General features: G+C 42.8%; 1 long non-coding RNA gene across 1 annotated transcript; it reads right to left on the reverse strand.

Annotated features, from left to right (window-relative positions):
• Positions 1–39,000: 39,000 nt before the first annotated feature.
• LOC308315407 lies at positions 39,001–40,389 on the reverse strand. The gene is made up of 4 exons (XR_013964026.1): positions 40,352–40,389; positions 40,021–40,053; positions 39,863–39,910; positions 39,001–39,618 (listed from the first exon to the last, which is right to left on the reverse strand). It is a non-coding gene; the product is annotated as an uncharacterized lncRNA (long non-coding RNA).
• Between the last annotated feature and the right edge of the window lie 103,790 nt (positions 40,390–144,179).

The raw sequence follows: 144,179 nt of genomic DNA on the forward strand, positions 1-144,179 counted from the left end.
CCCCAAAGTCTATAAATCTCACACTATTAAGGCAACCGGTCGGTTCCATGCGCTGCACAAGGTGCCCTTTTTTCACTTGAGCACCTGCCCCTCTAAATGTCTGTGCACGCGACCTGCCCCTCTAAATGTCTGTGCACGCGACCTGCCCCTCTAAATGTCTGCGCACGCCGAAGTGTGTGTGTGTATGTATGTACATACATACTACTTTAAAGGAGAATTCCAAACTTATTGTATCCATCTTTTATGTACATTTGTGTATCATTCATTACGGGCGTTTATGGGCGATTACGCATGCTAAAACTTGAGGTTTTCGGGCAAATCTAGTGCCCTTAATTTCCCGTTAAGTTACCCCTCCTTTCACGAATAAATGAAATGTTGGACATAAAAAAAAGACAATCAAATTTTAATACTAGTCATTAAGCTACTCATTTAGACTGAAGTAGCCTAATTAAAACGGGTCATGTTTGCAGGTTTTGAATTGTAACAGCATTGAACTAAATAATACATCAGTATTCTGATATTAACCCGAGGGCCACATTAAGTGAAGGTGGGGGCCGCATGATGTGGCCCCCGGGCCACCAGTTTGCTCATGCCCAATGTATGGTCTATCTATACATCTACAACATACTGTTCTAACTTCACACACTACTACAAGGCTGTTCAGTGTCATATTCTCAAATTATTATTTATTTTCAAATCACTATACCGCATAAAAAAAAGAGAAAAGCCTGATCCTCCCCAGGCTAGAATAAGTATCCCGCCTAGACTGACCAATAACAACGCTGCTGTGCTGCTGGCTGTTTGCCTTATGGGTGGGATGGGATATACTGAAACTAGACAATCACAAGCATGCATGAGGTACACACTTTGCACAAGATGCCATTAATATATAATATCAACCTTTCATCTCCATCTCATGCAGCTTATTGCTGTGTACACTGTACAGTACCTTCCATCCTATACATTATACTTTTATGCACAACTGAATGTCAACTTGCGTTAGACATGTCAGGCAGCATTACAGATCTCACTTCCCCTCGCGTCGGACACACAAGGCATTAAAAGATAGACATTGTGGATTACAGAGTGATTTGAATGCCATATATCTGAGAGAAAGATGCAGAGAGATATAAAATGAATATGTACTATAGTGTGTGTGAGAGAGAGAGAGTCAGAGAGAGAGCAGAGCAACGGAGGAAATACATTAGAGATGAAATATAACTGGTAATAACATGCTGCACTACTTACTGTACTCTTGCATGCCTGTAGAGTTATAGAAATGTAGCCCGCATACATGATGTAGATCACTATCACTGTTAGGTCATGCCTCCTCCTGGAAGAGATTTGCACTCTTACTGAGTGATTTTAACAATTACATTTGCCATACACTGGTATAAATATATATCTTTTCCATATCCATGTTCACATTGCACAATTCAAATATAGTCTAAGAGGGAATACTGCTGCAGGGTAGAATGCTCATGCACACAGAGGGTGGCTGTGGGGAGATTGGGTTACACTGCGACACAGTCCATGTAATTAAAAAGAAATGAGCAAATAAAATCAATGAAGATCGCTTACACTGTGGTGACAAAGGACTCACCAGAGGACAACACAGACCTAAATCTTAATTAGCGAGAATAATGAAGCTGCAGCTCCAAGTGCAAGTAGAACAAAGTCCACTAAAAAGAACCCAATTTCTCAACAAACGGCACCAAAAGGTCTGTGTTCAAGCATGATGTGTAGCAGCTGGCTCAGAGGCTCAGTCACGTAAAGCTCCTAATCTCACAATTCCTTGTCATCAGTGTTGTTTTCGTCGACTAATACTATGAGGAAAAATGTTCGTCGACTACCTTTTTTCAGTGACACAAAATACTGTACATAAAAACGAAATAAAAACTAAGCCATGATGACTATAAATATAATTGACAATTTCGTCAACAAATAAAAACTAGACTAAAATGCTAGGAAGGGGACTAGTGGACAAGAGATCCAGTATAAGACATTTTACGCTTTTATGCTGAAAATAGCCGATCTACAAGCTCACAGCGCGACGCGTTGTGGGCTTGTAGATCAGCTATTTTCAGCAAGTGTAAAAACATTACGATGTCATTGCGATGGCATCGAGGCCCACCAAACTACATTTTAGTCGACTAAATCAACTGTAGATTTAGTCGACTAAAATCGTATGATATTTAGTCGACTGAAACTAGACTAACACTAAAACATTCCGGCTGACTAAAATGTGACTGAAACTAATTTAATTGAAAACTATTGAAGAGACTATGACTAAAACTAAAATCAAAATTTGCTGCCAAAAACAACACTGCTTGTCATGTCACATGTGAGTGATGATACTAATAAACTGTATCTTACAATTGCCTGTTTGGCGTTGATGGAAAAAACAAGTAAATAATAGTAATAATTGATTGACAGCTGTGCCGAATGCAAATGGGTGTTCATAAATGAATAAAATCGTATGACATCACCATCATCAAGTGTCTATTTCACAGCTAACCTTTGTTAGGGTAAACAAAATTGATCTGAAATCTTGTTCCAAAAGAGCAGGGACATAACATAAAGGCTTAACATTGTTGTTATAATATTATACCATACGGTACAGCTGTATACAATCGTTGCAGAAACTGCCAGGCCAGGATCATATTTTATCATACTTTCCCCCTCTCTCAAGCACATACAGTATAAACTCACATAACCTTGCTAAATTGGGTACTTGGGATTGCAGATTTTCTTCCAGGTCAGAGCTGTCAATATGGGGTCAGACGGCCTCCTGCAGTGATTGTCTGATAGTCAATTCCAAATGTTTCTGACTGGGAGGGAAGAAGTTATTTCAAACACCACATGTCTTATAACCCATTCTGACCTGAGATCAGATTCGTACAAGGTTTTCCACCGGACACACACTGGTCTGATTAACCCATTCTGACCTGAGATCAGATTGTAAAAATGTCAGTCGTTCTTCGATTTTTCAAAAATAGCAGACCTACAAGCTCGTATCGCGCCACTCGGTGGCGCGCTATGAGCTTGTAGATCTGCTATTTTTCAATAGCTAAAGCATAACATGATGCTGACACCAAAATGGGTGCCCGGTCAGAATGGGATAATAATACACAGTCCAGAGTCTGGGCAGCCTGATTGTCACATGGGTTGGTTGTCTTGTCAGTTTGTCACAGCATACAGCATACACAATCAAAACAGAGGATGCTGCTGTGTAACAACTTTCAACCTGCCGTGTGATGTGTTGTGCATGGAAAAACGTACAAACTAGTAGTTTTCTACAAGCTACAATTTGTTTCTGAATGTTGACCTATTATGGCATGCCCAGAACAGGGGATACTAGGGGGTATATGGTTAAAGAGAAACACTCACAATAAAATAAATAATAACAACAACACAATCCCTTGATAATCCCTCTACCGTATATATATGCTCACAGAAAAATCCTCAATGTTAATTTGCAGGTCCTTTTGGTTACATTTGTATACTAGTTAACCCATTCTGGGCGGGCACCCATTTTGGTATTAGCACTATGTTATGCTTTAGCTATTGAAAATAGCAGATCTACAAGCTCATAGCGCGCCACTACGAGCTTGTAGGTCTGCTATTTTTGAAAAATCGAAGAATGACTGACATTTTTAGAATCTGATCTCAGGTCAGAATGGGTTCATCAGAGCAGTGTGTGTCCGGTGGAAACCTCGTATGAATCTGATCTCAGGTCAGAATGGGTTAAAGATGTATGTTTCTGGAAGAAAGTCTGTGAATGTCAAAACTATATGGGAGTGCCTTTTTGCAGAGCTTTGGTCCAGGTGGGTGTGGTTAAGATTAGGGGTGGATATACTAAGGTATTGGCATATAACCACGCCCAGCTGGTCGAAAGCTCTGTGGAATAAGGCTGTCCCGTCGAAACTACAACCCTCACTTCCTGTAGTTCACTGTGTTTACAGCAAAACTACAACCCTCACTTCCTGTAGTTCACTGTGTTTACAGCAAAACTACAACCCTCACTTCCTGTAGTTCACTGTGTTTACAGCAAAACTACAACCCTCACTTCCTGTAGTTCACTGTGTTTACAGCAAAACAGCTGTCTTGACTTCAGAAGATATGAATCTAGGGCCTGGGCCGTGGCTCAGCGGTCCATGAGGCACCTTGGCTGGTATAATCCAGTCTGGCAGTGTGCCGCGGGTTCGACTCCCGATCGAGACTGCCTTTACTGCATGTCACCCCCCCCCATCTCTCTCCCCATCTCCTGTCAGCCTACTGTCTGACCCTCCATAAAAAATATATATAATAAAGGCAAAAGCCACAAAAAATGAAAAACATAAAAAAAGAAGAAGATATGAATCAGATGACATAATGGCGGCGATGCCGATGGGAATTGTATAGGAAGAATACATTAGAAGAAATACTCATAAAATCATCAATAAACTAAAACCCACATCAGTGTGTGAGTGCTTTCCTTGAATGTACACACATTCACATTCACACTGGATACTGAAATAGGCAGCTATAAATGGTACAGTATGTTGCAGATCCTTCATCTGCCCCAATCTGTCAAACATAACCTCCAGCACACATCATCATCTAGAATACATTTAGTGCTAATTGCTCTGCCTGGACCCAGTGCAATTAACCCATTCTGACCGGGAACCCGTTTCGGTGTTTGCATCACGTTATGCTTTAGCTATTGAAAAATAGCAGATCTACAAGCTCATAGCGCGCCACCGAGTGGCGCGCTACGAGCTTGTAGGTCTGCTATTTTTTGAAAAATCGAAGAGCGACTGACATTTTTAGAATCTGATCTCAGGTCAGAATGAGGTTAATCAGACCAGTGTGTGTCCAGTGGAAACCTCGTATGAATCTGATCTCAGGTCAGAATGGGTTAACACTCTATCCAAGTGAACATTTGAGCTTCCTATCATAATCAAATCACAGGGGTGTGATTAAGCTTCAAACATTTTCTAATGGTTCATGAATGATGAAATGCAGTATACTCATGTTGAAGAGGAAGAACGTGTGTGTGTGTGTGTGTGTGTGTGTGTGTGTGTGTGTGTGTGTGTGCATGTGACCTTGTGTGCGTGCGTGCGTGCGTGAGTGTGATGTGCGTGCGTGTGTGAGATGTGCGTGCGTGCGTGTTTAGGGCTATATTATGAAATGACTACACCACCCTCACAAATAGGAGTGAGGGATTCTACAAACACATTAACCATATGTAACAGACGTGATCTTGCACTATTAACCACGTTACACATATAGCATTAACCATATGCGTCAAGCATAAGTCATTGAGTCAATACAAAAAAACCTGCTACTTTGAGGACGAAACTATGAAAAGCACTAGACTTGTTTACATCAGGGTACTCCATCCAAAAATCATACAAAAACATGAAATCAAAGAGGAAAACATGTACAGTATTGGGAGAAAAGGGGGGTGGGTACTATTATTTTTTTCTTTTTTATGGTGGCCATGAAGTTTCCAATTTGCAGCCATCCGTACGTGCTCTTTGAGAGCGGTTTTGAAGGAGTCAAGGGATTCACATTTCTTAATGGCTGTTGGTAGGGCATTACGCATTTTAGTGGCATATAGGAGCGGAAATAATTTAATCCCTTGTTTGAGTCGAATTTGGGTTGTACGTGTTTTGTTGAACTCCCTCTGGTGTTGTGAGTGTTGTAAGTGGTGAGTGTTGCATTTGTAGTACGCTAGCAATTAGCACCATTCAGGTGAATTAATTATTATATCTTTCAAGGCAGGTCGACCCCCAGCGAATGTTGCATTACCCGGGGGTTTGTGTGCAGTCAAAGTATTTGCAGAGTTGTATAGTTATGTATGAAGGCATGTGTTCGGTGTTCCTATATGGGTCAATGCACACACACATCACATGTACACACACAGTTCTCATTGACAGACAGACATTTTTCTCCGTGGCCCTCCAGCTCATAAAATGCAGTGTGTGTGGACACGGGCCATAGCATACTTCAAAGTCCTTTATATAAGTTTGCAGGCTATAGCGTTCTCTGCAGCAGCAGCCGGGCCTGTATGGGTTGCCACCTTTCAGAACTTTAAATAAGGTACACTTCTATACGGGGTGTGTGTGTGTGTGTGTTTCTGTGTGTGTGTGTGTGTGTGTGTGTGTGTGTGTGTTTCTGTGCCACGCATGCAGCCACATTCTTTTGGGGGATTCTTTTCAGAACACATAACACATAATAATGTATTGTGTACTATATGTTTTGCAGTATTACATTGGCAATTGCCTTCCAAAAATATGAAAAAGTAAATTAAATAATCCTTGTAGGAGGCCATCACATCATGTATGTGCCATCATGCCATGTCTAACATTCCTGTTAGTGTGCTTTGTCACCCCCTACAGACATGGCAGAGAGGACATAAATCACCTGGCCATCAGAGGGCCAGGTGTTGTTGATTGGAGGTTCACAGTTTTTTAAGTCTGGTTTTTGTTCTACACCTCCTTCTATTCTCAGTTACAGTTATATGCTAAAAGTATCTTTATTTTTGTTTTCCACTTGGATGAAATAAACCCTTTGAGTTCAACTTCAACTCTATGTCTGGATATTCCTCATTTCCCTTTTTTGGTCAAGTTTGCTGCACAAAGCCAGTCAGTTAGAAAAAGGTACTCTCAGTCAACCACCACAAGGACAAAAGGTCTCTACAATCCTTTTGAAAATTGCATGAAATAACGCAAAGTATGCATGATTTGAACCTGCTAAATGTACCCTTCAACTTATTGTTTATGCCATATAATTAAGGCCTTAAATGTCAAATGCTCAAGCATGTTCAAATCGTGTATACGTTACCTTATGTCAGACCATTTCCCAAAGCATAATTATGGCTTCTCTGGTCGCTTGGTAGACAACCACTGTGACTCTAGTGCTCCAAAACTGGGTTTAGTGGCCTCCAGTTACCCTCCCTGGCTTGTATGCTGCTTGCTTCTCACTTTATGTACTTATATGCCACTAAAATGTGATGAATTGAACCCTGTTCAATGTTTAATCATGGTTCCTCAAACAAAGTAACAGTTTTTTGTATTGATTTGTGCCTTCGTTTGAAATGTACCCATTATGCATTGCATACTGTGAAATTAAAAAATTAAATCAATCAATGTTGGCTTTAACTGAAAAAGTTGGCCTTGTAGGCTCTACATAATCTTCTGTCACACGTTCTAGCCAACCTTATTTTTTTCAAATATAAAACTCTGGTGTTGACAAAAAACAAACCATTTAATAATTTATAAACGGCTCACAGTTTTGGAGAGAGAACCCAAAAGCTACACTCCCTTTTGGCCTTAGGGTGGTGCTGCTGTAGTAGAATGGATATGGATGGGGTCACCTGGCAAAAAGTAGAGTTCATTCCTTGCAGCAGATGTGCTCAGCAAGTTTCATGGCAATCTGTCCATCAGGTTTAGATACAGCTTGGGGTGCAGTACTTAGTTTTATACAGTAGCCTACTTGGTTTAGAGTTTAGACTATAGTCATTGGTTAGACCATAGCTTGTGGAAATACAAAGTTGGATGCACTAGAGATAATTAAGGGTCACCAAAATCAGTAATTATATAAGGCTATTTGGAATTAATAGGCGGCAAGTGAAAACATTTGTGGTAAATGGTGCATTTATATAGCAGCCTTTATCCAAGGTGCTTTACAGAGATTGTGCATTACATTCACCCATTCACACACACATTCATACCACGATGGCAGCGGAAACCATGCAAGGCACCAACCTGCACATCGGGAGCAATTAGGGGTATACAGTGTCTTGCTCAAGGACACTTTGGCAGTAATTCTGGGGGAGCCCACAGGGTTCGAACTGGCAACCTTACGGTTGCCTTACAGTCGGTTACCATCCAGACCAGTGGCGCTGGTTTGGAAGAAGACACAGCGTTGCAAGCTTGTAGATCAGCTATTTATTTATTGTTTGTTTGTTTATTTATTTATCTTTTCACATATATTTCTTTAAATGTAGGAAACGACATTTAGATTTTTACTCGAGTCGCGACCCATAAAAGTTGGTCCATGACCGACCCGGTGTTTGGGAACCACTGGTCTAGAAGAACCAACAAGGAAGGAGCGGTCAGTGGGGAAAGGAAAGGAAAGGTACTATACCCTTTACCCAGGGTAACTGGACTAAGCATCAGATACTTGAATTGGAAAAGGATAAAATGATGGTAGAGAGAAAAATATGCTGATATATGCTGCTACCACCAGCCTAGGCCAGTAAACCCTCTCTGAATGAAGGTCACTGTGGCTGACCATACCTAAGCATGGTATAGTGGTCTCTAAAGGACTCATAAAATGTTGGAGTTATTGTATTGATTTACCCATCACAGTGTAAAACTGCAATTACCATGATTCATAACGTCTGTTTGACGCTAAGCCCACACCTACTTCACCACTTCACACTGTGGGGGGAAATTAAACCCATTCAAGTACAGTAGAGGCACCATAACTTTATTTATACCAAGCCCAAATACTGATCTGTTCTGTATTCCTATGAGTTCTGTCAAAATCCCTGCCGAATTGCCGTCTGTCTGAATTCCAGTGGACCGTGTGTGTGTGCGTGTGTGTGTGTGTGTGTGTGTGTGTGAGTGCGTGTGTGTGTGTGTGTCATGCTTCAGTGGTCGCCGGTCGAGGACACAGAGGAAGCATGTGTTCATCGCCGTGAACATTGCCATGGGCCGTGAACATTAACCCATTCTGAACGGGAACACATTTTGGTGTTGGCATCATGTTATGCTTTAGCTATTGAAAAATAGCAGATCTACAAGCTCGTAGCGCGCCACCGAGTGGCGCGCTACGAGCTTGTAGGTCTGCCATTTTTGAAAAATCGAAGAACGACTGACTTTAAAAAAAAATCTGATCTCAGGTCAGAATGGGTTGATCAGACCAGTGTGTGTCCAGTGGAAACCTCGTATGAATCTGATCTCAGGTCAGAATGGGTTAATGAACATTAATGATTATCTCACGATGTTTATTCAAGTTTATGCTTAATTCCTCGGTTGAAGGAATTAGCACCCGAGTTTGTTCCTAAGTAAAGACTGTCTGCTTGAGTTAATTAAGCCTTCATTTGCTGCCACTTTGAGATAATAATATGGGTCCAATAAACACACCCAGCTCTAGGGCCCTGACAGTTTGTAGATTCTTATAACTAAAAAACATTGCATGGATGCACCTGGGACGTATCCTCAGTGATGTATCCTCAGTGATGTATCCTGAGGTCAACGGGGTCATCATACCCCTCACTCAGGCGACCCAGCCGGGAGTGATCAAGTCCCGACTTACGTCCCAGTAGCTACCCTCGATCAGTCCCACTAGGGAAAAACCAGGGGCACACAATCCATTGGAACTATTCCAGAACTACTCTGCCAGGGCTGGGAGGTACACTTCTGGCACATGGAGGGACTATAGGCTCTGTGGGTTAATTGTCTCTTATAGTTACTTAACTGTGTCCCCTCATGTGAGCTTGTAGATCAGCTGTGGCATTACCATTTTTACTGATACGTGTCTGACTGATGTGGAACAATAAAATGAATGAAATGCACTTTGTAAAGCATTAATGGAAAAAGATGCTACGTAGATACTGTAAATCCAGCATTTACCATATATTTGTTGGCACATGAGCTTAAATAAGTTCTGATTCTGTTCAATCAACTAAATATGGATTCAGGATAAACACATGTGAGCCGGAAGCACACCGGCATCAGCTTTAAGGAGACAGACTCGGTGCTCGGTAAAGTTGTCTGGCACAAATCTAAATCACTTCAAGTTCTGACCCATGAATGAATTGGAGTAGACTGGCTGTCGGTGAAATATCTGCATACTGTTTAGAGCTGGAAGGCTGATCTGCCTACAGGTTAAACCTGGGGGGGAAAGCCCCAGATGTACCCACTCGCATATAAATAGCACGATTATATAACAAAAAAAACAAAATGTAATCTTATTGTGTTTAGCAGCTGTAAAAATGCCAGGGCAAAACATAGTCCTCAAAACCAGATGACCTTTGTTTTGGTTAACTTTTGTCTTTGAATTGATGAGGCAGTCAAACAACACTCACCTCACCTAACCTCACTCCGGTTTGTGACCAATAATAAAAAGTATTTAGTTTTGCTTAGTTTTTGTTGTTTTTATTTCTACACATTTTCGCCTCTTTGTCATCTAATCAAATAGTTTCATTTCAGCACCTTGCCTATAGTTGAGTTTCAGATAGCCTCGGAAACCTGCAGGTGTTTTTATTTCAAGGTTCATGTAGGGAGGGGGTGGGGGCAAGAAAATCTGTTTAAAAGCAGATATATAAGCCTCGATAGCCAGGGGCTGTTATTTCCGTTCACATTCGGGCTCAGATAAAAACAAATCACAGAAACAAGAAGAATATAAATAAACAAACAAGCAAGAGCTATATCTGTCTGACAGACTGTAATATCGTTTCTACAGGATGTCCTAGTAAAAACGTTTTAGACAAAAATGGCGACAAACTGAACGCAGGCAGGGTTTGTTTTTGGAACCTTCTGAAGAATATAACGAGCAAAAGGGGTGTTGTACACAGCAGATGTTGTGGTACGCAACAACTGGTCCAGTGAGGCAAGCCATGAAGTCTTGTGAACCTTAATGAATATTACGACGGGTCGGGTATGAAAGGATGGCCAGCTGAGGATATAGAGTGCAGTATAAGTGTGTTCTAAAGGGAGCAAACTGCGGATAGCAGTGATTATGAAGCTTCTGCTGCTGTGCGCTCCTGCATTCCGTCCTGAATTGAAAATGACAATCCTGTCAACAACCGATTTGCTTTAGACAGCTTGTGAACTGTCACTATACTCTTCACTGGCTGCACCAACACCTCTGAATGTCCACACAGGCCTTTTTTGAAAACTACATTATGGAGGTCTTAACAAGGCCCTTTTTTCAATTTTACAAAATTTTAGTTTATGTGTACCGTATGTGCATTTGTGTAACACAAACTTTGTCCTGCACAAACTATACACAAATTAAATGGAATTGACTGAATGAACAATTTTGAGTGTTCGTGTAAACAGGAACATTGCGTAACACAAACATTTTCTTTTTTTTTAATAATAATTTTTCACCCCTAGCTGTGTCAATTATCTAATGTGATCCTGGGCTCTACACACCCTCCGCCAACCTGGGGAGAGCAACGGACTTGAACTCATGCTTCCTTCGTGCCTGAGTGTCCAAGTTGCTCCTTTACACCTGACAGGGGGGAGTTTCCCTGGTTGGACGTAGCGCGTGGAAGGAACACGTTATTCCAACCAGTTCCTTTCCCCTCCATCAGGCGCCCCGGCTGGCCAGGGGGCCAGGGGGAGGCCAGGATTACTGCATGTTTTTTTGTGAGGGTACCTACCCTAGGGGACACGGGGAGAACATGCAAACTCCACACAGAAAGGCCCAACACAAACATTGAAGACGAAGGTTTCGCAAATTCTGATTGGCCGGAATGAGATGATGTATAATGATGTAGCAGCCTACCATGATAAGATCGGCCATCACTTCCAGGGTCATATCCACACCTGGTCCTACCTGGGCTTAGGCCAGGTATTTCTGAACTCGGCCCAGCCAAAGTGTTTTTTTTATTATATAATGACAGTAGCGTCATTACATAACATAATGTGAATGCAATCACTGCATTCAATTTAGCAAAATACGGCAGTGGGTGTATTATTATTTATCTTTTCCTATTTGGATCTGTAGCCACTGGTGAAGGGTTCTCTGCCATCCACTAGGGGCAGTATCTCTATAGCTTACCTGTTCTGTAGAGTGAAGAAGGGAGCCATTTTGTTTGCTATCAGTTTCATGTTGACATTCAGAGATTCATGTTGTGTTGGTTGGAAGTTCCTCACTGCCTGGTTTGTCCATCTGTACCTGCATAGATTGATTGCTCATGCCTGCCTGAGGCCTGTCATCATGTGCTTGTTTCTAGAATGTGGCAGACATGTTTTTCTTCACCCCAGAAATTGTGTCTTTGTTTATGATTAAATAAATAATAATAAATAAATGAGAAGCCTCTCTGAGAGTAGCCTAAATGTTAGCCTCACAATGCCAAACGTCTATTGCAAAGTTTTGTAAAGAAAGGAAGTCAGCATGCAGTCCCTAGAGGAGCTAGCCTACTGTAGGCCTACAACAGTCCCTAGAGGAGCTAGCCTACTGCAGGCCTACAACAGTTGTATCCTGAGGACTTCAGCTCTACTGGGAAACTCCACAACAGCGTCCGTCCATTGGATTACTACATGTTTGAAGACATCAAAGGTGAGAATTCAACTGTAATGTTGTTGCTGAATGGATTTCCATCGATTGTGCCCATGTTGTCTGCTGCTATGCTATGGGGTGCTATCCATGTTGTCTGCTGTTGTCTGCTGCTATGCTATGGGGTGCTAACCATGCTGTCTGCTGCTATGCTATGGGGTGCTATCTGGCTCATTTGGAAGTGAGTTGAAAGAAACTAGCTGTTGTTACACTCTGCAGTCTTCAACTCAACACTATACTTATACTATAGTAGTCTGCCTGACTTGTTGTTGTTTATATGGTTGTTGAGGAGTGCTCCTATGGCCAGCTGAGGGTTCGTGTCAACACAGACATTGTAAACACAGACATTGTGTAAACACAGACATTGTGTAAACACAAACCTTGTGTAAAAACAGACATTGAAGGCCATTGACAATGGATGGCCAGCTTTGAATGTTTGTGTAAACACAACCTTGAAGATGAAGGTGTGATTTTTGGGATGAATTGTCTTGGTAGCAACCTGACATTACACCTGTCAATCTCTAAGACACATGACTTAATATTTTTTAGGAAATTGAAGGCAAAAATGAGTAAATTAATTAAAAATGAGAATTAATTAATGCCAAAATGTTGCGCAGTGTGCCCAGGCAGATTTTCCCATGCCAAGGTAATAATTAATTCCTGCATACGCCACTGCTCACTTCACACGGGTGTGATTTTTGACCGGCGCTAGCCCCTCATATATACAGCTTTTGTCCACACACGTCTCAATATTTGCCATTGACAATGAATGGAGATATTAGGTCAAATGTAGACGAGCAAATTGGCGAACCAATCGCATAATTTCAGTTGTTCATGAGATGATGTATGATGATGTATAATTATATATAATGTAAAGAGAGCCCCTCACTTCACATGGGTGTGATCTTTTTTGTTGGAGACCGTAAGCGCTATATTTAGTACAAACCTTGGAGAGGAGGTTCATAAAAAAATAATTGAAAAGGAATTACATCAGTCGGCCTCACGGTGGCGCTATATATAACAGCCCACTTTACCTTTTGACATATAACTCTTGAACCGCAAGTCGTAAAAATCGAAATGTATTTTTCCTTGAGTCATGACATATTTCTCCATATAGGCCACACCCATTTGCGTCTAGAAAGAATTTCCACCATTTTGAATTCTCTTCAAAAACACACTTTTCCACCGGTGGCACAGTCTGTAGTGCTGTCGTCTCACAGCTAGAGGGCAGCCCAAAGCAATTGCATTCTCATCCATGGCAATGTAACATTAAATGCATGATTTTTGGGGGATTAATCCCCTGCAAATTAGTAATTGTAATTACTACATTTATTGGCTAGCAAAATCGGTGGGAGGGGCTTATATTTTCCGAAGGCGTCTGTGTGATCCAGGCAGCCACACTTTGCAATTTCCTTTACTAAACACTGTACTATACTGGCCCGATGGTCGAGTGCCTCTGAGACCAGAGTCACCAGACTGATTACACTTCAAAATACATAGTTCATTAACTCATTCTGACCTGAGATCAGATTCTAAAAATGTCTTCTATGTCAGTCGCTCTTCGATTTTTCAAAAATAGCAGACCTACAAGCTCGTAGCGCGCCACTCGGTGGCGCGCTACGAGCTTGTAGATCTGCTATTTTTCAAAAGCTAAAGCATAACATAATGCTAACACCGAAAGGGGTTTCCGCCCAAAATGGGTTAATACCAGTAAGGGAGAGGTCGCGTGCACGCATCTGCCTGGGTGACGTCAGACTGCTGGGCAAGCGCTGGCGTTTTGGAATGGGGGGGTCAGATGAACATAATATGGAATGAGTTCTGTACTGGCCATATATGGAGCGTGTCTTGAGTGTACAGGGTTTGATGAGTTCCAACATAATTATGGAATGTAAGCACAGGTCAGCTCCATAATATGGAGATCTAAGGGTGGCAGCGGGGGGGGGCAGCGTCTCGAGTGTACAGGGTTTGATGAGGTCTGGCCATATATGGAGTGTGTCTTGAGTGTACAGGGTTTGATGAGGTCTGGCCATATATGGAGTGTGTCTTGAGTGTACAGGGTTTGATGAGGTCTGGCCATATATGGAGTGTGTCTTGAGTGTACAGGGTTTGATGAGGTCTGGCCATATATGGAGTGTGTCTTGAGTGTACAGGGTTTGATGAGGTCTGGCCATATATGGAGTGTGTCTTGAGTGTACAGGGTTTGATGAGGTCTGGCCATATATAGAGTGTGTCTTGAGTGTACAGGGTTTGATGAGGTCTGGCCATATATGGAGTGTGTCTTGAGTGTACAGGGTTTGATGAGGTCTGGCCATATATAGAGTGTGTCTTGAGTGTACAGGGTTTGATGAGGTCTGGCCATATATAGAGTGTGTCTTGAGTGTACAGGGTTTGATGAGGTCTGGCCATATATAGAGTGTGTCTTGAGTGTACAGGGTTTGATGAGGTCTGGCCATAATATGGAGTGTGTCTTGAGTGTACAGGGTTTGATGAGGTCTGGCCATAATATGGAGTGTGTCTTGAGTGTACAGGGTTTGATGAGGTCTGGCCATAATATGGAGTGTGTCTTGAGTGTACAGGGTTTGATGAGGTCTGGCCATAATATGGAGTGTGTCTTGAGTGTACAGGGTTTGATGAGGTCTGGCCATAATATGGAGTGTGTCTTGAGTGTACAGGGTTTGATGAGGTCTGGCCATAATATGGAGTGTGTCTTGAGTGTACAGGGTTTGATGAGGTCTGGCCATAATATGGAGTGTGTCTTGTACATAGTGTATAAGGTTCGATGAGGTCACATATTAGGGAACGTCAGAACAGGGTTTGATGAGGTCACATATTGGGGAACGTCAGAACAGGGTTCGATGAGGTCACATATTAGGGAACGTCAGAACAGGGTTCGATGAGGTCACATATTAGGGAACGTCAGAACAGGGTTTGATGAGGTCACATATTAGGGAACGTCAGAACAGGGTTCGATGAGGTCACATATTAGGGAACGTCAGAACAGGGTTTGATGAGGTCACATATTTAGGGAACGTCAGAACAGGGTTCGATGAGGTCACATATTAGGGAACGTCAGAACAGGGTTTGATGAGGTCACATATTAGGGAACGTCAGAACAGGGTTCGATGAGGTCACATATTAGGGAACGTCAGAACAGGGTTCGATGAGGTTGATCAGTTCGTGATCTTCATATTATGGAGACGGCCATATATGGAGCATGTCACGAGGCGTGATGAATGGATTGCCATATATGGTGACGTGACGTGTCGTGAGGCGTGATGGACTGACAACCATGAGGCGTGACAGTCTGCTACAGTACAGTACAGTACAGTACAGTGGCCACCTGGAGTGAGACCGACCGAAGGCCGGTCGAATTCTATAGTATTTGTAATCAGCCATCTGCTGAAATATTGAGAGTTTAATTATGTTGAATTATGGGATTGAGATTTCTCTATTATACTGTATGTTAAGAGAGATGGAGAGGAAATGACAGGTGCATGATGGGCCATAGAAGCTTTGAGACGGACTTCCACCGTAATAATTAATTACATTGAGTACATTTTGTGCTGTAGCACGTTGTGACGTTCCGCGGTGTGGTGTGTCGAGACATCACACTCAGTGCCGTCGCTACCTACAGTATACGCGCAATGCGCAATGCACGTAGGGAAACACGCGCATTATAAAATATCCTACGAGTAGGGCAACCAAATGGTCAGCTACGCCCCTGATCACACTCTAGTACTGGGAGTGCACCATAATACCACCAGGGGGACCTACAGGATGGAGAAGTGACCTATAGCTTCTTCGGACTGTGCCCGGCTGGGCTCCACATGGCGCACTGGCTGACAAGCCCTTCTCTGAGCCTCATGGCCTCGTTGTTGCAGGCTGCAGGGTATTAGCATAACGCTGCCTCAAATTGTCTTGAGGAATCCTTGGCCACGGTTCTCATTAGGGAACCGGTTGTTTGTCCACTCTCAAGGAAGGCGTGTATAAATAAATACAAATTTACAGAAATTCACCACATATTGTGGCGTGAACTTATTAGGGATTTGTTGGCATGCATACAGGATATACAGTATACATATACCTCATGCTATTTAATTATGTTAAATCTATTCTGTGATTAGCATGGAATGAATGGAGGGTTGTTTTCCACTGCTGTGGGCCCTTCCTTCCCTTCCCGTCCGCTCAGCCTCCGTTCTACTGACAATGGACTGTGATCACTCCACTCACTGCTGCTGGAGTTAATGTACATGTGCTGGATCGCAATGATTGCAACACAGGCATCACGAAAACTGCCCCAGTAGATTCCAGCTGGAACTCTCTCTCTCTCTCTCTCTCTCTCTCTCTCTCTCTCTCTCTCTCTCTCTCTCTCTCTCTCACATAATATTCCATTATCAGTGGCGTGCACAGATATACACTAGGGGGTGCTAGAGCACCCCCTGCCCTTTTGGCAATGTGCCCCTTTCTTTTTCTTTTTTGTACAGTGTACACTGTACAGTATGTGGACCATGGTGACATTGATCAATTCTTGATAAAAAAAAGCTTCTAATATATTTCTTAGGCCCCACAATCTATAAATCTCACACTATTAAGGCAACCGGCCGGTTCCACGCGCTGCACAAGGTGCCCTTTTTTTTCACTTGAGCACCAGCTGCCCCTCTAAACGTCTGTGCACGCCACTGTCCATTTGTAATCGGCCATCTGCTGAAATATTCCCTGTCTCACAGTAGAGTTTAATTATGTTGAATTATGGGATTGATATTTCTCTATTATGTTAACCCATTCTGAACGGGAAGTTGGGAACCCATTTTGGTGTTGGCATCATGTTATGCTTTAGCTATTGAAAAATAGCAGATCTACAAGCTCATATCGCGCCACCGAGTGGCGCGCTACGAGCTTGTAGGTCTGCTATTTTTGAAAAATCGAAGAACGACTGACATTTTTTAGAATCTGTTCTCAGGTCAGAATGGGTTAATCAGACCAGTGTGTGCCCTGTGGAAACCTCGTATGAATCTGATCTCAGGTCAGAATGGGTTAAGAGAGATGGAGAGGAAATGACAGGTGTGTAATGGGCCTTTAGAAGCTTTGAGACGGACTTCCACAGTTCCCCACAATGATGACTGACGACCACATAGCCTAGATAGCCTGTAATGGTTGAAATTATTTTTGGCTTGTATTTCTGTGATTTTTTTTCGGACAAATTGCATAACAACCTTAACTGAGAATGCAGAAAGGTTTTGTGAAGAATTGTACCGTATAGCTTTATACCAAATACATTATGGTCTTAGTGGTCCTCGATAGGCGGACCGCCGGTCTACGACCGGACCGGACCGGACCGGACCGGGGCACACCTGCACCTCTCTGCGGACCCTGGACAAAATGATAGAAGAAAGAGACCCGCAAGTTGAAATCTTCTGTTGTATTCGCTGAATGCCGAGCAACGCAGCGCTCTGAATGTGGACCGACTGACTGACTGTGTGCTGGACTGCGCGTGTGTGTGTCTGTGTAGTAGCCTACTATAGAGCGCCGCAGTCCCGCCCCCTTTCAGAAAAACGAGTGGCCCAGGAAATGGAAACCCAATGCATTCTCCCATCGGCACTTCTTATTTAATTTATTTAAAGACGGTTATGCCGCGGACAAAGCCAACTTTGATCGATTTGATCGGCCCCCAAAATATTGTGTTCATTGTCATGATTTGTCACGATCCGAGTTGCCTTTGTCCGCGGCGTAATCGTCTTTAAATAAATTAAATAAGAAGTGCCGATGGGAGAATGCATTGGGGGTTTCATTTCCTGGGCCACTCGTTTTTTCTGAAAGGGGGAGGGACTGCGGCGCTCTATAGGCCGGCATGTCATGACAGCTAGGGGTCCGGGGACATTAATGTGTGGTGGGGGGGCAGACGCATAGGCCTACTGCACGCCATGCCACATCGGAAAATCGGAATTTTAATGAGTGTTCAAGTGCTCAGTGTTCAAAATGTGGCGTGCACTTTGGTAAAGCACGCACGAGCCATTATGTAGAAATATACAAAAGAATGTTTGACTGAACTGAAACATCAAAAAAAAGGAAATAATGACAGCTAGAATAAAGCAAATCCCACCGTCGGATTACACTGAAACCAATGTACTGTTATACTGGCTGGTGATTGGTCCAAACAGCTTTGTGATGTTCAATGCAGGGTGTATTTAACTAGCAGTGGATGAGTCCGTCCACTTGAATAAAAGCGTTCTTTGTGCCTCAACACAATACCTCTCATTTGCTGTGAGGTTTTGGAGGGGAATATTTGTCAAAGTGAAACATTTTATTTTCATACTCTGCACCCCAGTATTGGTTGGTTGGGAGGGGATCTGGTTTGTATAAGCTTGGTTTGACTGTACTATAAACAGGCATAGAGCCCTGCTATATGCCACGCGCATGGGACCGGACCTTAGTCTTATTCAAAAAGTATTTGTGAACCTTCAGCATTTCTAGTTGAGGACCCCTAAGTAACAGTGTTCTAGTTGAGGAGACCTAAGTAACAGGGTTCTAGTTGAGGAGACCTAAGTAACAGTATAGTGTTCCAGTTGGAACTCATTAATAATTTGAGGTAAAATAAAAAAGAGAACCAAGAAAGAAAGAGTCTTAACATTTGTTACTCGCATTACTATAAAGACAGAACAAAGGTGCTACCACAGTTACCTCTTAGTACCTGTGGTACCAAGAGGTACCTCTTAGTACCTGTGGTACCAAGAGGTACCTCTTAGTACCAGTGGTACCAAGAGGTGCAGCAGCGTGCATAGTTGAAGAAACCTTGTACGAGGGCTCCTGTTAGGGTCTTCAAAGTGTAGAAACCTTGTACGAGGGCTCCTGTTAGGGTCCTCAAGGTGTTTTTGTCGAACCAGTGAAGAGATCCTGTAAAGGAATCTTGTTCTTTGGTTGACTCGTTTGATTACGTTGGTGGCCATTTTATCACCGTGAAAGCTTTGCCTCCAGGATGGAACCTAGGTATGGTAATTTCATCTTTTCCTGTGATGATAATTTGTCACCCACTCTAACCAAGAAAATTCATCTGCCTTGCTGAGATTACCATTTGATCCAAAGATAATGGATTCAGTTCAGTAGTTCATTCAGTTTCATTCAATTACATTTTTATTATAGTGCTGAATCACAAAAAAATTAAATGTCTCAATCATTTTTCATATAAAGCAGAGACCCGACGTCCCTCCAACCCTGAGCAAGCATTTTTTGTGAGGTACAGTATCAATGAAAAAGGCCCTCTTAACCCATTCTGAACGGGAAATTTTATTGAAAAATAGCAGACCTACAAGCTCATAGCGCGCCACCGAGTGGCGCGCTACGAGCTTGTAGGTCTGCTATTTTTGAAAAATCGAAAAACGACTTGACATTTTTAGAATCTGATCTCAGGTCAGAATGAGGTTAATCAGACCAGTGTGTGTGTCCAGTGGAAACCTCGTATGAATCTGATCTCAGGTCAGAATGGGTTAAGTGGAACAAAGGTGAGGGAAACCATGCATGCTTTAGGACGGCCATCTGCCTTCATATAAATGCATATAAATATTGACCTCAGCTGTCGAGACTAATTATATGGGCCGTTCACAATGTATCTATTTGTTACCACGTTGCACTTTTCAAACGCAACCCTGACAAAAGTTATTTTGAATCACATTGAACTTGACATTTTGTCTGTCTGTGTACATGAAAGACATTACAGTTTTTTGTTTTTTACTAAATGGCTTCTACATCCTGAAAGCACGTCTGTGTGTGAAACCTGAGCGCGGTGCAGAGAGATCAAAGACATACTCCATCTGTCAGAGAGACACTGTTCATTTGAGAGGTGAAATCTGTTGTCTCCGGAGAGGCGGTGTCAGAGATAAGAATGTTTCTCTGATGCCCCGTTAAGTGAACATGGCCTAGCCGTTTACCGCAGACAACACACCCTCTGACAACGCACCCTCTGACAACACACCCTCTGACAACACACCCTCAGACAACACACCCTCTGACAACGCACTTATACGAGACTCATATTCCTCCTCTCTCAGTAACCCATTTAGAACTGAGGATGATTCTACAAAAAAATCTTCTAAATCCTGACAGTTTTCTGAAATACCTCATGTTTCTATATCAGTGGTGCTCAATATTTCATGTCAAGGACCCCCAGAATTATCTGTATTTGGCCGCGGACCCCCCCCCCCCCCCCCCATCTGAAAATATGTTCCAGGGACCTCACCAGAAGCAAAGATTTGAGTTAAAAAACGTTCGCTCTGAAAGAATATGTATTCAAAGATTTGTGCCACATTTTGGCGATTTGTAGAAAAATAGCAGACCTACAAGCTCGAGCTTGTAGATCTGTTATTTTTCAATAGCTAAAGCATAACGAAACACCAAAAGGGGTTCCCGCCCAAAATGAGTTAATGCACATTTGACAGGACGACTGTATACAGCTCACTCCCTATGCTTGTACTGTATATATTATATTATTATTGTTATTATATTATACTGTACAGCAGAATGCAGGTTTCATTTAGTAGCACTAGAGAAGCAGTGGTTTCACAACTTAGTGTTGTTTTCGTCGACTAAAACTAAGACGAAAAATGTTCGTCGACTACCTTTTTCCACTGACGAAAACTACATGGAAACTAAATGAAAACTAAGATATGGTGACTAAAACTAAGACTAAATATACTGACGATTTCGTCAACAAATAAAAACTAGACTAAGATGTTAGGAAGGGACTAGTGGACAAGAGATCCAGTATAAGTCGCGCTGCGACGCGTTGTGGGCTTGTAGATCGGCTATTTTCAAAGTGTAAAATCAGTCATTATACGACGGCATCAAAGCCTGCCAAAACACATTTTAGTCGACTAAATCACCTGTAGATTTAGTCGACTAAAACTAGACTAACACTAAAACATTCCCGGGTGACTATAAAATGTGACCTAAAACTAAGTGAAAACTAAAATAGAAATTTGTTGCCAAAAACAACACTGGTCACAAAGCCACTGGTCATGGACGAGATGCAGACTGTACAATCCAATCAATATTCTTGCATCAGGTGCCATTGATCTTCACTCTACTGTATTTCGTGATGGAACAGAAATCACTATTTGTCTACTTTCAAAACACAGGGAGGATACTACTATACTTTAGTAAAATGTTCAGATAAAATGCCCTTGTATAGCCAAGACTCCATGCAGTCGGAGTCGAACTGAGGTATACCCAGTCAGATGTCTTCAGTGGCTGAGGATCGCTAAAGGCCTATTCATAGTCTGGATTTTCGGTGGTGAGGTGACCACCACTCCGGTGGTGAGGTGACCACCGCTCCGGTGGTGAGGTGACCACCGGAGCTGAAATAACGTTGAGCGGTGGTGAGTAAAAAACAGAAAGAAGGGCTGGAGCGGTGGCGGTGGTTTGCTCTTCACCGCGGCTCAGTGACGTCATGTTGTAGTTCGGTGGTCACCTCAGTGACGTCATGTTGTAGTTCGGTGGTCACCTCAGTGACGTCATGTTGTAGTTCGGTGGTCACCTCAGTGACGTCATGTTGTAGTTCGGTGGTCACCTCACCACCGAACATCCAGACTATGTATGAGCCTTAAGACCTTGCATTGCATTCCTTGAGATGGTAGAGAACCTTGTGTTTGGGCTGCGAAAGACAGTCGCCTGCGTTAGCCTCGGTATATGGACTGTAGTACTTCTATCAGGGGCGCAGATAGCATTTTATAACTGGGGGGGGACGGGGGGACGGACATCCTTACCTGATTGGGTGGAGGGGATAATCCCCCCTCCTCATGCAATTTACAATTTACAATTTAGGCATTTAGCAGACGCTCTTAATCCAGAGCGATACATTAAGCAAGAACAAAAAAGCATGGGAATACATCACATAAAGACATTTATCATGAAACATGCGTAAGCTAAGAAAGTAACAGTGGAATATCTATAATGAAACTATACATATAAGCTATACATCTATACTACTATGCTACACATATGTGCTATGACTACATACAATGCACTTATGCTGTCTACATAACATGCTATAAGTCTGTATCAAATGCTATCTAAGTCTACAGAATTGCTATCTAAGGGGGTGGGGTAAGTGCTATGGGCCATGATGGAGTCTGAAAAGGTGGGTTTTCAGACTACGGCGGAAGATTGGGAGTGATGCTGCAGTTCTGACTGCAATGGGAAGTGCATTCCACAGTTTTGGAGCCAGAAGGGAGAAGAGTTTGGGACGTGTGGAGCGTTGTCCCGGTGTTTTTAGTGAGGGTACTTCCAGCTTCCCTGCGTTGGCTGATCTGAGTGAGCGGGAGGGTCATGAAACTGAGGGGGTCGATCCCCCGCCCCCTATATCTGCGCGCCTGACTTCCATAGTTGGTGTCAACTGTCCTCCTTCAGGTATTGGTTCGTGTGGGAGCGAGGTCTCTACCTTGAGCCTAAGATGAGAGTTCTATTATCTTCTATGTCTGTGATAGCTGATCTGCACCTACAGTAAGGTAGAAAATGAATTAAATCCGCACTTCCAAGAGTCTTTATTAATAAAGATAGTGCTCTTCCGCAGCAGCAGTCATAATACCAGACAGACAAACGTGTTTCGGCGCGCAGGGCCTTGATCGTCAGTGTCAAAATTGAGAATTGTTAAGTTTGACACTGACGATCAAGGCCTGCGCGCCGAAACGCGTTTGTCTGTCTGGTATTATGACTGCTGCAGACTGGAGCACTATCTTTATTAATAAAGACTCTTACTCGACTGGAAGTGCAGATTTAATTATGTTATTTTTTTTTTATCTGCACCCAGACCAGCACACGCCTGAAACTATATAACACTGTCTGAGTATAGAGAGCATGCCTTTTCCCCTGAAGTGAACTCCTACAGTAAGGTACTGTAGCCCATTGGTTGGTAGGAGATGTGACATCATGTGAACTCCTACAGTAAGGCAGCCCATTGGTTGGTAGGAGATGTGACATTATGTGAACTCCTACAGTATAAGGCAGCCCATTGGTTGGTAGGAGATGTGACATCATGTGAACTCCTACAGTATAAGGCAGCCCATTGGTTGGTAGGAGATGTGACATCATGTGAACTCCTACAGTAAGGCAGCCCATTGGTTGGTAGGAGATGTGAACTCCTACAGTAAGGCAGCCCATTGGTTGGTAGGAGATGTGACATTATGTGAACTCCTACAGTAAGGTAGCCCATTGGTTGGTAGGAGATGTGACATCATGTGAACTCCTACAGTAAGGCAGCCCATTGGTTGGTAGGAGATGTGACATTATGTGAACTCCTACAGTAAGGTAGCCCATTGGTTGGTAGGAGATGTGACATCATGTGAACTCCTACAGTAAGGCAGCCCATTGGTTGGTAGGAGATGTGACATTATGTGAACTCCTACAGTAAGGTAGCCCATTGGTTGGTAGGAGATGTGAACTCCTACAGTAAGGCAGCCCATTGGTTGGTAGGAGATGTGACATCATGTGAACTCCTACAGTATAAGGCAGCCCATTGGTTGGTAGGAGATGTGACATCATGTGAACTCCTACAGTAAGGCAGCCCATTGGTTGGTAGGAGATGTGACATTATGTGAACTCCTACAGTATAAGGCAGCCCATTGGTTGGTAGGAGATGTGACATGTGAACTCCTACAGTAAAGGTAGCCCATTGGTTGGTAGGAGATGTGACATCATGTGAACTCCTACAGTATAAGGCAGCCCATTGGTTGGTAGGAGATGTGACATTATGTGAACTCCTACAGTAAGGCAGCCCATTGGTTGGTAGGAGATGTGACATTATGTGAACTCCTACAGTAAGGCAGCCCATTGGTTGGTAGGAGATGTGACATCATGTGAACTCCTACAGTATAAGGCAGCCCATTGGTTGGTAGGAGATGTGACATTATGTGAACTCCTACAGTAAGGCAGCCCATTGGTTGGTAGGAGATGTGACATTATGTGAACTCCTACAGTAAGGCAGCCCATTGGTTGGTAGGAGATGTGACATTATGTGAACTCCTACAGTAAGGCAGCCCATTGGTTGGTAGGAGATGTGACATTATGTGAACTCCTACAGTAAGGCAGCCCATTGGTTGGTAGGAGATGTGACATTATGTGAACTCCTACAGTAAGGCAGCCCATTGGTTGGTAGGAGATGTGAACTCCTACAGTATAAGCCTATAAGGCAGCCCATTGGTTGGTAGGAGATGTGACATTATGTGAACTCCTACAGTAAGGCAGCCCATTGGTTGGTAGGAGATGTGAACTCCTACAGTATAAGCCTATAAGGCAGCCCATTGGTTGGTAGGAGATGTGACATTATGTGAACTCCTACAGTAAGGCAGCCCATTGGTTGGTAGGAGATGTGAACTCCTACAGTATAAGCCTATAAGGCAGCCCATTGGTTGGTAGGAGATGTGACATTATGTGAACTCCTACAGTAAGGCAGCCCATTGGTTGGTAGGAGATGTGAACTCCTACAGTATAAGCCTATAAGGTAGCCCATTGGTTGGTAGGAGATGTGACATTATGTGAACTCCTACAGTAAGGCAGCCCATTGGTTGGTAGGAGATGTGAACTCCTACAGTATAAGCCTATAAGGCAGCCCATTGGTTGGTAGGAGATGTGACATTATGCCGTGACGTCACGCTTCTGTCTGGCCGGCAACAGTCCTGTTTCTAATATATATATATATCTTCACACGCACGCACATGCGCGCACGCGCATCTTTAAAAAAGACAGTTAGAAAATAGAAAGGTCTCTTTTATTTTCCATGTAGCAGCAGGATGTCAAAACTTCCTCTGGCTGTCACCTGTCACCTGTCAGTCAATCATGACACATTGTGCTGTCCAGAATATAATACTGTATGTCTATATTTCCATCTCAGTGTGATTCTCAAAAAACAATACTAAAATCAAACTGTATACTTTGTAGTTGTACTGTAGCCTACCATACTGTATGTCTCCGTTATAAAACATACAGGCAACGTGTAAAACATGGTAGAGAACATGAAAACTGAGTAGTTCTTGGAAACCTCAAAGCAAAGCATGTCATAGTAGTTTATGAACATGAACATTTGATCATAGATGACAGCAATGTGGCAACATGGTAAGGAAAGGAAAGGTACCATGTTTACCCTGCAGGGTAACTGGACTAAGGAAAGGAAAGGTACCATGTTTACCCAGGGTAACTGGACTAAGGAAAGGAAAGGTACCATGTTTACCCAGGGTAACTGGACTAAGGAAAGGAAAGGTACCATGTTTACCCAGGGTAACTGGACTAAGGAAAGGAAAGGTACTATGTTTACCCAGGGTAACTGGACTAAGGAAAGGAAAGGTACTATGTTTACCCAGGGTAACTGGACTAAGGAAAGGAAAGGTACTATGTTTACCCAGGGTAACTGGACTAAGGAAAGGAAAGGTACCATGTTTACCCAGGGTAACTGGACTAAGGAAAGGAAAGGTACTATGTTTACCCAGGGTAACTGGACTAAGGAAAGGAAAGGTACTATGTTTACCCAGGGTAACTGGACTAAGGAAAGGAAAGGTACCATGTTTACCCAGGGTAACTGGACTAAGGAAAGGAAAGGTACTATGTTTACCCAGGGTAACTGGACTAAGGAAAGGAAAGGTACTATGTTTACCCAGGGTAACTGGAATAAGGAAAGGAAAGGTACCATGTTTACCCTGCAGGGTAACTGGACTAAGGAAAGGAAAGGTACTATGTTTACCCAGGGTAACTGGAATAAGGAAAGGAAAGGTACTATGTTTACCCAGGGTAACTGGAATAAGGAAAGGAAAGGTACCATGTTTACCCAGGGTAACTGGACTAAGGAAAGGAAAGGTACCATGTTTACCCTGCAGGGTAACTGGACTAAGGAAAGGAAAGGTACCATGTTTACCCAGGGTAACTGGACTAAGGAAAGGAAAGGTACCATGTTTACCCAGGGTAACTGGACTAAGGAAAGGAAAGGTACTATGTTTACCCAGGGTAACTGGACTAAGGAAAGGAAAGGTACTATGTTTACCCAGGGTAACTGGACTAAGGAAAGGAAAGGTACTATGTTTACCCAGGGTAACTGGACTAAGGAAAGGAAAGGTACTATGTTTACCCAGGGTAACTGGAATAAGGAAAGGAAAGGTACTATGTTTACCCAGGGTAACTGGAATAAGGAAAGGAAAGGTACCATGTTTACCCAGGGTAACTGGACTAAGGAAAGGAAAGGTACCATGTTTACCCTGCAGGGTAACTGGACTAAGGAAAGGAAAGGTACCATGTTTACCCAGGGTAACTGGACTAAGGAAAGGAAAGGTACCATGTTTACCCAGGGTAACTGGACTAAGGAAAGGAAAGGTACTATGTTTACCCAGGGTAACTGGACTAAGGAAAGGAAAGGTACTATGTTTACCCAGGGTAACTGGACTAAGGAAAGGAAAGGTACTATGTTTACCCAGGGTAACTGGACTAAGGAAAGGAAAGGTACTATGTTTACCCAGGGTAACTGGACTAAGGAAAGGAAAGGTACTATGTTTACCCAGGGTAACTGGACTAAGGAAAGGAAAGGTACTATGTTTACCCAGGGTAACTGGACTAAGGAAAGGAAAGGTACCATGTTTACCCAGGGTAACTGGACTAAGGAAAGGAAAGGTACTATGTTTACCCAGGGTAACTGGACTAAGGAAAGGAAAAGTACTATGTTTACCCAGGGTAACTGGACTAAGGAAAGGAAAGGTACCATGTTTACCCAGGGTAACTGGACTAAGGAAAGGAAAGGTACCATGTTTACCCAGGGTAACTGGACTAAGGAAAGGAAAGGTACCATGTTTACCCTGCAGGGTAACTGGAGTAAGGAAAGGAAAGGTACTATGTTTACCCAGGGTAACTGGACTAAGGAAAGGAAAGGTACTATGTTTACCCAGGGTAACTGGACTAAGGAAAGGAAAGGTACTATGTTTACCCAGGGTAACTGGACTAAGGAAAGGAAAGGTACCATGTTTACCCAGGGTAACTGGACTAAGGAAAGGAAAGGTACTATGTTTACCCTGCAGGGTAACTGGACTAAGCTCAATAACAGTATCCAAGGCTCTTTACATAGATTGTGCATTACATTCATCCATTCACACACACATTCATACACCGATGGCGGCGGAAACCATGCAAGGCACCAACCAGCACATCAGGAGCAATTGGGGGTTCAGTGTCTTCCTCAAGGACACTTCGACACCAACTCTGGGGGAGCCTGGGTTCGAACTGGCCACCTTGCGGTTACCATCCGGCAACCCTACCCCTGAGCGACCACCGCCCAATTGCAGTATTTTTTTTTAAAGATATATTCTTTTGCAGTTTTTTTCCTTTATTGATAGGGAGTAACTAGACAGGAAAGGGGGAGAGAGATGGGGAGTGACACACGGCAAAGGCCGTCGGGCTCGGGAGTCGAACCCGTCCAGCTGGCTTGGCAGCCTATATAGGAGCCCAGACGGTTGAGCTAACCGGCCGGGCCGCCCAATTGCAGTATTGATATACTTTTACATAAAGGAAAACATTTGAGTACTTTTTCCATGTTGTTTTTCACTGTTGAAAAGCTGTTGAAAAGCTGTTCTAACCGATGTTCTGCTCTCCCCTCCCTCCCCACCCCTCCCCACTCCATCCCACCCCTCCCCTCCCCTCCCTCCCCACCCCTCCCCACTCCATCCCACCCCTCCCCTCCCCTCCCCTCCCCTCCCCACTCCATCCCACCCCTCCCCTCCCCTCCCTCCCCACCCCTCCCCTCCCCACTCCATCCCACCCCTCCGTCCAGGTGGCCGGCCCAGTGAGCAGTAGTAGTCATCCAGCGCTGTGCTGTTGGTGACGGTCCTAACAGACAGGCTCCACTCAGCATGCCTTTAGTGTGTTAAGGTAAGAGAAACACTAACACAAAAACACACACACACACACACACACGCACGCACGCACGCACGCACGCATGCACACACACACACACGCACGCACGCACGCACGCACGCGCGCGCGTGCGCGCGCGCACACACACACACAGCCACACACACAGCCTTGGTTTACAGCCAGGCCCTGCTCATAGAACATTTCATGGTACGAACTATAGCGACCTTCCGATATCAAGACCGCTCCGCAAACCGTTGGGCCACCGCTGCCCCTGACATCAGGGTGAACATAGTGTTTGATCATAGATGACAGTCAGCGGTGAGGCAACATCAGGGTGGATATGGGGTGAAAGCTCAGCTTTATTTTTGCGTTTCTCCACAAAATGTCTGTCTCACCGTACGGCTCATTGACATGCAACGAACTGTGGGGATATGTGGCTGGCCCAGCAGGCCATGATGCAAAGCAGCAGAACAGAACAGAACAGAAGAGCAGAGTCATTAGGATTCTCTAACGTCTCTCAATAATAACACTTTATAGCAGAGCAGCTGTTGGAAATTGAAATGATTGATTGTTGGTTTATACCGACCACGATATCTCTGTTATAATTTGAATCCACACATCATTATGTTCTGGTAGATTATTATTGCCACAGGCTGTGTGAAGCTGCTGTCTCTCCATGTGGGTATAATATTAGCATGGGGTCTCTCTCTCCCCAGGAAGCCTTCTCTGTGCAGAGGTTTGTAAATCTAATCCATCAAACCAAACCTTTTCTTTACCTGAGTTAGGAGGATTATTATACGTTCCTGGCAGACAGAGCATGAACCTCTCATTGCTCCCACATGATTGGTGGGCATTATGTTCATATTATTATGTTTCTGTTGTTGACATACTACAGCGCCATCACTTAAACAGCTGAACTGCTGCACAACAGATGCATTCACTCGAAGACAGAGAGAGGGAGAAACTAATTATCCACTACGTGATTCACACTCTGATGATTCTCGTTGGAGTGTTTCATGTAAGACATTCCATACATACAGTAAACAACATGTATGCACATAATACAGGCTGCTATAATAATACAGGTAATGAGAGTACGATATTAGAAGAACGTCCTCCGGTTATATTTCAATAGGCTATTTTGCAATCATTATCCTTTTTTGTCAGTAATTCATTTGAATTGTGTATTTAATAGAATGTTAACGTGATCATTTATTTATATGAAAAGCAGGCAAATAGTCACAATAATGCATGTTTATGAAGGTTCCCTTTGTCCATCATCTTGTGGAGGTTATGTGTACAGTACCACACATTTGAATGGATGTAACGGATCAGTAAGATTTCACCTTTGCATCCTTGGGTTGGTTGAACCCTGCCGTTGCATGGTAGACTTGAACATTATTACAGTTATTTTTAATTCATCTAATTAACTGGCTTATGGCCAGCCTGATTAACAGTGGATTGTGCCTTCTGCCTGCACTATGTTGTGTTGATGTTTAATTCGTCATTTTAATGCCAATAGAAAAATCTGTGATATTACAGTACTGTACACAATACATCTCATTCTCACACGGCAATCCTATAGTATTAGACACTCGGTAACGTCACCATTATGCCGATTTTGACCAAATACAGCGAATCTGGCGATGTCACCTCTTTTTTAATCTAATTCATCTAATTAATCTAATTCACCATTCCTCCGGTCCTATAGCCTCCCTCCACTGGCTTCCTGTCCATTTCCGAATACATTTGTTTTTAAAGCCCTGAATGGGCTGCCCCCCCCCCCCCCCCCCCCCCCCCAGTAGAACTGTCAGAACTTATTGACCCGTATGTCCCGCCCTGGACCCCTCAGGTCAGCTGACAACAAGCTACTGCTGACCGACCGTAAAACCCAAATACAAGCTGAGAGGTGACCGGGCCTTTTGCAGCGGCCGGCCCTATAGACTCTGGAACAGCCTATACCACCTCCACATCCGTTCTGACACCTCATTAGAGGTTTTTAAGTCCCTTTTTCTCTGTGGCCTTCGACAGTGCCTAATTATCTGTTCTCAGGTCAGAATGGAAAACTGTCAGGATGTAGAAGACATTTTTTTAAGAATCTGATCTCAGGTCAGAATGGGTTAACATACACTGCAAAACCCAAGGCGTTTAATTAACTCTGAGAGTTGTGTCCATTCACACAGAGATCGCGGAATCTGTAACAGATTGTTCAACACTAAACCTTTTGCAGTGTGTCGAGCCTAGCGTTGCACACATACCGCTCGTTAAGATAAATGTGATTAATAGATGCATATATGCAGGAGCCCATGGAAGAACACATGCAGTCCCATGTGAAGTCGAAAGTCATTCTTATTAAGGCAGACGATTATATTTAACTGCTAAGTAATTACCAGGAAGCCTACGGCCAGCATGCATCACCGTTGTCAAGGTTATTAAGTGTTCTGCTGTTTGAGAGCTATAGCTTCTTGCTGGTCCTTGGGGAAGCTGTCGACTGCCAAAGGCCTCGTCTAGCTCTGCTCGGAACAACGTCTCGATATTGTGCCCCCTTTTCCTACTGCAACGTTGGGTATGGACGGTCACTGTTTTGTTGGTCAACTGTAGTTGGACAGTTCATGAGATTTATAAGGTTCTAAGCTTGTACATTGTTTCCCTGCAAAGTGCAACACATTTATTAGGTACAGTACAGTATATACAGCCTATTTTTCGTGTTTCTAATGTACAGTATCGGTATTTTTTCTAATGTTGGATTTGTAAGGCGTGTGGTGCATTTGTTTTACTGTATCTGTGTGTGTGTGTGTGTCTGTGTCAACTGTGTGTGCTAGCTGTCGTCATCATAATTTTCCGACCACGGTCTCTTGAGGAGAAAAGAGTGCATGGTAACGACATAATGTAAAGATTTCTGTCATGTCTCTTGGAAACTGTCAGTCTGTCTGCAGGGACGTAGATGACCATTTGGTTGCCCTATTTGTGCTCCCCCCTCCTCCCGACGAGAGCGCTGCTATTCCTCTGTAGAACCTTAACTTAATTTCCTTGGGCAGTACTTCCGCCAAATGTACAGCCTATATACTTCCATTGATTGATTGGTTTCTTCTCCCCATGTCCCCCATAATATGGGGACTAGGTTGGGGGAGGGTGTGTAGAGGGTAACAAGAAGACTCGCCCCGTTTCTGTTTTCCTCCCAGAATTTTCCCCAGTGAGGGGTTGGTGGGAGAGGCTGGACAGCAGACGGCTGGACTTTGAATTTCTCCAACTATAAACTTTCATGACAGCAGAACAGCCAAATCAAAGTACAAATATAATTTATGAAAAGCTTCTACAGTGAAGTCTGTTCACAGAAGTTGTTGTAGGATATGTGGGGATTATCTGACGAGGTACCATTTGAGTGTGCAAAACCTTACATATACTAAATAATACTAAATTGTTTATAGGGTCAATATAAGTAAAATAATATAGCCTTTCTACAGGAGTATCTTTTTATATTTTTCCAAAAAGAATACAAACTGCCAATAGCATATTACAAAGTCATCCCCCTCACTGGTGACAATTCCGGGAGGAAAAACGGGCAAGCACCGGGGCGAGTCTTCCGGTATTCGTGTAGAGCCCAGGATCACATTAGATAATTGACACAGGGGTGAAAAATGTGTTCAAAAATATATTGCAATAGGCTAATAGCATTAAATATTGTAGGACTGTTAAACCAGTGATAAATGCCTCATATACAGAGAAAATATTCTATGCAAATTCATGGTTTTTAATTACATTATCGTTGCCGTCTGGCAGAAAGCTTGTATCACCACTTTTCAACTTCTTTTTCGTAAATTAATGCCCTAGTAGTAGTGTCACAAAAAAGTAGTGAAAATAGCAGATCTACAAGCTCACAACACGCCGCTGACTCGCTATGCAATGCGTTGTCTAGATTTTCTTTACCAAATAGGTACAGATGACATGCAGCTAGGAGGCATGTGACAATGAGCTTCAAACAGCGTTCTGATACCGTTTGCCGTTAACCCATTCTGACCTGAGATCAGATTCATACGAGGTTTCCACTGGACACACACTGGTCTGATCAACCCATTCTGACCTGAGATCAGATTCTAAAAATGTCAGTCGTTCTTCGATTTTTCAAAAAATAGCAGACCTACAAGCTCGTAGCGCGCCACTCGGTGGCGCGCTATGAGCTTGTAGATCTGCTATTTTTCAATAGCTAAAGCATAACATGATGCTGACACCAAAACGGGTTCCCGTTCAGAATGGGTTAATTGCTTCCAAAATTAGGTGCAAATTGCTTAATTCTTTACAAATCTTACCCCCCAAGTCACCACGTAATGAACACAACAATCCAATAAACCCCTAATTCTGCCCATAGGTGGTAAAGTACGTCATATAAATGCCATTTCCCCCTTGCAGCTTCCTTGGGTCCTCGTGTAAACCCACTACTTACACAGCAGAGATATGCATTCTTCTGCGGAGAGGGGAGGACCCCTTTCTGGTTGAAAAGTGTTACCACTTTGAATGCAATAATTGAACTGACATAATTAACCCATTTAGTCCTTCTTCTAAATCCTGACAGTTTTCTGAAATACCTAATGTTTCTATAGGCCTATAATCACTCAATATTTCATGTCGAGGACCCCAACAATGATCTGTAATTGGCCTCCGAGACCCCCGTCTGAAAATATGTTGTTCCAGGGACCTCTCCAAGAAGCAAAAGATTTGAGTTAAAAACATTCGTTCTGAAAAAAAAAAAAAATCCAAATTTGAGGCATACATTTTCACGATTAAACAAAATAAATAGCAGACCTATACAAGCTCGTAGCGCGCCACTCGGTGGCGCGCTACGAGCTTGTAGATCTGCTATTTTTCAATAGCTAAAGTATAACGTAACGCTTAAAACACCAAAAGGGGTTTCCCGCGCAAAATGGGTTAACACATAATTGCTCTACTGTATGTATTGCTAAATGCATTAGCAAAAAGCAGAGTATAAAAACTACCATACATACAAAGCAGCAGCACATCAGGGCCTGTAAAAACCCACAGTATAAAAGCTCTGTAGGAAACGCACCATCAGTTCCATCTGCTCCGGTCTCTGATGGCTGCTGACCAAAAGGGCAGGCGATGATATATTCATCCCTGTCAGAGACTGCACCCTCACACACACACACACACACACACACACACACACACACACACACACACACACACACACGCCAGAATAAGGGCTCCTCTGAGCACTCTCTCCTTCTTTCCCTGTCACACATACACATTACACACACACATCAACACACATACGCAGTTATGCACGCACACGCACACACACACACACACACACACACACACACACACACACACACACACACACACACACACACACACACACACACACACACACACAGCTTTTACTAAGTGTAGCTCTCCATCATTCTGGCTATCGTTGGTCGGTGGTCGCCCCCAGAAGGGGACCTAGTGTACGGTCAGTGTCTGGTGGCGGTGGCACACTAGTGTCCACCCCTGGAGCCCCGAGCCCAAAGTCATCAAAGAAAATCAACAATGTCAACTACCGTAGGTGTGCAGTTTTGCAACAGCACAGTTTGTGTAGCGTTAACCCATTCTGTACGGGAACCCCTTTTGGTGTTTTAAACATTGGTATAATTTAGCTATTGAAAAATAGCAGATCTACAAGCTCATAGCGCGCCACCGAGTGGCGCGCTACGAGCTTGTAGGTCTGCTATTTTTGAAAAACCGTGAAAATGTGCCTCAGATTTTGAATATATTTATTCAGAACAAACGTTTTTAACTCAAATCTTTGCTTCTGGGGAGGTCCCTGGAACAACATATTTTCAGACGGGGGTCGGAGGCCAATTACAGATAATTTTTGGGGTCCTTGACATGAAATATTGAGGTATATAGGCCTAGAAACATAGGTATTTCAGACTTTTTTTCCCAGGCCTAAATGGGTTAAAGGCTGCTTCTACGGTATACTGTACCACCACCAAGGCCTCGCAGTGCAAATTGCTGCACGTCAACTCTGACAAAGAAGGTTGTATTAGAAATAAATACGTGCGGATACGGGTGCTGCATATTTGAAGCACATGGACATTAATGGGCTCTCATCTGCCCTGCAATTCCAGGCACAGGAGAGCAATTTATTTAGCACCGTACTGTAGATGCTCATTGTAGCGCGGAAGCCATGATTACTGCACGCTGAAAAGCTGTCACTTTAACCCATTCTGAACGGGAACCCATTTTGGTGTTAGCATCATGTTATGCTTTAGCTATTGAAAAATAGCAGATCTACAAGCTCATAGCTACGAGCTTGTAGGTCTGCTATTTTTGAAAAATCGAAGAACGACTGTGACATTTTTTAGAATCTGATCTCAGGTCAGAATGGGTTAATCAGACCAGTGTGTGTGTCCAGTGGAAACCTCGTATGAATCTGATCTCAGGTCAGAATGGGTTAAAAGGTATGCAGACTGTATTCAACACAGATCCGTGTAATGCAACAGAGCACGTTGTTGGTCGAGTAATGTGACTTTCTACAGCAGGCTGCATACTGTATAAATATGGGGAATTATATGAACAGTAGAGGAGATCTTGAATAACCCATTCTGACCTGAGATCAGATTCATACGAGGTTTCCACTGGACACACAACTGGTCTGATCAACCCACTCTGACCTGAGATCAGATTCTAGAAATGTCAGTCGTTCTTCGATTTTTCAAAAATAGCAGACCTACAAGCTCGTAGCGCGCCACTCGGTGGCGCGCTATGAGCTTGTAGATCTGCTATTTTTCAATAGCTAAAGCATAACATGATGCTAACACCGAAACGGGTTCCCGGTCAGAATGGGATAAACAAGAAGGTGCAGGCCGCACACCAATAGCTCTAGAGTACCAATATTTATTAGGACAGCAGGTATAAGACAGGAATATCCATCTTACTGTACCTGCTGTCCTAATACGATATTGGTACTCTGGCTATCGGTGTGTGTGTGCGGCCGGCCACCTTCTTGTTTATTCAAGATCTCCTCTACAGTTTTCTCCCGTGTGTCGGCACCACCACAAGGACTCTGGTGTGCGTACAGTAGAGCCTCTTTGTACACAGAATTATATGAACGGAACACATCTGCACACTACTGGGAAGTATAGGGATGTGCCGATGAGACATTTTGGCCGATATCGATATCCGATATAATTAATTGCTGTTATTGCGAACGCACTGAGAGACCTAGCAGAACATGTCTGTCTGTCTGTGTGTCTGTCTTTCTGTCACGCTGTAACATCACCTGCCCGCCACCAGAGGGCGAAGCTGTATCACACACAAAAACACACACACACACACACACACACACACACACACACACACGCACACATAGTCACATACACACTCTAAAAAAAATCTTAAAAACTTAACTTAAAACAAAATCTTAAAAAACCCCAAATATGTACGAGCTGCGTTCGCTTCTTCGCTACTTGTGGCCGATAACCGATATTACCGATGTCGATATGATATCATTCTGTATTGAAAAATTATAATAATTTTGTCCATTCTGAAAGAAATTATGTACAGTAACACGGTATCTGCACTGCAGGCTTATAGGCAAGTCAGATTGAATTTAAATAGTTGCAATACAAATGCAATAGATCACACTTGTGTAAAGTGAGTGGGGTCTTGTATCAATGATGACTTTTGATGTCAACAACATTTAGTGTTTAGTTTAGTTTATTTGCACATTAAAATAATACATACTGCATAATGAAAATGAATATAATAAGGGTAATAATAAATAAAGAAATAACTTTAAACTAATAATATAAACACATTTAAAAAATCACACCCGTGTGAACTGAGGGGCGCTAATATATTAAAGTCTAACTCATGTTGATTAGGTGATTTAATGGTGATGTAAAACAAACATTAACGAGACAATATGACGTAGATTTTCCCTTCATTGTCAAATGGCGTTTGCTGTGTATAGGAGGGGCTAGTGTGTCCCTCTAAAACACATCCTGCTTGTTAAGGCATCAAATACATTAGCGTAGAGTAGGTCATGCTCCTATGCCACCAAAATGTGGAACGCCCTACCAACAGTCATTAAGACATGCAAATCCTTCAAAACTGCTCTCAAAGGGCACCTATACGGACGGCTGCAATTCAAAACTGGCCCCCATAAAATCTGAATCCCCCACCCACCCCTGTTCCCCCTCACTATATGTTTCTTTTCCCTTTTTACCTCCTATGATGATTTCCTTTTGACTATATTTCCTTTTGTATATTCATATACGTCTCTAAATGTTTTGATGAATTGAACATGGTGGACCCTCTTGTAAACAAGTGTAATGCTTTATGGTGTCGTCACCACTCACAGTTAACAGTCTTTGTATTGAGCTGTACTTAATTAAATATAATATAATATATTAATTATATAAAAATAAAATGTACTGTAATTCTGCAAACTGTTAAAGGTATATTCAGTGATTTCACTCAAAAAAACCTTAGGTTTCGTTTTTGGCTGGGTTTTTTGACCCCCAGGGGTTAACTGGGGACAGGGAGGAACTCCTTATATGGTCAGCACACTCTATAGTAGAGAGGACTATCACAACAAAACAAAAAAAATAAGTGATATTTGAATTAAGTGAAATCACTGAATATACCTTTAATAAATCAATCAATCAATCAATCAATCAATCAAACAAACAGTAAACTTCCCTACTGTGATATAACCAGGTTAAATAAATAAAGGTGAGTGACTGCATGACAAGGATACATTTTCCTATTCTAACATTATCTAGAATATACAGTATAAAGGCAGCCTACTACTTTAGACGGAAACGTTGGCACAAAAAGCCCTTGAATCCCGCTGTCTCCATTATCCTCATTGTCAGTTAATGAACTCCTGGCTGAGGCTAAAGGCAGTCCAACAGGACCTTCTGTAAGAAGAAAACGCAGCCAAAGTGGTTCACTCTCTGAGGCATGCAGGAGCATGATGGTCTAAAGTGATCACTCGGAGATCCATGGTTAATGAGTGGTATAGAGCGCAGCAGTCCCGCCCCCTCTCAGAAAAGCGAGTGGCCCAGGAAATGAAACCCCAATGCATTTTTCTATCGGCACTTCGAATATAATTTATTTAAAGACGGTTACGCCGCGGACAAAGCCAATTCGGATCATGACAAATCATGACAATGAACACAATGTTTGGGGCCGATCAAATAATTTATAAGACGAAAAACAAAACAAATAGTGTTGTGTCTCCTGCCTTTATTTTCTTCTTTCTAATGATTTGATCGGCCCCAAAACATTGTGTTCGTTGTCATGATTTGTCATGATCCGAATTGGCTTTGTCAGCGGCGTAACCGTCTTTAAATAAATTATATTCGAAGTGCCGATGGAAAAATGCATTGGGGTTTCATTTCCTGGGCCACTCGCTTTTCTGAAAGGGGGCGGGACTGCTGCGCTCTATAGGAATAGAATAAGTATAAGTATTGTATTCAAAATCTTGAGTACTGGCATCAAAATGTACTAAAAGTTAAAGTACTCATTATGCAGTTATATATCAGTTATACATCATTAATAATAATGAAACAATTAAGGGGAGTTTAGCAATCTTAAAATTAGGCAATGGAAATTGCCACATGAGTACTACCCAGCTAGCAAGTTATGGCGCGCCGCCTGCGGGAGGCGGTCGCCGCGCGCCGCCGATCGTGTCCTCCGCCGGGCGCGTCGCACGATGTGGCCGCGTCGTTCTTGATCAGCGTGTGCCGTGCGCGCCGACGCGCGTGTAGCCGGCGCCCCGCTTCTCTGCCGCGACTCGAACGTCAGCTACGACGGCAGCAGCAGGACAGCGTGGAGCTGTCTTATGACACCCCCCCCCCCCCCCATATATCCTCGATCCTCCCCCATGCTCACCTCCCTCCCACATATTTATAGAAACATAATAAAGCAGCAAATGTATACTTAATTTTGTTTCTTTATTAGGAAAAAAAAAGGTTACAATGAAATCATTTAGGCACATAGAAAAAATATGTAAACAACCAAGTTTAGAATACAAGTGGTTGATTTTTATGTCATTTTGCTGAGAATGCACTTTAAGACCACTCTGAGAACCACTGGCTTCTAAAATCTATAAAACACCAACTTTCCTGAAACCACCAGAACATGTTGGATAAGATTGTGTCCACATTTCCACAGTTTTCTGAAAAACCTATGTTTCTATATTAGTGGTTCTCAAATTATGTTATGTCAAGGACCCCAGAAATATTATGAAATTGGCCGCAGACACCTACAGTATCTGAAAATATGTTGTTCCAGGGACTACCCAGAAGCAAAGATGAGTTTAAAAACGTTTGCTCTGAAACAATATATATTCAAAGATTTGCACATTTTCAGGATAAAACTAAATAGCAGACCTACAAGCTCGTAGCGCGGTCCCTGGAACAACATATTTTCAGATTGGAGTAAATCGTTTGAACACCAATGATACAGAAACATCTAGGCTTTTCAGAAAACAGTCATACCATTCAAACACTTTAACCATAATTTTAAAAGCTGTTAGATTGTTGGCAGATTTACAAGCTCACAAGCTTGTAGATTTGCTAATACTAAAATGTGGCCCAAACACAGTGAACGTTTTAACTAAAATCTGCGAGGATTTAGAAGACATTTTGTGGAATCAGTTCAAGTTTAATTTCTATAAAACACCAAGTCTATTCTGTGTGGAGTTAGTTATGTAGGCCCAGTAATGTTGCAATAACAGTTACACAGCAATAAACAGAACACACAATCGAGATTCACCTTTTGAGCAAGAAATCGTGCAGCATACATTCAAGAAATTCAAGGAAACCCCTATAGCGGTGGGTTTGAACCCTTTTCATGCCAAAGTTATTCAGCATTTGAGCCACGGACCACCATTTGATGAGCTGCCTGCCGTGCCTGTCCGTTTCCTTCCTTTATGAAGCCTGACTGGTGGTGGCCGCCAGCAGAAGTTCCAAAATGCACCCTGTCCAACGTCTCCGGCTCTCAGACCCCAGGTCCCTGTCACTGAAGTCCAAGATCCCCTGGTTTTAGCCACTTTAACCATTATTTAAAAAGCTGTAAGCTGTTGAAAACGAGTTTGTAGATTTGCTAATTTTGAAACATCGTGAAAATGTGGCACAAATCTGTAAATATATATTATTTTGCAGCAAATGTTTTAACTAAAATCTGTGAGGATTTAGAAGACATCAGTTCTCAAGTGTAAGTGCTTAAGTCTTTAAAACACCAATTCTCTTCTGAGTGGAGTCAGGAGTTTCTGAGCGTAGCAATGTATGTATGTCCCCATGTCTGTATGTCCGAGCACGGAAAGCTGGGTGCGTTCCTTGAGGTCTGGATGTTGCGTATAGTAGAGGGTCAGGGAAACCCGACTGGTGGTAGCCTTTCCAGCAGAGGTTGCATTTGAAGTCGATAGGTCTTCCTCCAGCGAAAGTTCGTCTGAAATCACAGAATTAATTAAATAAATTATTTTCACCTTAATCATAGGCCTACCTACCATCACTTTTAAAAAGCTGTTATCTGTTGAAAAATAGCAGATCTACAAGCTCATAGTGTGGCACAGAGTGCCACAGTACTCATCATAATACACCTCAGTCATTTAAAATGTTATGATGGTAACAATGGTACACAGTTACACATTGTTGGGTGCCAATTTTCTGTCCTTGGTAAAATGAACAATTACCTTAAATTAAAGAACGATGTCTCAGCTCTGTACAGCATGTCACCTTGTCTGTAAAATGAAATCAAATTCAAGTCAAATTTCTTTCAAATGTAACAGCAAACTTGAGGCAAGAGAGCTTGTAGCATGCAACCTTAATTCAGTGGTAGAAATGTTCTTACCGTTTGTACGCCCAACAGATCCAAGTCCTGTGTCTGAAATCACAGTAACAACAAAATGGTAAACATTGTATGTACATAAAAATCAATTTGATGAAAACAGAAGATCTACAAGCACACAATGTGCTGCGAGCTTGTAGACCAGCTATATTCAGCATGCAACCAAGTGTAAAAATCAGGCTTAGAATAAAACAACAAAATGACTAAAATGACAAAAATTAAATCAAAATGTGTTGTAATTAGACAAATCTTTATTTGCAATTGTGGCCTAGCAAAGTTCCTTTAGAGGAGACAACAGAGAGAAGAGTAAAAGAAATGGCTCAGAAGAACGTACCTGCATGGCAATGCTCATTTTGGTCACTGCATCTGCACCTATAATAGAATAACAAAAAAAGTCTGTTTTAAACATTAGCCTACTATGTGATATTTTTTACATTTGCAAGACAGACATTTGACGAAGATTTAGCCTTGCAGACCCCACATACACACAGACCCCATGCTGTATTGATGTGGTACCATAGGAGAAGTTCTAAAACAAAGAATGACAAAAAATGTGATTTACAGCTAAATGCTGTTTATGTAGTCTACACAAGCAACGTATCAAATCTTATCTAATTCGAATAATTGTGTTTAAGGACTTATCAACACAATAAGAAGTTACCTGTTAAAATAGCATGAGTTATACGTTTGCTAATGCTAACCTTATCCCCTCGTCCAAACAATAGATTGCCCAGGTAGCTAGGCTAGCTAGCTAGAGGGAAACATACACAGATAAAGATCGAAACGATTTTAACACGTGCAATTACACTACACACGGTAGATATCGGATATAAAAATACACTGACCTTTCAACTGAATTTCTCCGGAGAAAAACTGTGTAAGAACTAATATAAGCATTTGTTGGAGAGTCTTGTCTTCTGCGACTGCCTCCACCCCCGTACGTCGATTCAACAAAAACAACAACACTGCAATGCATGCCGGGTAAAGCCTCGGCTCCAGGCTAGGTAGGCTAGCCTGAACTAAAGTTACAATCACTAGTCTGCAGGTACATATTATTATTATTATTATTAATAACAACAACAATAATAATAATAATAAATATAACCGCAAGAAGAAGAAGTAGAAGAAGAATCCACTTAATTATATTCAATAGTTAAAAAATTATGTATTTTATACATATAATGCACATCCTTGTCTGAGAGAGAGAGAGAGACGGGCGGGGGAGGCAAGCCTTACGTCAGCGTGAGGAGGGACTGTAAATCGCTGTAAATTCACGAGGCATTAAAAAGTAACTGATCGCGCTCGTTTGACGCGCGGACAGCGGGGGGAAGACCAAGCCAGCCCGGGCGTGCTACGCTGTGAAGGCGACAGCGGGAGGCGGTAGCTAGCGGGGAAATGTTAGCTGGGTATGTCAGAATTGTTAATCAAAGAAACTAAAAATATCGTAGGACTGTATGTTAAACCAGTGATAAATGCCTCATATACAGAGAAAATATTCTATGCAAATTCATGGTTTTTAATTACATATCGTTGCTGTCTGGCAGAAAGCTTGTATCACCACTTTTCAACTTATTTTTCGTAAATGAATGCCCTAGTAGTAGTGTCACAAAAAAGTTGTGAAAAAATAGCAGATCTACAAGCTCACTCACAACGCGTCGCTATATGCATTGCGTTGTCGTGTAGATCGGCTAATTGTCACTATTTTAAAACGCTTTAACCCTCTAAGACCCAGCGTTGCTTTATAGCAACAATTATATTTTAATTCATTACTTAATTATTATTATTATTTTCTTCTGTTCTTTTTTCACCTAAACGTCATCAGTGATGTTCATTGCAATGCCATTTCAATGCCATTGGTCATGATATTTGCATATAAATACCCCCCACAGAGGCTGAAATTCACACAAATAAAAAATGTCTGGACTCTGTGCAATTTTGAATTTTTGCACTTTTGACCTTTACCCTAATAAAAGTAGGTAAAATAATTGTAATATATGTTTTTTTGTGATCATTAGAATGTCTAGAACATGTTTTATTCATTATTGTGAAAGATATCCCCCAAATGTAAATTATAAATTTATTATATAATTATATAATTATATAATAATAATAATAATAAAACTTTATTTGTATAGCACCTTTCATGACATGAAATGCAGCTCAAAGTGCTTTACAGAAAAATGGAGAATAAAAGAAAAGCAAGGCAACGACATTAAAAAACAAGCAGTAATGCAATACAGTGAGGACATGAATAATAAAAAATAAAAGATCAATTAAAAGCAATGTTGTAGAAGTGGGTCTTGAGCTGAGCTTTCAAAATGTCTACAGAGGCTGCCTGTCGAAGGTACAGTGGGGGTTTGTTAAACTACAGAGGCTGCCTGTCGAAGGTACAGTGGGAGTTTGTTAAACTACAGAGGCTGCCTGTCGAAGGTACAGTGGGAGCTTGTTCCATGCCGATTTTTTTTAACATATTTTTTAGTCTTAGTCCTAGTAGTACAAAGTAGTAGTAAGGTTGAAATCTATTTTTTGCAAGTAGAAATTAATGCTGGTCTTAGAGGGTTAAAAATAATAATCAAAAACTGTTTAGACAAGACGAGGTTTCCACCCGACAGTGAGGATAAGTTAATTAATACAGGAATTATAAATAGTTTTTCAGAAACCTGAAGAAGGCTTAACCCATTTGGGACGAGAGAACCCTTTTGGTGTTCGTCATTATGCTATGCTTTAGCTATTGAAAAATAGCAGATCTACACCGAGTGGCGCGCTACGAGCTTGTAGGTCTGCTATTTTTGAAAAATCGTGAAAATGTGTCTCAAATTTGGAATATTTTTTTTCAGAACGAATGTTTTTAACTCGAATCTTTTTAAATCTTTGCTTCTGGAGGAGGTCCCTGGAACCATTTTCAGATGGGGGGGGGGGGGGGGGGGGGGGTGGGTCTCGGAGGCCAATTACAGATACATTTTTGGGGTCCTTGACATGAAATATTGAGTGATATATAGGCCTATAGAAACATTAGGTATTTCAGGAAACTAAGGATTCAGAAGACATTTTTTTCAGGCCTGAATGGGTTAAGGAGATCTCGACGACGAGTATGAATATAACCTCGATGTCTTTGGAGAATAAATACAAAGGTCAACTTGTCAAGTGACAGAAAGCTCACAGTGAAGAGTTTGGATGCGTCACAGAGTTTGGAATGTGCCGTTTTGCTACTTTTCTTTTGTTCGCCTTTGATACTATATTCAGCTGCAGCTACTTCACCTACAGTAAAGTGTTTTGTTGGCCTGACATCGAAATAAAAAAAAATGTCTTCTCTAAATGACGACAATTTTTTTGAAAAATCAGTGGTTCTCAATATTTCATGTCGCGGACCCCAAAAATTACATGTAATTGTGGCCGCCGACCCCCATCTGAAAATATGTTGTTCCAGGGGAACCCCCCTCCCAGAAGCAAAGATTTGAGTTAAAATGTTTACTTTGTAAACACATTTTCACGATTTTTTTAGCTAAAGTATAACATAATGCTTTAAAACACCAAAGCTTTTCTGTTTGACAAGTTAAAAATCACACCCGTGTGAACTGAGTGGTGCAGCTCCCCCCCCCCCCCCCCCCCCCACCTCTCTCTCTCTCTCTCTCTCTCTCTCATTAGCAGGCAACATTGCAGCACTATCACTCTCTCTGTTTCTGGCGCCCCCTACTGGTCATATACATAGGGATATACATTAGGGATATACATATATAGTCATATACTGGTGCTCATGGCCACATGGGTACATGACCACATATACACGGACATTGCTGGTTGTAGGAGTGGTTGCACCACTCAAAAAGGAAGAACATTCCTTCCATGATGAAGCAATTAAGTGTATAGAATTGGAAGCTTAACCAATCAAGTAACGCACTGATGACGATCGACCCAATCAACATATGTAAGAGATTAAAGCAATCAAGTGAGGTATATTAGAGACACTGCAGTTCTCTGCTTTGCTTTCTCGGATAAAACCTTGAATACCCTTTTTCAGTTTCAGTCGTCCTTTATTACCCAAACCTTTCAGTTTCAGTCGTCCTTTACCCAAACCTTTCCTCCCTGGTTTGTTCTGCACACTTTGACCTAATCCTAAATTAGATCTGCATTGCACTCATTTATAGCATGGCTACTGTCTGTCTACCTTACAGCATTCATGTATTTTATGTGTGTGTTCAGTAAACGGGGTTAAAACTACTGTTATTAATGTAAATTAGTGATATTAGAACAGCATCTCTGCAGTTAGAACTCACACCTCAATTTATACCTGTGCCATCCGTAGTGGTAATTTAACTCAGGGTTAAATTAAGTATCAATCACTTAATATCGGGGGAACCTGTAGAACCCCATCAAGGACCCCTGGGGGTCCCTGCCGGACCGCTCTCTGAGAACCAGTGATTTATGTTGTTTCGGAATCTGAACATTCAACATTTGCTGTGCAGTCCAGTCCATGTTTTGTTGTGCAGTCCATGTTTTGCTGTGCAGTCCATGTTTTGCTTCCTCCCTTCTGACAGTCACGCTCAGTTAGTCACTTTAAACAGCGTATACCAGTTCTGGTTATTGTATTAACAACAGCAGAAATCAGAAGTAAATAAATAGCATTATTTAAATGAATTAAAGGCTGATGGCTTTATGGTCAGAATAATAAATATACATCACTTTCTCTGTAATGTTATTATCACACTCTTTGACCCATTCTGGGCGGGAACCCCTTTTGGGTGTTGTAAGCATCATGTTATACGTTTAGCTGGTGAAAAATAGCAGATCTACAAGCTCGTAGCGCGGCACTCGGTGCCGCGCTACGAGCTTGTAGAGCTGCTATTTTCAAAAAAGCCGTGAAAATGTGGCGCAAATCTTTGAATATTATTCTATCAGAGCGAACGTTTTTAACTCAAATGTTTGCTTCTGAGTTGAGTTCTGGTGATCTCAATACTGCTGCAATCTGGCGAAGTCAGGTTAGGGCCGGGGTCTCTGGAACAACATATTTAGGGGGTCCCTGGAACAACATATTTAGGGGGTCCCTGGAACAACATATTTAGGGGGTCTCTGGAACAACATATTTAGGGGGTCCCTGGAACAACATATTTAGGGGGTCCCTGGAACAACATATTTAGGGGGTCCCTGGAACAACATATTTAGGGGGTCTCTGGAACAACATATTTAGGGGGTCCCTGGAACAACATATTTAGGGGGTCTCTGGAACAACATATTTAGGGGGTCCCTGGAACAACATATTTAGGGGGTCCCTGGAACAACATATTTAGGGGGTCCCTGGAACAACATATTTAGGGGGGGCCTGGAACAACATATTTAGGGGGTCCCTGGAACAACATATTTAGGGGTCCCTGGAACAACATATTTAGGGGGTCCCTGAAACAACATATTTAGGGGGTCCCTGGAACAACATATTTAGGGGGTCCCTGGAACAACATATTTAGGGGGTCCCTGGAACAACATATTTAGGGGGTCCCTGGAACAACATATTTAGGGGGTCCCTGGAACAACATATTTAGGGGGTCCCTGGAACAACATATTTAGGGGGTCCCTGGAACAACATATTTTCAGATGGGGGTCGGCGGCCAAATACAGATAATGTTTGGAGGTCCTTGACATGAAATATTGAGAACCACTGATACAGAAACATGAGGCGTTTCAGAAAATTGTAATTTTGAAAATTGTTAATTGTCAAAATTTGTGATTTTATTTAAATCTTTAGTTTTCGACGTCAGGCCTAAATGGGTTAAAGTCTTACTTTTATGTTCCACTCAAGCAGCAACTACATTTTTAGAGTCATTTGGCTGTGAATCGAATATATCGCAAAATCCTTGATTGTTATTATAACTCTTAAGAATGTACAAATGGAAGCAAGGGACCCATAAAAACATGGGTGTTAATTTATCTCCAAGGAGAGTATACAAATGTACACTTTGCTGATTTAAAAGAACACTTAGGATTTCACTGTATATATATATATATATATATATACATATGGTGACTTGTCTGTATAGTCCTCAACAATGGAATGGTTGACTTTGAAGCAGACTGCACACACAGGCAGCTTTCACCGTTATCATTACTGTAGGTTCCTTTTTTTGCTAAATCCCTTGACAGTAGCTAGAGCGTATTTGATAAATGTCACAAGATCCTCACGATAAAACCAGACTTCTCTCTGAGAGTGTATAGCCTATACTGTACTGTAACCAAATGGATCCATATTTGCACACTAATTTAACTTGGCTACACATATTTATATATTTGTATACATATTTTATATTCTGTCCTCAGCTTATGCAAGTCCTGCACACAAGTCAACACAATCCCTTGTAATTTATGGAAACGCCTGACCCGCGCGCGGCTGTAGGCTGTTACCCGGGAGACATATCTCTTCCTCGGTGTTAAGTGTTATTCAATTGACAGCGCTCTTTATACGCGGCTACACAGGGAGGCAGGCTCTGAACTGGCATGCCTCCACTGTTCTCTCTCTGACGCTGACATTTAAGGCATACTCATTCGGATTCCATGACTGAAACAATGGGAATCAGTATGCCTAAAATATCAGATGCTGTCATTCAGTCATGACCTGCTGACGGAGAAGTAGGGATTAGCCTGCTTTAACCCGTTCTGAACGGGAACCCATTTTGGTGTTAGTAGCATCATGTTATGCTTTAGCTATTGAAAAATAGCAGATCTACAAGCTCATAGCGCGCCACCGAGTGGCGCGCTACGAGCTTGTAGGTATGCTATTTTTGAAAAATCAAAGAGCGACTGACATTTTTAGAATCTGATCTCAGGTCAGAATGGGTTAATCAGACCAGTGTGTGTCCAGTGGAAACCTCGTATGAATCTGATCTCAGGTCAGAATGCGTTAAATGTCAGAGAGGAGGAAACGATGGAGGCATGCCAATATATATATACACGGAGAGCCACCCATGTGTACACATTAAAATGTTGAATTTAACTCGGAGTGTTACATTTTTGGTGGGTAGTGCTCATGCACGCACGCACGCACAATCACACATGCACGCACAAACGCAATTAGGCACGCACGCATACACCCAGCAGATCCATTTTTATGTCTTTCTGGAACTATACAGTCACATCACACACTCAGAATGTGTCACACAAAAAAATCACACTCGTGTGTGAAGTGAGGGGCGTCTCACGGTATTTATCTTGTACCACATGACAAATGTGTTCACTATCTTTGGTAACTCATATATTTCTTCACCATTCTCATTTAAGCAACATATACTTAAACATTTCTTTACTGTATGTGTACATTGAAAGCTAGAGACTAGGCATGTTAACACACCACATTCACATAACACATAACATTAATTTAAAGTCCATTACTTTGTGAACCTCTTTAAACACAACTTAACAGTTTCATGGGGTAAATCTCCTGGAAACTAATTGGAAGTCACACTCTATGTGTTCGTTGGAAGCCCTCCAGCTAAAAGACGAGCTGAGGTAATTCACTGGTGGAACACTTCAGCAAGCACCACAGTCTATTCACTGGTGAAACACTTCAGCAAAGCACCACAGTCTATTCACTGGTGGAACACTTCAGCAAAGCACCACAGTCTATTCACTGGTGAAACACTTCAGCAAAGCACCACAGTCTATTCACTGGTGAAACACTTCAGCAAAGCACCACAGTCTATTCACTGATGGAACACTTCAGCAAAGCACCACAGTCTATTCACTAATGGAACACTTCAGCAAGCACCACAGTCTATTCACTGGTGAAACACTTCAGCAAAGCACCACAGTCTATTCACTGGTGGAACACTTCAGCAAAGCACCACAGTCTATTCACTGGTGAAACACTTCAGCAAAGCACCACAGTCTATTCACTGGTGGAACACTTCAGCAAAGCACCACAGTCTATTCACTGGTGGAACACTTCAGCAAAGCACCACAGTCTATTCACTGGTGAAACACTTCAGCAAAGCACCACAGTCTATTCACTGGTGGAACACTTCAGCAAAGCACCACAGTCTATTCACTGGTGGAACACTTCAGCAAGCACCACAGTCTATTCACTGGTGGAACACTTCAGCAAGCACCACAGTCTATTCACTGGTAGAACACTTCAGCAAGCACCACAGTCTATTCACTGGTAGAACACTTCAGCAAGCACCACAGTCTATTCACTGATGGAACACTTCAGCAAAGCACCACAGTCTATTCACTGGTAGAACACTTCAGCAAGCACCACAGTCTATTCACTGGTAGAACACTTCAGCAAGCACCACAGTCTATTCACTGGTAGAACACTTCAGCAAGCACCACAGTCTATTCACTAATGGAACACTTCAGCAAAGCACCACAGTCTATTCACTGGTGGAACACTTCAGCAAGCACCACAGTCTATTCACTGGTGAAACACTTCAGCAAAGCACCACAGTCTATTCACTGATGGAACACTTCAGCAAAGCACCACAGTCTATTCACTAATGGAACACTTCAGCAAGCACCACAGTCTATTCACTGGTGAAACACTTCAGCAAAGCACCACAGTCTATTCACTGGTAGAACACTTCAGCAAGCACCACAGTCTATTCACTAATGGAACACTTCAGCAAGCACCACAGTCTATTCACTGGTGAAACACTTCAGCAAAGCACCACAGTCTATTCACTGGTGGAACACTTCAGCAAAGCACCACAGTCTATTCACTGGTGGAACACTTCAGCAAGCACCACAGTCTATTCACTGGTGGAACACTTCAGCAAAGCACCACAGTCTATTCACTGGTGGAACACTTCAGCAAGCACCACAGTCTATTCACTGGTAGAACACTTCAGCAAGCACCACAGTCTATTCACTGGTAGAACACTTCAGCAAGCACCACAGTCTATTCACTAATGGAACACTTCAGCAAGCACCACAGTCTATTCACTGATGGAACACTTCAGCAAGCACCACAGTCTATTCACTGGTGAAACACTTCAGCAAAGCACCACAGTCTATTCACTGATGGAACACTTCAGCAAGCACCACAGTCTATTCACTGATGGAACACTTCAGCAAAGCACCACAGTCTATTCACTGATGGAACACTTCAGCAAAGCACCACAGTCTATTCACTGGTGGAACACTTCAGCAAGCACCACAGTCTATTCACTGGTAGAACACTTCAGCAAAGCACCACAGTCTATTCACTGGTGGAACACTTCAGCAAGCACCACAGTCTATTCACTAATGGAACACTTCAGCAAAGCACCACAGTCTATTCACTAATGGAACACTTCAGCAAGCACCACAGTCTATAGTTTGCAATCATGCATACATTCGCCTTATTGTTTTCATTTTTTTTACTTTTCACACAATATGGCCCAACCCCCATGGAACTAGAATAATAAAAAATACATTTTAGTTAACTGAAATTAATAAAAAACTAAAAATGTTAAGTTTAAGCATTTATTTCATATTTACAATTTCAGCTCTGACACTTATTTCAGACATGCTCTAGTATGTGAAAGCAACGTTACCATGTTTACCCAGGGTAACTGGACTAAGCTGAAGAACTTGTTTACAGCCAGGCCCTGCTCATAGAACATTTCATGGTAGGGGTTCAATGCCTTGTCCATAAAGGGCACTTCAGCGGTGGTAATAATTTGAACGTGCCGGTCCGGGGATACGAACTATAGCGACCTTCCGGTATCAAGACCGCTCCGCAGACCGTTCGCCCACCGCTGAAGAGTCTGCCTGTGTTATTAACCCTTTTTGAAAAAAAAATGTGTTTCTCCTGGTGAAAAGCTGGAGTTTGCGCGATGGCAGGCTCTCAGTCAAATTTGGTCACATTATATCTACTTGTCTATCTGGGCATGTGAGGATAATATTTTGGGGTGTTTGTTGAGCGAGTATGATAAGGTATATACAGTTATGATAACGTATACAGGGCAATAGGATGAAAGGTAGCTCTGGTCCATATAGCCTGATGCACTTTGCTGCCGTGCAAAGTGGATTAAGGCTATGGACCAGATCTACCTTAATAAATAAAATAAACAAATCAAATCTTAATGCGTCATTACTGTTCAGGGGTTTAAGGCAACCTGCTGCTCTATGTGGCTCTTATAGGCCCTCTCCCGTGGCTCCCAGTTGCTAGGGCAAAGAAGCATGAAAAGGAATAAGAGTTTTTTTATTTTTAATCATAATTTATTATTATATATATAATAATTTATTTCAGACAATAGTCCATATCACATAAGATCAACGTACAAAAAAAAAAAAAAAAAGACAAACAACATGGAAAAAGGGGTAAAAGCGAACAGCTCTTCACAGGGTTCGTTAGTGCCTCTATGATGCTGTTACTATAGACACCTCCAGGCGTTGCATAAATTTGTACATGAGTTTTCTTAACCCATTCTGACCTGAGATCAGATTCATACGAGGTTTCCACTGGACCACACACTGGTCCGATTAACCCATTCTGACCTGAGATCAGATTAAAAAAATGTCAGTCGTTCTTCGATTTTTTAAAAATAGCAGACCTACAAGCTCGTAGCGCGCCACTCGGTGGCGCGCTATGAGCTTGTAGATCTGCTATTTTTCAATAGCTAAAGCATAACATGATGCTAACACCAAAACGGGTGCCCGGTCAGAATGGGTTAATAACGCATCGCATGTGGGCAAACCAACAGAGGTAAATAACTGACTGGCACTGTGCCACCTAGGAACACGTAAGAGTATAACCTCAAGGCATCATTATAAGCCACTCTATGAGCCGTTGCATGCTCTTTACTCTGTATTATTGTAGTATAGGCATAAAGTTATTCTTTCATTTTGATATTGCAAAACACTGTTGCCTATATATATACACCATGCAGATAAAAAATAAGAAACAAATTGAATGAAGGGGGGGAAAAAATAATGTATTAATGCTATAAGACATCTTTGTTTGTTTTCACCACCCAATGCTGCTGGCTTACTGCTATACGTAGCAAACATTGAAAGACCAGAAAAATCACAAATAATTAAATTAAAGGTTGCTTTATTAAAGCAAACATATTTTGCGGCTCCAGATAGAATTGTAATACTTTTTTGGCTTGCCCTCAATGTGCCCTCAGTGTTTCCGAGACAATAACTAAAGGTTGAATGAATGTGTACCGTTACTACCGTATGTTCACAGAAATGGAAACACCGGCAGGTTACGTACCGTAACCGTAACTTACAGTCCCACTGTAGAAAGTTTATCTCCTCATAATGAAATACAGACACTACTTTATGGGGAATATAAAAGTCACCGTGAATGTGTCTGAGAGAACATGTTGTGGTCCTTAAATTAATCTATAGAGAACTCTAAAATCTCTTTGACAGACAGATTAAAAACACCGGGGGTGTTGCTTGTTTAATGAATTGCTTTTTTTTTATAGCGCTTTTCTATGCACTACGTGCCTGCCTACTCAAAGGCACTGATATTGTGACAATGAGGATAATGTCCTGCAACTGAGTTATATTCTCAATTTTGCAGCTTCTGTGTAAAAAGGAGAACGGCATTAAAAAGAAAATGTGTCTTTCTAGGAAGTAACATTTCATATAGTTGAACCTTAAGTGGGTTTTATAGAATACCTGATGCCTGTCCCGCATATCCTCTTAAACACCATCTCAAACTTTAACCTTAGGTTTATTAATCCATTGTTTGTGATCATCACATAATATTATGTATTGAACAAATCGAGCAATTTGTACCAATAGAAAGATTACTGTAATTCTCTAATGGCAACATCAACACAAACATGGGGGGTACTGTATTGAAGTTTGTTGAAACGACAGCTTTCTACCTCTGGTCTGCTTTGAGGCAGGACTACCAGAGAAGAAGGGAAGATATTTAACCTCATTGTCAGCTCTGTAGCTTTGGCTGGTAAACTGTGTGTTCTTCTGGATCGGACCAGTGAAGAAACCCTTGGGAAGGTTGCCGTATATTAGATTACGGTAGTCGATGGGTGGCTCTTCCAAGAGAGATTTTGTGGAATTTGCGCCCTCATTAGAAGGCGGGTGACGCTGTGTAAGGATTTGCAGGATGTTGGACAGAATCTGGAGGCACAGAAGTGGGCATAGTATGCAACACTGTGGAATGCACTTCCCGTTGCAGTCAGAACTGCAGCATCACTCCCAATCTTCCGCCGTAGTCTGAAAACCCATCTTTTCAGACTCCATCATGGCCCATAGCACTTACCCCACCCCCTTAGATAGCATTTCACAGACATTGACAGGCAGATATAGAAATGAACACAACAAAAATATGCTATACATCCTATACACTGAATGAAAGCCCTGAATGTGTACTTTTACACATTCACATTCAGCCTTCGGCTGGTGGAGACAAAAATACTGTAGATATGTAGATACAGCAGGGTAAAAGACATAACACTCAAGAAACACACCAATGATAATAAACAAATATTCAACAATTTACACCTAATTCCACCCAGTATCCCACTGTCAACAGCCCAACATATGGAGCACTGTGGCAGCTTAGCGAAAAGTTAAAAATCTGAATAGTTGGATGGATTTGTGTCTTTTATAAATTCAGAATAACCCCCAACAGCAGTCAATGTTATTCTTTGAGTCACAGATAAGCCTACGGGTGGTATTTTTCGGGCTTGGCCAAATCCGCCATTATTGTTTATGGCTAAAGAACGCATCTGCAGATTCTGCACCCTGCGAATTGCACTCCTGCATTCAGAGTGATTACAGAACCTACACGTTGTTACATTTTATGTTTCTTCTTCATCCTACAGCGACACTTTATTGTCAAGTATTGTAGTGTCGGGAACTACAAAAACAGCACCGTAAGAAATTAAAACAGACGCCCAAATGGACATTTTAATTTGTTCCCCGGCCGCTAAAAAGGAAGCGGAGAGAAGAGCAGACACATGTATTTGGGGACGTGGCACCGGGGCATCTCCAGGGAGTGTGAATGGGCACTATTATGATGCCAACTTTTGTTTATACTGATCGAGCCAAAGCCATCTTCTAATGGAAGAGTTACGACATTGAGGGGGCAGAAACCGAGCGCTCGAGACGCTGTTCATGCAGCCTGGACTGAGACAAAGCTGGAGTTGGAAATACATTGTTTTCAACGAGGGCGGCGCAAATATAAGAGCTATTTTAGGCATGTGTGCAACATGACAACCGTTTCTAAAGTATTGTACAGTGACAACTAAAGTCTCTGTAATGTTTATGTTGTACGATTACTACAAAACAATCTAAAATAAAGGGATCATTAAAGCTGGGCTGTTGCCTATAGCCTCGATCCCAGTCTTACTTATCTGCAAAAAGAAAAGCCTGGTCACAACCTAAGGCAGAGAAACATAAAGAAAAGCCTGGTCACAATGTAAGACAGAGAAGCATAAAGAAAAGCCTGGTCACAACCTAAGGCAGAGAAGCATAAAGTAAAGCCTGGTCACAACCTAAGGCAGAGAAGCATAAAGTAAAGCCTGGTCACAACGTAAGGCAGAGAAGCATAAAGAAAAGCCTGGTCACAACCTAAGGCAGAGAAGCATAAAGTAAAGCCTGGTCACAACGTAAGGCAGAGAAGCATAAAGAAAAGCCTGGTCACAACGTAAGGCAGAGAAGCATGAAGAAAAGCCTGGTCACAACGTAAGGCAGAGAAGCATAAAGAAAAGCCTGGTCACAACGTATGACAGAGAAGCATAAAGAAAAGCCTGGTCACAACGTAAGGCAGAGAAGCATAAAGTAAAGCCTGGTCACAACGTAAGGCAGAGAAGCATAAAGTAAAGCCTGGTCACAACGTAAGGCAGAGAAGCATAAAGTAAAGCCTGGTCACAACGTAAGGCAGAGAAGCATAAAGTAAAGCCTGGTCACAACGTAAGGCAGAGAAGCATAAAGTAAAGCCTGGTCACAACGTAAGGCAGAGAAGCATAAAGTAAAGCCTGGTCACAACGTAAGGCAGAGAAGCATAAAGTAAAGCCTGGTCACAACGTAAGGCAGAGAAGCATAAAGTAAAGCCTGGTCACAACGTAAGGCAGAGAAGCATAAAGTAAAGCCTGGTCACAACGTAAGACAGAGAAGCATAAAGTAAAGCCTGGTCACAACGTAAGGCAGAGAAGCATAAAGTAAAGCCTGGTCACAACGTAAGGCAGAGAAGCATAAAGTAAAGCCTGGTCACAACGTAAGGCAGAGAAGCATAAAGTAAAGCCTGGTCACAACGTAAGGCAGAGAAGCATAAAGTAAAGCCTGGTCACAACGTAAGACAGAGAAGCATAAAGTAAAGCCTGGTCACAACGTAAGGCAGAGAAGCATAAAGTAAAGCCTGGTCACAACGTAAGGCAGAGAAGCATAAAGTAAAGCCTGGTCACAACGTAAGGCAGAGAAGCATAAAGTAAAGCCTGGTCACAACGTAAGACAGAGAAGCATAAAGTAAAGCCTGGTCACAACCTAAGGCAGAGAAGCTATCGGCGGTTGTATCCTCCGGATATCCGTCGATGTATATTTCCCCCGGATACGATATTTTCCCGACCAATCACAACACTGATGTAATGTAAACTGATTTGTAAAGCATCAACGTAATTCCCTTTCGGCGATATACTTCCGCTAAAATCCCGCACTTCCGCTGATAGTCTTTTAAAGGAGAATTCCATGCTAGAATGCTTTCTTATCTTTCTTACCTTTCTTTGTAGTTGTTACGTCCCCACCAAAGAGGTCCAGGTGTTTTTTTGTGCAAAAACTCCTTATTGGCTATTTTCCCTACCATAAGCCCTCAATGAATTGCATTGCATTGAATGGGAATTGAATGGGGCTATTGGGTGTTATGCTAGTTTGCTTATTTCCATCGAAAGAAGTAGTAAAGTGTGCCGCTTGGGATATTATTTACATTATGAAGAGAGGATATATACAAATAAATTATAATTTTGAGCGATGGAAATATGCTAATTTCTCAAATAGTCCCCATTCTCAATAGAAGTCTACATGTATGTAGGAGAGCTGCCATTGGACTGAAGCGAACATGAAGTGAACGGAGTTTTCGTGACTCTTGTCTTACTCCATGGGTCTGTCTGTACTGAGCTAACGCACTTGGCTCAAGCCCTTCAAAGCAAATCAGCCGTTTAGTCCTATTTCAAAAAGGGCTCAGACCACGTACTGCCTGGATGAAATTGTCGCTCTTTATCATTGCCCACATGGGCTACATTATTTTTCATTTTAAGAAATCCTTCTTTGATTCTATCTCTCTCTCTCTCTCTCTTTCTCTCTCTCTCTCTCTCTCTCTCTCTCTCTCTCTCTCTCTCTCTCTCTCTCTCTCACACACTCACTCGCCTTTTATGACTCCATTAAGTGTCTGAATGTGCTGTTTAATGGAGACGTGCTGTGCATGCAGGCTGCAGGTCAGCTCGGATGCCATCCTGTATTGTATTGTGTGGGTGATGTGGAGAATCGCCACAAAAGCTATACACACTTATGGCCCCAAACATGTGAAAGTGGTTTTAACTAACCAACATTGGCATCTCTATAGAGCCGTGCACTTTACTACTACTGGCTATATAATTATGATTAACTGATTCAATTAACTGAATTCATTCTGTTAACGTGCAAAGTGACCCGGAGATCCACACTGGAACGGAGCTATACTGCATGTTATGTGGATCTTGGACTTATGCGGTGATCTATGATGTATCTATATAAGGTTTCATCCCAATCCACGCCCCATTGATTTTTCTACCATGAAATGAATGTTAGATATTTCAAATATATATTTGTGGGGGAGTGGTGGGGGTGGAAGGTGGAAGTATAGCCTACTGCAGTCAGTGTGCACAAGACAGGCTGCACTGTGCACAATACATCATAGTGTGATGACCCGTCCTCTCTGTGTGTGTGTGTGTGTGTGTGTGTGTGTGTGTGTGTGTGGTGTTCTCTGCTCAGTACTTGTTCATGTGTAGGAGGGAGGGGACCAGCCTGCAGAGGTTCCCAACCACTGGTACCGGCGGTACCACTGGTGGTACTTGAGCGCCCGTTTCTGTAGCTATGAGGCCCATAGGGGCAGGAGCCTATCTCCTGTTTCTGTAGCCATGAGGCCCATAGGGCAGGAGCCTATCTCCTGTTTCTGTAGCCATGAGGCCCATAGGGGCAGGAGCCTATCTCCTGTTTCTGTAGCCATGAGGTCCATAGGGGCAGGAGCCTATCTCCTGTTTCTGTAGCCATGAGGCCCATAGGGGCTGGAGCCTATCTCCTGTTTCTGTAGCCATGAGGCCCATAGGGGCAGGAGCCTATCTCCTGTTTCTGTAGCCATGAGGGCCATAGGGGCAGGAGCCTATCTCCTGTTTCTGTAGCCATGAGGCCCATAGGGGCAGGAGCCTATCTCCTGTTTCTGTAGCGTGAGGCAGCTTGATGTACAAGTACACCCCCTGGACATGACGCTAGTATATGTCACAGGGACAACCCTTGATGCTGAGTGTCAAGCAGGGAGGCACTGGGTCCCATTTATAGAGTCTTTGGTACGACCCGGCCGGGGATCGAACCCCGACCTCCCAGTCTCAGGGCGGAGGTCACTCTAACCACAAGGCCACTGAGCTGGTATAATACATCTCTAGCAATACTATAAATGAAAGCGATTGGCGGCTGGACGCGGTCGCTGGATTACAGATAGTAATAGTATGAAAACGCAGCAATGCTGGAACTGATTAGCAAATTCATTTCCAATTATGTCCAGCTGGGTTTGACCCCCGCAAAATCATGTAGGGACCCCCCCCCCCCCCCCTCCCCTGGGTGACCAGTAGGGGTCGCTACACTGCAACGACACAAGGACACAACCCCCTGCCTCTTCTCATCCACAAACACCGTCACGCATTCGTCTGTTGTTAAATCCTCCGGCAACGTTTGACTTTAGACAGTCAATTTCACACACGTGAGCGATTAATTTCAAATTAATCTGGTACCGCAAGCATAGGACTAATGGTTTTATCGTCACGCTATTTTAACTTGGGTAAACTGTATTATGTCACTACTAAGGAATGACATTTTGCCATTTTATGCCACCTTAATTGCAAAATACATCTGAAAGACCCTCTTTCTTATTCTTCGGTGTCTGAACCAAGAAGTTAACCCATTCTGAACGGGAACTAATTTTGGTGTCGGCATCATGTTATGTTTTAGCTATTGAAAAATAGCAGATCTACAAGCTCATAGCGCGCCACCGAGTGGCGCGCTACGAGCTTGTAGGTCTGCTATTTTTGAAAAATCGAAGAACGACTGACATTTTTTAGAATCTGATCTCAGGTCAGAATGGGGTTAATCAGACCAGTGTGTGTCCGGTGGAAACCTCGTATGAATCTGATCTCAGGTCAGAATGGGTTAATATTGGACCGGTTGATGCTGAAGGTAAATCTCCCGAGGCTATTCCAGCAAAAATCTCTTGAGCTCAATCCCTTTTGCAGTCGGGCTCCGAAATCAATCTAAACTGACAACAATTGCAGAGGCAATTCTCTCAGATACATGTCTCTCTCTCTCTCTCTCTCTCTCACACACACACACAGCTTTCATGTCTTTATTTTCCCCAGTAAGTCCTAGTATGCCACATAGATGCACTTTCAGGAACAAATGTTTATTTCTCTGTAATCACTAGGTGAAAACGCTCTGGAATAGATCATAGAATAAATGTTTATTTCTCTGTCATCACTAGGTGAAAACGCTCTGGAATAGATCATATTCTGCAGAGCGTGGCAGTAAGAACATAAACCCAGGAGGTTACGAAGATCAAGTGACTTTTATTTAAAAGTGTAAAAGAACTTTTATTGAAGAGCAGAACATTTCTATCTCCCTGAAGAAAAATAACGAAATGAAAATGTACGACGGTTCTCTCTCTCTCTCTCTCTCTCTCTCTCTCTCTCTCTCTCTCTATATATATATATATATATATATATATATATATATATATATATATATATATATGTATATGTTGTTGTGTGTAAAAGAGTGACACACAAACACGATTGAACCAGAAACAACACTGCTTTACTTAGTTCCTTGTCTCGGTACAGAACAGACTTCCTTGTTATTTCCCGCGCTGTCTTACGTAGCATCCCATAATAACCAGTCTCTTAAAGGCATCTTAACCATTATATAACACAGTGTCCATATTATTAGAACATAACATATGTATCAACCCATTAAGACCTGAGGCCTACAAATGCCTTCTAAATCAGTAGTTCTCAAAGTCTCTTGTGTCAAGGATCATCCTTAACCCATTGATGCCTGAGGCCGAATCTGGGAACGCCTTCTAGGGCCTGACCTAAGGTTTCTGAAAACCTTCAAATTCTGATGATTTAAAAAAAAATAGTTATGTTGCTACATGTATAGCAATAGCTGATGAGACCCAGAGAGCGTGCCGGCATCAAGGGTAGAACAACGTATATGTTGCACCAGGCGTCAATGGGTTAATGCAGCGTACCGGACCATGTTGTGTGCCAGGGACCCCCAGAAGAGGAGATTATTTGTGTTAAAAAAATAATAATAATCTGAATGATTAAACAATTGCCTAAAAACTATAGCCTATGTACAAGCTTGTACTGTATATATCTGCTATTTTTTTCAAATCTAAAATGACACAGAATGCGGATATTCTCTTTTCAGAGACAGATTGACGCTTTGGTCATATTTCACACTCTGGCGAGTTTATATCCAATGTGGAGATCTGATGCAACTAACGTCAATTTTTTCACAGAGAATCTATAGGATCTAAACTCGTCAATCTTAATAATTATACATTTGTTACTCAGCGAGTGTACACATAACCAAATGGAGCATTAACCCATTTTGGGGCGGGAACCCCTTTTGGTGTTTTAAAGCATTATGTTATACTTTAGCTATTGAAAAATAGCAGATCTACAAGCTCATAGCGCGCCACCGAGTGCCGCGCTATGAGCTTGTAGGTCTGCCATTTTAGAAAAATCGTGAAAATAGGCCTCAAATCTTTAAATGTATATTATTACAGAGTGACATTTTAACTCAAATCTTTGCTTCTGGGTCCTGGAACAACCTATTTTCAGTTGGGGGTGGGGGGGTGGGGGGGGGGGGGGGGGGGGTGGTGGTGGAGGCATATTACACATTTTTGGGGTCCTTGACATGAAATATTGAGCACCACTGATACAGAAACATGAGGTTTTTCAGAAAACTGTCAGGATTTTGAAGATTAAATTTCAATGTCGGGCCTAAATGGGTTGCAATCTTTACTGCATATTATACTGTAGGCTGTGTGTGTATTACTGCATACATACTGTAGGCTGTGTGTGTATTACTGCATATATACTGTAGGCTGTGTGTGTATTATTGCATATTATACTGTAGGCTGTGTGTGTATTATTGCATATTATACTGTAGGCTGTGTGTATTATTGCATATTATACTGTAGGCTGTGTGTGTATTATTGCATATTATACTGTAGGCTGTGTGTGTATTATTGCATATTATAATGGTAGGCTGTGTGTGTATTATTGCATATATACTGTAGGCTGTGTGTGTATTATTGCATATATACTGTAGGCTGTGTGTGTATTATTGCATATATACTGTAGGCTGTGTGTGTATTATTGCATATATACTGTAGGCTGTGTGTGTATTATTGCATATATACTGTAGGCTGTGTGTGTATTATTGCATATATACTGTAGGCTGTGTGTGTATTATTGCATATATACTGTAGGCTGTGTGTGTATTATTGCATATATACTGTAGGCTGTGTGTGTATTATTGCATATATACTGTAGGCTGTGTGTGTATTATTGCATATATACTGTAGGCTGTGTGTGTATTATTGCATATATACTGTAGGCTGTGTGTGTATTATTGCATATATACTGTAGGCTGTGTGTGTATTGCATGGTTCCGAGTCACAGTAGGGGCCTCCATCCTGCCGTTCCCAGCAGGCAGGCTCAAGGCATGGTTGAAAGTTGGAACCTCTCTCATCATCTGTCGGATTGGTATAAGACGCACACACATCACAGCTCAGAGAAAGCCTGTGATCAGCTTCACCAGAATACTATATGCTAGAGTGAATGGGATGGGGTGCAATGCAGGCTGAACATCCTTTAACTCAAACTTACTTACTTACGCCTATTACCCCCTTCTGGGGTTTAGGCCGTCGACAAGAGCTCTCCAATCCAAGCATCTCGATCCTGAGCCAACACTTCCAGCTGTCCCCAAAGTGTGGCCCATAGTTTTCGCATCTGCCTCCAGGTCTCTGCGCCAGGCCGGTGTTCCGTGGCCGACCTCTCTTTCTTTTCCCTTGGGGGTTGTTCCACTTGAGGGACTTGCCTTGTGGTGTTTCAGGCTGGTTTTCGGAGAGTATGTCCTATCCATCTATTTAATTCATTCAAACCCATTTACCTACTGTAAGTGTGAACTCTAATGTAAAGCTTTGGTCCTCCTGCTTTGGAAACGGTCCAAGACAAAATCACTCTGTCTGTCTGTCTGTCTGTCTGTCTGTGTCTGTGTGTCTCTCTCTCTCTCTCTCTCTCTCTCTCTCTATCTCTCTCTCTCTCTCTCTTCTCTCTCTCGACGTCTACAGTCATTTTCAACACGGTGCATCATCTTATATCTTCTGGTGTGAAATCACACGAGACACAAACTGTTGCCATGCACGCCTTAACGACGCCAATTAGTGCAGCTGTTCTTCATCTGCACCCTTTGAACTCTATTGCTATATTTATTACTTCAATGTTTGCTGGGATCAGATTACACAAATGACCATTTCTTACGTCATCATTGAGAGCTAGTCATACATATACACACCACGTACTCTGGTCCCAGCAGATCAGGCACAATTTGCTATTTTATTTTTACTGATTATGTGTATAGTATACTACGTATGACTAGCTCTAAATGATGACGTAAGACATATGGTCATTTATGTAATCTGGTCCCAGCAAACCAGGCACAGATTTGCTGTTTTTTTTTGCATACACATCAAATGGCGGGTTGGCTGTCACGGTGAAGAGACCGGGCGAAATTATTACTTGCGCGCTCTGCTTGCGCAAGTAAATATACAATAAAGAGAGTTCCACCGTGTTCAGTTTGGAACATACAGGTTTGTGTTTCCACCGCATTGTGTTGGACGGAACAATTGTCATTGTTTGATGCCTAGCTGAATGGTTAGAGAGCCTGTCTGGAGAGAAGGAGTCTCCTGAGGTTTGAATCTCAGTAAGTGATGCTGAGAGGTGGCTCACCATCAGGTGGGATGAGATGTTGATCCATCATTTCTTCATCTTTCTGCTGTTCCTTCGTCTGGATTGTGGTCTCGGTTGTTGTTGTCGTCGTCTGTTGTCGTTGGTTGCCATGGCTGCCAGTTCCCACCTGATGTCGTGTGGGAGTTCTGATTGGTCCAGAGCGTACTGAATAACTTCTAGCTTACATAACGTCTTAAGACAAGGACTCAAGTCTAAGATGAACAGCTCATCAGAGATAGTGTCATCTCCTTTGCATCCTCCAAAGAGGATGATACGATCTCCCACAATGCAACAGCACATACCATTCATTGGACATGGTCCTTTCCCCTTGGGCTCAACCTTCTTCCAGGAGAAGGTCTCTGGACTGAATTTCCACACATTGAAGTAGTGGTTACTAGACCAGCCACCAAATATGTACAGCTCTCCATTGTAGATAAATGCTGAATGACAACAGCGTCCTTCTGGTAGAAGTTGTGCAGAAGGTGTGTCCAGCCAGCCGTTGGTCTCTGTGTCAAACACTCTGATGCTGTTGTAGAGCCCCTGGTACCCCCTCCAGCCCCCGAATACAAACATCTTGGTACCAATGATGGTAGCAGAGTGAGCTGATGAATCAGGATGTGGAGTTCCTCTGGTGTTAATTAAAGACCAGACCATTGCGCTGGTGTCCAACTTGTACATGTCATTAGTGTATCCAGTCAGCTTGGTCTGTCCTCCATGGATAAACATGACCTTCTCCAACACACAGGCTGAGTGGAAGCTCCTCTCTTCTGGAACAGTCCCAGAAACCCTGGGTTGGAACCATCTGTGGGAGTCAACATCAAATGCATAAAGCACATTGCAGTAAGGCTCCCCTCCCCAGATGTAGACTGTATCTTCAACCAACACAGCTGTGTGGCCACAGCGCATGGATGGAACCTCAAGGTGACCGTCTCCTCTTCCTGGTTCCACTGGAGGTAACTTCTTCCAGCATAAAGACACTGTGTTGAAGACATGGACATCCATCTGTCCCTGCATGGTGTTGAAGGTCCTTCCATAACCGTAGCCTCCAAAGGAATACAGTTTGTTCCTCACTGCTACAGCAGCATGATAGGCTCGCTTTGGTCCTCCTGCTTTGGAAACGGTCCAAGACAACATCACTCTGTCTGTCTGTCTGTCTGTGTCTGTGTCTGTGTCTCTCTCTCTATCTCTCGACGTCTACAGTCATTTTCAACACCGTGCATCATCTTATATCTTCTGGTGTGAAATCACACGAGACACAAACTGTTGCCATGCACGCCTTAACGACGCCAATTAGTGCAGCTGTTCTTCATCTGCACCCTTTGAACTCTATTGCTATATTTATTACTTCAATGTTTGCTGGGATCAGATTACACAAATGACCATATTTCTTACGTCATCATTGAGAGCTAGTCATAAATATACACACCACGTACTCTGGTCCCAGCAGATCAGGCACAATTTTCTATTTTATTTTTACTGATTATGTATATAGTATATGTATGACTTGCTCTAAATGATGACGTAAGACATAGGGTCATTTATGTAATCTGGTCCCAGCAAACCAGGCACAGATTTGCTGTTTTTTTTGCATACACATCAAATGGCGGGTTGGCTGTCACAGTGAAGAGACCGGGCGAAATTATTACTTGCGCGCTCTGCTTGCGCAAGTAAATATACAATAAAGAGTTCCACCGTGTTCAGTTTGGAACATACAGGTTTGTGTTTCCACCGCATTGTGTTGGACGGAACAATTGTCATTGTTTGATGCCTAGCTGAATGGTTAGAGAGCCTGTCTGGAGAGAAGGAGTCTCCTGAGGTTTGAATCTCAGTAAGTGATGCTGAGAGGTGGCTCACCATCAGGTGGGATGAGATGTTGATCCATCATTTCTTGATCTTTCTGCTGTTCCTTCATCTGGAATGTTGTCTCGGTTGTTGTTGTTGTTGTCGTCGTCTGTTGTCGTTGGTTGCCATGGCTGCCAGTTCCCACCTGATGTCGTGTGGGAGTTCTGATTGGTCCAGAGCGTACTGAATAACTTCTAGCTTACATAACGTCTTAAGACAAGGACTCAAGTCTAAGATGAACAGCTCATCAGAGATAGTGTCATCTCCTTTGCATCCTCCAAAGAGGATGATACGATCTCCCACAATGCAACAGCACATTCCATTCATTGGACATGGTCCTTTCCCCTTGGGCTCAACCTTCTTCCAGGAGAAGGTCTCTGGACTGAATTTCCACACATTGAAGTACTGGTTACTAGACCAGCCACCAAATATGTACAGCTCTCCATTGTAGATAAATGCTGAATGACAACAGCGTCCTTCTGGTAGAAGTTGTGCAGAAGGTGTGTCCAGCCAGCCGTTGGTCTCTGTGTCAAACACTCTGATGCTGTTGTAGAGCCCCTGGTACCCCCTCCAGCCCCCGAATACAAACATATTGGTACCAATGATGGTAGCAGAGTGAGCTGATGAATCAGGATGTGGAGTTCCTCTGGTGTTAATTAAAGACCAGACCATTGTGCTGGTGTCCAACTTGTACATGTCATTAGTGTATCCAGTCAGCTTGGTCTGTCCTCCATGGATAAACATGACCTTCTCCAACACACAGGCTGAGTGGAAGCTCCTCTCTTCTGGAACAGTCCCAGAAACCCTGGGTTGGAACCATCTGTGGGAGTCAACATCAAATGCATAAAGCACATTGCAGTAAGGCTCCCCTCCCCAGATGTAGACTGTATCTTCAACCAACACAGCTGTGTGGCCACAGCGCATGGATGGAACCTCAAGGTGACCGTCTCCTCTTCCTGGTTCCACTGGAGGTAACTTCTTCCAGCATAAAGACACTGTGTTGAAGACATGGACATCCATCTGTCCCTGCATGGTGTTGAAGGTCCTTCCATAACCGTAGCCTCCAAAGGAATACAGTTTGTTCCTCACTGCTACAGCAGCATGATAGGCTCGCTTTGGTCCTCCTGCTTTGGAAACGGTCCAAGACAACATCACTCTGTCTGTCTGTGTCTGTGTCTGTGCCTCTCTCTCTATCTCTCGACGTCTACAGTCATTTTCAACACGGTGCATCATCTTATATCTTCTGGTGTGAAATCACACGAGACACAAACTGTTGCCATGCACGCCTTAACGACGCCAATTAGTGCAGCTGTTCTTCATCTGCACCCTTTGAACTCTATTGCTATATTTATTACTTCAATGTTTGCTGGGATCAGATTACACAAATGACCATATTTCTTACGTCATCATTGAGAGCTAGTCATAAATATACACACCACGTACTCTGGTCCCAGCAGATCAGGCACAATTTGCTATTTTATTTTTACTGATTATGTATATAGTATATGTATGACTAGCTCTAAATGATGACGTAAGACATATGGTCATTTATGTAATATGGTCCCAGCAAACCAGGCACAGATTTGCTGTTTTTTTTTGCATACACATCAAATGGCGGGTTGGCTGTCACGGTGAAGAGACCGGGCGAAATTATTACTTGCGCGCTCTGCTTGCGCAAGTAAATATACAATAAAGAGAGTTCCACCGTAGTTCAGTTTGGAACATACAGGTTTGTGTTTCCACCGCATTGTGTTGGACGGAACAATTGTCATTGTTTGATGCGTAGCTGAACGGTTAGAGAGCCTGTCTGGAGAGAAGGAGTCTCCTGAGGTTTGAATCTCAGTAAGTGATGCTGAGAGGTGGCTCACCATCAGGTGGGATGAGATGTTGATCCATCATTTCTTGATCTTTCTGCTGTTCCTTCGTCTGGAATGTTGTCTCGGTTGTTGTTGTCGTCTGGTTGCCATGGCTGCCAGTTCCCACCTGATGTCGTGTGGGAGTTCTGATTGGTCCAGAGCGTACTGAATAACTTCTAGCTTACATAACGTCTTAAGACAAGGACTCAAGTCTAAGATGAACAGCTCATCAGAGATAGTGTCTTCTCCTTTGCATCCTCCAAAGAGGATGATACGATCTCCCACAATGCAACAGCACATACCATGCGTTGGACATGGTCCTTTCCCCTTGGGCTCAACCTTCTTCCAGGAGAAGGTCTCTGGACTGAATTTCCACACATTGAAGTACTGGTTACTAGACCAGCCACCAAATATGTACAGCTCTCCATTGTAGATAAATGCTGAATGACAGCGTCCTTCTGGTAGAAGTTGTGCAGAAGGTGTGTCCAGCCAGCCGTTGGTCTCTGTGTCAAACACTCTGATGCTGTTGTAGAGCCCCTGGTACCCCCTCCAGCCCCCGAATACAAACATCTTGGTACCAATGATGGTAGCAGAGTCAGCTGATGAATCAGGATGTGGAGTTCCTCTGGTGTTAATTAAAGTCCAGACCATTGTGCTGGTGTCCAACTTGTACATGTCATTAGTGTATCCAGTCAGCTTGGTCTGTCCTCCATGGATAAACATGACCTTCTCCAACACACAGGCTGAGTGGAAGCTCCTCTCCTCTGGAACAGTCCCAGAAACCCTGGGTTGGAACCATCTGTGGGAGTCAACATCAAATGCATAAAGCACATTGCAGTAAGGCTCCCCTCCCCAGATGTAGACTGTATCTTCAACCAACACAGCTGTGTGGCCACAGCGCATGGATGGAACCTCAAGGTGACCGTCTCCTCTTCCTGGTTCCACTGGAGGTAACTTCTTCCAGCATAAAGACACTGTGTTGAAGACATGGACATCCATCTGTCCCTGCATGGTGTTGAAGGTCCTTCCATAACCGTAGCCTCCAAAGGAATACAGTTTGTTCCTCACTGCTACAGCAGCATGATAGGCTCGCTTTGGTCCTCCTGCTTTGGAAACGGTCCAAGACAACATCACTCTGTCTGTCTATCTGTCTGTCTGTCTGTGTCTGTCTCTCTCTCTATCTCTCGACGTCTACAGTCATTTTCAACACGGTGCATCATCTTATATCTTCTGGTGTGAAATCACACGAGACACAAACTGTTGCCATGCACGCCTTAACGACGCCAATTAGTGCAGCTGTTCTTCATCTGCACCCTTTGAACTCTTTTGCTATATTTATTACTTCAATGCGGCTACCTTGGGGTCTATGGATCTATGGGTCTTCCACACGTATTGCATAGTATAGTATATATGTATAGTTTATAATATAGTTTCATTATATAGATATTCCACTGTTACGTTCTTAGCTTATGCATGTTTCATGATAAATGCTTTTTATGTGACGCATTCCCATGCTTTTTTGTTCTTGCTTAATGTAAGTCACTCTGGATTAAGAGCGTCTGCTAAATGCCTAAATTGTAAATTGCTACAGCGTTCCCTAACACTGAGCTGTGTTGTATTGTATTGTGTGTGTGTGTGTGTGTGTGTGTGTGTGTGTGTGTGTGCACGTGCGCGGAATGTGCTCAAGCTGACTGGCTGAGCACGGAATGTGATGTATGGTGATAACAGTGCCGCTCACGTCACGTGGGTGTGATATTTTTCTCCATATCTCTGTGTGAGAGACAGTCCACTGAGCAACTCAAAGTGAGGCTGAATGACAAGCATTTTGCATTCTGGCTCTTTGAGTGGAGCTATAGCGCCCCCTATAGCCAGCTTGGTGTGTTTGTGTGTTCTCAGGGGCGGCCTTAGGAATCTGGAGGCCTGTTTCAAGACCAAATATGAGGCCCCCATATACCTATGACATCATTATTTTGTTGAGGCCCCCCTGAGCGTGGAGGCCCGTTTCAATTGAAACTGGTGAAACATACGTATAGGCCTCCTATGATGAAACTATACATGTATACATAATGTACTATGAAGTGCTATGACTACATACAATGCAATTATAGTGCCGTCTACGTACATAACATTATGCTGTTGTTGTATAACGCTTCGATTTCCCCTCTGGGATTAATAAAGTATATCTCATCTCATCTCATCTCATGCTATACGTCTGTATCAAATATATACCTAGTTATCTAAGTCTACATAAAGTGCTATCTAAGGGGGTATAGGGTAAGTGCTACGGGCCATGGTGGAGTCTGAAAAGGTGGGTTTTCAGACTACGGCGGGGAGAGAAAAGAAATACAGTATGCCTACTGTACTGTATATCTGCCTCATGCGGAAACATGCGCGTTACTAGACAACACAGAGTAGAGTAGACCTACGCGAATTGGCAATAAATTATGTATTTTTTAAGCTATCGTTTTGTTTCGTAGCTTTTCTGCTCTGGAGGGATCTGGAGTGTTTAACCCATTCTGACCTGAGATCAGATTCATACGAGGTTTCCACTGGACACACACTGGTCTAATTAACCCATTCTGACCTGAGATCAGATTCTAAAAATGTCAGTCGTTCTTTGATTTTTCAAAAGTAGCAGACCTACAAGCTCGTAGCGCGCCACTCGGTGGCGCGCTATGAGCTTGTAGATCTGCTATTTTTCAATAGCTAAAGCATAACATAATGCTAGCCCCAAAATGGGTTCCCGTTCAGAATGGGTTAAAAGAGTAAAAGTGATCCACTATTACACTCTATACGTCTAAACTACCGTGTCTTCTCCCCAGCTGTTTTGACAATGATGAATTACAACTAGGGATCCACAACAACGCTATGCAATTTCTAGAAAAGTGCCTTTTTTTAAAGATATTTTTTTGCGGCTTACGCCTTTTATTGTTTTTTTGAAGGGACAGACAGTAGGCTGACAGGAAACGGGAGAGAGATTGGGGGGGCGGGGGGGGAAGACATGCAGTAAAGGCCGTGTCGGGCTCGGGAGTCGAACCCGTGGCACACTTAACTGCGACTGGGTGCCCAGACGGTTACGCCACCGCCTGGGCCAGAAAAGTGCCTTTTATTTGAAAGTTATTTCTGAAAATATTTTGTCTATTGGTATAAACTCAGGGCGATGTCGTCATTGTTACAACGGTATGGTTACATACTTGTCGGTACAAAAGTATGTAATCGGTGATTCGGTAGAGCTGGGAATCAGTTCTCAGCCTCGGGTCCAGCTGTGTGTGTCCACCTCATCAAGCTGCACCAATCACCTGAAGAAGGCCGTCATTATCAGCACCACTATTTAAGCAGTGTTCGCAGCTGTGCTATAGTTGGCATTGCGTCTCAGTCTGCCATACTGTGCACACACACATTGTCCAGAGCGCTACTGCTGCATGTGTGTTATCTAAAATAAAGCAGTGAAATAGCACCACAGTGACATTCATTTGAATCATTTCTGACATGCTCTGGCATGTGAAGAGTCTGCCTGTGCTTGGCTCTGGTCCATAGCCAATGCTTCTGTGATTCTGCCCTGCATTGGCTGGCTATGGACCAGAGCTAGCCTGTGCTGTGCTTTTTCCCCTCCCGTTGGCACATTCATCAGCCAAAGGCGAACACGTTCTTACTGTTCTTCAGTTATTCTGCTTTGTCGAGGCTGTAGTTATCCAAACTGTCCCTGCACTGCATGGCCTGAATCTACTAGAGGGGGGAGATATTGTTTGGTATTGATTATCCTGTGTTTTGCTAGTTGCAGTTTGAGAGCTGCAGAGATCAGAGGCAGCGCAGGTGCAGATAAGGCCGTCTGAAGGGAGGATCAGGTCGACGGCAGGTCACAGCTGTCAGCTTCAGTGGCTCCTTTGTGTAATAGCTGCGGGAGAGAAGATACGTTTTAGCACTTTAACAAGCTATAGGAGAAGAGATCTAACGTAATATATTGTTTTATTTTGGCCAATTATGAACAGGAACCGTTCAGGAAGAGCAGCTCACTCTGATGTGTGTGTGTCTCTACTGTATGTCTGCATGTGTGAATGTTGCAACGCTGTAGTGTAAATAAACCTTTCTAGTACCATTTCATATTATTGCATCCGAGTCGAGGTTTATCTGATCTTCAAGGATTTCCACGGCTATACAATATGAATATAAACATGGACCCTTCAAGGAAGTACAGTTTCACAATGTTTTCGCTTCGGTGGCAGTCATTTTACTTCTGTTTCCTAATCGCAGACAGCTTCAGGCTCCATTGGTCTTGAAGTAACCTTAAACCGACTGCTTGATAACATTCAAAGCAGGGTGACAGATAACAGCCAAAAGGTTCATGCAGAGAACCAGCACTTTAACCCAAAATGGAGGCCGGATGCTTTCACATAGATTTTACTTAATCTCATGCAAGTTGAACACAATCATACACTGATTCAAACCCACGCACGCGCGCACACACACACACACACACACACACACTGACATTGAAACTCCCCTTCATAGACACACACACACACACACGCACGCACGCACACACACACACACACACACACACACACACACACACACACACACACACACACACACACACACACACACAACAGCGATTGTTATTGTACAACCAACCATCCAAAAATAATATTGTCTCCACCAGGCCGAAGGCATGAGGAGAGAGAGAGATATGTTTAGCACTCTGTCCGTCCGTCCGTACGTCCGTTGCCAGCTGATGCCGGCACCGTTAACCCGGTCGATGCCAAACTTTGCACACACACTCCCTGGATGCAGAACGGCCTGTTATAGCGCCACCACAAGGCAGCTTTTACAGTATAACTTGCGCCGATCTGTGTGAAACGTTGCATGCACAATCCCGAGAGGCCAAGGAAAAACCTTTGACCTGCATTTTTTTCACTTTTTCTGCGACTTTTGTAAAACACTTTTCTTTTGATATTACACCTCCAGATTCTGCGCAAACATCCTGCACATCGTTGCAAGGTATTGTTATGATTCATGCCATGTACAGCTAAGTAAGTCTGTGTACTGTGTGTACTAGATACAGTACAGTGTACTTCATATGTGACAGTGCAGCTTGCATTGCGATATGTTTCTCTGTCTACATTGTACTGTCTAGATATGTGAGGCATTATGTTAGGTCCACCCATAAGGTCTGATATGAGGCATTCTGTTAGGTCCACCCATAAGGTCTGATATGAGGCATCCGGTTAGGTCCACCCATAAGGTCTGATATGTGAGGCATCCTGTTAGGTCCACCCATAAGGTCTAGATATGTGAGGCAAACTGGACATGGGACGTTTTGATCAAAGATCCCGGGAGGAGATGCATTTTAATTGATTTTCATATAATTCAAAAATGGCGGGTGATCTAGAGGTCAGAGACACTTGTTCGGCATGAGGAGACGCATTATGTGTGTCGAGGTTTCATTGCTGACGGTCAAACGGTTCATGAGCTATATGCGTGGTCAAAGTTTGCATTTTCAATATAGCGCCACCCTTTGGCCAATGGTTGTGGGCTTCGCATCCTCACCGTTTGGCAGCGAAAGCCGACTGCGCCGTTCAGCCAGAACTGCTATGTTTTGGCGGAAGAAAAAAAGAATACAAAAACAATAAAGGACCAAGTCCTTTCAAGACTGCATGCTTGGTCCTTTAATAATACAACTTTCCATTCATGACGAATAACGAATTCACGTCTGTCTAACTCTAACCAGAAATCGTCATTAGGTTCAAAAGCAGGTGGACCAGCAGATAAAAAAGGTTTCATTTATATGTAAATCAGAAGGGTAACAAATCCATTATTGTCATTTGAATAAGGCACTGCTCTTCTTGCCTCCTGTTCCGTTGATTTGACTCTTAATCCAGTCACGGTGGTTTGAGTTCTACTCACATTACGGCTGACTGAAAGCCAACTGAGACAACAGATTGCAGCCGGATGCCAGTGGATGGCAAGGCCTCCGAAGTGAATGATTCTTGCAAATTTGAAATCCATATTTTTAAGTATGTCCTGTGATTAATCAGCTGTGGCCTGTACTGTATATAGCCCTGCTGCCATACATCTGCATTCAGTTTCAAAATGCTGCCTACTGGCTGGAATCATGACATTTTATCACTGCTACAGTATGTGGTACCAGAACATCATGACTCACGAACACCTGGTCAAAGAATCAAGAGAATCAAGACAGGTTTATTTATCACTCACTCGATACAGGTATGAAATGAATGGGGTCTGGAACGATGGAACCAGAAAATGGCCACCACTGCTATTGATTGATTGATTGAAGTATTTAAAAGTTTGAAGAATTACAGTACATAATTACAGTACATTTCAAGCACAACTCAACACAAATACTGTTAACTGTGGACGACACCATATAGCTACTGTAAACTTGTTTACAATAGGGTCCACCCTTTTCAATTCATCAGAATTGCCCTATAGTAGAATGAAGTAGGCCTATACGTAATGTTGGACCACTTTTGACACAAATAAACATGGCAGCCAATTAACGTCTTTGCCTTAATTAGAGTCAGAAGTTTATGTTTAGCTTTGTGTGGATGAAATAAAAAGAGAGGGAGAAAGTTTGAGCGCTTTTGTACATATACAGGTAAAGGGTTTTCTTCTGTGTGTGTCTTATTAGATACAGTAGGGCTATATTTACAAGCTTTTTGAATTGAAAGGTCTCTTAAGCTTTTTCCACAAATTACCCAAGATTCTCCCGAGTGATGTGAGAGTCTTTGCTTGAATGTTTTTTCCTGAATGGGCATGGAATGGATGACGCTTCTGTGATTCTGTGATTCCGAGCCGGCATGCCAGTGACGAGCTCATGAAACTCTGCATTGCACGAGCAGATCAACAGCCACTTGAGACTTTTGTAAAAACATGTTTTTTTTATTATTATCATTATCATTATCATTATTATTATTATTGTGACTTTAGAAAACATCTAAAAATCCACACAGGTACTTTTGAAGCCACAGTATATGTTTGTTAATAATGACAGACCCGGATTGAACACATTTTCATGATGCGGTTATGACCTTAAAGGTAGAGTAAGTGATTTCACTCAAAAAACCTTAGGTTTCGTTTTTGGCCATAGTGGAAGTCTCTTCTCTTTTGACCTCAGCGGTAAGGCAAGTCATTTTATCTAATGCTGCCAAATTGGTTGTATGCCCGGTCGTCACGGTCACACACCAACAATGGCAAATCTACCGTCTCACAACGTGTCAAGAGCACGTATCAGGTAGGCGTAGGAGTCCCACACACACGACCTGTGATGCAATACATAAGGTGGCAGTCGGTCCCGAGGTCAAACAATCGATAGGGAATCCATAATTTGACGTTAGGCTACTGCCTGTGAGACATGTAGAGCTCCAATGCCTGGATGAGCCTCATGTCTCCCCTTGACATACAGCAAAGTCCCTAGCAGGGACCTCCCTGAGTTGATAAAGTCCCTAGCAGGGACCTCCCTGAGTTGATAAAGTTGTGGGGCACTTCGTCTCCCTTGGATCTAGTTGGGGGAGCCGGGCCTCAAAGGGACTCGGCCACATATACGGCCCTCCAGCGCCAGAACAAAAACCTAACCCTTTTCTGTTTTTCTCATCCAGGTACATTGAGGAGAGGTGGAGGAGACCCCGGGGCAGACCAAGGCGCAGATGGAGGAAACACATCGACTCACTGGCCTTGGAACGTCTCGGAATCCCCCAGGAGGAAGTCACTAATGTTGCTCTGGAGAGGGAAGTCTGGAGCTCTCTGGTGGAGCTGTTGCCCCCCGCGACCCGACTACGGATAAGCGGTTGAAGATGGATTGGATGAAGGTACATTGACACTCATGGCATTTATCCCTGTAAAAAGATTAAAAGATACACTGCTGCAAACGCAATGAGTCGTTTCCATGCTGGGCTCTCTAGCACGTGCATAGAGGAGGAACCAGCTGTACTTCACTGTTCCAGAAGACAGTAGACACTGAAGCCCTGTACAACTAGTGGGGGAGAGAGAGCAAGGCACGTTTACACTTGGGAGAGATTCTCTGCAAGTACATTGCAATATCAGATCAGATCAGATCGATTTTTCAAAAATAGCAGACCTACAAGCTCGTAGCGCGCCACTCGGTGGCGCGCAATGAGCTTGTAGATCTGATATTTTTCAATAGCTAAAACATAACGTAATGCTAACACCAAAACGGGTTCCCGCCCAAAATGGTTTAATGTTGAGGCCCAGGGACTACGTTTTTTGTCCTTCTGAAAAGTATAGTATACCCTGGTGTGGATTCTACGGAAATAAAATATGATATTTCATACCCACAACAAATTAAATAATCATATCTCTGAGTCTCATGACTCAGACATTTATTTCTGCATGCATCATAAAAGTGACCTCAAACTTAATATAAACCACTTTAAGGAGTAGTGTATATATAGGCTAAACTTCAGGTGTTAGAATGATTTCTGCCTTGTTGTTGCAGGTCAATCTCATCCATCTCCCCCGGGTTGCCGGGTAGATCCCCTCTCATTGATTCCTGTGGTGTGTGTGTGTGTGTGTGTGTGTGTGTGTGTGTGTGAGGTCTGAACACCTCTCCTCCCTCAACCACAACACTGACCTATAAGAATATATATCGGGGCGCCTGATGGAGGGGAAAGGAACTGGTTGGAATAACGTGTTCCTTCCACGCGCTACGTCCAACCAGGGAAACTCCCCCCTGTCAGGTGTAAAGGAGCAACTTGGACACTCAGGCATGAAGGAAGCATGAGTTCAAGTCCGTTGCTCTCCCCTTGTCCCCCATATATGGGGACTAGGTTGGTCTCCCCTTGTCCCCCATATATGGGGACTAGGTTGGTCTCCCCTTGTCCCCCATATATGGGGACTAGGTTGGTCTCCCCTTGTCCCCCATATATGGGGGACTAGGTTGGTCTCCCCTTGTCCCCCATATATGGGGGACTAGGTTGGTCTCCCCTTGTCCCCCATATATGGGGACTAGGTTGGTGGAGGGTGTGTAGAGCCCAGGATCACATTAGATGATTGACACAGGGGTGAAAAATGGGTTACAAAATCGTGGGATAAAAAATATATTAAAAAAAAAGAATATAGGAGACAAAACAGTCTCACACTCTTAGTCCTGACTCACAGCTTTCGGCTGTGTTTCGACTGCCCCCCTCATACAACAACAATCTATAGATATTTATAGATTTATAGACTATAAATGCATATCGAGCTACGGTATATACAATATATAGGTACATTTTATATATTAATGTGGTCCATAGAAATTTGCAATGTTTTATTTACAAATTGCAAATTTTGAAAATTGTTCTTTATTTTGTAGAATAGCTATAAATGAAAGTGTCATAATTTTAATATTTTCTTACATTATTCAAGTCATTACACTGACTCAACACGGCTATATACACAGACACAGAGATCATGTGTCTGTGCACATGCACGCACACGCATGCGCACACACACGCACACGCACACATGTGCACAGTGCACACAGGTTACACAAGCTGTTGGAGCATAATTCTATCCATTTTAACCCCCCCCCCCCCCCCCCACCACCCCTTTAACCCATTCTGACCTGAGATCAGATTCATACGAGGTTTCCACCGGACACACACTGGTCTGATTAACCCATTCTGACCTGAGATCAGATTCTAAAAATGTCAGTCGCTCTTCGATTTTTCAAAAATAGCAGACCTACAAGCTCGTAGCGCGCCACTCGGTGGCGCGCTATGAGCTTGTAGATCTGCTATTTTTCAATAGCTAAAGCATAACATGATGCTATAACACCAAAAGGGGTTCCCGGTCAGAATGGGTTAAGAAAGCACCATAATGGTAGATGGGGGACTGTGTTTTCCTTTTATTCTGTTAATGGGGTTATTGATCATTCTGACATCTGTGACATTTCTATAAACCAAATGAAGGCGCTGCTTAGAGTGTGCTGTGTCAGAGAAGAAATGCATTTAGATTACTTCATTCTACACACAGGGCCCTCTTCAAGAGATAGCATCTCTCTCTGCCTGCATTTACTTTGCCCTTTAGAGGATATCTTTTGAATGTCCAAGATGAAATGTTTTGGAAGAAAAAAGCCATTTTCTTTAACCCATTCTGACCTGAGATCAGATTCATACGAGGTTTCCACTGGACACACACTGGTCTGATTAACCAATTCTGACCTGAGATCAGATTCTAAAAAAATGTCATTCGTTCTTCGATTTTTCAAAAATAGCAGACCTACAAGCTCGTAGCGCGCCACTCGGTGGCGCGCTATGAGCTTGTAGATCTGCTATTTTTCAATAGCTAAAGCATAACATAGTGCTAACACCAAAATGGGTGCCCGCCCAGAATGGGTTAAAGCCTGAAATGCTACAGCTTCTTTTCAAGGTTGGTTTGGTACCCTTGTAGGAGAGCTGCGCTGTCCATAATGCACAGTAAAAAAAAATAAAGGAGTCTCTCTAGACATGACACCAGGATACTGTTAATCCATTTAGGCCTGAAAAAAATACCTATGTTTCTATCTAGGCCTATATGTCACTCAATATTTCATGTCAAGGACCCCAAAAATTATCTGTAATTGGCCTCCGAGAGACACCCCATCTGAAAATATGTTGTTCCAGGGACCTCCCCCCCCAGAAGCAAAGATTCGAGTTAAAAACGTTTGTTCAGAAAAAAATATGTTCCAAATTTGAGGCACATTTTTCTAAAATAGCAGATCTACAAGCTCATAGCGCGCCACTCGGTGGCGCGCTACGAGCTTGTAGATCTGCTATTTTTCAATAGCTAAAGCATAACATAATGCTTAAACACCAAAAGGGGTTCCCGCCCAGAATGAGTTAAAGCTACGATGCATAAGTGTTATGTCTCTCCAGACAGAGAGTTATAGTTACAGTAGTTACAGTAGTTACAGTATGAGGCCTATATGGAATCCAATGGAAACAAAAGTATTGTAACTTTGGCTCAACGACTCCTCAATGACTATTTAAGGCTGGTAGCGGTAATTCTCTCTCACACACACGCATGCCACGCACGCACGCACGCCACGCTCGCACGCAACGCACGCACGCACGCACGCACGCAACGCACGCACGCACGCATTAACATTGAAATGCTAAATTACCACCTCATCTCTTTTCAACCTATCTTCATATATAGTATACAGTAGGTCCTCACTAATAATCATGATAAAAATGGCAAAAATTAATCTACTGCAGTCTGTGTCTCATAGGAGGTTCAGTAGTTCAGAAACCCGTCCACCAGTGACATCATCGATGGAGAATCCATTAAGCTAATAGAAACGGCAGGCTTTCTAGTCCTGAAAAGTTGCAATGCGAAAATGGAAGCTATATTGTTCTCACGATAATACAAATATAAACATTTTTGTGAAAAATAAATCGTGTTTAAAAAAAAATATCTGCCTAATGATGATGTCACTGGTGGACGGGTAGAAATAAATTGTACCGTTTTATCAAGAAACTCCCCCCTGTCAGGTGTAAAGGAGCAACTTGGACACTCAGGCATGAAGGAAGCATGAGTTCAAGTCCGTTGCTCTCCCCTTGTCCCCCATATATGGGGACTAGGTTGGTCTCCCCTTGTCCCCCATATATGGGGACTAGGTTGGTCTCCCCTTGTCCCCCATATATGGGGACTAGGTTGGTCTCCCCTTGTCCCCCATATATGGGGACTAGGTTGGTCTCCCCTTGTCCCCCATATATGGGGACTAGGTTGGTCTCCACTTGTCCCCCATATATGGGGACTAGGTTGGTCTCCCCTTGTCCCCCATATATGGGGACTAGGTTGGTCTCCACTTGTCCCCCATATATGGGGACTAGGTTGGTGGAGGGTGTGTAGAGCCCAGGATCACATTAGATGATTGACACAGGGGTGAAAAATGGGTTACAAAATCGTGGGATAAAAATATATATATAATTATAATATTGTGTGCTTTTGAAGCTAAATAGAGCAGGATTGGAGGTGTTAAATATTTATGTTGTTTTGTACAGCACATTATAGATAGACCCTTCTACACTAAATCACAATTTGCTCGGTAATGGAGGAAACTAAGCTACCGAGCCATAGATAATATAAAAGTATACCAGTTATTCCTTGTATTTTCATATCTTCTGCATATATCTGTATAGTGAATTCGATATAGTATTAAAATAACGCTGCAGTTAGTCAATTATATGGTACTGTTATTATATAATTTTTCCATAATGGTCTTATTAAAATTAAGGACAACTGACAGGCCTCCTCCTAGGGCAGGAGCCTATCTCCTGTTTCTGTAGCCATGAGGCCCATAGGGGCAGGAGCCTATCTCCTGTTTCTGTAGCCATGAGGCCCATAGGGGCAGGAGCCTATCTCCTGTTTCTGTAGCCACGAGGCCCATAGGGGCAGGAGCCTATCTCCTGTTTCTGTAGCCACGAGGCCCATAGGGGCAGGAGCCTATCTCCTGTTTCTGTAGCCATGAGGCCCATAGGGGCAGAAGCCTATCTCCTGTTTCTGTAGCCATGAGGCCCATAGGGGCAGGAGCCTATCTCCTGTTTCTGTAGCGTGAGGCAGCTTGATGTACAAGTACACCCCCTGGACATGACGCTAGTATGTCGCAGGGACTTACCCCCCAATCCAACCCTTGATGCTGAGTGTCGAGCAGGGAGGCACTGGGTCCCATTTTTTCAGTCTTTGGTATGACCCGGGCCGGGGATCGAACCCCAGCCTCCCAGTCTCAGGGCGGACACTCTAAACACTCTAAAGGCCACTGAGCTGCTTTTCTTCATGTACCTACAGTATATAACTCTTAGCTGCAATTACCTAAAGTAAAATCCTGCATGTTCCAGCAGGAAGCAGATGCTCCAGGAAATGTGATCGGGCCTCCATGTGAAGGTGTCATTGGGCCCGGCGTGGTTCAGCAGCAGACTGCAGACACAGAGGCTGCTCTACGGCCGGCGTGAGGGTCGTGATGTAAAAGATGTCCGCCAGACACATTGGCAGCAGGAGAGACACAAATCGATTTCCTGTGAGGAAGCACTGAGGGTAAGTGGAGCAGGAGCCCCTTTAGTGAAGCTGTTATTAATTAATAGTGTCTCAGGAGGAGATTACATGATATGATTCCAGTCTTCATCACGGCCCTGCAGGGCTAATGAAATCTGAGGGAAGCCTCTCTTTGCACGAGACACACCTCCACTCTCCACTCTATTAAGATCCTGGAAGTACAACAATAATCTGTATATGGCTATATATATATATATATATATATATATATATATATATTAAAAAAAAAATATATATATATATATGCCCATTCTAAATGAGGAATGTGATGTCTTTGTATATGGGCTCATTTCATATCTGACTATTTTATCCTCATCATTGCAACATTAGACCAAATTATCCGGACACCTCGATAATGACTATAAGCAATGGCTATAAGCACAGATATCCACACGGAGTCCGCCAGAGACGAGCAACACGAAGGTTTAAATTGGTACCCTATAGCCCACCAAACCCGAGATTCTCGGGTTTGAGGGCTTGTATTCTTTAAACGAAATCGAAATTGAGGTTGTATGAGAGACACTGAACGACACCGGGCACTGCCCTCCCTGTGGGGGTGTGGAACGCGTGTGTCGAATTTGAAGTCGATGGGGCGAACGGTTTTCGAGTTACGTGGATTTCAGACGTACGTACGTACGTACGTACGTACACACGTACTGTACACACCGAGACGTGGTGCATATATATATTAGGACTAGATTTGGTGAAGTATTTAAAAAAGCATCTGAAACTAACAATGACATTTGTAGCATTTGTGATTACCCCCCCCCCCCCCCCACCCCCACCCTATGGGTTGAAGTGAAATGGGAGAATGTGTGAGGCAGGTTTATTATGGGCTCATGGGAAGGTTTGTCATGAATGAAAGATCCAAGGAATCCGTTTTTTTTTAGGACCAAACATATATACATGGGAGGCTGGGAGGATGTTCTTCCTTCCTTGGCCTACTGGGAGGTATAGAAAGCTTCACATTGATTGATTGATTTAATTGAAATATTTATTAACAGTTTGCAGAATTACAGTACATTTCAAGCACAAACTCAATACAACAGACTGTTAACTGTGAGTGGACGTCCCAATTAAGCATTACACTTGTTTACAACAGGGTCCACCATGTTCAATTCATCAAAACATTTAGAGACGTACAAATAGACACTTCTATGTAGCTAATGAACAGAACAGGAATTCATCATAAAGGAAGCAAAAAGGGGAAAAGATACATATACACTGAGGGGAAATGCGGGGAGGGGTGGTGGTGGGGGGGGGATTCAGATTTTACAGAGGCCAGTTTCGAATTGCAGCCATCCGTCCGTAGGTGCCCTTTGAGAGCGGTTTTGAAGGAGTCAAGGGATTCGCATGTCTTCCAGTGGTACCCGTCCCGACTTAGCTGCTCAAAGTCATGAGACAAACAAGACATTTCTCACAGGGGAGGAAAACAAAATCCTTGAGCCCAAACAATCCGATTCTGTCCTGGCGGAGAAAATAATGAGACCTTGGCAGTGGCACCACGTGATATGTACACACAGTACAGTACGCTGCAGAACATTCTCAGGGATATAACACAGTTCTAGACAACTTTACTGTACTCTCTCTGCTATACTCTGAGTGCTGACCAACATAACACAATTTAAAGTTCATCTTAATTTGTCATACTCTCACTTTCATTAACCCATTCTGAACGGGAACCCGTTTTGGTGTTAGCATTATGTTATGCTTTAGCTATTGAAAAATAGCAGATCTACAAGCTCATAGCGCGCCACCGAGTGGCGCGCTACGAGCTTGTAGGTCTGCTATTTTTGAAAAATCGACGAACGACTGACATTTTTTAAAATCTGATCTCAGGTCAGAATGGGGTTAATCAGACCAGTGTGTGTCCTAGTGGAAACCTCGTATGAATCTGATCTCAGGTCAGAATGGGTTAACTTGACCTAGATTACAAAGACTGCTAAATGCATTCTATCTTTGCACCTACAGTACAGTTGGATGTCTCTCTCTGATCCAACCCGTATAGCAAAAGTTGGTAGGCCTACTACAGTATTCAGCTCTTTTATGCAACCTTTATATATTCTCAATTATTGTGCATAAAGTAAAGTATTTAACCCATTCTGACCTGAGATCAGATTCATACGAGGTTTCCACTGGACACACACTGGTCTGATGAACCCATTCTGACCTGAGATCAGATTCTAAAAATGTCAGTCGTTCTTCGATTTAAAAAAAATATAGCAGACCTACAAGCTCGTAGCGCGCCACTCGGTGGCGCGCTATGAGCTTGTAGATCTGCTATTTTTCAATAGCTAAAGCATAACATGATGCTAACACCAAAATGGGTTCCCGGTCAGAATGGGTTAAAACCTTTTTTTTGTTTTAATCTTGATGATTATATGGTATATAGGCTACAGCTCATGAGTATTAGAATATTTTACGAGACCACTAAAGAAGTTTTAATCTAGAAATGTCGACCATCTGAAAAGTATATTAATGTATGCACTCAATACTTGGTCTCTGGGCTACTTTTGAAATTAAATTATAAGAAATTGGAAGGAAGGAAGGAAGGAAGGAACACGTTATTCCAACCAGTTCCTTTCCCCTCCATCAGGCGCCCCGGCTGGCCAGGGTGGAGGCAGTTTATAGTGACCAGGATTACTGCATGTTTTTTTTGGCTCTGTGGGGCAGGTGCCAAATCCAGCTGGAAAAGGAAAATCGGCATCTGCCAAGTTGGCAGATGCCGAGCAGTGCCAACTGCGATAGCTGTTATGTTGCATTATTTATTTCATACAGAAGGATGGTCTTCCTGCTATAGGAATGTCGCACCTCCAACGGTGCCCATGGTGGACTATATGCATGGCAGAGGGGCGTCCTGCCGTCCTCTTCCTCTTCCCTGGGTCAGGGCTAGACCTGACCGCATACCATACAATAGGACGTACTGTAGCTGCAGGCACCAGCCCAGCCTGTAGGAGTCACTGTTGCTCACCCTCCCCTGAACACAACCAACTGTGTTCATTATATCATAGACGCTCAGCCAAGGCTGGATGCCCCCGCAGTGGATGTGACCCCCTAGAGTCCGTGACCAGTGTCGTGTCGGGGTATAACGGCGCTATTTATAACGCTGTTATGTAAACCTAACGAGTTAGTTTAGCAATTTAGTAGTCAGTTAATTACTTAGTTACGTTAGCCGGAGTCTGTCATGTAAACTGACATGGTTGCGCTGAGTGCGCTCCCAGAGTGAAACACATTACACATGAGAAAGAGAAAGTGGCTTCCACAGGGCATAACGTCGTCATGATGATGATGATTGGTCAACATAGGGTTGTATACTGTAGGCCTTTCTGTTCATGGGCAGGGCATCAGGGCACCATATCATTAGACTGGATATTGTCTGTGATTTTGGATATTGTACTATTGGTGTTATATTCCAGTTTTCTAGAGTAGAGCTTAGTTAGTTGCTGCGAGAGTGAGGTCTAGCCAACACCAACTTGGGATTCCTGGATCGCTGCCCTCCACAATGTCCTCTCCAACAACATCAGGTTCTTGAGCTCTGCAGTGTTTGTCAGCCAAGCTGTCGCGCAGCAGCACGTCTACATTAGGTGGTCCGTACGCTTCTTTCCCCTCCTGGCTTTGCCCTGGGCTGGCTCCCAAACCACGACTGAACCAGTGACATTAGGGAATATTTATTCCTTGAAAACAACGTGTCTGCAGATTCCTGCAGACTACAGCAACCTGCTGGCAAGGAGTTTGTTTTATTATTTATTTATTATTATTTGCAAAAGTGTTATGTTATGTAAATGCTATTCAGATATTATTTTACAATAATAAAAAAAAGGAACCTTGGGGTTACAAGTATTTCCATAAAGAATGCAGGAAAACTACAGGAAAGCCTGAAGTGTTGGAACGGTATACATCTGTAGATAGGCTATTCTCAAAGTACTGCCCTTTAGAGGGTCGTCCTAGTGAGACACATCTGCAGTACTGTATGTCCTAGTGAGACACATCTGCAGTACTGTATGTCCTAGTGAGACACATCTGCAGTACTGTATGTCCTAGCGAGACACATCTGCAGTACTGTATGTCCTAGTGAGACACATCTGCAGTACTGTATGTCCTAGTGAGACACATCTGCAGTACTGTATGTCCTAGTGAGACACATCTGCAGTACTGTATGTCCTAGCGAGACACATCTGCAGTACTGTATGTCCTAGTGAGACACATCTGCAGTACTGTATGTCCTAGTGAGACACATCTGCAGTACTGTATGTCCTAGCGAGACACATCTGCAGTACTGTATGTCCTAGTGAGACACATCTGCAGTACTGTATGTCCTAGCGAGACACATCTGCAGTACTGTATGTCCTAGCGAGACACATCTGCAGTACTGTATGTCCTAGTGAGACACATCTGCAGTACTGTATGTCCTAGCGAGACACATCTGCAGTACTGTATGTCCTAGTGAGACACATCTGCAGTACTGTATGTCCTAGCGAGACACATCTGCAGTACTGTATGTCCTAGCGAGACACATCTGCAGTACTGTATGTCCTAGTGAGACACATCTGCAGTACTGTATGTCCTAGTGAGACACATCTGCAGTACTGTATGTCCTAGCGAGACACATCTGCAGTACTGTATGTCCTAGTGAGACACATCTGCAGTACTGTATGTCCTAGCGAGACACATCTGCAGTACTGTATGTCCTAGTGAGACACATCTGCAGTACTGTATGTCCTAGTGAGACACATCTGCAGTACTGTATGTCCTAGCGAGACACATCTGCAGTACTGTATGTCCTAGCGAGACACATCTGCAGTACTGTATGTCCTAGCGAGACACATCTGCAGTACTGTATGTCCTAGTGAGACACATCTGCAGTACTGTATGTCCTAGCGAGACACATCTGTCTGACTCTTAAACCCAACAGTAGACCAGACTTTGGTTTGCAGACTCAATGGGACTCCACTGGTGCAAGAGTTACATTCGTTCAACCCGGTAAGACTCTTCTGTGTTCACGTCTAGCTTGACGTCGTATACTTGATGTTGTTTTTATTGTTAGGGTTCATGGTATCGAATGCATCTTTTCATCTGAACAAGGTCTTTGTATAAACACTGTATAATCTGATGAAGTCAAACATGTAGAATTCACTGGGCCTGATAGAAATGCTACCGTTCTTCCAAAGAAAGAACGTGCGTGTGCGTGCGTTCGTTCGTGAAAAGAAAGAAAGAAGAGGTTTTGAGTGAGCAGCCTATTTCATTTTTTATGCATTAAGCTCAAGTGAATGTGAATGTCTAATGCTGGAGCGACATGGTTAGGTTAGGTCTGCACTTGGATTTACATTTACATATTATCCCAAAGACAGAGTCAGATGGAAAAGTACTTATACTACGGCCCTGACCACCCCCAGCCATGACCTGACTTCATTCAGGAGTGTGAGGAGACTGGAGATTGCACGTAGACACCAGTCACAAGTTTTACTTTGACAAGTTTATAAGAAGTGAAAGAAGCGAAGAGGTGGAAAAGGGCTTCCTTCAGATGGATGAATTGGCTGGGAGTGTACAATAGATGGAACTCCATTATTATTTCAGCTTTGTCTTAAGAGACTAGAATGGACCCTGAAGAGAATGCTTGTCAAACCCCGTTGAATGCACCTCTCTTCCACTGATTATGTTTTGTCTCATTAACCTAGAGCAGTTGAACTTCCATTGTGTAGAAAAAACTCATCACCATTGACACAGCAATGACCTTGTGCCCCCAGTATTAACCCACTGTGGGCGGGAACTCCTTTTGGCATTATGTTAAACTTTAGCTATTGGAAAAATAGCAGATCTACAAGCTACGAGCTTAATGTAGGTCTGCTATTTTTGAAAAATCGTGAAAATGTGGTACAAATCTTTAAATATATATATATATATATAATATATATTCTTTCAGAGTGAGTTTTTAACTCAAATCTTTGCTTCTGGGAGGGGGTCCCTGGAACAACATATTTTCAGATGGGGGGGGGTCGGCGGCCAAATAGCCTACAGATAATTGTTGGCGTGCTTGACATGAAAATATTGAGCACCACTGATATAGAAACATATAGTTATTTCAGAAAACTGTCAGGATTTAGAAGACATTTTATTTCGACGTCAGGCCAAATTGGGTTAAGTCTTTCAGTGAGGGACACGTACAGTAGAATGGTCTAGTCACCACTGTCCCGTCTGGCTGCTTAAGTTTTCTTATTATTATGTTTTGCACCACCATGCCTGTGTGAAGAAGTTGCACTCCCTCTGGTGTGGTGGGTGCATGGACTTCGTTGACATTAAGGTATTAAGTATTTATGACACAGGTATCTTGGTGGTGTATCGAATCTTGTGGACCAGACCCATTGCAAGATGCTGTACTCTGCCGTCAACCCTATAATGAGCCCATTCCAGCCTGTCAAAGTGGGCAGGGTTGAGGTGGGTTCGGGGGGGGGGGGGGGGGGGGGGTCTGACCAGTTTGTTTAGGGAAGTCCGGAGTCTTGTTTTAAGGGCCTTTGAGGTGCTGTGGTACCAAGAGGTGCATGCATAGTCGAAGACACCATGTCCTTGTACGATGGCTGCTGTTAGGGTCTTCAAGGTCGACCAGTCCTTCATCTTGTGTGTGTGTGTGTGTGTGTGTGTGTGTGTGTGTGTGTGTGTGTGTGTGTGTGTGTGTGTGTGTGTGTGTGTGTGTGTGTGTGTGTGTGTGTGTGTGTGTGTGTGTGTGTGTGTGTGTGTGTGTGTGTGTGTGTGTGTGTGTGTGTGTGGGGGGGGGGGGGGGGGAGGTTGTAGAAGGCTTTGATGTGCTCTACACCAAAACGCCCAGAGTGGGAGGGTATTTTGTTAACCTGCGTTGTTGCTATGTTTGTAAAGAAGATGTTTAAGTAGTTGGCCTCAAGCTTGTCAGTGTTGTTCGATTTGATGTTTATGTTGTGTGAACCTGGTTTTCAGCTTCTGACCGCAGCCTACATGTTTTCCTCTGCTTTATCATTGATAAAGTTTATTTTTGCAGTTTTTGGTCAAGGCAGTAAGTAAGAATGTTTCTTTGCTTTGTTTCGTTGGGTTCTTTAGGTTGTCAAGCTGAGCTTTGGGATCACTGTTGAAGCGCTTGGCAAGCTTTGACTTGGATTTCAGAAATTCAGAGCATTTTTTTGTCTCTGGCTTTCGTTTCAGTCTGCAGTATGTCCGAATTCATCCATGGCTCCGAGCGGTTTTTGAACCTGAGGGTTCTCAGGGGAGCCATGTTGTTGTTCATTCATTTGGTTTTGAAGCTAAGCCGTGCTTCTTCGAATAGTGTGCTCTTGAGCTGCCTGACACTATGCAGATCACTAAACTATACTGAATGACACACGTTGCATGTCTGTATTCATATCGCCAATTAAGATTTTTCTCTACACATTCCTCTCCAGCATAAGCACCCCTCAAGAGTATCGTAAAAGTGGGTAGACGGTGCCTGCCAACTAATACTGATTTAGCATTTTTTGCTGCAAATCAGTACGAGTAATGTATTCAATGTATTTGTGAATATACATGCACACGCCACCACCATGTCTTGTCATTTCTGATGATTTAATAGTTAACTTCTGGATCTTTGGTTAGATTCTCAGGACGTGTGCCTTACCGTTTTGAAATATTTGTCTGATTTCGGCAAGGTTAGGTCCAAGGCTGTTGTCATATGAAAGCAGGGAAACATATCTTCAAATTGACATATTGATTGTTCAGTTTGACCCACCAGTTTTGGAGACATGGCTTATAGAGTAATGTCTTGCAGAAAACAGCGAGTTGAGAAAACAGGCTTGAAAGGTTCACTTCTGTGGTCTCTAACATTACACATAGCTACATGTTTAAACATTTATTTCATATTTATAAGTCGATTTCAGCTCTGACACTTATTTCAGACATGCTAGTACTGTATGTAACGAGTCTGCCTGTGCTATTAACTAATAAAATAAAAAATAAAAGCTGGTGAAAAGCTGTGATTTGCGCGATGGCAGTCTCCGTCAAATCTGTATGACGGCATGTATGCATTCTGGTTCCTTCTCCTCGTTGCACCCTATACCTCCCCACATCTCCCACACTTTCTGTCTCCTTTACAAACTGCCGCATGATGTCCGTACTCCTCCTCACAGCAGCAGCGTCTGAGGGGACCTGTGTCGTACGGCCTGACCCTGTACTGTATGTGACATAATCCATTATAATCCACAACAATCCTTTCTGGGAGATCCACCGCATGAAACATTAAACACACTGACTGACTGACTGAGAAGGCTCCTTCTTTTCCGTCTTTGAATCTTTACATTCTTCTCACCTTCTTGACTTAACCCATTTTGGGGCGGGAACCCCTTTTGGTGTTAGCAATATGTTATGCTTTAGCTATTGAAAATAGCAGCTTTTTTTTTGCTATTTTTGAAGAATCGTGAAAAGTGACATCAAAGTGTTTGAGAACGACTGACATAGGAAAAACAGCTTTTTCGAGAAAACAGTCATGATTTAGAAGACATTTGCAGAATCGTTCCCAGGTCAAAATGGGTTAATCCGTTTCCATAAATGGCTCTAATCCCATTTCCACTGATCACTCCTATGCTATATTGATCCCTTGATGCTATACTCCTAGCTCAAAGCACCCTATGTCCTTTTTTGATACAATACAGAAAAACGTAAGAATTGATTGCGAGGATTGTCCCCTCTTACAGTAACTAACAGTCTGAACACCGAGCGAGATAATTAAGCCCTGCTGATGAGCGGAGTGGGAAGCCACAGACAGACTAGACACAGACAGCCACAGACAGACTAGACACAGACAGCCACAGACAGACTAGACACAGACAGCCACAGACAGACTAGACACAGACAGACTAGACACAGACAGCCACAGGCAGACTAGACACAGACAGCCACAGACAGACTAGACACAGATAGCCACAGACACCGCTAGAGGAGGGCCACAGACAGACTAGACACAGACAGACTAGACACAGACAGCCACAGACAGACTATAGACACAGACAGCCACAGACAGACTAGACACAGACAGCCACAGTCAGACTAGACACAGACAATAATTTGTATTTTTCCTTGGATGTTGGATGACCCCAGGAATTCATCCGTCTCTAATGGATATCTTTTAAACATAAAAACAGAAGTTGCCACTATTAAATACATTATTTGTTCAAGTTATTCAAATTATAGACACTACCACTGACTATTGTTCAAACAAAATTGCCAAATTGTGAAAATTGGATGAACCAGCTAATCCAATTAGCTTCTATATCACTCCATCTTTTTGTTTATTTATCAAGAAGCGATTGTCTATACAGTATACCAAATGCCAGGGCATATAATGAAAAGAATTATCCAATTAAATTTCGTCGCCAACATACATTTATAAATGGTCTGTAATAAAGTGATGGATTTCCAATTAATCGCTATCTTCCATTCATTTATCAATAGCCATGTCGGAGTTTGATTGAACACCGCAATTACAAACAACTCAATATGTTCTGTATGTGTCTGGCTATTAGAATTTCTCTCCACAGATCTTTCAGAGATGAAGTATGGTCTCCAGCTAGCATAACCCCCTCCTAATAATTCTAAAGCTGTGTTTTTCTATGAATAATACATGTAGTACCAATTCATTTGTATTGCTATACTGGAGCAATATACGGTAAGATATTCTTGAGCTTTGGCTGACGTGATGCGCTCACTGCAGTCAGATACAATTCACACAGTTACTTTGAGTAACTAAAGATAACACTGCCTCTGTCACTGCAGTACGGTCAAATAACACATCCCAAATGGAAACTGGTCATTATCTAGTTGCGCATTATTATCAAATGTCTTATAATATGAGGAAATGTCTGTGGTGTGTCGCTGAAAACGAATAGCCATTGATTAGTGACACTCTGTCCCTCCTCTTCTCAGATTAGTCAGCAATTGATCCATGACAGCAATTTCACGCCCTGCGATCCACCAATCGACCCGGTCATAATGTGTGGCCCGTGCCGGCCCTCTTTTATGACCTCATTCATCAGACTGCCACCTGCAGTGAGTACGGTACACGCCCTCTTTGTACAGTTTGTAGCCATGGAGTATACACTATTTAACCCATTCTGACCTGAGATCAGATTCATACGAGGTTTCCACTGGACACACACTGGTCTGATTCACCCATTCTGACCTGAGATCAGATTCTAAAAATGTCAGTCGTTCTTCGATTTTTCAAAAATAGCAGACCTACAAGCTCGTAGCGCGCCACTCGGTGGCGCGCTATGAGCTTGTAGATCTGCTATTTTTCAATAGCTAAAGCATAACATGATGCTAACAGTACCAAAATGGGTTCCCGTTCAGAATGGGTTATAATGCATTTTCCTCATGTAAAACAATGTGTTGTATATACAGTAACTGCACATGCCTGTTACAAATCAAATCCAATAAGTTTCACTGTTCACTGGAACTCAATAAGCACAAAAAATAGCTAACCTTCTGGAATCATGTAGGCTACAGTACAATAGTCCAGATTAGATATTTATGGTTCACTCAACCATGGGTACCATGAAGTCCTGATGGAATTCAAACTTGGACTTCAAGCTCAATTACTGTAAAAACCAACTGAGCAGGAGGAGAATAGTGTAAGGCTGGATGGATTATTTTTCTGTTTGGATATATGGGCTGTCAAGGCCAGAGAATAGTGGTTTTTTAACCCATTTTGACCTGAGATTTGACATCAGATTCTAAAAATGTCTTCAGTTTTCTGAAAAAGCTACGTTTCTATGACAGTCGTTCTTCGATGTTTCAAAAATAGCAGATCTACAAGCTCGTAGCGCGCCACTCGGTGGCACGCTATGAGCTTGTAGATCTGCTATTTTTCAATAGCTGAAGCATAACATGATGCTATAACACCAAAAGGGGTGCCCGCCCAGAATGGGTTAACACTCAGTAGGGGTTTCCGCATAACCTCCTGGTATGATGATGATGTCATGCACTTAGTAACCTCTATTATTACCGGGTGTTGGCGTACAGTAGAGGAGAGGTGTACAGTATACACTGACCCACCACCACAGAGGCGTGAGTTCAATTCCCAGCAGTGGAGCCTCGATCTGGCTCCAACAAAACAATAGACCATTTTTTCCTGACAGCCATATTGAAATTAAATAAGACACGTACGTACGTGTACGCGCACACATGCATGCGCATTTGCGTGCACGCTTACAGTACACACACGGAAACATGCAAATGTGTATAGCCTATTTAGAAACAGGGTTTATGATGCTTAATCATATTCATAAAAGTAAATGACAAGTCAAAACATGTATATTTTTGCCAAAAATAATATTTTTTGATGTGAGAGAAGTGGAAGGGGGGGGGGGGGGGGGGGATTGCGCTCCCTCACTACACCCCTGGTGGGGAGTGGGTTAGTTGTCAATAGGGTGACCAGATCCGTTCTGTTCATTTGAGGGACTGAAGTATATCGCTTGTGGGACGGGATGGGGTTAGGAACGTATTACCCTAAGTTGCAATTAAATGCCTTGATGTAATATTCGACCATATACTGCAGGCCTATAATATTGCCTATAATTTTTGTTATTAGACCGCTGGTGGTATATGGCTGACTTTTTACTGTATAGCCTATAGCGGATATTTCTCATGTTATTTTAATAACAGGCTTTAAAACACATCTTGCAGGAAAGGTGAGAATGAGAGAGCTTTACAACAGAAAGCCAACTATTAGGTGAAAGGTTTATAGCCTCGGAAACACAGACGTTTTTATTTCCAGGGAGAACAAAAGAAAGTCTGGGGCCGATCGAGTCCACTTCAATACGGCATAGGGTAGCGCAAACGTCGATCACTCTCTCTCTGCTGATTTCTGATCGTCTGCACCTGTGTTAAATTGACGCACACCCGTACTGTACACACTCCTCTCTCTCTCTCTATGGCGCTCTAATTAATTAGTCTCATGACGCGCATCGGCGTCTAGATTCTCCCGGCGGATCCTGCCGGGAGCTGCCTATGCCATAGGTGGACCCCAGGCTAGGTGAAAGGGGACTAAGTATTTAGGGCATTTGAACAGCCAGTCACAATGTGGGACAGGGTCTCAATTTGTAGGACACCTGAAAAGTCTTGCAAATAACTCTGACTGTCACCATCTGGTCACCCTGTCAACCCTAGCATTGATACTGTATTTTGCAAAACAAAAGAATCCTTGACATTTGGGCCTCTCATCCATGCAAAACTGTGTTTTCATCTCTAAAATATAGATATAGTGTGTGTGTGTGTGTGCGCGTATACGTTTAGGTCGGTGTAACCATGTACCATGTGTTTGTGGAAACAATGACATCACACTGCAGATGTCATCACAATGACAGACAGATCTGTTGAGACCAGGAAGTTGTATACATGCCCACATTTGTGCATGTACAACTTCCTGGTCTCAACTGTGCATGTTTCTTTCCTTCCATGGAGCAAACATGGCGTCGCCCGCACGGTCTTCGCGTCTCATCCTCTTTAGACAGTCCTTGGCCTGAACTATAGCTACACAGGCGGCGCGTCATTAATGGTGGATATAGGCTAGCATATGTTGTTTATGTCATCATTAATGGTGGATATAAGCTACCATATGTTGTAATTATGTCATCATTAATGGTGGATATAAGCTACCATATGTTGTAATTATGTCATCATTAATGGTGGATATAAGCTACCATATGTTGTAATTATGTCATCATTAATGGTGGATATAAGCTACCATATGTTGTAATTATGTCATCATTAATGGTGGATATAGGCTAGCATTATGTTGTTTATCTTTGGTTCACTGGTGGTGAGCAAATTACCATCTGCTGCACCCTATATTACATAGTCCACAGCGTCTGTACAGTAATATCTGCAGACGTATCTGTGACCTCCCCTTCACTGTGCGTATCACATCTATTCTACGTCTCTAGAGTCATCCTAGTCAGCAACAACCCTCCCCCTGGCCTGTTCCATGGGTTGGACCCACCCACCCACCCCACGTGCTGTCACTCTCTCCCTCTCCATCAGTAATCTCACCTGCTCTCTGTCTGTCCATGCAGTCATATTGTTTGTCAGCAGCAGCAGCAACAGCTCTACCCTCTGTCCCCCTGGAGCCTCAGGCCTTGGTTATGTGTCACTGAATAAAAAGTAAAAACCATAACCGTGAAGCCTCACCACCACCTCCTTGCTCAACTCAAATGAAATGCTTGTCTGTTGTGGTGGCAAAAAATGCATATAAACACGATGGTATTGATTCATTGAATGTATAGCCTATTATAGTAGATGATACTTAACACGCTAATTAAGTACCACCTGTTCCTCACTGACAGACTCATTAGAGACTGCCTCATGACTCATGTAAACCTATTTCAAACTGTGTGAGTTAACTATAGAATAGAGTCCATTTTAACCCATTCTGAACGGGAACCCATTTTGGTGTCGGCATCATGTTATGCTTTAGCTATTGAAAAATAGCAGATCTACAAGCTCATAGCGCGCCACCGAGTGGCGCGCTACGAGCTTGTAGGTCTGCTATTTTTGAAAAATCGAAGAACGACTGACATTTTTAGAATCTGATCTCAGGTCAGAATGGGTTAATCAGACCAGTGCGTGTCCAGTGGAAACCTCGTATGAATCTGATCTCAGGTCAGAATGGGTTAAGGAATGACCATCTCGTGTTAATCCCGATGGTTGAGTCCTGAATCTACACTCTATACACTAGACATTAATGGTGAACAATGCCCAAATAATATGTACGATACAATAATATTGTTTTCTCTCAATGGTACCCAAGAACTATATGTTGTGGCCCTATATACGTATTTTTGTTGTGATTGTAAGTGTGCCTGCTGCCACTTAAATCGATTTATTAATTGGTATTTGTAGAGCATACAGCGCATGACATCAAAACACTTTGTCGATTAACCCATTCTGAACGGGAACCCATTTTGGTGTGTAGCATCATGTTATGCTTTAGCTATTGAAAAATAGCAGATCTACAAGCTCATAGCGCGCCACCGAGTGGCGCGCTACGAGCTTGTAGGTCTGCTATTTTTGAAAAATCGAAGAACGACTGACATTTTTTTAATCTGATCTCAGGTCAGAATGGGTTATAATCAGACCAGTGTGTGTCCAGTGGAAACCTCTTATGAATCTGATCTCAGGTCAGAATGGATTAAGGGCCTCCTCTCAAACAGACTCCACTACAGCGTTATACATGAGGAACTCGACAAATGAGTCTCGGCATCCTGCCTGCTTTGCATCAAATTAAACATCACAAGCTCGGGCTCAGAAACCTCATTTCATGGCACATTCCCACTTCTCCTCCTGGGTCAATTTGGGAACGTCTCTCTGCTGTGCAGCTGCTCTCATACATAGTCCTCCATTTTGCCCACTTTTGAACCACTTTGTCATCTGTGCTCGACCGCTCTCTCTCTCTTTTGCACACAACACCCTCAAACACATCTGGGCTTCCTCGAGTGGACGAGTGTGCACCACAGGTCACTTATTTATTTCATATAAAAGTCAAACCTTTTATAGCCGACTGTCTGAAACGGGTATGACTGAAAGACTCTGAATGGAATGGTATTACTGTTATAGATTGTTTGGGCGTTTGGCTCCAGTGGTGTCAGTTCAGCCCAAAGCTAAACCTATGGCAAGATGACTGCACGTGTGCACGCACGCGCAGTGCGCATGCACGTGACGTGCGCGTCAGTGCACGCGCACATTCTTCGGGTATAGCACCTGTTATTTGCGTCTTTTTATGCCAGTTTTTACTCGGGTACAGTATGTATGTACTGCAGGTATTTTTGGGGGGCATATTTTCCTCCATTTCCCTCTATTTTCCTAGAAATATTATTAAAGGACCACTTCACCACTTTTCAACCTATCTTCATATAATAGGTCCACACTAATAATCATGAAAAAACGGCGCAATTGTTTTCTACTCAGTCTGTGTCTCACAGGAGGGCTGTGTGGGCAGTTCAGAAACCGTCTTCCAGTGACATCATCGATGGGGAATACAAGCTAATAGAAACTGCAGGCTTTCTAGTCCTGAGAAGTTGCAATGCGAAAATGGAAGCCATCGTTCTCACGATAATGATGGAAGACGGTTTCTAAACTGCCCACAGCCCTCCTACGAGACACAGACTGAGTAGAAAAAGATCGTGACATTTTATCATGATTATTAGTGAGGACCTATTATATGAAGATACGTTGAAAAGTGGTGAAGTGGTCCTTTAAGTAGAGTGTCTGAGACTAACCCCTGCCGATTTGCCATAAAGCTTACAATATCAGAAATAATAAATAACAACATGGGGCATAAACTGGATTGCCATACCCTGTTTGGCGCTATACAGTAGCCTACACAATGGCATAGTTTTTTCTCTCATCAAATGTGACCAAATGTTTCACATATACTCTGTGTGTGTATACATGTACATACTGTACCTACAGTATACTGCCCTATACGAAGCCAAAGTGCAGTATTACGTTTTATGTACATCCCAAAGGACAAATTATAGCCTCCGTGGTTTTAGGGGATAAACGATTATCTCAAGAACAATTAGTGTAATATCACTTATATGCCAATATCACACTTGGCTGACCAGTTGAAACACTTTTAACCCATTCTGAACGGGAACCCATTTTGGTGTTAGCATCATGTTATGCTTTAGCTATTGAAAAACAGCAGATCTACAAGCTCATAGCGTGCCACCGAGTGGCGCGCTACGAGCTTGTAGGTCTGCTATTTTTGAGAAAATCGAAGAGCGACTGACATTTTTAGAATCTGATCTCAGGTCAGAATGGGTTAATCAGACCAGTGTGTGTCCAGTGGAAACCTCGTATGAATCTGATCTCAGGTCAGAATGGGTTAAACCCATTTACCAGTTAATTGTATTTTTGTAGTTACTGCCCTCTGGCAATGTAGTAGCGTATGTGGCTTTTGCCAGACGCATAACATGGCTTCCCTGACGCCTCCCCTCCCCGTCATCAGTCATGAGTCTGGAGTGTGGCCCTGTGGCCCTGTGGCAGCTTGAGAAGTGGGCGTATAAGTACTATTAGTTGCCTTTGGCGGACAGACCCCTCTAGCCAATCAGCATAACAAAAAGCTGACATAGCCACAGTGTGTTTGTCTGCTCCTCGTGCTAGAAAGATACCACGCTAAAAACAAGATCTCTACGTTTTCTTCTACTTCCTACGTGAGCGAGCGATGTCGGATATACTGTATATCGGAGTCTATCTGAATTAAAGCTGCTATAAAGCAATAATATGTCAACATTTGAATTACTTTTTTTTTGTTATTCAGACAGCCAGCAATGGGTAGAACGCTCCCCAAATAATGTAGTCTCTAGTCTGTGACACACCTAGGGGCCGCCATCTGCATTCAAATATGTTCCTATAGAAGCTTTGTCATTGGTCGAAACAAAACGCAACACATGGATCTCCATATGTGGAGCTGACTATCATCACCTAGATCTCCATATATGAAGATCACGACACTGACCTCATCAAACCCTGGATAGCCATACATGGTTTGACATACTAGATCTGCAACTATACATCTGACCTCACTGACACAAGGTTTATATTTTAACTCCTGCTTCTCAACTGTGCCGTATTAAGAAGCGCTGTTGTTTCAGCGCGACTTCGCCCCTTTAGGACGAGCTGGATTCTTGTGTTGCCCTGCGACGAGTTTTAGTGGTTAAAATAATCAAATATAGGCAGTATAGTTCAGAGTCAGATCTCTGCAGCAAACAGGAGATGACAACTATACACCAGATTGATTGATTGATTGATTTATTAACAGAATTACAGTACAGAATTTTACAATACAAAAACTGTTAACAGTGAGTGGACCACACCATAAAGCATTACACTTGTTTACAAGAGGGCCCACCATTTTCAATTCATCAAAAAATGTAGAGACGTATACGAATATACACATGAACTATAATAGTCAAAAATAAATATATTTTAGGAGGTAAAAATGGAAAAGAAACATATACAGTGAGGGGGGAACAGGGGTGGGTGGGGGGCATTCAGATTTTACGGGGGCCAGTTTAGCATTGCAGCCGTCCATAGGTGCCCTTTGAGAGCGGATTTGAAGGAGTCAAGGGATTCACATGTCTTAATGACTGTTGGTAGGGCGTTCCACATTTTGGTGGCATAGGAGCGAACATTAATTTAGTCCCTTGTTTGTGCCGAATCTGGGTTGCACATGGTTTGTTGAACTCCCTCTGGTGTTGTGGGTGTGGACTTCGTTGACTTTAACCCATTCTGAACGGGAACCCATTTTGGTGTTAGCATCATGTTATGCTTTAGCTATTGAAAAATAGCAGATCTACAAGCTCATAGCGCGCCACCGAGTGGCGCGCTACGAGCTTGTAGGTCTGCTATTTTTGAAAAATCGAAGAACGACTGACATTTTTAGAATCTGATCTCAGGTCAGAATGGGTTAATCAGACCAGTGTGTGTCCAGTGGAAACCTCGTATGAATCTGATCTCAGGTCAGAATGGGTTAAGGAAGTATTTAGGTACACATGGGTATCAGAAGGTCAGAGGAGTTGTGGATTAACCAAGCGGTTAAGATAATTGTAAAGTTATCTATATTTTTTGCATAAAGATTCACCTATCCTTTCATTCTAATACAAAGGGACATGATGACATGCAACATTACTCACGTGATGTTGTCACTGTGTCCCACGAGAAATAAACATTCTCCCTTTTATCTCCCATATTCTTCTTGTCTTTAGCTGCGGTATATAACCCATTCTGACCTGAGATCAGATTCACACGAGGTTTCCACTGGACACACACTGGTCTGATTAACCCATTCTGACCTGAGATCAGATTCTAAAAATGTCAGTCGTTTTTTCGATTTTTCAAAAATAGCAGACCAACAAGCTCGTAGCGCGCCACTCGGTGGCGCGCTATGAGCTTGTAGATCTGCTATTTTTCAATAGCTAAAGCATAGCATGATGCTGACACCAACATGGGTTCCCGTTCAGAATGGGATAAACAGATTGAGTACTCACGTTGAATTCTGACGCTGGAATCTGCACAGCACATCTCTGCTCATCTATACACAAATGACAGTAATTCATTAGCTCAATTCATTTAGTTGAGTTTTAGTTTCCATTGTCGGGATTACACAGAGGATATTATTACAGACGGGCTGTTTCCACTCACCGAAAGGACACAGAGTCCCCTAAGCAGATGGGATTTTTAATTAACACAATGCCATTGCCTCTGTTTAGCCACTGCCGTTGACATAACCCATTCTGAACGGGAACCCATGTTGGTGTTATAGCATCATGTTATGCTTTAGCTATTGAAAAATAGCAGATCTACAAGCTCGTAGCGCGCCACCGAGTGGCGCGCTACGAGCTTGTAGGTCTGCTATTTTTGAAAAATCGAAGAACGACTGACATTTTTAGAATCTGATCTCAGGTCAGAATGGGTTAATCAGACCAGTGTGTGTCCAGTGGAAACCTCGTATGAATCTGATCTCAGGTCAGAATGGGTTAAGGAAGTATTTAGGTACACATGGGTATCAGAAGGTCAGAGGAGTTGTGGATTAACCAAGCGGTTAAGATAATTGTAAAGTTATCTATATTTTTTGCATAAAGATTCACCTATCCTTTCATTCTAATACAAAGGGACATGATGACATGCAACATTACTCACGTGATGTTGTCACTGTGTCCCACGAGAAATAAACATTCTCCCTTTTATCTCCCATATTCTTCTTGTCTTTAGCTGCGGTATATAACCCATTCTGACCTGAGATCAGATTCACACGAGGTTTCCACTGGACACACACTGGTCTGATTAACCCATTCTGACCTGAGATCAGATTCTAAAAATGTCAGTCGTTTTTTCGATTTTTCAAAAATAGCAGACCAACAAGCTCGTAGCGCGCCACTCGGTGGCGCGCTATGAGCTTGTAGATCTGCTATTTTTCAATAGCTAAAGCATAGCATGATGCTGACACCAACATGGGTTCCCGTTCAGAATGGGATAAACAGATTGAGTACTCACGTTGAATTCTGACGCTGGAATCTGCACAGCACATCTCTGCTCATCTATACACAAATGACAGTAATTCATTAGCTCAATTCATTTAGTTGAGTTTTAGTTTCCATTGTCGGGATTACACAGAGGATATTATTACAGACGGGCTGTTTCCACTCACCGAAAGGACACAGAGTCCCCTAAGCAGATGGGATTTTTAATTAACACAATGCCATTGCCTCTGTTTAGCCACTGCCGTTGACATAACCCATTCTGAACGGGAACCCATGTTGGTGTTATAGCATCATGTTATGCTTTAGCTATTGAAAAATAGCAGATCTACAAGCTCGTAGCGCGCCACCGAGTGGCGCGCTACGAGCTTGTAGGTCTGCTATTTTTTGAAAAAACGAAGAACGACTGTGACATTTTTAGAATCTGATCTCAGGTCAGAATGGGTTCATCAGACCAGTGTGTGTCCAGTGGAAACCTCGTATGAATCTGATCTCAGGTCAGAATGGGTTAAGGGCGCAGTCATGCTGGGTTATCCTAATATGTGTTTGAGTACTGTGCACAGTTGGTACTTGACATGCATCTTGTACATTGTAATTAGTTAAAAATATGAATAAATTTGATCTGATTAAATTAATCCAGTCAGGACACATTCTGATTATGAGGGTATTGTAGCTTCTCTAACCATCAAATTGTCAGTGCCACAGGGCCACGGTGGCACAGTTGGTATATTGCTGTCGCCTCACAGCTAGAAGGTCCTGGGTTCGATTCCCGCTCGGGACACTGTGGGTGCTGGCGGCGTGTTTCCTCCTCCGTGTCATCAGTGCCCATACCCGAAGGCGGGGTTGGCGAAAGGGCCTTTCTGTGTGGAGTTTGCATGTTCTCCCCGTGTCCCCTATAGGGTAGGTAGGTACCCTCACAAAAAACATGCAGTAATCCTGGTCACTAAACTGCCTCCCCCTGGCCAGCCGGGCGCCTGATGGAGGGGAAAGGAACTGGTTGGAATAACGTGTTCCTTCCACGCGCTATACGTCCAACCAGGGAAACTCCCCCTGTCAGGTGTAAAGGAGCAACTTGGACACTCAGGCATGAAGGAAGCATGAGTTCAAGTCCGTTGCTCTCCCCATGTCCCCCATATATGGGGACTAGGTTGGTGGAGGGCGTGTAGAGCCCAGGATCACATTAGATGATTGACACAGAAAAAAATGGGTTACAAAATCGTGGGATAAAAAATATATATATAAAAAATAAATAAAAAGTCAGTGCCACAAACACTTTACAGTACAGTAGATCAATTATCCTTGGGAACGAATGGTTCCCGATGCTAGTACAGTGTGTTACACTGACTTGCCTCCAATTCAACCGCCAGAATTTCTCTAGAGTCTGCCCACACTGCCAGCGATTTTAGCGTTTTCAGTGTCCCTATGTATATGTATGTATGTATGTATATATGTACGCGTCCCCGTACACATACAAAGCACGGAAAGCTGCAACACGCTACACGATAACTCATTTCTCGAGCGTTTTGGACGTGGGAAGGCTCGCCGGAACTGGGCGGCCGGAACTATAGCCGGAACTATAGCCTATTGAGAGTGTGGTGGTGGTGTGCATATACAACGTTTCATGTAGATCGGTACAGTGATGTTTGAGATGATCTGTTCATATTCACACTCATACACAGAAACGCATAAACGTGCACGCACGCAAGCAGGGGTGAAAATGTAATCTCCGCCTCCCGGGCAGGCCCATGTCGGCATGGTGAAGATCTATATTCGGGCTCCATTTCCGTCACCGCTAAACCCCTTATCCCTAAACTTCTAAACCCCTTATCCCTAAACTACTAAACCCCTTATCCCTAAACTTCTAAACCCCTTATCCCTAAACTTCTAAACCCCTTATCCCTAAACTTCTAAACCCCTTATCCCTAAACTACTAAACCCCTTATCCCTAAACTTCTAAACCCCTTATCCCTAAACTACTAAACCCCTTATCCCTAAACTTCTAAACCCCTTATCCCTAAACTACTAAACCCCTTATCCCTAAACTTCTAAACCCCTTATCCCTAAACTTCTAAACCCCTTATCCCTAAACTACTAAACCCCTTATCCCTAAACTACTAAACCCCTTATCCCTAAACTACTAAACCCCTTATCCCTAAACTACTAAACCCCTTATCCCTAAACTTCTAAACCCCTTATCCCTAAACTTCTAAACCCCTTATCCCTAAACTTCTAAACCCCTTATCCCTAAACTTCTAAACCCCTTATCCCTAAACTACTAAACCCCTTATCCCTAAACTACTAAACCCCTTATCCCTAAACTTCTAAACCCCTTATCCCTAAACTTCTAAACCCCTTATCCCTAAACTTCTAAACCCCTTATCCCTAAACTTCTAAACCCCTTATCCCTAAACTACTAAACCCCTTATCCCTAAACTACTAAACCCCTTATCCCTAAACTTCTAAACCCCTTATCCCTAAACTACTAAACCCCTTATCCCTAAACTACTAAACCCCTTATCCCTAAACTTCTAAACCCCTTATCCCTAAACTACTAAACCCCTGATCCCTAAACTACTAAACCCCTTATCCCTAAACTACTAAACCCCTTATCCCTAAACTACTAAACCCCTTATCCCTAAACTTCTAAACCCCTTATCCCTAAACTACTAAACCCCTTATCCCTAAACTACTAAACCCCTTATCCCTAAACTACTAAACCCCTTATCCCTAAACTTCTAAACCCCTTATCCCTAAACTACTAAACCCCTTATCCCCTAAACTTCTTTGCCTTTTTAATTTTTTTACTATTTTTTAAAAACATTTTTGAATAGTTCAACTAGCCAATCTACATTGACACATTGTGAGCTTGTAAGACTGGCCATTTTAACTATTCAAAAATGTTTTTCATAGTAGTAAAACAGGCAAAGGAGTTTAGGGATAAGGGGTTTCAGCGGTGACGAAAATGGAGCTCATAATAAACTCCACTGTATGTACCAGTAAGACGCGCAAACGAGGGAAGCGAACGCAGCTCGTACATATTTAAGTTAAGTTATTTTTAAGTTAAGTTTTTAACTTAGCCATAACCATGCTATACGTCCAAATATGGAGTGTGTTGCATCAATCACAAACAAATCACAAGGTGGGACACACAGACAGACACACACACACACACACACACACACAGACAGACAGACAGACAGACAGACAGACAGACATGATCTGCTAGGTCTCATAGTAAGTGCTCACTGCGTTCGCAACAATCTATCAACAGTTACGCCTACGCCATGCACGAACAGGTCAATATTAAATATTGACCAATTTGGCGATGTACATCCTAGTAATCCATAAGCGACCTTGGGTTTCTTGAAAGGTGCTGTTTCAATTCAAGTTATTGCAAGAGTCCGTGTGCAAGGGTGCCAGAGTCCACATCAAAAGGCAATATAGTCAATTCAATTCAATTCAAAGGGCTTTATTGGCATGAGAAAACATACGTTTACATTGCCAAAGCAGAAAGAACAATACAGCAATACAGCAATACAATCAAAACAAAAATGATGTACATTTGAAGGTCAGAATCTTCAATAGATCAAATTCTATGTACCAAGGTCACTCAATGCAGGTATAGTGCAGGAATATACACAATGATTAGTCTTTAGGGTGGTTGTGTTCCATTTGATATCCTTCTCCTATCACAGCAACTCACAAATCTTGCTGCTGTGTTTGCACATTGTTGTACTTCGCCCAGCAGATATGGGAGTTTTTTGTCATTGGTCATGTTTTCAAAATCTCCGTGTGTGGTTGTAATCTGTGGGAAGTATGTGTCTCTGATGTCTTGGTACAATGGACAGATGGTTAGGAAGTGTAGCTCGGTTTCCACTTCACTAGTCACTATAGTCAGTAACACGCAGTGCGGGTCTCAATGCGCATCAGGTTGTGTGTAGACTGATTGGCTAGTGGCTAACAAAGGACCGCATGGCAAGGCAAGGTGCTTTGTTTGGGATGAGTCTGTGTCTCAATCTGCTCCTCATCCTTGAGTCTGTGGCTGAACATTCTCCTCATCCTTGTGTCTGTGTCTCAATCTGCTCCTCATCCTTGTGTCTGTGTCTCAATCTGCTCCTCATCCTTGAGTCTGTGTCTCAATCTGCTCCTCATCCTTGTGTCTGTGTCTCAATCTGCTCCTCATCCTTGAGTCTGTAGCTCAATCTGCTCCTCATCCTTGTGTCTGTGGCTTCAATCTGCTCCTCATCCTTGTGTCTGTGTCTCAATCTGCTCCTCATCCTTGAGTCTGTGTCTCAATCTGCTCCTCATCCTTGTGTCTGTGTCTCAATCTGCTCCTCATCCTTGAGTCTGTGTCTCAATCTGCTCCTCATCCTTGTGTCTGTGGCTTCAATCTGCTCCTCATCCTTGTGTCTGTGTCTCAATCTGCTCCTCATCCTTGAGTCTGTGTCTCAATCTGCTCCTCATCCTTGAGTCTGTGTCTCAATCTGCTCCTCATCCTTGTGTCTGTGGCTTCAATCTGCTCCTCATCCTTGTGTCTGTGTCTCAATCTGCTCCTCATCCTTGTGTCTGTGGCTTCAATCTGCTCCTCATCCTTGTGTCTGTGTCTCAATCTGCTCCTCATCCTTGAGTCTGTGTCTCAATCTGCTCCTCATCCTTGTGTCTGTGTCTCAATCTGCTCCTCATCCTTGAGTCTGTGTCTCAATCTGCTCCTCATCCTTGTGTCTGTGGCTCAATCTGCTCCTCATCCTTGAGTCTGTAGCTCAATCTGCTCCCCATCCTTGTGTCTGTGTCTCAATCTGCTCCTCATCCTTGTGTCTGTGTCTCAATCTGCTCCTCATCCTTGTGTCTGTGGCTCAATCTGCTCCTCATCCTTGAGTCTGTGTCTCAATCTGCTCCTCATCCTTGTGTCTGTGTCTCAATCTGCTCCTCATCCTTGTGTCTGTGTCTCAATCTGCTCCTCATCCTTGAGTCTGTGTCTCAATCTGCTCCTCATCCTTGTGTCTGTGTCTCAATCTGCTCCTCATCCTTGTGTCTGTGTCTCAATCTGCTCCTCATCCTTGCTCAATCTGCTCCTCATCCTTGTGTCTGTGGCTGAACATTCTCCTCATCCTTGTGTCTGTGGCTGAACATTCTCCTCATCCTTGCCAACTCATCATGGAGGGTTTCTATAGGATAGCTTTCAGCTTCTTCCTCATCCTTGCAGTCGTCATCAGTCACGTGATGTGACGACTGGGTTTAAAAGGGAGTTGTCACATTATTATACTGCCGATTATCACCTGATGAAGGCCGTTCGTTCACGGCCGAAACGTTGTCTTATTTATCCAATCCAATCCAATCCACTTTATTTATATAGCACGTTTCAAAACTCAAGAGTTTACAAAGTGCTGTACAGGAGAAAAATAAAAACAAATGCACTACAGCTACCACACAGAAAAACAACAGCGAGAAAACAAAGTACAAACAGTGAAAACAAATGAGACAATACAGAAAAACAGCAGAGAAGCATCACAGTGAGACAAACGTATACAAGAATACAACATATATGATTTATGGTGTATTGAATAAAAAGCAAACACCTTGGAGCAGACCTGTGTGCGGACTAACTCTCCTCTCTTCACTCTTCCTCGTCCTTCCCAGAATGTCCAGTGCATGTACAGTACAGTACAGTACAGTACAGTACAGTACAGTACAGTACAGTACAGTACAGTACAGTACAGTACAGTACAGTACAGTACAGTACAGTACAGTATATCCGTTGGTTCCATTCGGTACGGCAGGAACCAACTTGGCTGGGATAGCATTTAGTTATTTATTTGAATATGCTTGACATAAATTAGGTACGGTATAGTGTTTACAAAGCGTATAGGCTCCTCCTCACCATATATCTTTGTATGATCTCTTTAGATTATAGACATCGCATGTATGCACCTGGGACGTATCCTCAGTGATGTATCCTGAGGTCAACGGGGTTTCGGGTCTCTCAACATCATACCCCTCACTCAGGTGACCCAGCCGGGAGTGATCAAGTCCCGAGTAGCTATACCCACTTCTGGCACATGGAGGGACTAGGAGGCTCTGTGGGTTGTCTCCTGGCCGGGCCGAGACTTAGAGACACCTGTGAATCAATTCTATAAAACAAATGGAGTACATTACCGCCTGCACCACATCATGAACAATAAAATAATTAATTTCCCTCTCCATTACTCTAGGCTTATTGAGGGGAACCTTGCATGAAAGGGCATTTCCAGGAGTCAAGAAGAAGAATGACCGCATTTATTTTTATTTTATTTGTTGTGCACTTTTTCGTTGAGGTAAATCTGTAAAGTGCTACAGGGGCTATGGGGTGAATAATAACGTACGGCTTCAGTTAATTTAACCCATTCTGGGTGGGAACCCATTTTGGTATTAGCATCATGTCGTGCTTTAGCTATTTAAAAACAGCAGATCTACAAGCTCATAGCGCGCCACCGAGTGGCGCGCTACGAGCTTGTAGGTCTGCTATTTTTTTGAAAAATCGAAGAACGACTGACATTTTTTTAATCTGATCTCAGGTCAGAATGGGTTAATCAGACCAGTGTGTGTCCAGTGGAAACCTCGTATGAATCTGATCTCAGGTCAGAATGGGTTAACACACCAACGCTGAGGTGCACTGCAGCTGGAATTGCTTGTTGAGCATCGTATCGGGCAGACTTTGATTACACTTCTGGCCCAAATTAACCCATTTTGGACTGAGTTTGATTTACAAAAAGAATGCTTCTAAATCCTAACATCTTTCTGAAAAACCATATGTTTCTATGTCAGTGGTGCTATGTCAGTGGTGCTATATGTCAGTGGTGCTATATGTCAGTGGTGCAATGTCAGTGGTGCTATGTCAGTGGTGCTATGTCAGTGGTGCTATATGTCAGTGGTGCTATATGTCAGTGGTGCTATATGTCAGTGGTGCTATGTCAGTGGTGCTATGTCAGTGGTGCTATATGTCAGGGTGCTATGTCAGTGGTGCTATGTCAGTGGTGCTATGTCAGTGGTGCTATATAGTGGTGCTATATGTCAGTGGTGCTATATGTCAGTGGTGCTATATGTCAGTGGTGCTATATGTCAGTGGTGCTATATGTCAGTGGTGCTATGTCAGTGGTGCTATGTGTCAGTGGTGCTATGTCAGTGGTGCTATGTCAGTGGTGCTATATGTCAGTGGTGCTATATGTCAGTGGTGCTATGTCAGTGGTGCTATGTCAGTGGTGCCACAGACCCCCCATCTCAAAATATGTATAGTTCCAGCCAGGGACCCCCCCCCCCCAGAACCAAATATTTTAGTTAAAAATGTTCGCTCTGAAATATAATATTCAATGATTTGCACCACATGTTAACGATGTTCGATGTGCAACCACTCCTACAACCAGCAATGTCCGTGTACCTGCACACACACCTATGTATCAGTGGTACGAGCGGTACGAGCTTGTAGATCTGCTATTTTTTCAATAGCTATAAAGTATAACATAATGCTTATAAAACCGCCCAAAATGGATTAAACAAGTGTTAGAGGGGGGGGGGGGATTATGGGGGAATTATCCAGTTGGAATTATGGAATCATCCATAATGCATTATTCCCATTGCTGAAATGGAGCATGGATTCTCATTCTCAGCTATAGCCTTCTGTGGTTTGTTATGGTGGTTCTTGGAATTCTTCTTTTTTTGAGGTATTATAGTGTAGATCTTCGTCTTAACACAAACGTTAAATTCCCATTGACAATGAATGGAGAATTTACGTCATAAATGTGTTTCACACTGTCTGAGTCATGATGATGTACGATGATGAGAGCGCCCCTCACTTCACACAGGTGTGATTTATTTTTTTATTAGTTTTAATTATTTATATAAGGCATCACGTGTTAGCATCACGTTATGCTTTAGCTATATTGACAAAATAGCAGATCTACAAGCTCGTAGGTCGTAGGTAAGCTTGTAGGTCTGCTATTTTAGAAAAATGGAAGAACGACTGACATAGAAACATAGCTTTTTCAGAAAACTGCAGTCAGGATGTTTAAGACATTTTTAGAATCTGATCTCAGGTCAGAATGGGTTAAATTCACATTGACAATGAATGGAGAATTCACGTCATAATGTGGACGAGCAGATCGGTTATTTTTGTCTTACACTAACATTACATTCCGATTGACAATGAATGGAGAAATTACGTCTAGCGCCCCTCAATTCACACAGGTGTGATTATTTTCTAGTACTGCATTAGAATTAACTATAAGCATTATACAATACTAGCTATTGAAAAATATCAGATCTACAAGCTCATAACGCGCCACCGAGTGCGAGAGTCACAATCGTGAAAATACAGCACAAATCCTTGAATAATATATTCTTTCACAAGACTTTTTATTTTATTTTTTACTTGTTTCCTAGCTGCCCACTCCAGCTGCACAGACCGAAATGAATGGAGAAATTACGTCTAACCTCATGATGTGAGAGCGCCCCTCACTTCACACGGGTGTGATTCTTTTCTCCTAGTACTGCATTAGAGCGCCCCTCACTTCACACAGGTGTGATTCTTTTCTCCTAGTACTGCATTAGAGCGCCCCTCACTTCACACGGGTGTGATTCTTTTCTCCTAGTACTGCATTAGAGCGCCCCTCACTTCACACGGGTGTGATTCTTTTCTCCTAGTACTGCATTAGAGCGCCCCTCACTTCACACGGGTGTGATTCTTTTCTCCTAGTACTGCATTAGAGCGCCCCTCACTTCACACAGGTGTGATTCTTTTCTCCTAGTACTGCATTAGAGCGCCCCTCACTTCACACGGGTGTGATTCTTTTCTCCTAGTACTGCATTAGAGCGCCCCTCACTTCACACGGGTGTGATTCTTTTCTCCTAGTACTGCATTAGAGCGCCCCTCACTTCACACGGGTGTGATTATTCTCTCCTAGTACTGCATTAGAGCGCCCCTCACTTCACACGGGTGTGATTATTCTCTCCTAGTACTGCATTAGAGCGCCCCTCACTTCACACGGGTGTGATTATTCTCTCCTAGTACTGCATTAGAGCGCCCCTCACTTCACACGGGTGTGATTATTCTCTCCTAGTACTGCATTAGAGCGCCCCTCACTTCACACGGGTGTGATTATTCTCTCCTAGTACTGCATTAGAGCGCCCCTCACTTCACACGGGTGTGATTATTCTCTCCTAGTACTGCATTAGAGCGCCCCTCACTTCACACGGGTGTGATTATTCTCTCCTAGTACTGCATTAGAGCGCCCCTCACTTCACACGGGTGTGATTCTTTTCTCCTAGTACTGCATTAGAGCGCCCCTCACTTCACACGGGTGTGATTATTCTCTCCTAGTACTGCATTAGAGCGCCCCTCACTTCACACGGGTGTGATTATTCTCTCCTAGTACTGCATGAGAGCGCCCCTCACTTCACACGGGTGTGATTCTTTTCTCCCAGTACTGCATTAGAGCGCCCCTCACTTCACACAGGTGTGATTATTCTCTCCTAGTACTGCATTGCATTAGAGGATTTTTTCCTGGAGTCGAGCCCAAACTTTCTCAACCCACAGATGCTCTGTGTGTTTGAGCTGAACACAGAGAGCTCCCAAACGCAGAGGTAAACTGGGGTAATCGCTCAGGGTGAACGCTATAAAGCTACTGATCAGCTAAAAGAGAGTGGTGTCCTCACCTCGGAACAGCAGCCCGCTGTGTTTCAGGTCGAGCTTTTCAAGAAAATTACAATGGGGGAGAGTGCAACAATGTGTGAGGTGTCAATATTGTGCAGCGTGATCCTCTATCAACCTGCAGAGAGCAAACTGCATCTGCCCTTGGGTTGGGGAGGCCATTGCTTTATTGTATTAGGAAGGCTAACTGTTCCTATTTACTACAGAATGGCCAAATTCTGCTATAATAATACCAAACAATTCCACTGACTATACTAAAGTATATACAGTAGTACACCCTAGACACTATTATTATGAGTGTACACATAAACATAAGTAAATGCACGCATGCGCGCACGCACGCGCACACACACACACACACACACACACACACACACGCACACGCGCACACGCACACACACAGACTTTGAGACACCCATGTGCTTCCTTAATCGTTCCTAGCAGTCAGTCCGTTACTATACTATAGGGTCAAGCACCTGCTGCTGTCATGTCTGCTACCTGCAGGGATGGGAGAGAGAGCTCCTCAGGGATGGGATAGGATGGGAGAGTCAGCTCCTCAGGGATGGGATGGGATGGGAGAGAGAGCTCCTGAGAGATGGGATAGGATGGGAGAGTCAGCTCCTCAGGAATGGGATGAGATGGGAGAGAGTCAGCTCCTCAGGAATGGGATGGGATGGGAGAGAGTCAGCTCCTCACTGCACTCAGCTGACCTTAATTCTCCGTATTGTCTCCACCAGGCGAAAAGGCACGGGGTCACGGGGTCATATAGTATTTACCTTCGTCCACCAGGCCATGTGTCCGTGTCTGTGGACACACACTCTCTGGAAGGCCCAGTAGAACCAGTAGAACCGGGCCTGTTATAGCGCCACTAGGAGGAGGCCGGGTTTTGCTGAACATTTTTTGACAGTATACACATCTACAGATTTTGTCCAATAACATTGCGCGCAAATCGGATAAAAATGGGACCCAGTGCCTCTCCCTGCTTGGCACTCAGCATCAAGGGTTGGATTGGGGGGTAAGTCCCCATGCGACATACTCACTCCACAAGACCAAACAATGCACACACACAACAAAATGTTCCTGACCCAGGAGCATTTTTTTCAAGTGTTAAAGGGACCCTTTTTGCTAAAAAATACATGTTAATGACATTTAGGAGCTTTAGAACACTTTCCTGGGGGTCTTTATGTGTGTAATAATATGTGGTTTTAGATATTTTAGATTGTATCAGTGAGCCCGGTGTCTCTGATGTCATGGACACTGGGATCACTTACCTCCTGGACTACATGTGTACTCAGTAAGACAGACCTGCCCTATCCACAAGGAGGAGCAGTGCACCAAAGTATTATGGGAATTGTAGTCCAGGAAGGAAGTGAGACCAGTGTCCATGACATCAGAGACACTGCAGGGCTCACTGCTACAATCTAAAATATCTAAAACCAATTATTACACACATAAATACCCCCAGGAAAGTGTTCTAAAGCTTCTAAACGTCATTAACACAAATTCTTTTGCAAAAAGGGTGAAGTGTCCCTTTAATAATGTTGTGTATATATATATCCTGTAATGATGCCTCATTGCCCCTATACCAGAAAGTAGCGCATCAATATATCCTGACTTGACTTGGGGAAATGCTAATGTTCTGTATTCCATGTTCTCTCCTCTCCTATAATGTGCACTATTGCTTTATCACTATAGTGGCCTATATAATATAATTGTGGCATCAGTGCATTTTGTGCATTGCTGGTCATTTCAACCACTTAAAAAGCTTATAAAGCCAATTTGACTGCGGGGTCCCCAGGGCTTGGATGGATATAGCTCCTTTCTTTTCTTTTAAAGGGACACTTCACCCTTTTTGCAAAAAAATATATGTTAATGACGTTTAGAAGCTTTATATCACTTTCCTGGGGATATTTATGTGTGTAATATGTGGTTTTAGATATTTTAGATTGTAGCAGTGAGCCTGTTGTCTCTGATGTCATGGACACTGGTCTCACTACCTTCCTGGACTACAATTCCCATAATTCTTTGGTGCACTGCTCCTCCTTGTGGATAGGGGGAGAGCTGTCTTACTGAGACAACATGTAGTCCAGGAAGGAAGTGAGCCCAGTGTCCATGACATCAAAGACAACAGGCTCACTGCTACAATCCAAAATATCTAAAACCACATATTACACACACAAAGACCCCCAGGAAAGTGTTCTAAAGCTTCTAAACGTCATTAACATATATTTTTTAGCAAAAAGGGTGAAGTGTCCCTTTAACACAAACTCTCTTCAGCTTTGCACACATCTGTTATTCTCACCATTTCAGAATAGGGACTCTAGGGTTACTGTAAGTGTTACTGTAAACTGCGTGCTTATAAACATAATGTCCCCGGTTCCCGTATTGCCATGATGACATCACCAGGCATTCTTGTTGTTGTTAAAAATGTATAGGCTGTGGTGGTGGGCCTGCATCGACCAATCATTGCCTGTCACCCCCAACCCAACCTGTTAACCCATTTTGGGGAGGGAATTGGGAACACCTTTTGGTGTTTTATAACTATAAGCATTATATAATACTTTAGCTATTGAAAAATAGCAGATCTACAAGCTCATAGCGCGCCACTCGGTGGCGCGCTATGAGCTTGTAGGTCTGCTATTTTCTTGAACAATCGTGGAAATCAGATTATCCTGTAGTCAGTAGTGTGTGGTGCTATCAGATTATCCTGTAGTCAGTAGTGTGTGGTGCTATCAGATTATCCTGTAGTCAGTAGTGTGTGGTGCTATCAGATTATCCTGTAGTCAGTAGTGTGTGGTGCTATCAGATTATCCTGTAGTCAGTAGTGTGTGGTGCTATCAGATTATCCTGTTGTGTGTGTGTGTGTGTGTGGTGCTATCAGATTATCCTGTAGTCAGTAGTGTGTGGTGCTATCAGATTATCCTGTAGTCAGTAGTGTGTGGTGCTATCAGATTATCCTGTAGTCACAGTGTGTGATGCTATCAGATTATCCTGTAGTGTGTGTGTGTGTGTGTGTGTGTGTGTGTGTGTGGTGCTATCAGATTATCCTGTAGTCAGTAGTGTGTGGTGCTATCAGATTATCCTGTTGTGTGTGTGTGTGTGTGTGTGTGTGTGTGTGTTTGTGTGTGGTGCTATCAGATTATCCTGTAGTCAGTAGTGTGTGGTCCTATCAGATTATCCTGTAGTGTGTGTGTGTGTGTGTGTGTGTGTGTGTGTGTGTGTGTGTGTGGTGCTATCAGATTATCCTGTAGTCAGTAGTGTGTGCTGCTATCAGATTATCCTGTAGTGTGTGGTGCTATCAGATTATCCTGTAGTGTGTGTGTGTGTGTGTGTGTGTGTGTGTGTGTGTGTGTGTGTGGTGCTATCAGATTATCCTGTAGTCAGTAGTGTGTGGTGCTATCAGATTATCCTGTTGTGTGTGTGTGTGTGTGTGTGTGTGTGTGTGTGTGTGTGTGTGTGTGGTGCTATCAGATTATCCTGTAGTCAGTAGTGTGTGGTCCTATCAGATTATCCTGTAGTGTGTGTGTGTGTGTGTGTGTGTGTGTGTGTGTGTGTGTGTTGATGTGGCAGGAATTTCGGACACTAAACGCATGAGACCTTAAGTTCCCTTGTAGATCATTCTTTATTAAGGTGCACTCAGTATACACGGATGCCACTGGCTCGCAGGCCGGTCCTCCCAAGAAGCATAAGCAATTCAATCACAGAGCTATACTTTATATACAGTCTTAGCCCCACCCACAAGGTGGATCTACAGAATGAGAGCAGACAGGATGGGGAGGTGAATAAGCAAAGGGCCATTTGTTTACACACAAAGGAAGAGGAAGGGGGGGGGGGTGGGACGGAACAGGTGAGACGGGAAGGGGGGGGGACTTGCTCTCCCAACATGGACAGGAAGAGACGGGGGTTGCATACTGGAGGTGTGGAGAGGATCTAACACCGATCACAGCATGGTTACAGCATGGTTCAGTGTTCCAAGGCCCGTCTAGACTAATTTAGTGTATTCAATTACCATGGTACTATAGGCTCATTTAAATGTATTCCAATGAGCTTTTGGTGATGGTAAATTCCTCGTCAAATCCTTCCTCTTGTTAATTAAAACAACAGCTTAATTAAACAATAATTTGAATTTTCCATCAATATCAAAATAATACATCATAATACATTTGAACAAAATACATTGTAAGCATGGTTTAAGCAAAGGGATGACACAATGCGATTTTTTTTTGTTGAACTTTGTGCTTCTTTCCTAGCAATTGTAGCAATTTGTTGAACTTTGTGCTTCTTCCCTAGCAATTGTAGCAATACTTTCCATAAAGTTCTGTGCAGTGTCTTTGGCCCCACATTTCTCATAGAGTCGTCTCAAATGCTGTAAGTCTCTCTTCATGCGGGCTTGAGTATTGAACTGTCCTTTTCAGTGTCAGCACTCATTCTGGGTGACACACCTCACACAGTCACAGACATGCATTTCATTTGCATACCATCCCCACAGAATGAGTAGAGTCAACAAACTCACTCAAGGAAAACATTTACTTGTAAATTAGATTTACATTACTTTCTCATACCCATTCACACAGAAAAGTGAAAAATAGAAATGAGATATAGACAAACTACACATACTCCTCTATTTTCTTTTAGACTGATTTAGGGAAAATGCACTCAATCACTCCCTCTGGTTTACATCTAAGCCACTGTTTTGTATAGGGGGAGGTGTGTGTGTGTGTGTGTGTGTGTTGAGTCTCATGGTGGGCAGTCATGCTACTCTTTAGCAGACTTCCGAAAAGTGTCTTTCCATTTCCATTTCACCTTCTTTTTCTTTCCATCGTGATCGGAAAATAAAGGCATCTTTCTGGCCTTAGATTTAAGGAATGGAGGCGTGAATCTCTCCTTTCCTGCCAACTCTGACAGTGTGTGTAAAAACTTACGGAACGCAACTGCCGGTATTTTGGTCATCTCCTCCTTCACTGGCCGGCCCGCCGGAACCCCCTCTGGGCGCATGAGTGTGCACTCCTCTCCCACCGCCTGTCGAACGAGCAGACCCCCGACACCCTCGACGTCCGTTGCTGCTCCGACGACCAGGGTCGTGCAGGTAGGCTTCAGGGCCTCCGCAGGAGACGTCCCCCCGTCCTCGACGTCTGCCGCTGGCCCGTCTCCGGTCCCGAAAAGGTCCGCCCCTGCAGTCAGGAGCCTTCCTGCGCTGTGCACAGGAGACGTCCCCTTGTCGTCGACGTCTGTCGCTGGCTGCTCTGCTCCTGCTGGTTCTGGTTCTGTTCTCCTCACCTCGATGTCCGACGATTTCCTCCCGGCTGAAGGCTGTGGACCGTCCGCACGGGCTCCCGCAGGCACCGTCTCCTCTCCGTCTGGGCATCGACTGGCCTCCATGCAGCCCAGGTCGAGAGTCAGAGGCTGTGGACCGTCCGCACGGGCTCCCGCAGGCACCGTCTCCTCTCCGTCTGGGCATCGACTGGCCTCCATGCAGCCCAGGTCGAGAGTCAGAGGCTGTGGACCGTCCGCACGGGCTCCCGCAGGCACCGTCTCCTCTCCGTCTGGGCATCGACTGGCCTCCATGCAGCCCAGGTCGAGAGTCAGTGCCCGCTGCGAAGACAAAGGAGACCTCCGAGGAGCCAGCGGTCCGCTCTCTGCCCTTGGAAGTTCCCCCATACGATCCTCCAGTTGTCTCTTCCTCCATCCACCTTGAAAATACTTTTTTGTGGCGGTCATATTTGTCTTAAATGACTTTTTCTTACTAATTTTCTTCTCATATTTTGCAACCATCTCTTTTTCTGTGGCCGCCGGCGCACTTTTTTTGTTTCCCATATTGAAATACTGTCTCTGGCAAGCACGGTTCTTTGGCTGCGACGTCTCTGGCAAGCACGGTTCTTTGGCTGCGACGTCTCTGGCAAGCACGGTTCTTTGGCTGCTCTGGCAAGCACGGTTCTTTGGCTGCTCTGGCAAGCACGGTTCTTTGGCTGCTCTGGCAAGCACGGTTCTTTGGCTGCGACTTCTCTTAATGCAAAACAAGGTCTCTCTTTTCTCTTTTTTTTTTTTTTTTTTTTCCAAAATATGAGAATTATCACTTCAATTGTCTGTAATCTAGAAGGTTCTCACCGTTTCAGTGTAGCCACAGGGTTTTTTAAAATCCAGGCGTTGAAACTCCATAGATGCAGACTCTTCTGTAGATCTGTCCTTTGGAGCCGTTTCGTTGAGATCTGTCCTTTTGGAGCTGTTTATCTTCCGGAGTTTCAGACGACACAGGACCCCACTTCTCGACACCAAACTGATATGGCAGAATTTCTGACACTAAACGCGTGAGACCAACTTCCCTTGTAGATTCTTTATTAACGTGCACTCAGTATACACGGATGCTTCTTCCTGGCTCACAGGCCGGTCTCTCCCACGAAGCATAAGCAATTCAATCACAGAGCTATACTTTATATACAGTCTTAGCCCCACCCACAAGGTGGATCTACAGAATGAGAGCAGACAGGATGGGGAGGTGAATAAGCAAAGGGCCATTTGTTTACACACAAAGGAAGAGGAAGGGGGGGGGGGTGGGACGGAACAGGTGAGACGGGAAGGGGGGGGGACTTGCTCTCCCAACATGGACAGGAAGAGACGGGGGTTGCATACTGGAGGTGTGGAGAGGATCTAACACCGATCACAGCATGGTTACAGCATGGTTCAGTGTTCCAAGGCCCGTCTAGACTAATTTAGTGTATTCAATTACCATGGTACTATAGGCTCATTTAAATGTATTCCAATGAGCTTTTGGTGATGGTAAATTCCTCGTCAGTGTGTGTGTGTGGTGCTATCAGATTATCCTGTAGTCAGTAGTGTGTGCTGCTATCAGATTATCCTGTAGTGTGTGTGTGCTGCTATCAGATTTCAGATTGAACAGAATCAGCTAGTGTAAAGGCCACTTTAAGATTGTTGTTGATTGTTCCAGTAGTCAATGTTTCAATGTTTCAGAATTTCCTCCTAGTTTCGTGGAAGCCTGTTACGTGTTCCTTCCTTGTTCCATCCTTGTTCCATCCTTGTTCCATCCTTGTTGCATCCTTGTTGCATCCTTGTTCCATCCTTGTTCCATCCTTGTTCCATCCTTGTTGCATCCTTGTTGCATCCTTGTTCCATCCTTGTTCCATCCTTGTTCCATCCTTGTTCCATCCTTGTTCCATCCTTGTTCCATCCTTGTTCCATCCTTGTTCCTTCCTTGTTGCATCCTTGTTCCATCCTTGTTCCATCCTTGTTGCATCCTTGTTCCATCCTTGTTCCATCCTTGTTCCATCCTTGTTCCATCCTTGTTCCATCCTTGTTGCATCCTTGTTCCATCCTTGTTCCATCCTTGTTGCATCCTTGTTCCATCCTTGTTCCATCCTTGTTGCATCCTTGTTCCATCCTTGTTCCTTCCTTGTTCCATCCTTGTTCCATCCTTGTTCCATCCTTGTTCCATCCTTGTTGCATCCTTGTTGCATCCTTGTTCCATCCTTGTTCCATCCTTGTTCCATCCTTGTTGCATCCTTGTTCCATCCTTGTTCCATCCTTGTTCCATCCTTGTTGCATCCTTGTTCCATCCTTGTTGCATCCTTGTTCCATCCTTGTTCCATCCTTGTTCCATCCTTGTTCCATCCTTGTTCCATCCTTGTTCCATCCTTGTTCCTTCCTTGTTCCATCCTTGTTCCATCCTTGTTCCATCCTTGTTGCATCCTTGTTCCATCCTTGTTGCATCCTTGTTCCATCCTTGTTCCATCCTTGTTCCATCCTTGTTCCATCCTTGTTCCATCCTTGTTCCATCCTTGTTCCATCCTTGTTCCATCCTTGTTCCTTCCTTGTTGCATCCTTGTTGCATCCTTGTTCCATCCTTGTTCCATCCTTGTTCCATCCTTGTTCCTTCCTTGTTCCATCCTTGTTCCATCCTTGTTCCTTCCTTGTTCCATCCTTGTTGCATCCTTGTTCCATCCTTGTTCCATCCTTGTTGCATCCTTGTTGCATCCTTGTTCCTTCCTTGTTGCATCCTTGTTCCATCCTTGTTCCATCCTTGTTCCTTCCTTGTTGCATCCTTGTTCCATCCTTGTTCCATCCTTGTTGCATCCTTGTTCCATCCTTGTTGCATCCTTGTTCCATCCTTGTTCCATCCTTGTTGCATCCTTGTTCCATCCTTGTTGCATCCTTGTTCCATCCTTGTTGCATCCTTGTTCCATCCTTGTTGCATCCTTGTTCCATCCTTGTTGCATCCTTGTTCCTTCCTTGTTGCATCCTTGTTCCATCCTTGTTGCATCCTTGTTCCTTCCTTGTTGCATCCTTGTTCCATCCTTGTTGCATCCTTGTTCCATCCTTGTTGCATCCTTGTTCCATCCTTGTTGCATCCTTGTTCCATCCTTGTTGCATCCTTGTTCCATCCTTGTTGCATCCTTGTTCCTTCCTTGTTGCATCCTTGTTCCATCCTTGTTCCATCCTTGTTCCATCCTTGTTCCATCCTTGTTCCATCCTTGTTGCATCCTTGTTGCATCCTTGTTCCATCCTTGTTGCATCCTTGTTCCATCCTTGTTGCATCCTTGTTCCATCCTTGTTCCATCCTTGTTCCATCCTTGTTCCATCCTTGTTCCATCCTTGTTCCTTCCTTGTTGCATCCTTGTTCCATCCTTGTTCCATCCTTGTTCCTTCCTTGTTGCATCCTTGTTCCATCCTTGTTGCATCCTTGTTCCATCCTTGTTGCATCCTTGTTCCATCCTTGTTGCATCCTTGTTCCATCCTTGTTCCATCCTTGTTCCATCCTTGTTCCTTCCTTGTTCCATCCTTGTTCCATCCTTGTTCCTTCCTTGTTCCATCCTTGTTGCATCCTTGTTCCATCCTTGTTCCATCCTTGTTCCATCCTTGTTCCATCCTTGTTCCTTCCTTGTTCCATCCTTGTTCCATCCTTGTTCCTTCCTTGTTCCATCCTTGTTCCATCCTTGTTCCTTCCTTGTTGCATCCTTGTTCCATCCTTGTTGCATCCTTGTTCCATCCTTGTTGCATCCTTGTTCCATCCTTGTTGCATCCTTGTTCCATCCTTGTTCCATCCTTGTTCCATCCTTGTTCCTTCCTTGTTCCATCCTTGTTCCATCCTTGTTCCTTCCTTGTTCCATCCTTGTTGCATCCTTGTTCCATCCTTGTTCCATCCTTGTTCCATCCTTGTTCCATCCTTGTTCCTTCCTTGTTCCATCCTTGTTCCTTCCTTGTTCCATCCTTGTTGCATCCTTGTTCCATCCTTGTTCCTTCCTTGTTCCATCCTTGTTCCATCCTTGTTGCATCCTTGTTCCATCCTTGTTGCATGCGAAACTGTGTTGGATTTAAATCTGTAACTCTGCCTCAATCTCTGCACTTCCACCTGCCTTGATTGCCATGACAGGTATGTGTCAACAAACAGGTCAGATAGCTCCGTCTCTCTCTCTCCCTCTCTCTCTCCCTCTCCCTCTCCCTCTCCCTCTCCCTCTCCCTCTCCCTCTCTCTCTCTCCAGATAACAGATGCAATGGATACACCCAGGCCATACAGTCGACTGATGCAACCCATAAACCGCTACAGTAACGTTAAAGCAGTGGTGGGCAACTGGCGGCCCGGGGGCCACATGCGGCCCCAACCTTCACTTAATGCGGCCTGCATGTTAATATCAGAATACTGATATAGTATTGATTTCAGCTGTTTACAATTCCAAACCCACTTATTTACTTACCGCTAGTAACTATACTAGTCATTAACCTGCTTTAATGACTATATAGTATTAACATGTTATTGTGTTTTTGTGTCCAATGCAGTTATGTTAACAGTTCATAAAGTTAACATAACTATAACTAAATGCATTTGGAATTCATTAAAAAGGTTACTTTTCGGGTTTGCAATTCAAATATAGCAAAAAAATAGCCGATCTGCAAGCTCAAGTGCGACGCGTTTTGAGGTTGTAATTGAGCGTAAAATGTGTTGTGTAATCTCGGTAGATTAAATAAATTCCACTAGACGAGCAAGCATTAATTAATTCCCTCCCCATCGTTCCAGGCCTGTGCCATAAAATAATGCAAAGAACCTTTAAAACATATTGTCATCACATACAGACAGATGGAGGGAGGTAGGGATTTGTGTTCTATTCATCACACCTTTCTAGTATCTTTTAACCCATTCTGACCTGAGATCAGATTCATACGAGGTTTCCACTGGACACACACTGGTCTGATTAACCCATTCTGACCTGAGATCAGATTCTAAAAATGTCAAGTCGTTCTTCGATTTTTCAAAAATAGCAGACCTACAAGCTCGTAGCGCGCCACTCGGTGGCGCGCTATGAGCTTGTAGATCTGCTATTTTTCAATAGCTAAAGCATAACATGATGTTAACACCAAAATGGGTTCCCGTTCAGAATGGGTTAAATAATTAAATCATATTTACACATATTTACAAATGCCAATAAGGTCTGAACATTTCATATAAACATGAGTCAACTAAACTGACTTCTAAAGCTGCTAAAAGCACCCCAATTAGTGCAAAAATACTAGAGCTTAGTAGCTTTATCATTATATATTTATCATGCTTTTTATCATGCTTTATCCAAAATCACAACTGCATGCAAAAACATGGACAAGATAGTTAATTAACCAATCCTACTAAGGACAGCTACTCTTAACCCATTCTGAACGGGAACCCATTTTGGTGTTCAGCATCATGTTGTGCTTTAGCTATTGAAAAATAGCAGATCTACAAGCTCATAGCGCGCCACCGAGTGGCGCGCTACGAGCTTGTAGGTCTGCTATTTTTGAACAAAATCGAAGAACGACTGACATTTTTAGAATCTGATCTCAGGTCAGAATGGGTTAATCAGACCAGTGTGTCCCCAGTGGAAACCTCGTATGAATCTGATCTCAGGTCAGAATGGGTTAACACCACAAAAGCCCTGCATGCGCGCAAAGATTATCGTAGCATTAAAAACCTTAAAACTATGTGAACAAAAACTTTCAAAAGGTTTGTGTAAGTCACTTTAAATCGGCCTTCTATCGTTTTCCTGAATGTGGATGGATTTACATTTTGTGAAACACAAAAGAAAGGCCTTATCCCACATTAGTCTTTTTTCCAACTGTTAAACAATGAGGTCGATCTGTGTTGGAATGACATAATGCAGGCATTCCGTTTGAGTCAATGGGTTCAGCAAATGGTTGTTTAAATGTTTTCTTACACACACTGTGGTAGTTCTGTTCTGTTGACAACAATGCACAATTACAAGAGTGGATGCATATACTGTACACATAAACAAGGAAAATGCCTTTCATGGGCCACCCACTCGGCAAACGTAAACATCGTTGAATCTTCATGCGACAGTTTGGAGCAAGAAATGCAAATAAGATTATTTCTGATTCCACACGACACACTAGCTCACGATGTAACAGGATTTATTCGGGAGTCAGATCGGCCCTATGATCCTCATTCAGTATTGAATATATTGGGGGTTTTTTTCCGCAGTTAAAATAAAATATCATTTATCCTTTAAAGACAACCCATTTCTAATATTATTATATTCCACAGTGCAATTGTCATTCATCTGCTCCAGGGTAAGTTATAGGTAACACATCGCACCGTCACATCGATCCTCTTATACATCCATGCAGACATAGTTTTGAATTAAATTAAACAAAGGTCATATGCTCATATTATCGCTAACCTATTGACCTATTGAGTTGGCCTTGGTGTTTGTTTGCAAATTAAATTATGTTAAAGCTTGTGTGAAATGAAAAGAAATGGATACAGTGAGAACATTTTAACCCATTTTGGGCCGGGAACCCCTTTTGGTGTTTTAAACATTATGTTATAATTTAGCTATTTGGAAAAATAGCAGATCTACAAGCTCATAGCGCGCCACCGAGTGGCGCGCTACGAGCTTGTAGGTCTGCTATTTTTGAAAAATCGTGAAAATATTTATTTCAGAAAACTGGAGGATTTAGAAGATTTCTTTAAATTTATTTCGAGGTCTGGCCAAAATGGATTAAATATGCTTTTAATCTTTTAAAGTGGTTAGCAATGAAACAATAAAATATGGAGTGGTGGTGTGTCTTCTCACCAATCGACCACAACATTCCAGGCTGCAGACAATAATAACCCTTTTGGCATGTTCTGACCATCGGCTCCGTGTAACCGTCTGTGTGCTAGATGATAAACCCATCTTTGATGACGTCCTCCGGGACCTGGAGAGATGAATGGCAGGCAGCTCTGGGCCTGTGAGATCCTCCAGCCTTATTGTGCTGACATATTTCCATGTTCAAAGCTCAGAAGGGCTAGGCCGGGGAACTGGCGCTTTCACCATACTGTACCGTGCAAATGCATAACCTTTAGTGCCACTACAATGACGTTGTAAATAACAGAACGGCATAGCAGCGAATAAGCAGCAGCCAAAAGATGCTCGTGAAAGTATTGCTCAAGTCAAGCCGACCACTCGTGACTTAATTTCTTTACCTCATAAGTCGAAAAATAATTGTCAATGTCTACCCTGTCTGGTTTCCTCATCAGATGCTGTAGAGTATGTTGAAACAAACAGTCACTCATTTTACCCATCCATCCATCACGTCATCACAATTGTTGTTTCTCTTTAAAAAAAAATCTTGTGGTCTATATCTATGCCACTGTGTACACAATACAGTATCATTATTGTCTGCGGCTAGGCTTCATGGAAGCAGATGAATTGAGGGCATTGTAAATAATATACAATTGGGAACGTGGCTTTCATCCCCAGCCCCCACAGGCTACTCTAAACTAGTTTGAGCACATCCGCGAGCCGCAGTCACAGTAGTGTGCATGTCGACAGAGAGGATGGAGGCCTACTGAGGGTTGAGTCTTCTAAGAGTGGCCTCCCCTGCCGATCAGTATGCTGAGCGCGTGAGAAGCTTGAGTGGAGACTGACTGCCACTCAGAGCACTGTATTGACTGCTCTGACGATGTCATAGAGCATCAGGTTGATATTACTGTATATGTGATCTTTATGAATACTGCAGCGGTGGCCGAACGGTTTGCGGAGCGGTCTTGATATCGGAAGGTCGCTAGTTCGTATCCCCGGACCGGCACGTTAAAATTACCACCGCTGAAGTGCCCTTAATGGACAAGGCATTGAACCCATACCATGAAATGTTCTATGAGCAGGGCCTGGCTGTAAACAAGTTCTTGAGCTTAGTCCAGTTACCCTGGGTAAACATAGTACCTTTCCTTTCCTTAGTCCAGTTACCCTGGGTAAACATAGTACCTTTCCTTTCCTTTCCTTTGCTGAGAAGAATTTGAACCACCAAGTTATAATATAGCGTTGTGTTTTTGAGTGGTGCAACCACTCCTACAACCAGCAATGTCCATGTACCTGTGTACCTGTGTACCTGTGTCTATGAGCCTGAGTATGTTACTTATTTATACCAGTAGGGGGCGCCAGAAACAGAGAGAGGGGTAGTGCTGTGTCTCTAATGAGAGAGAGAGAGAGAGAGAGAGAGGGGGGGGGGGGGGGGGGAATTGCACCACTCAGTTCACACGTGTGTGATTTTTAATTCTGCATGGATTGGAGACATACACGGTGTTAGCATTTGACACACGACTCCAACACTGTTGGGGTCGTTCATTGATGCTGTTGGTCTGCATGTAGCCTCAGGCGGCTTGAATTATTATCGCTTCGCGCAGCGAATCCAATCCATGCCAACAAAGACACAGAGCCCTCATCCGGCCGGCCCAGAAGTGATTGCCCTCCATTTGGGCTCCAGGCTCGCTCACCATCGCCCATGATCTGCCGCCCAGACTATTATTTTTCATAGCGTGACCTCAAGTTAATGTTTTGTCAAGCTCTAAACATACAAACGCCTCTATCTCAATCTGAGCCATGAAATGCTTTAGTTCACGTGCGTGCGCGTGCACAAGGAGATTTTGGATGTTCGATGACTACACAGTACACCATGGGAGCTACCGGAGGCTTAATGTCATGATGGCTGCTAAAAACAGTAAATAAAATACTACTAATTCTGGATTACATTAATTAAACAAACCCGAGAGATCTCGTGTGTGGCAAATATTGTGTTGAAATAGGCCTACATGCTGTATGTACACCTACTTATTTTTCAAAGTCAAAACAATTAAGCAAAGAAATGTCAATAAATATAACTTACGGCTATAGCCTCTGGGAACGCAGGCGTTTCATTTTCAAAGGAGAAAAAAAAAAGCCTGGGCGAACGAGGTATAGGAAAAGGACTGGCAGTGAACCTTGTATTTCACTGACCAATCACAGTGCAGGGGGGCGTCGCTCCAAATGTGGTGACGTCAGTGTTCTCCACTGTGTTCTACCCAAGCCCCCAGAATGGCTGGCCAAAACGTTGAAGCCATCGGCCTTACTGGTCAAAGCTGTAACTGCAGGCGGGCCTGTGTGCATTTACGTGTAAACCCTGTGCAGCTGCGGGTTCATCATTGAGCAGCGGACTGACCTCATGCTTCCGTCTATGCATGAGGAGTCCAAGCCGCTTCTTTACACCTGACAGGGGGGGGTTTCCCCGGGCCGGACGTACCACATGGAAGGAACACGTTATTCCGACCAGTTCCTTTGCCCTCCATCAGGCGCCCCGGCTGGCCAGGGGGAGGTAGTTCAGAGACCAGGATTACTGCATGTTTTTGTGAGGGTATCTACCCTAGGGGACACGGGGAGAACATGCAAACTCCACACAGAAAGGCCCTTTCGTGCCGGGTATGGGCACTGATGACGCGGAGGAGGGAACAAGCCTCCAGCGCCCACAGCGGGAATCGAACCCATAACCTTCTAGCAGTGAGGCGACATGCAGCACTACCGACTGTCCACCGTTCCACCGTGCATCAGACTTATTTTTGTAATTATTTCTATTTTGATTTTATAACATACAACCTCACCAGACAATACATGCCAAAGGGAAAGAATAACTGAAATATAAGTCAAAACACCATATAAAAAAAGGGCACGGTGGCACAGTTGGTAGTGCTGTCGCCTCACAGATAATAATAGTCGATTTTTGTAATAAAAACATTGACATGACATTTCCCTATATCCTGTCTCAATAGCCTTATACTGTAGATCTCTTTCAATATGTCCCTGAAATGTAATTCAGTTGTCATGGAGCCTCAAACTCAGGGGGTATTTTCATTCAATTGTTGTGTCTGGGAATGAGAACAGTCACAGCCTGCTCTCTAAAGAGGTCTCAGGTGGTTCCTCTGAGCCTGGCTTACCATCTGCACATTGCTGCTACCGGCTGTACCACCCAGAGACAGAAACCACCCGTATCAAACGCATTCACCCTGTTAGAGTTGGTGCTTTTTAACCCATTTTGACCTGGGAACGATTCTACATTTAATGTCTTCTAAATCCAGATTTTTTTTGTTGTTGGAAAAACCCTATGTTTCTATGTGTCGGTCGTTCTCAAACATTTTCATGTGAAGGACCCCAGAGATGATATGTACAGTAATAGACATAGACCCCCCCTCCCCCAGAAGCAAAGATTTGAGTTAAAAACACAACTTGAAAACACATTTTCACGATTTTTCAAAAATAGCAGATCTACAAGCTCGTAGCGCGGCACCGAGTGCCGCACTACGAGCTTGTAGATCTGCTATTTTTCAATGGCTAAAGTATAACAATGCTTAAAACACCAAAAGGGGTTCTGCCCGCCCAAAATGGATTAAAATGAAATGTTTGACGCTGATATTTGCGTCACTCCCTTGTGTAGCGTGACTACGTTGGTCCACCAGCCTGTCCTTAATTTAAGACAATTAGAATAGCCTTAATTGTTTTCTCCCATGCCAATTGACTGTAAATGCACACACGTGCACACCAACGTAATATAATACATTCAAGGCACAAATCAGCAAATATAGATAATGTTCATATAGTCTATATTAAGTACCCATTGCCTTCTGATTCTGAATCATTTTCAAATAGACATTGAAAAAGAAACGGATAGTGCTTATCATGTAAGAGTATTTATTCTTACAGAATATATATATATATATATATATGATTCACATGACTCTTGGGCAAATGATAGACATAGACATTCCATAACATGCTTCCCGTAATTGTGCTGGCATTTAAAAACATGACATATTATTTAATTTAGAGTGATGTGGAAAGTTGACAGATTGTTGACAGATTGTTGACAGTTACGTTTCTTGTCATTATAAACCGTTATATTTGCAAAGCAGCTCTCACTGATTAAGCAAAAACCATCAATGATACAATCCAAGGACAATCCACAGGTCTTAACATGGATGCTGACATTTCAGACTGTATATAAGGTCTACTGCTGCATGCATTCTTATACTGGTTCAACTTGTTTTGTGTCAACAGTTTCAGCGAGAAGATTGGCAGTGACGGTAGCCTTGGGGTAGCCGAGCAGAATCCACAGTTTAGTGAATGCGTCTCTTTAACACATTCTGAACGGGAACCCCTTTTGGTGTTAGCACTATGTTATGCTTTAGCTATTGAAAAATAGCAGATCTACAAGCTCATAGCGCGCCACCGAGTGGCGCGCTACGAGCTTGTAGGTCTGCTATTTCTGACAAATCGAAGAGCGACTGACGTAGAAGATATTTTTAGAATCTGATCTTAGGTCAGAATGAAAAACTGTCAGGATGTAGAAGACATTTTTAGAATCTGATCTCAGGTCAGAATGGAAAACTGTCAGGATGTAGAAGACATTTTTAGAATCTGATCTCGGGTCAGAATGGAAAACTGTCGGGATGTAGAAGACATTTTTAGAATCTGATCTCAGGTCAGAATTAAAAACTGTCAGGATGTAGAAGACATTTTTAGAATCTGATCTCAGGTCAGAATGAAAACTGTCAGGATGTAGAAGACATTTTTAGAATCTGATCTCGGGTCAGAATGGAAAACTGTCAGGAATGTAGAAGACATTTTTAGAATCTGATCTCGGGTCAGAATGGGTTAAAAAGCTGGAGGATGGCTTACTTTAGGCACCACGACAGTAGAGTGTGAAGTAGGAGGTATAGAAAGATAAAGAATTTAATCGTGTTTGCCTAAAGCCTCCTCTTTCTGAATAACATTATGGTTTGGCAATACTTTTTCATGGCATTTTAAATGGGAATGTTCTGTGAATCAGGCGTGTAGTCGAGGACCATTTCACAGTTATCTCTAGCTTTTGAGAGAAAGCTGACAAATTTGGCATTAGGTATTCTGCCAAAGTGCTGCATGTATTTATCTCTTCTAATGACCTTAAGAGTATGGATATCACCAGCATACTAATCACCCCAGTGAGTGCTTTGTTCCTATTTTGAATTCAAACGGCACAGTAGTAGATAAGCTCTTACAACTATAAAGATAAGGCCTTTTCTTTTCTGTGTACTTACGTCTGAAACCTTCTCCTTCGTTTCAAACGTGATTCATATCATATTTTTTTTGCGAGTTATTACGATGATGATAATAACAATGCCCACTGAACCGAGTCATTTCTTTTGTAATCACATACTGCAGGTGAAATCTAATTATAGCAGTGTGACATAATAATGCAAAAAAAGAATTAAGTCTGCACACTAACTGGGTCCTGCTCCAAGGCTTAGACATGTATTGGTTCCTTTACACCACTTTGCTTTCTGGATTCTGATCTCAGTGCAGGGCTGGACTGACTGGCCACCGGGCATACCAGGCTTTTTCCCGGTGGGCCCTTAGGTTCGCGGCCCATTTTTATTAAAAAATAATTGACGCCTAGGCAGGACAATAGGCGGCATGGCGCCAGGAAAGGTCCGGGCGTGCTGCCATTCCTGCCAGTGCCATCATGATAATTTCACTGTACCTACTGTATCAGTGAGTGACACATAGGGTTGTGTAGTTGTCTGTTGGTTTGTATCATTTATGTTGTTCTGTAAAAGTGGTGGTATTAATTAGGGCTTGTTTGTTTGTGTGTGCCGCCACCACCGAGCGGGCGGTAGAGTTTCTGCTATCTGTGCGCTGGTTGTGGTGGTGGGCTGGCCGGTCGGTCTGGGCCAAATTCACGCGAAAATGCCCGGGCCGAATTTTTGTCCCAGCCCTGCAGCCTCAGCCCAGGATTTTACTGAGTGGATGCGTGTTGTCTTTGTTTGTTTGTTTCAGTGTGTGACATAAATAATGACCAACAATATCTTAGCAGAAGCTGAAGAAGCTTAGCTTGGGTTGTTATTTGCATAATGGGTAGAAACATAAATATTTTATGATCATTGTTGAGTGTAGCAGAAAACAGGCAACCACCTTTTAGACGGTGGGAAGGGACACTAGTTCTCTGAACATCATCATGAACACAGAACACACATGTTGCCTGAAATAGACTTATAGATGTACCTGTATATGTATGGAAACAACAGGGGGACAGAAAGTCATTTTTCTTTTGCATAAATATTTATACCCAATTAAAATTGTCCCTCAGCAACTAAACATTTTAGAGCTGGCCTTGTTTCTGGCTTGGGCTAATTACACTAAATATTTAAACAGTATTTCTGTTATAGCTCTGACTTCTTCACTATGTTATATAATTATAGTTAAAACAAACAAACAAAAACCAAATAATAAGTGAAGCTTTAATTGTACAACCTCAGCCTGACCTGATATGTCCCTGCGTGTTAGAGAAAACCACTTAATAATGACTCATGTAAAACTGTCTTCTCTTGATGAGTCTTTTTTAACCCATTCTGACCTGAGATCAGATTCATACGAGGTTTCCACTGGACACACACTGGTCTGATGAACCCATTCTGACCTGAGATCAGATTCTAAAAAATGTCAGTCGTTCTTCGATTTTTCAAAAAATAGCAGACCTACAAGCTCGTAGCGCGCCACTCGGTGGCGCGCTACGAGCTTGTAGATCTTCTATTTTTCAATAGCTAAAGCATAACATAATGCTAACACCGAAATGGGTTCCCGTTCAGAATGGGTTAATATGTTTCCTGTCAGAGTGATTGGTCTCTCTCTGTATATACATGTTTTCATTTGTGCTCTGGGCATTGCATTGCACTGCACTTGTTACATTAGTTCAGGTAGGAGTTCTATCAGCGCAGTCTCGCAGTCATACAACAACTGCCATAAACAATAAAGTGACACGCTACACAAAGACAATATTACGCCGACTCAAAGATCCATAAAGAGCCGTGGTGTAGAGAAAGCAATTTCGCCCGAAATATGTATATGGACCTTAAAAGCATATTATCCCATTCTGAACGGGAACCCAATTCGATGTTGGCATCATGTTATATGCTTTAGCTATTGAAAAATAGCAGATCTACAAGCTCATAGCGCGCCACCGAGTGGCGCGCTACGAGCTTGTAGGTCTGCTATTTTTGAAAAATCAAAGAACGACTGACATTTTTAGAATCTGATCTCAGGTCAGAATGGGTTTAATCAGACCCAGTGTGTGTCCATCAGTGGAAACCTGGTGTGAATCTGATCTCAGGTCAGAATGGGTTATAGTAGCTTATATTGACACATGGGTTCAGATGAAGACAACTGCACAGCCCCCCCCCCCCCTCCTCGCCTGGCATCTATTATTCATGCATTTTAGTGGTGCAATAAGCGGTTTACAGATTTAGGGCTGCCAATCATTGGCTTTCTTTAACCCATTCTGACCTGAGATCAGATTCATACGAGGTTTCCACTGGACACACACACACTGGTCTGATTAACCCATTCTGACCTGAGATCAGATTAAAAAAAAAATCCAAAATTTTTTTTTCCAAAAAATAGCAGACCTACAAGCTCGTAACGCGCCACTCGGTGGCGCGCTATGAGCTTGTAGATCTGCTATTTTTCAATAGCTAAAAGCATAACATGATGCTATAACACCAACATGGGGTTCCCGTTCAGAATGGGTTAAGTGGTCCTGCCCCACTCATTGAGTTGGAGATATATAGGGGAGGTGGGGAGTTCCATCACTCCTCTTCTCTTCCCCCTAAAAGGCTCTGACACGTCTCCCCAGAGAGAGGCCTCGATCTGCAGGCCAGCCCTGCTTCTGTCTGTCTGTCTGTACACAACCTAATGGCTGCACCTGTCACTGTGCACAGCCCCAGCGCCATGATAGCTTGCTCTGCAACGTATGCCCAATTATTACAACCTTCTATGGACAGATATATCTTTATCCCATTCTGAACGGGAACCCATTTTGGTGTTAGCATCATGTCATGCTTTAGCTATTGAAAAATAGCAGATCTACAAGCTCATAGCGCGCCACCGAGTGGCGCGCTACGAGCTTGTAGGTTTGCTATTTTTGAAAAATCGAAGAACGACTGACATTTTTAGAATCTGATCTCCGGTCAGAATGGGTTCATCAGACCAGTGTGTGTCCAGTGGAAACCTCGTATGAATCTGATCTCAGGTCAGAATGGGTTATACATATTTATTACACTCTCAGATCCTGTGCGTAGTTCATTTGACTTTGGGCAGATCGAAATGTTAACCCTCACAGTGTATAACCTTGGTCAGAAGTCTTATTATTCAGCTCATGCACACGGTGAATCGGTGATAGATCGGTGATTGAATCAATATTGATTATAGTTATGGATAATTTAGTTATGACATCCTAGAGGCTATTTTAGCTTATCATCTTATAGACTGACTAGTCTACCCCTTTTCCATTTATATGGTTTGCCATGCACCTCACACAGACGTTGTTGTCTCCACCAGGCCGAAGGCATGGGGAGAGAGTATGTTTTTGCACTCCGTGTGTGTGTGTGTGTGTGTGTGTGTGTGTGTGTCCGTCCATCCTCCATCTGTTGCCAGTTAATCTCCGGCACCGTTAACCCGGTCGATGCCAAATTTTGCACACACACAGTCCCTGGATGTCAACGATGTATTAGGATGTTGATATTCATTCATCAGCCAACACTCCCCACTGACAGGTAGTACCCCCCCCCCCCCCCCCCCCAGAGAGGACGTATAGGGCCTTAGTCCTCCTCCTCCTCCCAGCCAACACTCCCCACTGACAGGTAGTACCCCCCCCCTATAGAGCCTTAGTCCTACTCCTCCTCCCAGCCAACACTCCCCACTGACAGGTAGTACCCCCCCCCCCCCCCCCCCAGAGAGGACGTATAGGGCCTTAGTCCTACTCCTCCTCCCAGCCAACACTCCCCACTGACAGGTAGTACCCCCCAAAAGGGCGTGTGAGCTCAAACCCACATCTTTTTTAAATCACATATTTTTATATTACTCCTCCAGATTCTGTCCACAAAATCCCACAAATTGTTACACACTATCTCTATAGTCATGTGTTGAAGACGGATCTGTCAGATATTATTTCATACTCCTATTTTAGAGCCGAATAAAAGTCCGTTCGGCGCTGTAGAGCCTACAATGTGACGTCATTAAAATATAATATTATATAAATTATAATATTATAAGACTCCTATCGGATATAACGTGAGTGCTGGTATTCCTTTCTATGAACTGATTTTCACCCAGACAATTATGTTCATGTGATTTTCATAATGTTGCTGATGTCTGAGGTGGGTGCAGCAGGGACCTTGGGTTTTGCCCTCCACCCATTGTTGTAATCTCTTGGTAAGGACCCTGGTCCGGTTCTGGCTGACCGGTAGTGTGTGTGCAGACTGGGTGGTGTGTGATAATCCAACTGAATTATTCCTGTGGTAACGGCGGCGATCGGACGGGCCCGGGAGAACAGTAATAACGGGACACTCAGACAGTATCTCGCCAAAGGTTCACAATTTATTACACGCATGCAGAATCATATATAGCTCTGGATCCTCGTGTCCTCATGACGTGCCACAGAGACATAACAATAACATCGGCTAGCAGCAAGTGTCCTTGCTCTGAGATGGCTTCAGTGGCTAAAGTCAGTCTGTTACAGTTCATGGCAGTACACAATACCTGTACATTTGTATATTCATGTACAAGTACACAGCATAGGCACTCATACACATATCATGTTGTATATCACAACACCCATGATCTATTCTACAGACAGCATAATTCATTACTCACCTATAGAATTTGATTGTATAACATTCAGATGTGTTGAGAAGAAGACATTTCGATTGTAATATTGAATATGTTTAGTAATTATGGAGACAAGTTGGCCGTGGTATAAGCAGGAGGACAATGCACTGTGAACAAGCCAGTTATTATAAATTAACCACACTTCAGGTAGATTAAGAGCCCTCACCTTCACATTAAGCCATAGCAATATTATTTTATTTTCTTTCTTTATTCCAGCCTTCATAACGAAGTGCATTAACCTTACATAATTCAACTGTGATATGTCAGACCTTTCATTCGTCCATACTAATCAGCGACAGTCACTTTAATGGTCCAGTTAAGAAAGAAAGCATTCAGGCAATTAACCCGTTCTGACCTGAGATCAGATTCATACGAGGTTTCCACTAGGACACACACTGGTCTGATTAACCCATTCTGACCTGAGATCAGATTCTAAAAAATGTCAGTCGTTCTTCGATTTTTCAAAAATAGCAGACCTACAAGCTCGTAGCGCGCCACTCGGTGGCGCGCGCTATGAGCTTGTAGATCTGCTATTTTTCAATAGCTAAAGCATAACATGATGCTAACACCGAAATGGGTTCCCGTTCAGAATGGGTTAATTCCTTTCAGTGCATAATGAATCACTGAAATGCATTACTTCTGTCTCGGCCACAGGGTACTAATTAGCTTCCATATGTACGGCTATTCAGGCTTTTCTTTCAGTCTGTCTTTCCATGTACGTATAGTAGTATGAACTGTTGTTCAAAGATAAATCACCCCAATTAATGAACACTTTCCCGGCAAACAGAAAAGGTCCATTCCCTGAGAGAAAGTCGTACACACCCCTATGTCTAACATGTCTGTCTAACACATCAGTGGCGTACAATAGGCACACACAGCAGCCATATTGGAAATAAGTGGGCCTTATATATTATTCCTCACTCCCTTCACAGAATGACCAATGACACTAAATAGCTTCTAGTACCAGGAAGACGCGCAAACGCGGGAAGCGAACGCAGCTGAGACCCTGCAGGTCATGTCTGTCTGTCTGTCTGTCTGTCTGTCTGTCTGTCTGTCTGTCTGTCTGTCTGTCTGTCTGTCTGTCTGTCTGTCTGTCCCGCTGTTACTGTATATGTGGACCTGGCGCCTTTTGTGCCCATATATGGAGCTGAGTGGACCTGGCCCCTTTTGTGCCCATATACTGTATGAGTGATTGCTGATGCAACACACTCCATATTTGGATAGCGGGACAGACACACAGACAGACAGACAGACAGACAGACAGACAGACAGACAGACAGACAGACAGACAGACAGACAGACAGACTCACAGACTCACAGACAGACTCACAGACTCACAGACAGACAGACTCACAGACAGACAGACTCACAGACAGACAGACTCACAGACAGACTCACAGACAGACTCACAGACAGACAGACAGACAGACAGACAGACAGACAGACAGACAGACAGACAGACAGACATGATCTGCTAGGTCTCATAGTAAGTGCTCACTGCGTTCGCAAAAACAGAGTCAGAATGCTGATATCATATGCATGTTGGTTCACTGAAAGACTCATGCTACACCAGTGGATCTATAAACGTGGGCCGGGTTCCTCACAGGAACGGCAATCAGACAGATATTAATGTGGTACAGTAGTGTGTTTTATCCAGAGGGGCAATCAGACAGATGTTTTGTGAAGCCACTGAGGAAATCGGGACTTCCTGAAAGTTATATAATGGCCTGGCCCAAAAAAACCCATAGCTCCATAGAGGTCCATGTATTTGGGCCCAACTTCACCTAGACTGTATTACCTTAACCCATTCTGACCTGAGATCAGATTCATACGAGGTTTCCACTGGACACACACTGGTCTGATTAACCCATTCTGACCTGATTCTAAAAAATGTCAGTCGTCCTTTCGATTTTTCAAAAATAGCAGACCTACAAGCTCGTAGCGCGCCACTCGGTGGCGCGCTATGAGCTTGTAGATCTGCTATTTTTCAATAGCTAAAGCATAACGTGATGCTAACACCAAAATGGGTGCCCGTTCAGAATGGGTTAATAAACATGGTCATGAATGAATACTTTCTGCTTCCCAGTCACTAGTTTAAAGTCTCATTTCTCATGTCATAATATTCTTTTTGGTCCCATTTATAAAATAAATGACCATAAAGTCGCGTATGTTCTGAGGGGCGTTCAAAATAAAAACCAACGAAGGTGTAAAGGAGCAACTTGGACACTCAGGCATGAAGGAAGCATGAGTTCAAGTCCTTTGCTCTCCCCTTGTCCCCCATATACTAGGTCTAGGACTAGGTTGGTGGAGGGTGTGTAGAGCCCAGGATCACATTAGATGATTGACACAGGGGTGAAAAATGGGTTACAAAATTGTGGATAAAATATATATATTTAAAAAAAAAAAAGGCCTCTCATGAGTGTGTATCTCTAGGGGTCCTTGGAATTAAAAGGTTTGGGGACCACTCTGCTACACTAAACGGAACACAGCCTTTCTTTCGAATCATTGGCCAGCTGTGAAGGGAAAAAAAACCTTTCTTTCCATGTATAGGCATGTAGAGCCAATTCATAATAATAATAATGGTAAATGGTGCATTTATATATAGCACATTTTATCCAAGACGAGGCCACAGCATGTATGATTCACATATTGTTCATGTGAATTTTAAACCATTCTGTGACCTGTTCTATTCCTGACGTCTCCCATCAGGATAGAAACGTTTAATATAAATATGTGACCACTCAGAATAACGTCTTTTGTGTGACCTTTTTCCCTTTAAGGGAACTTAATGGATCCAAACTATATGCCATTGAAATGCCGGCATTTACCATTTCTGCAAAACCTTGGACTTGAACGTGAGCCAGGACAAAAGATCACGTCAGGTCGGGAGCTGTCGTAGGGTTTGTCCTCGTTTTCGGGTCGGGCTTTTGTCGTAGAACAGCGGAGCAGCGTTGACTGAAATGCTGACATCCTGTCACAGGTATCTAAGTTATGTATTCACTGTTAATATAAAACTGTATATGTATAGGCTATAGCCTACAAAGAAAAAGAAAAAGGGAGATTTACAACTTTACAAGCAATTAAAAACAATATGTTTACAATGTACTAGTTTGTGCTTAATCAAACAGTGCTTTACTGGCCTTGTTAAATATAATTGTGACAACAGATACCTATATAATCCCTGTGATATTATAGAAAAAATATTTAGGCATAAATGGACTGGACGCCTTTATTTCCAAGTGACAATGACAAGCATACAGCTTGCCTATTTGCAATTGTAGGCTATGGGCGTAAGGGGCTTAATCATTCACCATTTAAATAAGTGCTTTGACAGTCATTCAGATAAAAGCGAGATCATTTTCGGGAGTCGGGAGGTCGGGACCGCGGCGTGCGTCACCAACACATACCAGCACACATGCAAGCCTTCATCCATATGTTTATGATTCGTCCATCAATGATCTATCTCTCATGCAGGCATCACTCACCCACAGCACTTATCACAGCAGTGCGCAGTCTCACTGATCGCCTTGGCCGTGCACTGCGCACAAATGGGTAAAATTAACATAGGCCTAGCCTACAAACGTATTCCATTCATGCCGATGCGATGTGTCATGTAACCTTGAGGTGCGTGCGTGTGTAGCCTACACATGACAGCAAGGCAAGCGAGGTGAGAGGGAAACAGACAGGGTAGGCCTACAGCTTTATTTAATTCATGCAGGTGTTCGTTCTTTATTTATTTAAGATACAACACACTAGTTGGGCTTGCAAGTTGCGTGTGCGTGCGTCTGTGTGTGTGTGTGTGTGTGTGTGTGTGTGTGTGTGTGTGTGTGTGTGTATGAGGGGGGGGGGGGGGGGACTTTTATTGGTTTTTCCCATCATGTAACTATTGTTCCCATGCGTTGTTTGGTCTTATTGCAGTTGTGCATGTCGCAAAAACGAGGGCGAGGCTTGATTTCATAGGGCGTGCCAGATTGATTTCAGCCGTCACATTTATCACTGCTAGGAGTTAAATGAAGGAAGGATCAGCTGTTTGCGATCACCGTGACGACGTGGGTGTACTACGAAACCTGCACTCGAATTTGGGGCAGATTTTACACTCTATTGATAAATGAGGGTTCGAGGAGTCTACAATCACAGAAGGTGTTCTGCAAGTGGTTTTCAACTGGGGGGGGGGGCGCTGGCAATAAAGAGAGTGGCAGTACAACATTCTATAAATGTCTGTCAGTACAACATTCTATAAATGTCTGGCAGTACAACATTCTATAAATGTCTGGCAGTACAACATTCTATAAATGTCTGTCAGTACAACATTCTATAAATGTCTGGCAGTACAACATTCTATAAATGTCTGGCAGTACAACATTCTATAAATGTCTGTCAGTACAACATTCTATAAATGTCTGGCAGTACAACATTCTATAAATGTCTGTCAGTACAACATTCTATAAATGTCTGTCAGTACAACATTCTATAAATGTCTGTCAGTACAACATTCTATAAATGTCTGTCAGTACAACATTCTATAAATGTCTGGCAGTACAACATTCTATAAATGTCTGTCAGTACAACATTCTATAAATGTCTGGCAGTACAACATTCTATAAATGTCTGTCAGTACAACATTCTATAAATGTCTGGCAGTACAACATTCTATAAATGTCTGTCAGTACAACATTCTATAAATGTCTGGCAGTACAACATTCTATAAATGTCTGGCAGTACAACATTCTATAAATGTCTGGCAGTACAACATTCTATAAATGTCTGTCAGTACAACATTCTATAAATGTCTGTCAGTACAACATTCTATAAATGTCTGTCAGTACAACATTCTATAAATGTCTGTCAGTACAACATTCTATAAATGTCTGTCAGTACAACATTCTATAAATGTCTGGCAGTACAACATTCTATAAATGTCTGTCAGTACAACATTCTATAAATGTCTGTCAGTACAACATTCTATAAATGTCTGTCAGTACAACATTCTATAAATGTCTGTCAGTACAACATTATATAAATGTCTGTCAGTACAACATTCTATAAATGTCTGGCAGTACAACATTCTATAAATGTCTGTCAGTACAACATTCTATAAATGTCTGTCAGTACAACATTCTATAAATGTCTGTCAGTACAACATTCTATAAATGTCTGTCAGTACAACATTCTATAAATGTCTGGCAGTACAACATTCTATAAATGTCTGTCAGTACAACATTCTATAAATGTCTGTCAGTACAACATTCTATAAATGTCTGGCAGTACAACATTCTATAAATGTCTGTCAGTACAACATTCTATAAATGTCTGTCAGTACAACATTCTATAAATGTCTGGCAGTACAACATTCTATAAATGTCTGTCAGTACAACATTCTATAAATGTCTGGCAGTACAACATTCTATAAATGTCTGTCAGTACAACATTCTATAAATGTCTGGCAGTACAACATTCTATAAATGTCTGTCAGTACAACATTCTATAAATGTCTGTCAGTACAACATTCTATAAATGTCTGTCAGTACAACATTCTATAAATGTCTGGCAGTACAACATTCTATAAATGTCTGGCAGTACAACATTCTATAAATGTCTGGCAGTACAACATTCTATAAATGTCTGTCAGTACAACATTCTATAAATGTCTGGCAGTACAACATTCTATAAATGTCTGGCAGTACAACATTCTATAAATGTCTGTCAGTACAACATTCTATAAATGTCTGTCAGTACAACATTCTATAAATGTCTGTCAGTACAACATTCTATAAATGTCTGGCAGTACAACATTCTATAAATGTCTGTCAGTACAACATTCTATAAATGTCTGTCAGTACAACATTCTATAAATGTCTGGCAGTACAACATTCTATAAATGTCTGTCAGTACAACATTCTATAAATGTCTGTCAGTACAACATTCTATAAATGTCTGTCAGTACAACATTCTATAAATGTCTGGCAGTACAACATTATATAAATGTCTGTCAGTACAACATTCTATAAATGTCTGTCAGTACAACATTCTATAAATGTCTGGCAGTACAACATTCTATAAATGTCTGGCAGTACAACATTCTATAAATGTCTGTCAGTACAACATTATATAAATGTCTGTCAGTACAACATTATATAAATGTCTGTCAGTACAACATTCTATAAATGTCTGGCAGTACAACATTATATAAATGTCTGGCAGTACAACATTCTATAAATGTCTGGCAGTACAACATTCTATAAATGTCTGGCAGTACAACATTCTATAAATGTCTGTCAGTACAACATTATATAAATGTCTGTCAGTACAACATTATATAAATGTCTGGCAGTACAACATTCTATAAATGTCTGGCAGTACAACATTCTATAAATGTCTGGCAGTACAACATTCTATAAATGTCTGGCAGTACAACATTATATAAATGTCTGTCAGTACAACATTCTATAAATGTCTGGCAGTACAACATTCTATAAATGTCTGGCAGTACAACATTCTATAAATGTCTGGCAGTACAACATTCTATAAATGTCTGGCAGTACAACATTCTATAAATGTCTGGCAGTACAACATTATATAAATGTCTGTCAGTACAACATTCTATAAATGTCTGGCAGTACAACATTCTATAAATGTCTGGCAGTACAACATTCTATAAATGTCTGGCAGTACAACATTATATAAATGTCTGTCAGTACAACATTCTATAAATGTCTGTCAGTACAACATTCTATAAATGTCTGTCAGTACAACATTCTATAAATGTCTGTCAGTACAACATTCTATAAATGTCTGGCAGTACAACATTCTATAAATGTCTGGCAGTACAACATTCTATAAATGTCTGGCAGTACAACATTATATAAATGTCTGTCAGTACAACATTCTATAAATGTCTGTCAGTACAACATTCTATAAATGTCTGTCAGTACAACATTCTATAAATGTCTGTCAGTACAACATTCTATAAATGTCTGTCAGTACAACATTCTATAAATGTCTGTCAGTACAACATTCTATAAATGTCTGTCAGTACAACATTCTATAAATGTCTGTCAGTACAACATTCTATAAATGTCTGTCAGTACAACATTCTATAAATGTCTGTCAGTACAACATTCTATAAATGTCTGTCAGTACAACATTATATAAATGTCTGTCAGTACAACATTCTATAAATGTCTGTCAGTACAACATTCTATAAATGTCTGTCAGTACAACATTCTATAAATGTCTGTCAGTACAACATTCTATAAATGTCTGGCAGTACAACATTCTATAAATGTCTGGCAGTACAACATTCTATAAATGTCTGTCAGTACAACATTCTATAAATGTCTGGCAGTACAACATTCTATAAATGTCTGTCAGTACAACATTCTATAAATGTCTGTCAGTACAACATTCTATAAATGTCTGTCAGTACAACATTCTATAAATGTCTGTCAGTACAACATTCTATAAATGTCTGTCAGTACAACATTCTATAAATGTCTGTCAGTACAACATTCTATAAATGTCTGTCAGTACAACATTCTATAAATGTCTGTCAGTACAACATTCTATAAATGTCTGTCAGTACAACATTCTATAAATGTCTGTCAGTACAACATTCTATAAATGTCTGTCAGTACAACATTCTATAAATGTCTGTCAGTACAACATTCTATAAATGTCTGTCAGTACAACATTCTATAAATGTCTGTCAGTACAACATTCTATAAATGTCTGTCAGTACAACATTCTATAAATGTCTGGCAGTACAACATTCTATAAATGTCTGTCAGTACAACATTCTATAAATGTCTGGCAGTACAACATTCTATAAATGTCTGTCAGTACAACATTCTATAAATGTCTGGCAGTACAACATTCTATAAATGTCTGTCAGTACAACATTCTATAAATGTCTGGCAGTACAACATTCTATAAATGTCTGTCAGTACAACATTCTATAAATGTCTGTCAGTACAACATTCTATAAATGTCTGGCAGTACAACATTCTATAAATGTCTGGCAGTACAACATTCTATAAATGTCTGTCAGTACAACATTCTATAAATGTCTGTCAGTACAACATTCTATAAATGTCTGGCAGTACAACATTCTATAAATGTCTGTCAGTACAACATTCTATAAATGTCTGGCAGTACAACATTCTATAAATGTCTGGCAGTACAACATTCTATAAATGTCTGGCAGTACAACATTCTATAAATGTCTGGCAGTACAACATTCTATAAATGTCTGGCAGTACAACATTCTATAAATGTCTGTCAGTACAACATTCTATAAATGTCTGTCAGTACAACATTCTATAAATGTCTGTCAGTACAACATTCTATAAATGTCTGTCAGTACAACATTCTATAAATGTCTGTCAGTACAACATTCTATAAATGTCTGTCAGTACAACATTCTATAAATGTCTGTCAGTACAACATTCTATAAATGTCTGTCAGTACAACATTCTATAAATGTCTGTCAGTACAACATTCTATAAATGTCTGTCAGTACAACATTCTATAAATGTCTGTCAGTACAACATTCTATAAATGTCTGTCTGTCGGTCTCTTTGCACAGTAGTGATGTTTCAGAGTGCTCCCCAAAACTGTAGTTGCGTTCATGTAACGTTATATCGCCGAACATGTAGTTAATTTAAAAGGTATCCACTGTAGTAAACTTAAGTAAAGATATATCACGCAAAACCCAACTGCAAATCTTCAACTCAGATGTCAAATCCACCCTACTCTACAGTTCAGAAACCTGGTCAAATCCACCCTACTCTACAGTTCAGAAACCTGGAAAATAACTACTAACATACTCAACAAAATACAAACATTCTTCAACCGCTGTCTCTGACGTCCACTAGGAATCTATTCTGGCCCAACGCCATATCCAATGTGGGACCTCACTACAGCCAACGACACCATAGAAACACATGCAGACCAGGAGGAGGGAAATGGACATGGAAAGGACACACACCGCGAAGACATAACAAATCAATAACAAAACATTCACTAACGTGGAACCCGCAGAGGAGGAAGAGAGGAAGGCCTAGACTAGAGCCATCTGGAGGAGAACCACAGAGCAGGAGATGAAGGCGCAAGAAGGGCTGTCATGGCAACACCTGGAGCGGAGGGCACAAGACCGGAGGGGATGGAGGAGTCTCATCCATGGTCTCTATGTTCCTCAGGGAATAGTGCACCGAAGTCCTGACGTAACCCTTCCATTCCCCTGGTTCGCGAGGAGAAGTAATTTCTCTATGGAGAATAACATGGGCTCATCTTAAAATCGTTTCATATACAGTAAGTGTTGTGGTCCAAAAATAAACAAGCTGTCTCTGCGTTATTGTCAGGGAGGTGTCTCTGTATCGTTATTCTCAGGGAGGTGTCTCTGTATCGTTTGCGACAGTCAGTCACTCATATATGATACAGTCTGCTTCTAGCGAAAATGTAACACTAAGGAAAGTAAGCTTTCTAATGACACAACCCACCTTTGTTTTGGTGAGTAGCAAAAACGTTCTTTTTATTTACGCTATAAAGACGAGGGGCCGGTCTGCATTCATGCGAGCGGCGGAAGTTGAGAGTAACATAGCTCTAAATGCAACGCATTGGAGCTATATGGACCAGAGCATTAGAGCTATGGACCAGAGCGAATCCTTTCCTCAACATCTCTACTGCCTTCTTCTGTGCATTGAGGGGTATTTATGGACTATGATATCCCTCCATTGGTGGTTGTTGACAGATTGTTCGTGCTGCTCACATTCTGCATTGACATTCTCAGTCACCTGATGAAGAGTTGCTCTTCTGGTTTTCCTATCGCACAAAACACACACACACACACAGAGCTTTCAACCAGTGTCGTTTTCGTCGACTAAAACTAAGATGAAAAATGTTCGTCGACTACCTTTTTTCACTGACTAAAACTAAATGGAAACTAAATAAAAACGAATATATGATGACTAAAACTAAGACTAAATATACTGACAATTTCGCCAACAAATAAAAACTAGAGTAAAATGTTAGGAAGGGACTAGTGGACAAGAGATCCAGTGCGCGACGCGTTGTCAGCTTGTAGATCGGCTATTTTCAGCATATGTAATATTTGCCATTACGACGGCATCAAGGCCCGTCAAAATGCATTTTAGTCGACTAAATCAACTGGACATTTTAGTCGACTGAAACTACACTAACACAAAAAAAATTCTGGGTGACTAAAATGTGACAAAAACTAAATTAACACTATTATTCCAAAGACTATGACTAAAACTAAAATAGAAACTTGCTGCCAAAAACAACACTTTGCTTCCAACCATCATTTCTGACCTTATTTACGGACGTATTTCCCATAATAGTCACGTTAGGCAGTGTTCCGATTGAAACAACACCAGCCAGTTGAGTCGTCACACCATCTGTGCCCCCAATAATGAACTCTCTTTCAAAATCACTTCAGATATTTTTCTCCATCCAGAACCGAGGTCAAACGGGTCAAACGGGCCCGCTCGGGAATCTGTCGACATGCCAGTGAGCATGAAGGGGGTGTTCGTTGCTTAACCCATTCTGACCTGAGATCAGATTCAAAAAATGTCTGTTTGAAAATGACAGAAAAAACAAAGTTTCTATGTCAGTCGTTCTTCGATTTTTCAAAAATAGCAGACCTACAAGCTCATAGCGCGCCACTCGGTGGCGCACTATGAGCTTGTAGATCTGCTATTTTTAAATGGCTAAAGCATAACGTAATGCTAACACCAAAAGGGGTTCCCGCGTAAAATGGGTTAATTACATCATGCAGTCCATCTGTACGGACGGCAGTCGTTGTGTTTCTCCACTGATTTGTTTAGGGTTTTCCTTTCATTTTTCCACTTTAATTTGTGTGTGCGTGCATGGCGTACGCGTGTGCGTGTGACACACACACGCACACACACACACGCACACACACACACACACAATTCGATTTCTTTATTTGAATCCACAAATTACAATTCATTTTTACAAGGAAACAAATATAACGGGGTTGACAGTTCATGTTCACTTCATATACTGTATACACATCATGGCACCTCCTCCTCCACACAGACACACTGCCTATAACAGCCCCAAACAGAGCTCAGTATTTGGCAATTAAGTTGTTTGGCTTTGCTTTTTTGTCATGCCAGCTATTATTCTTAGGCCACTCATGGTTCTTTCCTTTATAGCGTCATGGCAATAAGGCACATCTGCACCAAAAGTGTCCAAAACAGGTCAGAACCCTAAACTGCATTAGCGATGGCAGTTACAACGGGTGTGTGCGTGGTTATATGTTTAAAACAGTTACTTACTTACTTGTATACTTACGCCTGACACCACTGGGGTATAGGCCGTCGACAAGGGTCCTCCAGAGTCACTGGCATTGGTCTCTCTCTGCGACCAGGTGCCTCCCAGCCTCTTGGTGTCTGCCTGGAGATCCCACCGCCAGCTGTTTTTTGGCCCGGCCTCTGTCCCTCTTTCCCTGAGGGTTCCAAGTCAGCGCCTGTCTGGTCACGGTGTTTGATACTGGTCTGCGCAGTGTGTGTGTGCCCCGATCCATCTCCATCTTCTCTGTCCAATTTCTTCTGTTGCAGGGAGTTGTTTAGTTTTCATCCAGAGATCGTTGTTGCTTATTATGTCCGGCCAGTGAATTTTCAGGATTCTCCTCAGACATTTTGTTTATGAAGGTTTTGCACTTTGCTTATTGTGGTCTTTGTGATTCTCCACGTCTCTGACCCCATAGAGCAGGACGGATTTAACATTGGAGTTGAATATTCTGATATTAGTTTTTTGTTGCATCTCCCTTATAGAGCGCCAGATGTTCTTTAGAATTATAAAAGCTGTTCTTGCCTTGCCTATATTCTTGCCTTTACGTCGGCATCCGTACCACCCTGGTGGCTGGTAGTACTTCCCAGGTTTAAAACAGTAAGCTGGCTCATCTCACTGCTCTCTGCATGCAGCCGGCGTGCACATTTGAATTATTTTATTTGGATCTGCACAAGTGGCGCATACAGAATAGACCCAAACACTGGTCAGAATAAGGTTATACATTATATGGTCCAACCAAGCTGCTGCACATGCTTAACAAAATATATATATATATAGCACATTGTTGACATACTATATACTTGATACTACTAGACAGGATGTTTGTTTTGGGTTTTTTAAGCCACCTAGGGATAAATGAAACAACGCCTTCTCCAGATAGACAGACAGACTGCCCATAGTAGCTGAGACAGAACAGTATTTAGCCAGCTTTTTTGCATTTGTTTTTAGCAATCCACCCAATTGCAAACCCCTGAGCACAAGTTTATGGACATGGCCCAGACTTCCAAATACAAGGACAATAAGTTGACAGTTATATCCCAAGGCCATAATACGTTCCACCAGAAGCTGATATTTCATAAGTTTGGATGTAAAACAAGTGTCTCACACACACACACACACACACACACACACACACACACACACACACACACACACACACACGCACACAAAATGACTCTTTATTACACAGAGATGTAGTGATTGATAATCCCGGAGCTAAACATTGGGTGAAAGGTCTCGTGCAGGAGAAGAGGAGTGCAGGGAGCCAAGGGAGAGCAGGGGGAGAGAGGGTAGGACAGAAAAAAAGTGACAAATCTAGGCCAGCTGTTTTGCCTCCATGGCAGGAGGTGTCTGGACCTGGTGTTAACCCGTTTTGACCTGGGAACCACTCCACAAAATGTCTTCTAAATCCTGACAGTTTTTTCTGAAAAACCCCCATGTTTCTATGTGTCAGTCGTTTCTCAAACTTTTTCATGTCAAAGACCCCCAAGATTGTTTCTGTAATTATTGGCCGCCGACCCGAGTTAAAAACTTTGGCTCTGAAAGAATATTATATTCAAAGATTTGCGCCACATTTTCACGATTTTCTTTTTTTAAAATAGCAGATCTACAAGCTCATATAGCGCGGCACTCGGTGCCGCGCTATATGAGCTTGTAGATCTGCTATTTTTCAATAGCTTAAAGTCTAACATAATGCTTTTTTTAAAACACCAACAGGGCGTTCCCGCCCAGAATGTGTTAATGTGAAGCCAGTCTGGAAGTCGTCCAAGAGAGCCAGGTTAAGTCCCAGGGGTTTTATTTATGACAGCCATATGGCTTATCCACTCATCATTCAGTGAGGAAGGGTCATCGCAGGGCATGCGGTATTAACCCATTCTGAACGGGAACCCATTTTGGTGTTTAGCATCATGTTATGCTTTAGCTATTGAAAAATAGCAGATCTACAAGCTCATAGCGCGCCACCGAGTGGCGCGCTACGAGCTTGTAGGTCTGCTATTTTTGAAAAATCGAAGAACGACTGACATTTTCAGAATCTGATCTCGGGTCAGAATGGGGTTAATCAGACCAGTGTGTGTCCCAGTGGAAACCTGGTATGAATCTGATCTCAGGTCAGAATGGGTTAACTGTATAGCCAAGTAGTTCAGGGTTGTTTATGTCAGACAGAAACCTCGTATCTCCACATTTAGTTTTTTAGTTTCCATTTCCTTTTGGACATACAAGCTTTCCACCGGCCGAATGCAACGATGTTCAGATGTAAAAAATCTCATCTATTCCCTAGTGGTGCATGATGTGCTTTGGCTAGGGCGGGTTTTTGGTAGACCTCTCTGTGTGTGTGTGTGTGTGTGTGTGTGTGTGTGTGTGTGTGTGTGTGTGTGTGTGTGTGTGTGTGTGTGTGTGTGTGTGTGTGTGTGTGTGTGTGCATTCCTTGTAGCAACTATGTTCTGTTTATCTGCAGTGCAGTCAGTATGTAACCAAATACAATGCAGTTTGTCTCATCCATGGTGGCATTTTGTGGGAAATACGTAGTACCAGAACATATACAGCCAAGCTTGGGTTTCTACTGTATAATAACAAACATGCTACAGTATTTACAGTATAATGTGGCATGAATGCATTGTACCAGAACATGATAACAGTAATTCAGTGGTTCTAAACATTTTCTCGATCACATGAAAATCTCAGGTTTTAAAACGAAGGTCTATAAACGACCAAAGCTTTGGCCTAATAAAGAGCTCATTCAAGTGCAAGTTCCAGACCGTTTCTTTGATTTCTTACCAAAGATCAAGGAAACAAAATTACATTATATAATTTATATGTTTATGTTATATTGTCATTGATTGATATGATATAGTACTTTATTGTCAGTTCACACTGAAATGTGTCTTGCGACACAGCAGCCAAGTATGCAGAACACATATACACACACATTTGACATAACACGAAGAACAAGACAATTTACATATATAAAGAGCAATATCCACCGCTTTGAAATATTTGTGTGTTTTGCCGTGGGCAAAGTTGAAAATCACTGTTAATTCATGGTGTATAATTCCATCCTCTTTACTGCACTGTTTAAAATGTTGAATTCATCAAATTATTACAAACCAGTACAGTATAGTTTGGTTTTCCCCAATATCCAATATATGTATTGTATAAATACATAAATACAGTCTACAGGTGAATTCTCGTTGGGGTTCATCAGTTTCCATCTAAGTCTCTCGAGACAGACTGTTGACAGAAGAGGGCGCTGTTTTTCCTTTGTTTTGCCAATGAGTTCCCAGATTCAATCAATCAATCAATCAATCTTTATTTATATAGCACATTTCAGACAGCGAGTGCAGTTCAAAGTGCTTTACAGTAAGAGCAAAAATATATAACAAGAAAGAGCTAAATACAACAAGAGAGCATCAACCCACCTCACCCCGAGCCCACCTCACCCCTGCCCACTTTGACAGGCTGGGATGGCTTAGGGTCGACGACAGAGTACAGCATCTTGCAATGGGTCTGGTCCACAAGATTCGATACACCACCAAGATACCTGCATGTACCTGTCTAAATACTTCCTTAATGTTAACGAAGTCCATGCACCCACAACACCAGAGGGAGTGCAACAAACCATGTGCAACCCAGATTCGGCACAAACAAGGGACTAAATTATTTTCGCTCCTATCATGCCACCAAAATGTGGAACGCCCTACCAACAGTCATTAAGACATGTGAATCCCTTGACTCCTTCAAAACCGCTCTCAAAGGGCACCTACTGTACGGACGGCTGCAATTCGAAACTGGCCTCTGTAAAATCTGAATCTGACACCTGCATGTCGCCTCTCAGTCTGATCCGGTTCCCATCCGGTTCTGTGTTCTCTGACACCTGCATGTCACCTCTCAGTCTGATCCGGTTCTCGTCTGGTTCTGTTTTCTCTGACACCTGCATGTCGCCTCTCAGTCTGATCCGGTTCTCATCATGGTTCTGTGTTCTCTGACACCTGCATGTCACCTCTCAGTCTGATCCGGTTCCCATCCGGTTCTGTTTTCTCTGACACCTGCATGTCGCCTCTCAGTCTCATCCAGAACCTCCTCCTCTCCTCTTACCTGGCAGGTCCATCTTCAGCATCAATCTCCCAAACTGGGTGATGGCTCCACAGATTTGTATATTCTACAAACTATAGCCA

Source organism: Protomyctophum bolini (assembly GCF_963924005.1).
Source record: "Protomyctophum bolini genome assembly, chromosome: 1".
Lineage (NCBI taxonomy): Eukaryota > Metazoa > Chordata > Actinopteri > Myctophiformes > Myctophidae > Protomyctophum > Protomyctophum bolini.